Consider the following 142,176-nt stretch of genomic DNA (forward strand, 5'->3'; position numbering starts at 1 on the left):
CTAGATTTAGTTTTGGAGCATTCGACCACGTGGCACTTGCCATTTTTTTCTACATATCATAGATTTTTTTATTATTAAGGGCGGCCCTTTCATTCACTTGCTAGAGCGATTAATATGTTGATGTACATAACTCCCCTCCAACCATTCCTCAAAAAAAAGTACGAAAAAAAAAAAAAGAAAAAAAACTTTGTGCGAGCAAAAAGTGCAACTTTGAGAGAAGATCACGCAACCTTTTCTGCGCCCACGCTACCTCAGACCTGCTTGCTGGTTTCACTACTCTCTGTACAAAAACCAAGCAGCTGCCCAAATGCTGCTGGGTATGTTACGTTTTTTTTAAGTAGTAAACACAGAGGCATAGCACCAGCGCTTTCTCGAGTGACGTGTCTGGTTGCAGGCCGATTTCATTTCGTGGTTCGTTGACGCAGATTAGCCGTCTCGTTTCGCCTTACACAATGCAGGGTCCCAGAATATCCGTCGGTGCAACCTGTTGTATCCGTCGGTGCAACCTGTTGACAATAAGATTAAGATATTATGGCCTAAAAAAAAACTTAGTATTACAAATATGAGTATAAACACTTGAACGTTCACATTGTCCACGTTGCACTAACTGAAACGCTCATAACAGACTGTTCTTAGTTCGTAAAGCTGTGTAACATTAAGTGCACTTTGAGCGTGCTTGAAGTATTCTCTTTATTACGAACGTGATCTACTCGCCGCTGAAATCAATGCGTTTTTTTGCGAGCGTCACAAAAAAGCGTCATGCCGACGCGGTACGGTTATGCCGACGGCGACGCCGCTCAAACTAACTTGATATTTCTGCAAAGCTTGATCTCAAAGAAACGATTGCGTTGAGACCGATCAAAACCAAAATGAAACATGCCTGCAAGCACCGGAACATGCAAAGATTCACACGGCTGCCTCTGATGTTACTTCGATTCTTTGCGTCTCCTTCACCGCTGCGACCCTTTTCCTCCTACAATGCAACGTTGTGTACCCTTTTCCTTCTTTCCTGCTGCCACCCTTTTTCCCTTGCCACATTGCCACGTACCCATTCTGTCCTTCACCCATATTCTGGGTGTTCGTCGATTCCGAACCGTAAACTTTCAACACGGGAGACCGACGCAGAGGCGGGACTTCAGGCAAAATATGCTTTTGAAGTTTTTGTGACAGCAATGCAACACTTGGAATTACAAGCTCACCTCTGTACTGCAGTGTCTACAGCCGAGAACAAACTCGCCCGACTACCTCAACGACGCCCCAACATGCACGGTTCATTCCTTCACCTTTCCAAATAAACAACATTTGTTTCAATTACGCGCTCAATCACAAGCAGCAAAAACGGTTTCCTAGATGTGGCAGTTATGCTGAAAAGCACAACGCTTCAAGAAAAGCAACACGATGAAGACTGTGCTAGTTGATACTTGCGCTTTCACAACGAAAGAAAAAGAAAACAGCGGATTAAGACAGTAATGGGGGACAAACGAAAACAGGGTTCTTACCCAATAATTGCTGTCTTCCACGAATAGCTGGCGAATGGCCGCAGTAAAGGCACCAGCCAAATGGGAAGCCCCTTTCCTTGGCTGGCCATTCCAGTCCGTCTCCCACATGAATTCGGGGCACTCGCACACGCTATGTTTGCAGCGACCCCGCGGTACTCCACGCACGTCAAGTGCAGTAAACATGGCACACTGTGCCCGAACTCACGCGCCGTCTCTCGCTAAATCACGCAAGTCGCAGTCAGTCAAGCTGGCCCAGCCACCAGCCACAGCCAGAAACAAGGCGTGTCGGGAACTGACTGAGCGAGCCAGGGAGCAACGGAAACAGCGCAACGGCTTTCTCGCTTTTCCCGCCAAAAAGAGGACGCATGCGCCCTCTGTGCTTCCAGGAAAAGAAGAAAAAAAAAAAAAAAGAAGCTCACATCAACAAAAAGGCACGCGCAAGTGGATCTTCAGGAGGGTCAACCCATTCGGATATATAAATTAGCGTGACGATGAATCAGACTTGGACGTAGTTCAACTACTCAAACTACTGTAGTTTAACTACTTTTTCGAGTAACTTGGTAACTTTCAATTACAACTTTATTTGGGTAATTAGTAGTTTAATTTAACTACTTTTTTCAGGTAACGTCTACTCAAATTACTAACTACTTTCGAAATTATATAGTGCTAATTTTGCCCATCACGAAAGTTTGAGCGCAGAAATGAATAAGACGCCGGCAGATGAAGTGGCATTCCCTAAAAAGGGGCCCCCTTGTTCGGGAAGGCGTCCTTGGGTCAAGGTGGCGACGAGCAGCCAAAACATAACACCGGCACGCAAGAACGCAGGAAGAGATGCTTAACAAGCCTTGGTCGGGTATTGACCTAATCCGGTAATGCACGCAGGCGCCGCGTTTTCAGCTGCAACCGTGAAAGACGGGGACACTCCGAGAGTTGTAGTCTGTCTTTAGAGAGTTCTGACTCAAGCGATAGGTTCCACGGGAGGCGCCACTGGAATGACCTCGCAGCTGGGCGCCTGTTCACATGGTCGCCTTGTCGTCAGCGCATACGCCTTTGCAAAGCCGGACTCCCCCGCGCACAAACCCTGGCACGGATAATCCGTTCATGGGAGCACGTTCCCGCTTCCAGCTGTAACTGTATACGAGCGACGATGCTTGTTCACGTAATCCTTCGTGTCCTTCCCTTCGTGTCCTGGTCCTTCCGACCATCCATGCCTGGGAGACCTCCTCTTTGTTAAAACGATTTAAGGCCCGTTCACACTCTTGCAACCGAGTACGACCGAGAGAGACCAAACCGGTTTTTAAGCCTCTTGCGATCTCTTAGGACCAGCTCCGCTCAGCGCATCCGGTCTCAAGAAGTCGTTCTCGGTCGTACTCAGTTGCAAGAGTGTGAACGCGCCTTTACTTGTCAGGCGTGTCAGGCGCGTCAGAATATTGTAGTCGCCGGCGAGGATTGCAAGTTAAGGCGCGTTCACACTCTTGCAACCGAGTACGACCGAGAACGACTTCTTGAGACCGGATGCGCTGAGCGGAGCTGGTCCTAAGAGATCGCAAGAGGCTTAAAAACCGGTTTGGTCTCTCTCGGCCGTACTCGGTTGCAAGAGTGTGAACGGGGCATTACCCTTGGGAGATCCTTCTGTTGGACCCGGCGTCAGCGGCGAAGTATACTTCGGTTCATCTTCTGTTAAACCAAAACATTTCTTTTTTCAGTAGCGTAGCACTAGCACTACAACGGGACGCAGAGTCGTCCGGATGATCTCATCGTCGTGGCGCGAGACTTGAACCTTTGACGGTCTGGTGCACTCGCTCAGCGTACACTCAGAACGACGTCGGAATAAAGAGGGGCCAGTCACAACAATCTCAACTTGACGAAGAAAAAAGAAAAAAGGAGGAAAGTTTGCTATAAAAGACCCTCCTACCTGAGGCAAACCTCACATATTTCGTCATGGACACCTAAGATGCCGACACTCGCTTACCCGACCCTGCACAGCCTGTTTCTCAAATTCAACGCTGCCATTCTATTCAGTGCCACAGTGGAACGTCTATTTACCTCGGCTGGGGACGTTTTTAAAAGGAAAAGGGGAAAACTCTCCTATTAAGAACTTTGAAAGTCAATTGCTTCTGCGAGCGAATAAACTATATTGGCAAAAACGCAAGCTATAAATAGACTGCATTTATTTTAGGCTCGCAGGGTTTTTCATTGATCAAAACTGCTCTTCATTTTGCTACCACAAAAATATAAAAAAAAAGTAACTTCGAAAGTAACTTCAAAGTAATTCGCTACTTTTTAAAGTAGTTAGTAGTTTACTCAATTATTATTACAAATGCGTAATTTCTACTCTACTCCAATTACTTTCGGCGTCGATACTCAGTAACTTAACTTAACTACCTTTTTTGAGTAATTTGTACATGTCTGCGATGAATGGAGGCGCGCGCGTTTCTCCGAAAATCTAAGCGTGTGTTTTGCGGTCGTCACGCTAACGCTGTTGATCACGTCCGAAAAAAAGACTGAGCGGGATTCCTTGGACTGCTTTAACGCTTGGACACAGAAAACAAACGCTTATTCTCGATCACGTGGTGCTTAAAACGTCATTCCCGTCGTATTGACGTCGGTTCCACGCTTGAAACTCGCGGTTAGCGTGAGGTTCAGCGTGACAGTTTTTAGAGTGATATATACTCTGTTTCACCTTATGATGTACCGCAGGAAAGGCTACAAGCGCGAGCTCCTTGCTCTAGGGAACATCTCGGCGGCACAAGCTTTGGTGCATTAAGAGCAGCTCCCAACGCTATGTGCTCGCGCTTCTAACCCTGTCTGCGGTACAACATAAAGTGAAACGGAGTATAGTACAATCATAATTGCAATACTAAACTCACTAGCTTCTTTATCTTCATTACAGTTAGTGCGAAATAAATACACAGAGCAGTTGTGTGGAATGAAAATGCTTTGAGATAATATCAAGCAATTGTGCATGTAGAGCTGAAGCCTGAAAGCAATAATAAAAACTCAAACGAACCTTCAGGTGCTTCCGGATATTGGAATTTGAAGCTTTGCCAAAGGAGAGCATCTTCGTCTTGTGGAGGCACAGCTTGGGTTTCACTTGCGGATTGCCGCCTTTCTCGGACAAACATTCAAAATAAGGTTTTAGATACGGCCGCGGTAGGACAAAACCTTCGTCGTCCATCATGATGATTGTGACAGCTTGAGTGAGTGAGAGTACTGCAGAAGGGAAAGCAAAGGTAGTGTTTCGCAGCCAATGGAGTGTCGAGAAGGTGGCTTTTATAATATGAGAGTAGTTTTTGGCCGCCTCGAGTCTCGCGGCAGGATTGCGTTGCTGGAAAGAACGTTCACGTTTCCTCATGCCACGCCGATGCCACTTCATACTCGGAAATGGCGGAATGTCAAACATGAATTTGAGATAATGGGTAAATGATACTCAAATATGTAATTAAAATACAGTATCAAATACTTTTGATCAAAACTATTTGCAAGATACCAAGATACTTAAAAAAGTATCTAAAATACAGTATCTTGAGCACAGTACTTGAGATAGGCACAAGTCTGGCCGAAACCCAAGTTGTTGCCTTTTCGGCGTTCCACCCTCAGTGGTATGTTTTTGCCTTTGGGCGGGCTTCGCCTGAGGGAGTGTCTTTGCCTTCGGTTCTGCCTTTGCTTTCGGGAGTGCCGTTTCCTTCGGGCTTGCTGTGGCCTTCGGGCGTGTTGTGACTTTCGGGCGTGTTTGTACCTGCAAGTATGATTTCTTTTTTTCGTTTTGGGAGTGCGGTTTTGCGTCGGCTTGCCGAGCAACGAGACGTCAACAATCTTCCGGACCCGTCATGAACCTATTATCGGTGTGCCTGCGAACGTTCTCCTGGACTTTAAGTCCAACAGTCGAGACTTTTTCTTTTCGTAACTTTTTTTTATTTGTACATGTGAACCCTGGTTCCCGGCTGTCTTTGGGCCGCGAGCGGCGTGTTGTTTCGCTTTGTTTTGATTTTAGAGTATTTGCTTTTTCTTGCTCTTCGTGGCCGCAGTGCCCGAAGTTTCGTGGAGCCTGATTTCGAGATAAAACGCGTGTACGCGTCTTCTTTGTTAAGTTTGTTTGTGTCGCTGTGCGCGGTTGTTTATCACCCTAATTAAATGTCTATTTTCCCTTTGTATTTACCTCTGCGTGTCATCGGCTTCTTTAGTCGACTTCACACCGGGCGTGGACCTATGACTTGCCACCGGTCCGAATCTAGCATGTCTTTTCTTTGTAATCACTTTATAGTTTTTCAAAAGGACTTAGTATTTTATTTTTATTAATTTGCACAACACTTCGTGACAGTGTGTCAGCGGCAGCCCCCTAGCTCGGCGTCGCCTAGCTGACTGCGCGGCAGCCTGGTCAGCGCATTGTGCACGCGTTCTTTCGTACGCGAAGTACCCACACCGCCAGGGGAAGCTTGGCCTCTGCAGGCGCGCTGTCGAATGCAAATGAGCGCAGTGGAATGTACTCTTCCTAGTAAAGTATTTGGCCATGAGGTTCCCTTCTCTTCCAACAAATGTTGCAATGAACCAGGCCGAAGCTGGCATCTGCAGGGGCTGACATCTACCTCGCCCTCGAAGCCGTTTCCCTTTCCGGGCTTACCCTCTGACCAGCAAGATGAGATAACCTGAACAATGTACCGGGGGCACGAGGACGCTGTTCTCCGAAGTGGACAATGGCGGCCTCTACGTGACGTGGAAGTCAATACCGCACTGGAAGAATGTCAGGTGGTTGGGCGCCGACGGTGCGCGGAGCCCAAGGTCACGTCACAGCTCATGACTCTTTGATGTACCAGGAGAGCCCAGGAGACGCAAACAAAGAAAGTAATATATATACATATATATATAGTGTTTTTTTTTTAGGCCAACAAATTTGTTGAAAAACAGCCGTGAAAGTTGCACTTATGCCGCTTGTGGAGGTGAGTTACACGGCCAGGGGGACATGCTATAGGGGGCTAATCGTAACGGTCAGTCGGCTAATTAATTAAAATTCGTTAATTAACTTTTTAATTAATGAAAATAGACATATGGTTCCAATTAGAAACTTGCTCAGCGTCATCGAAAACCTCTAAATCAGTAATTTTCAGAAAGACTTTGAGGGCGTGAGAAGCGTAGTAATGCACTAAAGTTACCACTCGTAGGAGGAGGTACAAAGCTAGCGGTTACGATAAGGCGTCCGCGCAATTTTTCCGTCTCTTATGTAGCCCCAGCTTTGTACCTTGTACCTGCTCCAGGAGTGCTAACTTTAGTACAATACTACGCTTCTCACGCGCCGGAAGTCTTTCTGAAAATGACTCATTTAGTGGTTTTCGATGACGCTGAGAAAGTTTCTAATTGGAACCATATGTCTATTTTCATTAATTAAAAAGTTAATTAACGAATTTTAATTAATTCGTCGACTGATCGTTACGATTAGCCCCCTATAATATGTCCCCCTGGCCTCCACAAGCGGCATAAATGTAACTTTCACGGCTTTTTTTAAACAAATATGTTAAGCATAAAAAAAAGTATATATATATATATATATATATATATATATATATATATATATATATATATATATATATATATATATATATATATATATACACACAACACAGGCACTTCACATCATCGTACTGGTTCCTGGCTCCTGGCTCCGCCGTTATATTGGCTTTCGGCGGGTTCCTGAAAACTTTGATTCTTTGATTCATTGGATTAAGTGCGGTTCATTCATCTGCATATGTTCGTTTATATATATATATATATATATATATTCATCAAGGGCATGTTCCAATTCGAAGAATTGGCACATTTTGTTGTGGTCACGTTGGTGTTCAAATATACGGTTATTTCGCCCATGGCGTTCATTCCCTCCCTTCTTCACACGAACCGGCTTTTCTTGTTATGTGCTGTCATTGCCATCACGTTCACCGCTCTGGTATACAATATTTCTTGATTTGAGTGGTTTCGTTTTTTCTAAGTGTCACGGCAAAACAAGTGACTGGCATGAGAGGCGGCCGCATTCTTTACAGACTTGTTACCTCCGCTGCTTTATTTTGTGGATTGAATTGATGCGCAAAATTGCTATGACAATTTTATTCCGCGATAAATTTGTCGCAAGACGCTGACCAATGTATCTCTACTCAATTTTATTCAACCTGAAAAAAAAAATTTGATTGGGATATAATGCTAATGCCAGAGTGCATGCGGCAACGTGACAATATTTCGATAGATCGACCGTAATGCGCCACTTGCTGTCCTTAATCACGTCAAAAGTTCGGCCACGATACAAGTTGTGTCAATGAGTGTTTCTGATTTTGGTAGCTACGTGTAGAATGTACAAAAGGTGTTAATTTTCATTTACACGGCAGTTACATCCATAAATGAACAAAAAATGTGAGCTAAAAATACATGATTTTTACAGTATTATGTGTTTTATTAGGTTTTCTGTGTGTGAGATAAGCTTGATAAAAAATGTTTTAAATGTGAGTGTTTCTTTTGTGTGTGTTTCCAGCGAACATGTGTTCAAAATACTGAAAATTAAGTTGTATAGAATGATAGAACCAGATAACTCTTGAATTAGTGCATGAGATGAATAAAAAGAATATCCAGAATTTGACTATATCGCACAGCAAAATGCTAGGAAAAAAATTTAATGAGAGCAAAAATTATATACTCAAACCACGCTCCGTATTCACACGCCTCCCCTTCCCCCGCTCCCCCTCACCCGAATTTTCTACACAAAGTACACAAACCTTTCCTCCCAGAAATTTGTGAAACCCCTGAGCCCTGACAGGGTGTAAGCCCTACGCCAGCACAGGCATGACCGCGAGTCGTTTGCGGACGCCGGCCTCCACCTTGCCCACTTTTACTCACTCTTCCCGATGTCCATTCGTCGTCTGTCTGATAACTGCTTCCCTCTCCCCCACGCTTGAAAACAACCGGTTCGCCCTCCCCCATTTCGCGTAACACTCGTAGTAAGGTTTTTCCCGCGAAAGTAGGGCCTTTCACCGAAGCCATCTATCCTGACCCACAAATGAAAGCAGCTCGCTTCTCTCCTTCGGGTTCCTCCAGAGACAAAACACAACAGGGGCCGAGCGTCGCCGAGTTCGTGTCGGCTGAGATCTCATGTTCGTGCTCATGTACTAAAGTGCAATTGACTCTGACACCGACCGACACCCACGGGCGTTGCTTTATAGCGGTGTCAAATAGACGCCAGCGCATTCATGAGTAAACAGGCCGAGCTAGCGTCACACCTTGAATCATCGGCGTCTTGCGGAACGCGGCAAGCCTTCAAGGACACTACGTTTACGAGCAGCGACCAGAAGCAGGTGAGCCGGCGAGCCGCACCGAGATTGACTCAGTAGTGCACGAGGCAGGTTCTCGAAGACGACCGAAATGCTGCTGGGTGGTGGTGCTTCTCTCTCCTGAACCAGTTTTTTTCATCTCGGTGCGCGCGCGCTTTACAAGTTACAACTGTCTGAACTGCCACCGGGGCGTCTCTTTGGGTTACATACGTTCCTGGTATACAAGTAGCAAGCAAGAAATTGACGACGTCTCTGCGTGCCTGCGCCGGAAACAGGCGAACGGAAGTCCGCTTGAAGGAAGTCGTCGTCGCGGACTTATCTCTAATTTCGTCCTGTTTATTCTTGATCTTATTTCTTTCGTCTCAGCGGGAGAGCGTTTTTTTTTCTTCCGAGTTTGACATTTAGCACTGTCTGCTGTCGCCGTGCGATCCTTGCGCGTTGACGGCTGAGGAGCATCTGTGAGCTGAGCGTGCTGGAGTTGGTGTGAGCCAAGAGGACTGTGAGGATTGTCTCAAGGTTACCAGGCTCGTTCGAAGACGGCGTCGCCTGTGTGAGTGAGTGAGTGATGTGGTCGACGGGATGTTTGACTGCGTGGTTGTTCGGCGCGGTGGCTCTGGGCTTCAACCTGGACGAACAGTTTGCGACCGTGCTTCGAGGGGATCCCGGCAGTTACTTCGGGTTCTCGGTGGCTTTTCATCAGAACAGCCAAGGCAACCAGTAAGTATATGAAAGATTTTATGGTATTACTCGCATGACTGCTTGAATGTGGCTGTTGACAGCTGAAGATAGGTTGTGGGCGTCGTACGTTTAATTTTCTACTTTTTGTTTTGCCTTCACGATTACAATACATTTGTCCGATATATTCGTTCTTGTGGGGTGGTATTATATCCAAGCCAGAGAGTGCCATGCGTAGATTTTTTTTAACTGTGGGATTGTTTTTTAACTAACATAGTAACGCCGGTTATAAATTATAACGTCACAAAAAAAACACTAACTGATGAAATAACTTTCCAGTTTATTTTAGTCTTAATAATTGGTTAATTATAACAACCAGTGACTAGAAATTCGTGCCTTGTTCCTCCTGTTTGTTACCTGTGCACATGTACTCTCTTGGGTGACTTACATAAATTTCCTAACAAAGGTGGACAAAAGATAGCTAATAGACATTTTTTGTTTTGTTTTTCGCAGCAAAGGTTTTTATTGCCGGACGCTCATATTCTCCGCCCAAAGGTAGCGCTAGAGGTGTGAACTAGTTTCTAATGTTTCAGAACTAACCGTTTTCTTATTCAAAAGTTATAGGTGACCTTCTGAGAATTTCAATGGAGAAATTGTGGCCGACGGAGATATCAAATGCATAAAGCTGAATGGCGCTGTTGCCGAGAATGAGCCCCGTTTCCCCATGGAAAGTTAAAAAAAAATCACTTTTGGATAAGACAAAGACGTTCTAAAACTTTGGCGCCTGGTTGGTACCGCTAGCGCTACATTTGGCCGGAAGCTGAGCGCTTCGCGATGAGCCGTTTATTTTTGCGGAAAAAAAAACGATAAAAAAAAAACGTTCGAGATTAACCAAATTGGCACTTTCCTCCCTGCATTTCTGCGGTGAAAACAAATCGCAGCGTCGAGTTTGCCTTTTGCACTCTTTCTCTGTAGCTCAATATGGCTGAGAGATAAAAAAAATTGAAATACTAAAAGCGAAAAAAAACAATGAACTGACGAGAGAGCAGGGAGTGGTGGTTTTCTTTTTCAAACAGTCATTTCCAGCTCAGTCAGCAGGTATCGCCACCGCGGCAAGCTGACTGAACGATGATAATCGAGACTTCTGTGATCAGGGTGCGCGAGGTTTCGATGACTACCAGGCGTCGGGCACTGACTTGTTTTTGGCTCCACTGGCCGGCAGTTTTTCAGGATAAAAGTTGCTGCTGTGGGGGACTAACTCTTTTGTGGCATCGCTTATTCGCGGCAGAAATATGAAAACTTTTGCGCAAGATTTTAATATTTATCCCAAATGGCGCATTTATTTAATATTTTGATAAATTGGCAATTAAGGCTTTTTTTTCCAAATATCTATAGAAAAAAAAGGTTGCTCATTATTTACAACATTCGGAAGTTTGTGGTATTTAGTTCATAATCAAAGTAAAAAAAAGTTTTCCAAGTAAATAAAACTGTACGGCATAATTAATATGCCGTAAAGAGAGAACAGTGCATTAAATGTATACGTTTCACGCATTATTTTCTCGAGACTTGGGTGCACTGAAATGACTGGTAACGAATCTATTACATCCAAAAGAATAAAACATAAAAATAAAAATTATATACATTTAGAAAGAGATGATTGATATCTGATCTAAATAAAATCGATCTGGATTAAGTCAAATAAATATGATAGGGTACTTATCAGACCTATTTTATTCAAGCCAGAACTCACTAAATAAAAAAAAAAAACATTTAAAGGGCAACTCCGCTCAATTCCGAAACATTTAGGCTTCCATGTGATTCACATTCACAAAGCACTACTGAACAACTCTACGTCTTCGGATTCGCGAAATATGGGATATTATTCGTATAATCCTAATTTAAGCATCACCAGATACCAAAACCGAAACTTCGGTTGCGTCAGGCAACATTGGTCTCGGGTCGTCAGAGTCATGGCAACGTCACGTCGAACCACGTGGTCTTGTGACGTTCGGGAGGGAGCGAGAAACAGGCAGTGTTGTACACGTTCCTCAAAAAATGGAACGAAAGCTCGTTCCCCGTTCCTTCTGATGTTTGGAACGCGTTCCCGTTACACGTTCCGTATGTGAAAAAGGAACTCGTTCCCGTTACAGTTAAAGAAATGGAACGTATCGTTACATATACGTTACATTTGTGTTTTGACGATTACCATATACAATTAGATCAAACAAAGTGTTTTTTGTGGTTTTTTATTTATCCCATCAAATGGCAACATACAGATTTGAATGCAGTGATGGAAAGGCATCAAGAGAAGAAGACAAGCGGAAGCAGTGTTTCATTTGTTGATATATTCACCTTTAAAAATCTCAGCTTTTAACCATATTTTGTGGTGGGCGATTCAGACGAGCCAAATGTACTGTTACCCAGGTCAGTCTTGAAAAGTACAAGTCCTTCTTTGTGAAAGTTAGACTCGTTGTTCACTTTGAAGATAGGGAACAAGGGGAGAAGAAATAAAAATTAATTTTCGTGTACACTTCATGTCACCAATATTCGGGATACAAGCGTGCGTTCGATACCGGGTAACCTGCTCTTGTGTTGTAACTGTACGTCTCTTTGTGGAAGTTCAGTAATGGCTGCAGTCGATCTTAGATTTCTGGGTGTACGAGGATTCTTGGAAGCAAAGAAAGTAGCTGAGTTTGAAACATCTATCTTTCTGTGTCTTTTCCTTCGAGTAAAAGTTTGGCTTTCTTTACCGCAGTCTCGGGCACTGAAAAAAGGATCGATGTCCACTAGCTCTCCTGCACCCGACTGTCACCAAGCGAGTATCAAACACAATTAACCATATGGTATGTAACCAAAAAGTTAACGAAATCCTGCTCTTCGTATAGATGGATATTGTTTTTATACTTTTAGAATTTCCCTTTCAGAAATAAAATACAAATTGCTCCACTGGACGAAAAAAAGGAACGCCGTTCCCTTTTCCGTTCCAGTAAAAATGTAACGCGTTCCTGTTCCAGTTCCACCAATGCAAAATGGAACGGTGACGTTCCTTCGTTCCTCCTAAAAGGAACGCGTTCCAGGAACGCCGTTCCTTGGAACGCCGTTCCGTACAACACTGGAAACAGGACACGCGACGCGAGCAGGTCTTTTTTTTTTTTTTTTTTGTTGGACGCGGGCAGGTCGCTTTGCATGGCGTGGACGGTGAAGGCCCGGGGGAGAGGGGGAAAGGGAGAAGACGAAAGAGGAGAAGGGAAGCAGAGTAAAAGACCGATAAGCGCGCAGGGCAGCGCAAACTAGCGCATCCGCGTTACGGTGATCACGTGAACGCCCGTTCAGCCAACACCGGGAGGAGAAACTCATGACGTCATCGTTCAATTTCGCTCTGAGAAGTAAAAACAAACAAAACGTGAGAAGGACGTAGACATGCCTCTGACGTAGTGGCTCAACGTTGGCCGTAGATCGTCTTCGCCGTCCCGCAAGGGCCCTCCGCAACCCGCTACGATAGCGGGAACTCCACAGTCAAGCCTATCGGCGCGCAGGCGCAGTAGCAACTTCTTCGTTGCGGAACGCTTAGCGGAGGGAGCAGCGCGGTCTACGAAAACTCTCTATTGACTGCGCTGATCATTGCGCCTCGCGCCGCACGCTAGAGTTGGCAGATTTCGGCGACTTGGCTCTCTTGAAGGTTTGCTGGCCAGTTTATTAAATGTATAGACGGAATTAGACCGTAATATTTGACATGGGGTCTTCCTATATGATACTGAAGAGGGCTACATAGTTTTCTAAATATCAAAAATGAAGCGGAGTTGCCCTTTAAGCCCCCCCCCCCCCCCCCCCTCCCTCCGCCCCTAAGACACTGTATTCCTATGTTTGTACTTTTTTTGGTCAGTGTTGTGTACGGAACGGCGTTCAAAGGAATTCCTGGAACGCCTTTAATGGGGAACCAATGAACGCTGCCGCTCCATTTTGCATCGATGGAACGGGAACTCGTACATTTTTACTGGAATGGAAACAGGAACGGCGTTCCTTTTCTTCGTCCAGTGGGGTAATTTTCAATTTTTTTTTTTAACAGGGAAATTCAAAAAGTATAAAAACAATAACTTTACGAAGAGCAGGATCTCGTTAACTTTTTGGTTACTTATTTTGTGTGATCCTCGCTTGGTGACAGTCAGGTGCAGGAGAGCTAGTAGACATCGATTCTTTTTTTCAGTGCCCGAGACGGCAGGGCAAAAAGCAAAAGTTTTAGTCCAATGAAAAGACATAAAAAAGGGACGTTTAAAACTCAACTACTTCCTTTGCTTCCACGTGTCCTCATCACGAGTCCCCTAAGGCCAAGTACAGCCATCACTGAACTTCCACAAAGAGACTTACAGTTGCAACAAAAGAACAGGTTATCAGACATCGAACACACCCTTGTATCTCGAACATTTTTCACTTCAAAGTTCAAAGATACACACAAATGAACCTTTATTCCTTCTCCCCACCTTAAAGGGACACTTGAACGAAATTCAAAATATGCCCGTCGCGTTCAGAAATAGGCTGAATATGATCCACAATATCCGTAAATGACAATCGCACGTTTGTATTTTGAGCCTGATGGCTGTATTTATCGTTATAAACGGCCCACTCTGGCAAGCGCTCGGAGAACAACCAGGGAGAGCACGTGACAACTGCCGCAATCGTGATGCAGTTCGTCTCGGGACTAGCAAAGCTGCGGCGAGGCTGACGTCGAGGGGATGTCCTAGTCGTTCTAGAGTGCCTTCATGTTCGCTTGAAGGCACCCAAGCGGCTGCGTTTGTACGAATTTCGAGTGACGCGTTAATCTTCTACAATCTTGTAGAGAGACAATAGCGACTTCTGGGACTCACAAAAGAGATTCTCGGGGACAGAGGAGTTTCTCCTTCCCCTCTTCTCTCGTGGTGGCCGGAGGCGAGACAGTTACCGTCACTACCTGTCAAGGTTCCTGGACGTGCATTACAATTATGAGGCGTTAGCGACAACCACCACGTGCATTTTCTTTCGGGTCTTTTTCAACAAGAGATTGGTGTGTCTGATGTGATACTGCTTCCTTGAATACGAATAGACCATGAAATAAGCGCTGAAATTTCGTTGTATTATCCCTTTAAAAGGATACTTCAACGAAATTTGAAATATACTTGTCGTGTTCAAAAATAGGTTGAATATGATCAGCAATATCTGTAAATGACAATCGCACGTTTTTATTTTGAGCCTGGTGGCTGTATTTTTCGTTGTAAACGGCCCACTCTGGTAAGCGATCGGAGAACAGCCAGCGGAGAGCATGTGACATTCAACGCAATCGTGACGTAGTTCGTCTCAGGACGAGCAAAGCTACGGGGAAGCTGACGTCGAGAGGATGGCCAAGTCTGTCCAGCCACCGAAGCAGCTGCTTTTGTACGAATTTTGATTGACGGGTTAATCTTCTAAAATCTTGCAGGCGACAATACCGACTTTGGGCAGAGTTGTACGTAGTTCAACTACTCTACTCAAGGTCCTGTAGTTTAACTACTTTTCTGAGTAGTGTAGTAACTTTCAATTACACTTTTATTTCGGTAATTAGTAGTTTACTTTAATTAATTTTTCTGAGTAACTTCTACTCAGATTACAAATTACTTTCGAATTTTCGTGGTTGTTTTGCCTATCAAGAAACATTCCTGGATAAAAGAGATAAGATGTTGGAAGATCAGCTGATATTTGCAAAGAGTTTGAGGCTTGTGGCGTACAAAAGAGGGTGGGGGGGGGGGGGGGGGCGAAGAAAATGGGTTGGAGAGTCCGAAACCCCCAAAAATTTTCCCGAGCCCCCCTCTGCCAAAACACTGCTACAAATCGTACGGAGCGAACAGGCACGACGCAAGAGAGGCCGAGTAACTGCGGGATTGGCGCAGAAGACTGGCGTTTCTTTGTGTCCCGAAGCTCAACGAGACTTGACCCATTCGAAAAAGGGGCTTGTCACCTCTTCTCCCCAAGGTAGAAACTCTCGCCCACTAAAGGAGGTGCACACACTGCATCCTCACTCAAAGGAGGCAACAAAATGCAGCACCTGCTCTGAAGCTCATCTGGTGCTCCCGTAGTTTGTGCTGTACTCGAAGAATCGCATGCTAAAAGCCAAAGCAAACGGGACCTTTTTGCATTGCCTTTCCTCCCAAAACATAAAATATGCAGAGCTTCAAAAATTTGAAGACCGTTCGAGAAACCTCAGTAATTCCCCTAACGTTTTTATATAAAAAATATAAACAAGCAGTGTTGGGAAGTACTTAGGTACATGCTAATTAATGTTTCTACTGTTCAGAAACCTTTTACTTTACTTGAAGTACATTCTCTGGGCATGTACTTGTACTTTCAGAGGAAAGTAAAACTCGCGACTTCAATGTACATTCCCCGAATTTGAAAAAAAAAAAGAAATGGCGTATCGTAGAGTGAAAACGCGCTCTTTCAAGACATCATCTGGTCATTTCTCTGAGCAAAGTAATGGCGGCTATAAGACCGGCACATATAGGTGGCTTATGAGCTGATTGTGTCAAATAGCTCGTCAACAAGACTAAAACGACTGCTCTGTGGCGACTTGACTTTATACAATATTTGCTCAGTGCTGCCATTTTCGTAAAAAGCTGATGCACCTCCGATTACCTCCGGAGCAATGCGTGCCAGTTAAAAAAACACTGTATATAGAATGAAAGGGCATCATGAAAGATTTTGTTAAAAGTACTGGTACTTTACCTTGAAATATCTTGTATTTATAGTATGTTACATCAATTACATTGCACCCGGTGTACTTATTACTTTACTCGAAGTACATAACCTCCAATTTACTTAGTACTTTTTAGATTTACTTTACTCAACACTGTAAACAAGCAAACAGTGTCTAAAAATCAAGCTCAGGCAGTGCTAAACCTCAAAGTAGAAATGACGCATTTGCCGTACATCATTGACCAAACAAACAAGAAAGTGCAAACCAATTAGGCACGCGGAAGCAGAACCAGCTATTAAAACATTACTTTGAGAGAACAATGCGATCCATATTTGGCTAGCACAATTTCGCTGACAGATAAGAACCTAGGTACTTTCTTTTTACCATAACAAACATAAAAGTAAATTTAAAAGTAATTCGCCACTTTTTACGGTAATTAGTAGTTTTCTCAATTACTTTCCATCTGAGTAATTTCTACTCTACTCAAATTACTTTTGAAGTGTTGGAGGTAACGCGTTACTAGTAACGACGTTACTCGTAACGCGTTACATTTTTCGCTAACGCAGTAACGTACTCGTTAGTGTTCTGAATGACTAACGAGTAAAGTATTTCCGTTACTTTTTTACGGTATCGGCTGTCAAATTTCGTTACTCGTTACTCGTTACTTTTGACCAAAACTGGTGAAATCCTGCACAAGCTTATCGCTGCACGGAACCAGCATCCGTCGCAGTAAAGTTAAAAAAAAAAATCACTTCTCGAAGGCGAAAAAAAACCTTCGGCTACCAGCTAATTCCGTTAATCCTCCTTTTTCTTTTTTTTTTCTTTCTCACAGTGTCACCACCCACAAGGCTTGAACGAACGATTGCGTTACAGCCTCCTCCCCTCCCTCCTCTCCCTCCCCCCTTCTTTGTGCAGCAGAAGTGGACAGCGGGGGGGGGGGGAGGGGGGGGGGGAGGGGGGGGGGGAGGGGGAGCCGTGAAGAGACATCCGTTTACAACAGTTGACAACTAGTGGCGAAGCGATTTGCTTATTTCTCTAGTTTCGAAAACAAAAAAGAAACACCCTTTGCGGAATATTTTTACCCTCGCTCTCCCCCTCGCTGCCTGAAAGTTCGTGACCCACTTTTGTATACAGAAAAATGTTTCGCTTGATTAGTCTTTAATTCCCTAAAGTCCTGATAAAAAAATTTTTTTTAAAGTTTTAAACCTGGAAAGAAAACTTATGAACACAAAACCTTTTTTTTTACAGAAGAACTAAGAGCTACCGCTGGTAAAAGGCAGCAAGTGATTAAAGCCAGTGTGCTGGTAACCGGTGTCCTGTTCCAGATAGTGAAGTAAATCAGTCTCTGGTAATAGTATGAACCGGACTGTTACTAAAACCGGCGTACAGATGAGGGGTGTTGGTTGGCTGGTTGTATTCCAGCAGTCCTCGTTCGCATGCTGTAGTTTATAAAAGCCGATTGACTAACATCTCCGACTCATTCTGCGCGTGAGATGGACATGAATAACGAAAGTCCGTCGCCATGGCCAGCAGGTCTGAATGAAATGTATCAACTAAAGGAGACAGAATCAGGTAATTTACAGTTTCATTGCCTAATCTGCATGCCGAAAATTAAGCTGCTTCGCGCATCAAAACACTATAAAACCATTCTAAATTTTTAGCTTTATCCAAGTTTGTTAAGGAGGCTTATCATACATCTCTGCCAAACATATGTACTCGGAGAGAAAAGTAACGTAAAAGTAACGTTCGTTATTGTTGAAAAGTAACGGTAACGGTATATCGTTACGTTTGTAAAAGAGTAACGTAGCTCGATAACGCGTTACTTTTTACCAAACTAACGAGTAACGCTATTTCGTTACTTTTTTTCGGTAACGGGCACAACACTGTATGAGGTCAATACTCAGTAACTTAAATTAATTACTTTTTTTGAGTAACTTGTACATGTCTGCATCGGGGACACACAAAAGGCATTCTCGGGAAGAGGGGAGTTCCTCATTCCCCTCTTCTCTCGTCGTGGCCGGAGGCGAGACAGTTACCGTCACTAGCTGTCGAGGTTCCTAGACGGGCATTACAAACGAGGCGTTAGCGACATCCACCAGGTGCTCTTTCCTAATCGTTTAATTCGCTTTAAAATTCCTTTTCGTGACTCTTTTAACAAGATATTGGTTGTTCGATGTGATGCTGCTTTTTTGAACACATAGAGACCAAAAAATGAGCGCCGAAATTTCGTTGTAGCATCCCTTTAAACTGAACATCGAATCCAACCTTCATGAAGGACTTGTACTTCCTTAGACTGACCCTCCAAGAAGAGCCTTACACTTCTTCACTTAAAATCTTCAAGTAAAGACGAAGATAAAAAAAGGCCTTGAGAATGCTTTTTTGGCTGAAATGACGGGCAACAATTTTCTCGCAATTGCACTAACGGTGAAATTTGGAATATTAATTCACTAGCTTCGGCTGAAATCGAACAAGCTGCACACGATGCTTGTAGTAGAAACTTTAAAAATAGAGCTCCAGAACAAATGACAGACTGTTGCCACAAGCAACGTTACACTTCACCACACACACCACAAGGTCGCCGGACAAACAACCCACGATGTGGATAAAAGCGAAGTTTGAGGGAACCGTGTCCGGGTCACAGCGTCTCAATGGGCAAACAGGATAGCTGACGTCGTGCCTGTCGAACGGGTGGAAGAGGCCTTGCGCGTATCTTGTTTTCTAGCCTCGAACCCAGTCGCGTGTCAAGGTACCATCACATACTTGGAAGAAGGTGGATTTGTCATAGGACACTTTGTCTTTGGGTCAACAGGTCAAACACGAGAAAAGGGTGGCATGTATATGTGTAAAAATAAAGTTTTAAAGACCACTTTATTTTTCGCACACCTTGTGGTTTCGAAGCTCTCAGCCACTTTTGTTTTCTAAGTTCCGAGTTGAGCCCCTAAAAAATCCAAATATTGCAAATTAAAAAAAAAAAAAAAAAAGAGAAGGATTTGTCGGACATTTGATTCGGTAGACATTTCGACCCAATGAACATTTTCACTCGGTGGACATTTTGAACCGATTGGATATTTCGTCTCGATGGACATTTTGACCTGAAGCCATCTCCAAGCTTACGAAGATGGAGAGGCACGCCGGATGTGGTGCGGAAATCGCAGTCAATGAAATTTGTTCCGCGTTGAACGGAATACGATTTTTCTGTTTCGGTTTTATCAAATCAATTCATCCTGCACCTAAATAATAATAATAAAAAAAATCCTTCGAGTGAATGAACGAACACATCTAACATCAAACAAAATTGTATTTTCATACTTTAAAGTTATTCCTTTTTTTTAAGTTTTGCCCGTGTCCATATTTATTTGCTCGTACAGTAGTCATGATGCCGCCTCAGATGATGAAGATATTGAATGTAAAGGTATGAGGCAACGACACTCTGTTTTACTGAACGATGAACTACAGCGAACGCTGCGAGCCATCGAAGTTAGTCCAAATAAGTGTCGCATGATCTTCAGGAGGGCTGCAGCGACGCCTGGTAATGTGCTACGTTCACAGCGCTGGATTGTCTGGCATGAATCGTATCGTCTGTTGCGGTCCATCGCAAGGTGCAGGGAAATAGAAAGAGCGCATGTTGTTGATTTTTTTATATCTCATATATTACGTCCAACTCTCTCTCTTTTTGTCTTTGTTTACTTCCGATTCTGTTCACCAATATTACCTTGTCAGAGTTATGACATGCACAATTAGGTGCAGAGACATGCAGACAGGGGCGGATGCAGGAATTTCCTGCGGGGGGGGGGGGGGGGGGGGGTAAGGTGTTGGTCAGCGTACCATATGTTTAGGGACCCCCTCCCCCTCTCCTTCGTTTTACGCCCTAAATTTTACACATGCAGAAATCAAGAGGGGGGTCAGGACATCCGGACCCCCCCCCCCTCCCCCCCCTCTAAATCCGCCCCTGCATGCAGATGAAGATTGCGTCTCCGTCATTTAAAAAAAAAAAAAAAGAAAAAAGAAAAAAAGGCAGTAAGAGTTATTCATACAAGCCTGGTAGTTCGACAACGGAGCCATAGAGTGCACGCGGTCGCAGATTTGGAGCGCGAGGATGTGGTAGCACAGAGCATCAAAGAGCCATTTTTCGGGGAACCTGGACGTCAGCGCGCAGCTTTTGCAGCGGCGAGCACCCGATACACGCGCGTGTTCGCTCGGGAGAAGTGTGTTTCGGCCTCTCGCCGGAGCGGGGCGCCAGTCACGTGGCTCGCCTCTCATTCGTCGTCTGCCGCTCCACCTTTTCCGATTCGGCGGCCGCTAGGACTCTGGAAATAAAGAAAATATTAATGCAGAATAACATTATCGATCGTGGCGGACGTCAGGGTAACTAAAAAAATAAAAATTAACGGCATTTTTTTTTACCATTTTAGCTAGCATATTTCAGCTGGATATTTGAAGCCCACTTTTTTAATATCTAACAGTTCATCTTGCCTATATGAATAACGGGCATTAAAGCAAAATAATAAAAAAGTTAGCGAACTTTAGTTAATTATAAGCCACTCATTGTTTCTGTATTTTCTTTGAATTACGCCTGCCGCGCTCGATGACATTATTCTGCAGGAATAATTTCTTTATTTACAATGTTTTTGTTCTGAAAATCTTCCGCCTTAGAGAAAAAAAAAACCTGTACGCTCTGAATGACGGATACAAAAAGCCTCTTTGACAGTACTGACAAACAAAAATCACGATGAAGACTTAGAAAAAATTGCCCAAGCTTTTGATTTATGTTGTTCTGGTTTTCTTCAATATATATATATATATATTTGTCCAGATGAACATATATGAGATTAATGATGTGAATAGGGACAATGATCTATAGAGGGCTTTACCAGAAACAAAGATTTATCAGGAGAGTAACAATTGCGGTTACGTATAAAAGCAGCAACGCAAACTCCGGCGAAATATTGATGGCCACCGATTTGCTTCAAAATTAGTTCAACAAATTAAGCGACGCATCTGAATTACTAGTACCCGAAATTACAACTCACAATAATTTTTTTTGAAAAGTTATTGAACTTTTATATTTGGCCTGAGAGGCTGACAGACTCTACTGGCTACACTGAAACTGTGACGTCAAATGTTGTCACGAGGGGGCGGCACGGCGTGTTCCCGACGGGTTACAAGACGTTCGATGGTGTGAAATGAATGCCGGAGGAACTCCCACACCAGCGAAACGACAAACGAAACGCGCAATATATATATATATATATATATATATATATTAGGGCTGGGCGTCGATTAAAAATTTTAACCCGATTAATCGCCACCCTTTAATCGATTAATTAATCAATTAATCGGTTGCGTTGATTTTTATGATTAATATATTAAACATAATGCAACAACTCGTCTTGCCTTTGAAGACTTATTTTATTCTCTGTTACACGGCGCAAAGGACATTTACAATGGAGGATACATATAGTTCAACGATTCAAAGACTCGCATATATTTGCTCCAGCTCCGAAGACAAAGAAGTTTGTCCACATTTTCCGACAGGAAGACAAGAAGTCAGAGATTGGGCGATGTTTTTTTTTTTTTTTTTCAGAGAAAGGGGCCTCGATTGTTGTCATTGTTGTCTGCGTTTTGGCGGATAGCCCTTGCTGCAGCGACGTACATGGGTGCTTCGCTCGTAGGTGATACTGAAGCGAAAGTACGCTTCCACTGTATGAAAACGGCTTTTTGCAGATGATGCAGTGGACTTCCTTCGAGTTAAAAACTTCACCACTGGAGTTTACTTTTAACCAGAACTTTCCAGCGAGATTGCCTTCCATACTCATGAACTCGTCCATATGTACGTGCCGAATACTGGAACAAGTAACCATGGCGTTGTTAGCTTCCCAGCTTGTTTTTCTGCTGTTTGTCTTGCCTGGGCAGGATGTGTAATCGATCCTCAACACGTGAAGTTTTGCGGTCGTAAAGGGATCAATTGCGGGCCCGGCTTGTTCGTCCGGCCTCGGTAGAACTATAATGTATATCCTCGAACACGTGACGCTTCGCGAGCGCGAGAACTGAACCTTGCTCGTACTCCTAGCAACTGGCTGGGAACAGAAAACCGCTCAGGACAGAACGACCGGTTGCACGAGAGCAGGGGGGAGGGGGGGGGGGGGGGGGGGGCATGAGTCAGCCCTAGTTCGGGCAGGTCGTCCAGGACAGAGCCATGCGTGCGTCCCATTGACTTCATTTTGAGTACCGATTAAAAAAACCGATTAACCGGTTAAGAAATTTGATCGCGATTAAAGATTTAATCGATTAATCGGAAGGTTAATCGATTAATTGCCCAGCCCTAATATATATATATATATATATATATATATTGTTTTGCTCCATTTTGCAAGTTTTACAATAGTGAAGTCACACCACTGCAGAGCGCAGGAAAATTGGAATGTTAGTTTTGACACAACCTTTATTTGCTATTTTCTCAATAGCTATTTCAGATTTAGAGATAATGAATAAAATGCCGGAAAGAGTAAAGCCTGGGTATTCTGAAAACATAATAAAAATGGGTAACAATTAAAAAAAAAGACAAACTTTTTTTTATTTTTCAGGAGCCTAAGTCAAAATAAGTCGACAGACTTCTGCAACTCTCGGACACCACCTACATAAAAGGAGTTCCTTCGTTGAGCGAAAGCAGTTCGCGATTAAATATTCGCCCTCATTCCCCCTCTTAAAAAAATAAGAAAGAAAAAACATAAAACGCTCCCATAAAACGATTTTTTAAACACCTAGCTTAGTTTTGCTGATCTCTTCAGAGTCCAAAAGTCTACGTCAATTGCGACCGGTTGAGAGGACTCTTGGGTGTCTTCTACTTATGTTTGTGCCTATCGCGTTGTCGCTCAGTGAAGTAGACTTGGAAAGGCGTTCATATATCCGCTCTGACTAACGCTGCACACACCGGGGGTTGTCGAGTGCGTCACTGCAGAGTTGCGCGGATCGTCCGGGATGTGGGTCACTTCCCGCTTTGCGTCGCACGGTGCTTGATTAACAGGGAGCGATACAGTTGGTGAATTTCGGTGAATTTCTAACTGAGAGCAAAAATAAATAAGAATGCAATTTGTCTCTCTACCTGCACCACCAAACGGTATAACGGGTCTCAACCAATTAAAAATAAATAAATAAGGTCTAATAACCTTATTTACTTGGCGACACAGTTGGTGTCGCCAATCGACAAACGATATAGCTATTCCGAGTTTCGGACAAGCCTGAGAACGGCAGGAAGGAGCTTCAGTTGTCCCGCCTCCGGCGCGGGCTTTCGACCTTCGACGATGCTTCGCCGTCTCGTGCACCACGAGCTTGCGCGCGCTCAGCCAAAGCACTGCGGAAAGCACGGAGCGCGTGCTGGAGGACGGGCGTTCGAAAAACACGACCTGCCGTTCTCAGCTTGTCAGTGAACATGCTAGTTGTGGCGAGTCATTTCCTCGATCTTCCTGCTGCTTACACTTTCCTTTTACAGCGGTAACTGTTACTGCACCTTATGGGCAAAAAAGAAAAGTTTATGTACGAGCGCAAAACACCACTCTACATTAGAGGCACTGACTGAACTTTCTCTCTCTGTCGTTCCTCACACACGCCTAGGTTTTCTCTCGCTCCGGCCCCTTTCCTCCTCTAGACCGCCGCTGTTCCGAAAAACCCAGATCACGGGGAGAGGGCGCTCGTCCTTTCTATCATTCCTGCTACATCCATGTACCCTCCGGCGTGTCCGGCCCGGCGCCTGACACACGGACGCCGATAACATCGCATTTCAATGGTTTGTTTATGGGCGACGGCGAGCGTCTTGCCCACACCCCCATCGCGCATGCGCGGCGCCGGTGGCGTCCGCTAGAGGCGTTCCGGGCGCTCCGGTTTGTTTGTAAACATGAGTTGGTGTATAGTGGTTGGAGATGAGGTTCAGTAAGTTTCTAACTGAAATCTTACGTTTATTCTAATTAAAAAAAATAAAATAATCAAGAAATGTTGGTTCATTATTCTACTTATCGTGTGACGATCAGCCCCTTATATTATGTCGCCCTGGTCGTATAACTCGCCTGCACAGACCGTATTAGTGCATCTTTTAAGACTTTTTAGAAATAATTTTGTTCGAATCAAAAGCAACCTTCTTGTATATTAACATTTGTAACTCGTAGTTTGTCACCCGTGTTTAGTGGGGACAAGGATTAGACGCAGTTCTTTAAATTGTGGAGCGCACGTGCATCAAAAGGTACATCGAGCATTATGCGAACAACCCTTCTTTCAAAAACGTGACCTTTGCTGATGCGTGACAAGGTTGTGGTACATCGCATTTAGCTACAGTAATCCAGCCGGTGTTCAAAAACTGCCTTCTGTATAACCATCTTTACGTAAAGAGGTAATAAAGCTCCGAATTAACATTGTACGTTTCTAACTACTCTCGATTGTTTTTTTAACAACATTATTAATTACGGTTATCGCAGGGTAATTAAAATGAACTCCGATCGTTTTGACGTTGGGGAGAGTTTCTATCACTGAAAGCTCGAGGATAATTTCTTTTTTCGGTTTAAAAAGGACGACTTTACTTTTGATCGCGTTTACTTTTAACAAATTAACTTCGTTTGCTTCTTTGTGTGTTCGATAAAACCTTTATTTTATATACCAGTCACTCTATTTCAGTGCCTGAAAATAAACCGGTATCATTGACAATTATTGGTATCATTTTCATTATTATTATTTGTATCAATAGCATCTCATGCTATTGACAACGAACAACGTGTAGATTGCATATTTTTCTGTCGTTCGTAAAGCTTTCGATACCGTGCCACATCATATATTATTAGAAAAACTTGTATCCCTATAGGTATAAACCACAAAATCGTCAACTGGGTTACCGACTATTTGTCCGGTCATGAACAAAATATTGTTCTGAAAGTCCAGAAATCTTCGTCAATTCAAGTAGTCGCAGGGGAGTGCGGTAGGGCCCTTGTTATTTCTTATACTTATCAATGACATTTCTGAAGGTGTACAATCTCATGTTAAGTTATTTGCAGACGATTGTGTAGTTTACAGAATAGTTGAACACGACGCGAATGTACATCAAAATGATTCAAGATGATTTAGGCTGGCGTGACTACTGGGAAATGACCTTATATTTAGAAAAGTGGAAATATATGTGTTTTTACGTGGTAGAGTTTGCCCACCTGCGTATGAACTGAAAAATGTCATACTTAACGCGTAGACAGCTATAAATACCTGACTGTTTATCTTTCGTCCAGTTTAAAATGTAATAAACACATTGATTATACTCTTGCCAGGACTAGTAAAATGTTGCACTTTAGCCGGAGGAATTTTAAAAATACATCATGTAGCGTAAAACAGACGTTATATATATATATATATATATATATATATATATATATATATATATATATATTATTTTTTTTTATCATGTCGATTCTAGAAGATGCGTGTGCCATCTGAGACCTGCCGCAGAGTTAGTTAGTACAGAAGTTAGAGGTTTCAAAATCAGGCATTAAGGTTTGTGACAGGAGATTACAGCCCAGACACGCGTTGTACAGAAATGAAAAATAGATTAGATCGGGCCAGTTTTAAACATCAGAGAAGGTGTTTCAGGTTGGATTGACGCAGTTTATTATGGACGGACAGGTATTGAACGAAGTTTATATATATTGGAGTCGTATCATGTATCCGCAAGATTGGATTACTCGAGAAGAGTGGCAGAGTTTCATTGTCAAACTGACAGTTTTTCTTCATAATTGTTGTGTTCAAAGTATTAGGGAGTAGAATAAACTACCAGAAGAGCTAATCTCGGTTTCTGATGACGTTGTTTTTGATAATATAATAGAGAGTTGTATTGAAGTATAGAAATGTATTCTTTATATTTTTGTGTGTTTCCATGAATTTTGAAAATGTTCATCATGTATACACAATCTTTGTACGCTCTTGTATAATGCGTAACGTTGTATTGAAGTACAGCAATATATTATTTATTGTTTTTGTGTGTGTGTGTCTGCATGAATTTTGAATATAATCTTTATGTGTTGTGGGAATCAAAAGGCGGGAGGATTACGCACCTTTCACATCCGGAGATCGGTCCGGTGTTCAAAGGGAAAATCCGATGCCCGACCCACCGCGCGGCCGACGGCTACCAGCGAGGGCGGTCGCCGCGCCGGGTTCGGCCCAACGCCATGCCAACAACGATGATCCCGGTATCCAACAGCGTTTATTGAGTACCAGTGGGTCCCCAACAAGACACTGCGGTCAAGCGAGCCGCGGACACAGTGTGCCCGCAGCGGCCGCCGACCTGAGAGCCAAAGGGGTAATTGCGAGCGGAGTCATCGCCGGTCGGGCGAGCTCACGCCGCTACCCGTCGTCGCAGGAAGTTCGGGGCCAGGGCTCTCAGCAGACGGACGTCCACACGTTGTGGGGACGCCGACTGTCAGAGCCCGGGGAGTCGCTAGCGTGGAGTCATCGCCGGTCGGACGAGCTCGCGCCGCGACTCGACCCGTTGCCGGGAGTCCAATCCAGGACTCCTCGACCACACGGCCGTCCACTCGGAGGGCAGGCCCCACTCTCTCCTCGCGCGATGTCGCTGTTCCCCCGAAATCGGGGAGACGCGCGGAGGAGTGCGAGAGAGTAAGCCAGCATGGTGGCGTAGTCTCTCCGACACGATACGGAGCGACCGGGCTCGAAGTCAGACGGCTTCGGCCGGAACGGCCTCGGCTTACGCCTTCTCGGGGGAGGGAAACCAGTGGCTTCCACAGTGTACACAATCCATGTACCCCCTCTATAATGCCTAACGGCGGAACTGGTATTTGTAAAAATAAATGAAACAAGTTATGAGAGAAAATTTTTTTTTTAATATTAGCAACGTCGTTTATATATGTATATAAATTAAATAAAAGATGACATAACATCACACCTTCCGGTAGTTAAGCTCTCATGGCTAGAACAAAGGAACTGTGTCCATTTATTACGACAGATTGTTGGATCAATACGGTCGAACGCCTTCGAAAGGTCGATGAGGACGCCCATTACATACCTTTTATTTTATCTTCAAGCAACTTAAAAATTATTTCCTTATGCTCAAAGATGACCTTCACAATAATGAGGCAAAGAGAGAGGCCAGGAAGTGTTGGAAAATCCGCGGTGCACACACATGTTCAAAACCTGCGAACCAACAACAATACATGTCAACAAAGCACCCCCAAAAACCTTATCATCCTAAAATGCTATGTGCTCTGGGAGACAGAGCGTATGGATACACTTTCATTTTAGAAATTGCAGACCATGTTGTGGAAAACTCAAGCTCTACCACAATAAAAATTGAGAAAATAAAACACTCATGTTTCGAGACGCACTCCGAAACAGGGCAATACGCCAGTTACTCACTCCCGTCTATACTCTGCGCAATGTTATATACACAAATCAAGCAATGAAGTTAGGATGCGTACAATATTTTTCTTCACAGGTACGTGGTCAATGCCGACAACAGGCTGTCACATAAAACAAAACAAGAATATTCTTTATAAAAGATGATGGAAGCATCAGTAAAAGCTAAAGGCTGGTTCACACCTTTGCGTCGGTTGCGTCCCAGCAACCAAAACGACACCAACGACAAGGACACTGGGACAACTCTTACTCGTGATTGCTTCACACAAAATTAAGTCTGCATTGCTTGTACCGTTGCGTACGCCGAACGGTTGTTTCGGTTACTGTGAGGTTGTTGTCGTGCTGCAATCAACGCAACTGCATGAACCAGGCATGACAGCTGATGCTGGAAGACACTTGCTTCATCCGTCCGTGTCTGGCCATTCATTCTCCATCTGCTGTGTCCCAGGACAAAAAGAAAAAAAATGCATTGAGTGTTGGGAACAACAATTGATCTGTCTGCCTTTGAGACGTGGCGGCATATTGGTTAGCTCAGATACGATGTTCAATTAATTACACAGGCGTATTTAGTGCATTACATGTGCTGATTTTACTACTCTGTTTGGGGCCTCATCGTTTGCACGATTTCATGTGTCATGATTTCTCAAGTTCTCAGTGACGCAGTGCGTGCTATTCGTGAGCCTGGATTCCTCATACGGCAAAATGGAGCTTAAGCAGCGCGTTATTTTGACGAAATTTATCCTTGCTGCTCGATAAATACATACCGGACAAGATTTCAGAATAATAGTGGTGGTCGACTTCTTGAGAAACTGAGGCATCATCAGGCACCCACTGCATGAAACAGTGTTCCAAGCGACTGTGTTTTCATCCGTAGATATGTATAATAAATTATTTCAAGGGGAATGACCCCTTAATACTAATGTCCAGAGCTATTTGCAGACTTCTTTTATATGAGTTTAGGAGGATTAGGTGCATCCTAAACTTTAGATACTTCCAAACAAAATCAGAATGCCAATGGAGAAAAAAGAAAAGTGAAAAGCGACGCTAAAATTGGTTAATGTGGAAAACAGATCACAGTGTTGTTTTATGGTTAATATTTTAGTGTGAATCAACCTGGTATCAGTAGAGTTTCAGACACCCGATTTTAACCTTTTTTTTTTCTTTACAAAACATATTTTTAAACACAGATTGTGCTGGGATTGACAGCGATAGCTGGTGCGTTGTAGAAAGGCACTCTCGAGCGTGAAAGTCGGAGTCGCGCGTCCTTTGTAGCTCTCGTGCCGTTGCGGACCTTTGCCCCGTTCAGCGCGGCGCGCCTGCCATGCAGTGGCGTACCAACTTGCTTTTGAGTGGGGAGGCAAACTTGACCCCCCCCCTCCCCCCCCCCCAGGGTTGAAGGGCGGTGACCTTGGTATACCTTGGGCGCCGCCGGCCAGTGTTTGCCCTGCCCAGCGGCGGCCATTTCAGGGGGGGGGGGGGGCAAAACACATGCCTTGCCCCCCCCCCCCCCCCCCCCCACTCTGAGAGCTGGGGGGGCAAGCGCCCCCCCAGCCCCCCCGGTTGGTACACCCATGCTGTCATGCCTGCTCCTCGGACGCAGTTCGACGCTTGCGTGGTTTGGCCATGCGTGTTAGGAAGTGAGCGAGGGACGCCCGTGACCGCGGCTGCGCTTGAAGTAGCGAAAGTAGGTGGGCGAGCTGTTCTGTAGAGGCGCGGAGAGCACGCCGGAATGGAACCTGGGTGGCGGCAGTCGGGAGGCGAGGGAGCGTGTCGACACAGCGCGACCACGGGGGTACTTCGCAACGGTTGCTGTGCTGAGGGGTTGAGGGGCATTCTGTTCTTACAAGGGAGATCGTCGCCGGAGGGCACGTGAACGCAGCAAAAACGATGGGCAGGCGGAGAGTGCTCTCCTTCGTGATCACGTGGGTTTTTCGGAACAGCGGTGGCCTACAGGAGGGAGGGAGGGGTGAGCGAGAGAGCCTTGCCGCAGTTGGAACGACGGGAAGCGGGAGAGTAGTATACCTCTGTTGTAGAGTGGTGTTTTGCTTTCGCACATGGACAATTTTTACCGGGAAGGGGCACCAACATCTACCGCTGTAAAATCGGCTGCCTCTGGCATTTCCCAGAAGTATTTTAAATGTTTAGCATTTAGAGCTCCTTAGCTGACGTCCGCCTGATATCATAACCCATTACACACCGCACCGATGTTCCCGGCGCTCTCGTTTTGCAACCGCGTTCCTTGATCCTCTCCAATGCCCTGCTGCGCTGCCGTCATCGCTTCTGCGCTACTTCGTTAATACACGAAGCCTGTAAGCAACAGGGTTAGGTTTAGCGGTAGATCAGCGCCTATTGCCTGTCAGTCTGTTTGACTCTGTCCGTGTCGTGTCGCTGTTTGTACTTTTCAGATCCTTCATAGTGCGTTTAGTACGCTTTGTTACCACTGAGCGTGCGCTGCAGAACCCAGGGATCTTGGGTTAAATCCTCACCCTCTGCCCGTTTCGATCTGGATGAGCATCGTACCGGCGGCGGTCGTGTATCACTACTGCGAGGTGCACGTTAAAGACGCCAAGCTAGCGGTTGTACTGCACTGGATAAATTTCTCATCTACAGCTGGGAGACCCCAATTACCACTGAGCGTACACTGGTGAGCACCCGCTCTGGTTCTATCCGATAAGAGCAGTCGACGCGTGCAAGCGGCGTCTGCACGCTTCACGGTGCACGCTCTTCTACTACATCCCAGACCCGGACATGAACGCGCCTGAGCTGGCCCTGTAAATGCAATGCATTTAAAACATATCTCAAATATCTCAAATCCCTTTTGCGGAATTATACACACGTTTTCACTCTCGTTGTTTGTTCCTTGCAGAGCCCTGGTGGCGGCCATCCGCGCCAACTCGTCGTTGCCCGAATGGAGCGACATCCATGAACCGGGCGTCTTGTACCGGTGTCCGCTGCTGCAGGAAGGAAGGCCCTGCAAGCAGGTCGTCGTCGAGGCCTCGGGTGAGGAGCGCACGTGAGACCCCCGACGTGGGCTTTGAACGGATGCGTTGCATATGGAGCTTGGCATTAACGTCTATTTAGATACAAAATAAAATACCGCAAAAAAGAGACAAAAAGGACAGGCGTCTGTTTCGTCTACTTTTTTTTTTTTTGCGTCTCTTTTCCGTTATTTTTTGTACTTAATTATGCACCAACTAGCCCAGCAACGTACTTTGACTAATATCACGTGGCGTGCGTGCATGCACTGTGTGGTAAACGCGGACAGACCTGAGGTGCACAGGCGCCGTTGCAATTTTTGCAACTGATCAGTTAAAAAGTCTAGAACTTAAAAAGTCTAGAACAACTGGTGGAAATTTACCGTGATGATAAATAGCCCGAGACTGGGATGGAGCAACCGAAAAATTGCAAAAGGAGAAAGGTAAAAGAAGATAGACAGGAAACGACTCGTAAGACAACGTCTTGCGTTTTCTTTCTTTTGCCTGTCCTTCCATTTTTGAATGTTTCTGTTTTCCTGTAAGCCCCTAAGAAATTTAGCAATTTAACAAAACAACGATCTAACAGAAACACTTCATTGTCTCTGATTGCTCGTAACAGCGACATCTGCTTTTGTATGTCCTCCTTATTTTCTGTGCTTGTTCTGTACTTCATTCACGTAATATGTTCGTGCTGTTCAAAACAAAATTAATAGCGTAATCCTAAACGATGCCCAACGCAGGCAACGAGGACCACCCGAATAACGTCGAGTATTTGCGATACTACGACCTCAAGGACAACATGACCCTGGGCATGAGCATGGACGTCTCATCCAAAGGAGACATCCTGGTAAGTCTACACGTCCACACGCTTCTTTCCTTTTACTGTCCCTTCCCTTCACAGCCGCAAAAAGTTGGCGTTAATTTCAATTTACTATCCATGCCTTCCGTTAAGTTGAAGACAAAAAAATATTATTAATAAATTTTAAACCGGCGGTTTTCGTGTCTTAGGGGCTAAAATAGCCGATCCATATCGATACTTTATTTCGTGGCCAAACTGATCGCGGAATGAAGTCAAGCTACAACCTCTACTACGTTTCAGTAGACGTTTGACCTCATCTTGCGAAAAAATTTACTGGTGCTTGTTCACGATCCAAAAAGGAGGACGTACGTCATCTTGAACTACGCGCGCGCGGAATGATCTGTTTGAATTAAAACTAGGTCACTATACTCTGAAACGTTTTTTGTTTTGTTTTTTTGTTTTTGTTTTTTATCGTGTCAGAAAAAAAAAATATTGTTCAAAACTTAACCCGAAGGGTAGCCGAAGCTGGCATAGGAAGACCTTGAAAAGCGGTGTCCTTCAAGCTCCAGTGTGACTGACACACGGTGTTTTTCTAAAACCATGGTCTCGCTGCTAATACATCATACAAAAAAAAAAAAAACAACAACAAGGAACGGTCTGCTGACAGAGTCATAGGTGTGTTTCTTCCTTGTATGGCGGTCGTGTCACAATGGCCATATATACTGTCAACAGAGGTGTTCGAAGCATTTGTATATACATATGAATCAGACATACTTCGAGGATGCTTGACGCTCGTCCTCCGAGATAACTCTGTGAGCGTGTATGTAGCGACTCTCGTTTGCCAGGGCGGTTGTAGCTTCACAATAGTTTTCTCGCACATTCGATCTTGCTTTTTTTTTTATGGCGTAGAAAAAATAAGAAAAAAAATCCACGCACCGTGGTTTTATGATTGAGAGACATTTTAAAATATGTTAAAGCGCATTAAAAAAAAAAATATATATATATATATACATATATACAAATCAGTTTCGCTGCATATAGTGAGGTTTATTTCTTTATTTATTTATTGAAAATACCCCCAGGGCCCGAAGGCATTACAGAGGGGAAGAGCACATACACGAAACAAAGATAGTAAAATAGTCACGAGTCAACAATATTAAATATACAACAAATAAAGAAGAAAAAAAAACAGGTCTTGGGTCACTGCTAAAATAGTTAGTGATGGAATTTCTAAACAGGTTAGTATCAGTTAGAGTAGCAATCAACCTTGGGAGGTGGTTCCATTCCTCGGCTGTGCGGGGTAAAAAAGAAGATTGAAATGTTGTGGTAAACGAACTTGGAACTCCAACCTTGTGCTGATGGTCAAGACGGGATGAAATGTAAAAGGGAGGAGTAATCATCTGACTGCGTAGGAGAGGATTATGAAAATACATTTTATGAAATAGACATAGGCGGGAAATTACGTTGCGTCGAGAGAAGGGGTAAACATAAACTATTTTTCATCGATGTGAAACTAGCAGTACGGTGGTAGTTGGAAAGAATGAAACGGGCTGACCTATTCTGGAAGGATTTCAATGCAGTGATCAGAGTATCGTGACCGGGATCCCAGATGGAGGCTGCATACTCTAATTTAGGCCTGATTAACATTTTGTAGAGGATCAATTTTAGTGAAAGAGGTGCAAATGAAAAGTTGCGTTTTGAGTATCCCCACATGCAGTTAGCACGGGTAGTAACATACTGAATGTGGGGTTTTCATGAAAGGTTATTTGTTAAGTGAACACCAAAGTACTTGTACGTTGCCACTTGCTCCAAAAGGTTGCCATCTAGGTGGTTAGAGGGACTGTTGTTAGGTTTACGGGACACTCTCGTGTGTTTGCATTTACTAGTGATTAGTTTCATTTGCCATAATTCACACCAACGAGAGACAGAGTTAATATCAGACTAAAGTGCAGACAGGTCAGAATCATGACAGATTTCACGGTGAATTACACAGTCATCGACTAAGAGACAAACGGATGAAGACACATTAATGGGAAGATCGTTAATATAACTTAAAAATAGTAGTGGGTCTAAAACAGACCCTTAAAGAAGCACTGACACCCCAAAAGTAGTATTTTTTTTATTGTCTAAAACGATACAAGTTGCAGTCTTAGAAACGCAAAAGAATCGCATCGCGAAAAAAAATTTTCCCGCGCGCGCGCGCGCCTTTTTATTTTTGTCGTTTGATTTTCCCGCCTCTCGCCTCCTCGCTTCTTTTGATTCGTGACGTCAAGAATCATGGAATTTAGAAGCTTTGTAGGCAACATCTCTATAACGTTTAATAACGGCGATCCTAAAACATGTTTTTTAACGCAATTGCGAACGCACTACGGCCCTTCTTTTTGAAATACCAAAAATTGGGAGTTCGTTGTGGTGCCGTCTCCTGGATTTGTATCCCCCCACGGAAAACAGGCGACACCGCTCAAAACCGGTCCGCCGCAACGCCGGCGCTCGCTCCTTTCCTCCTAGCTTTGGGTCGCCGTGGCAACAGCAGGGAGTCGTGAAAGGAAGCGGACTCTCAGGAGTCCGCAATATTTGACGTCAACGCACCGGCGCGGATCGCGCGGGAGCTTCGAATTCGGCATTTAGAAATTGTTTTTTTTTTTTACTTCACAAATACTGAATTCCCAAATTTCAGATTTTGAGGGTAATGTCCCGGCATCGTTCTCAATCGTTTCGGATAATAAAAAAAATATGATTTTGATGTGTCATTTATGTGTCACACAGGTGAAGAGTTTTCGTTGTTACAAATTGCGAACGGTTTTTCACAAAATACCGAATTCATGAGAGAACGTTAGGGTCAATGTTAATTTTTGCAAGTTTTAGCAGTAATAGCTCGTGACACACCTTATCGAATGCCTTGGCGAAGTCTAAGAAAATACAGTCCACCCGGGGGCCTCGGTCAAGAATAGAATGAATGTCATGAGTGAAGGATAGGAATTGGGTTTCACAAGATGATTTACGAAATCCGTGCTATGCTTCAGTGAAAAAATTATTCGACTCTAGGAAATGTACGAGTTGGGAAAAGATAACATGTTCCAGAAGATTACATGGGATGCTTGTTAATGAAATGGGACGATAATTGTTAGGGGAATGTTTATCGCTACCTTTCGGAATTGGAACCACCTTCCCCACTCGCCAATCACAAGGTAAAATACCATCTTGCAGCGACTGTTCAGACAATTTGGAAAGGATAAGAGATGAGTATAATTTAGTGTTTTTCAAAAACTTGGAATTAATACCGTCCACTCCCGGATGATAACCTCAGTTTATTTAAAATTTTTGCAATACCAGCGGGATAACCAAAGATAGCATCCATTGACAGATAACAGGCGCAGTTTATCGAAGGGTAACTTATATTGCTAATGTTAGAAACATATTCAACAAATTTACTATTTAAGACATTAGCACATTCGTCACTGGGCACGTAATCACCACTTGGAGTTTTATGAGAAATTGAAAAACGGTCCTTTTTGTTAACAGTATTCCAAAATTTAACGGGGTTATTTACCAACATGTCCGGAAGACTACGTGTAAAAAAGTGAGATTTAGCGTCTTCAATCTTTTGTAGACTTCTACAGAACCGTGATACGCGGCCCAGCGACGTTCACACAAGGAAAACTAGGCCGCACGGTACAAGCGCTTTTTTTTTTATTTGACAGTCTCTTCAGGGCTTTCGTGAACCAAGGTGACTGTTTATTTTCAAGAATAGTTCACAGCGGTACGTATTTGTCGATAAGGGAGATTACCTTATCTTATAAATTTAGTCAGTTATTCCTGCTTAAACTTTCAATCCACATTTTTAATGAGTTCAATCGTGACCAGTCCACTTTTTTTGACGCATTCCTTCCTAGAAATATACAATACAATCTTCGGTATGACTCTTATAGAATACCTTGGTCAAGGACGAATTACGGACATACTCAATTAGCGTACTTAATTCCTGATTTCTTAAATAAACATCCGGCCGTAAGAGAAATGATTCATGAGTGCGGCTCAAAGCATACCTTTAAAAGAAATATAAAACGGTACCTTCTATCATGTCCCATTGAATGAATGTTTTTAAAAAGTGTTTGTATCCAATGGTTGAGCTTCATTTATTCTAGTGCATCATATATGTCCCCGAAAATTGTTATGACATGACTACTGTATAAGTTATGTTGTTTTGATCTTTATTTGTGGGCCGTTCTGTTTCCCCGTGGTTTCTGTGTTTATATTACAACGTGTCGTACTATAGGCTGAGCAATGTAAACTGGTGATAGGGCCAAGTCAGGCAGAACCCATCTGCCTTTTGCCTTGTCATCCGAGACCTTGTGTCTAAATAAACCAATTTAATTTATACGGGTCCATATCACATGAGCAAATGACATTTTAGCGAACGGCGACATTTGAGCGAATGGACGTTTTAGCGAATAACGGGGGCGCGCGTTAACCCATCCGTCGCGCTGCGCTTTACGCCGCTTCGCGGCGACAGTCTGCGGCAGCTCATTACAAAAATATGAGCCCACTTGGCCCACCCGAAAACGCCGCTTCGCGGCGTCCGACTATTCGCTAAAGTGTCGTTCGATGAAACGTGGGCGTTCGCTAAAACGTCATTCGATCAAGTGAGTGCCTCCCCAATTTATACAAGGTCCAGTTTTCATTAACAGAGCGCCCCGAAAAGCCTGTCGAATACTGGTCAAAGAAAACTGCAAGATCATTGTTGATCTGATCAAAATTCGCTCTACTGTAATTGCGTATTTGCTTTCGTTGGACAGTGCCGACGTTTTGAAAAAAAAGTAGCATAGAGTGATCATTGATCCCTGGAAGATAAGCTATGGCACTTGCATGCTCAGGGTGAGTAGTCAATTTGAGATCTAAAACACTTCCTGTTGTCAGAGACACTCTGGTGGGATGAAGAACTAATTGCGAAAAGTTAAGACCCAGACATCAGTTAATGAACGAATTACACTCTGTAAAATGTACATTCATACAATTAACATCATATGACCATGGTATAGTGGGAAAATCAAAGTCACCAAGATGGGTGCGCTGGGATACCGCATCACTATGCAGTTAATGGCGTTATGCAAAGTCTCAACAAATGATGACGAAGATGAGGGTAACCGATAGCTAGGGCTCCGTGTTTTCAGATAAATCCGAAAAACTCCGAAAAACACCCGCCGGTAAAATTTTGGTCAATTCGGATTTATCCGATAAACTCCGAATATTTATGTGTCGGTGTTTTTCTTTTTTGATCAGCACAGAGTCAATGGTCCTGGGAAAATTCCACCATAATTATCTTTCAAATCTTGGACCGTTGTCAACAGGGGTCTTGCCGCTTGTCTCTTCAAGGTTGATTCAGGGCAACAGGTCGTTCGTTGTACATTCGGGTCACAACAAAAGCCACTCTTTTAGTTTCCAGGTTTGGGCCACGCGATTTGTGATTTAGAGAAAGGAAAGGGTATGTGTTGGTAACAGTGAAAGCTATGGGCCATAGTTGTATAAAATTGGGAAGAGGGGCAGTTCAAGCTCTCTATTACCTCCTTAACCACTCCACCTCACGTGGCCGCGGGTTAGATTGATGAAATAGGATGGGATGACTACGAGCTTCTTAGCGACTACCTCCGGGAGTTTATTGATTTTAAGGTATCGGCGTTTATCGAAGTGCCACTTGATTGTGACTTTTGTCGTGGATAAGCAGCGCTACGTCCGTGCCACTTCTTTGTCTGGTCCTCGTCTTTTCGCGCTGTTTTTAAATCCGATGGATAAATTAGTATTGCCAATGGCAATGGCACCAACGCCAAATTCAAGTGAAAATATTTCAATTGATAGAAGTGCGTCTTCTTTTTTTATCTGGCATACGTTTACATTCGGTTATTATTTATTTATTTTAAATAGAAAACACAGCGAAATTAAACTCCGAATTTCGAAGAATCGAGAATAAAAAAAATCCGATAAACTCCGAATCTTCGGCAAAAAATAAACTCCGAAAAACACCCTCCGAATTTGACGAAAAATAAACTCCGAAAACACGGAGCCCTACCGATAGCCTACTCCCATGATCCACTTCTTATGGTTCAAAACAAGGCCGACACAGGTTAGTTCTATATCGCATGCCATGTTTAATCAAAAATATTTAATATGGTCTGCATTTGCAATCAGGACGCCACCTGTCCTGTCTATCGTTTCGATACTCATTAAACGTTTTTGAACCATCAAACAGTTCACTGTTCAGGACCTTCCCAGAAAGCCATGTTTCGGTTAGAACAACTACATCAGCATCGGTAGGCCGAGCATTGGCCGTCGCGAGGGCGCGATCGAGTCGCGCAGCGCGTATTCACCTTTTGCGCGTTTCTCGGGGCAGGTCTGCGCACCGCTCTGGAAGAACCAGAAGTGGCCCGGCGTGTACCTGCCCAACGGTGCCTGCTACGTGCTCGACAAGAACTTCAGGAGACTCCGGAAACTTGTGCCGCTCATCAAGAGATGTGAGAGGACACCGTGCGCGGCGCTATGAAACTCGACCGTGACTTTCGTGCAATTTTGTCGTGAGCACTGTTAGTGTATTTACTCGAGTAATAGAGGCACTCTTTAGGAGCAAAGCGTACGGGTTCACTTACGCGCGGAGAGCCTTGCACCGCGACCGACAGAAAGATGCCAGCCATTTACTGGGCAAGGTATGACGTCTTCGCGCTAAAATGCTGTCTGCTCAAGATGGCCTTTTTACGAAGAATTGCCTTCTCGACCTCGTTATTCGCAACGTTTCTTACGCAAAACGCGATAATTGACCGTGTGTTCAACGAGAAAGTCGGCACAAGGGCTTCGTTCATTAGTAGTGCTTCTATTACTCGAGTAGTGGTACTCACTCACAGCCTAAAAAATACAAAGTGTTGCTAAAAAAAATCTTGCTTTGTGCTTTGTTTTTTGGTGTTCGTAATATATGCCATAATCGCACTAGTTGCGGAGCAATAATAAGATGCTCGAAACGCATCAGGCCTTCCGTTTCTTAAATTGTCAGCGACTATACTAACTAAAAAATAAAGACGTAGAGAGGGTGTTCCAAAGGCTTACACCCAGCTACACCCTTTCAGCATTCTCATTTCGACTAATACAACCTTTATAATTGTAAAGTGCGGTGCTATCTCCCGGAGCACCCTCAATTTATTGAAGGGTGTAAAAAAGGTGTATAAATGGGTACAAAGGGAAGGGACGACATACCCGCTTTAAAGAGCTAGCGACCACGTCGAAATATTACTGTCTGTAGTAGTGCTGTTTACGAGAGTGTCCAATCCTTGAACCTCGAGAATTTACACTTTACGTGAGATATGGATGAGAAAAATGCGGCATATGTACAACCTAATTAATAGGTGAGGCAATCACAGGCGTAACAAGTGCCTTTATTTGTCGAGTATAGCAGTCACAAGGTTTGTGATTCCGGTCACGTTGCGCACATATTTATCGTTTCTGAGCAAGTGACAACTGTGTGTGGTGCGTGTTCCTTGTACACCTGTCACCCGTTAAAAATATAACTGGATTGCAAGCACCCTAGTTGTAAAGTGTTCACGGGAAGTCTGAAGTCGGTGCCTTTGCAGCCTTAGGGTGTTAGCCCTGAGACAAGCTTATTCACACCCTTAGGGGTCTCAATGTTTTTTTAGTATGGGCATCGTTCCCTGAATTTACACCCCTCTGTTGCTGAGTTGTCCGCATTCTGAGTAATATGTGTCATGTGAAAGGTAATGTTGACTATGATGATCACTGTCTTGAGCAGGAAAAGCTAAATTGGATTTGCACACTTGGAGAGACACGAGTACGAAAGCTCTAACAAAACCTTAGTAAAGCCCACCGGCCTTTTTTTTTATATCATTATTATAGCGCTGTGCCGCTCTCCGGGGTTAATATGCAATTTGATACCTGCTCGACTGGATCCTTGCATCGACTCCTCTGTCCTTGATCTTTATGTATAAAATCGACTTTTTTGTACGTGTTTTTGCAGTGCAGCAGGCAGTGAACATGGACTATTACTACTATGCTGCTGAGATGGGCTTCTCAGCGGCCTTCACGAAAGTAAGCGCGTTTTGATTATTAATTCTTCAAAGATTCGTGCGCTTCGCATGTTCTCCCCTCTTACTTTTACAGCAATTTCTATGAGCTTAGTCACCCAATCTCTCTGCTCGAGTCATTCTGCTTCGGAGTTCACGCACACAGCTGTTTTTGGTGATACTCGCGTCTGACAACAACTGCGTCCTTTTCAAAAACAATAACTTAGAACGCAATATGAAAACATCAATCAAAATGGCCGAATGATATTCCGTGATTCCAATCTCATCTGTTGTCGTCATTGTCAAAAAAGATGATCGTTTAACTATTGTTCTGTGGACTGATACTCTGTCGCGAACGAGCAACAAGACACAGGGGTTAGTTGTCTGTTGCCTCTAAATAGTCTCAAACATTTGCCGATTGTTGCTTTTACTATAGGTTTACGCGTGCAATTCATAGTTTTTGGAGCAGATTCATTTGAATTCGGCTAATGTTCCAACGATTAGCTTTTGTAGTAATCGATTAATTACCTCAAACACTATCATGTACTGTATGTCGTGACCATTGTAGAAAGCGTAAAAACACAGGATATATATTTTTTCTCTTCGTGTGAGGTAATTATGGTAATGCATGGTACTGATCGTTCCATTACAAATCGGGCACCTGCACCAACGCTGAGTTTCCTTTCTGTCTCTTTCTTTCTGTATTAGAAAGACCAGGTGGTGTTGGGTACCCCTGGTTTCTCCAACTGGGAAGGTACGTAAACGCTGCCTTGCCATGGTATCCACCTTTCCAATGAATGCTCCACAATATCTCGTGCCTAACGCGAAAGTTCCGTGTTTCTTTCAGGCTCGGTTGTCCGTTATGGAGCAGACATTTCGGATGAGAGCTTGCGGCCCCCGGTTCCGCTCGCACGAAAGGCGAAAGACACATACAAAGGTATGCACACCCTCCCTATATATTCTCCGACGATTGAAAACGCTGTCCGCTAACATCCGGCTGGATCTTCTTCAGTGAGGCTAAAAATTATTGCAACTTCATTCTTGCGTTCTTTCCGGGAACTAGACTAGTGTACGAAGTACAGCAAATTCGCTAAGGGCACAAGAGCGACGTTCGGACGCGGGGTCGGATTAAGGTACGTGATAAGGGGGCTGCGGCCCCGGCCCCCGCGGGCTCTCGGGGAGGCCCGTGCTGGCCCTTAGAAATTAGAAGAAAAAAAGTAATTGTGTTTAATTGACTATACAGCTCAAACAAAGAGCAGAAGTAACACTCAAAAGTGCCTCTGGCGTTTCGGCCTTCTCGTTCCTTTTTTTTTTTTTTTTTCAGCGGGGAGATGGGGATACGATAAAGTTCCCGTCTTTAGAAAAGCTGGCGTTTATGAGCTCGTTGTGCAAGAAGAGACTGTCAGAGTAACAAAACATAAAGTGGCCTTGCATGCCCCTTGTCAGAGGGCGCAAAGCTGTCGACGCTGGCGGTCACGTTTTTTCTAACTGAAACTCGACAAAAGGACGGCACTGAAGTTCCCTCTTTTTATTTTTTTTTTTTACTGGGGTTCTTTTGAAGTGTTTTACGGTCAATTTACGGTAGGAAGCTAAGCAAGTGTTTTCATGCGTATTGCTACTCTAGCAATACGGATGGTACACACATTTCTTTTTTGCAACCTTTTAGCGAAGTTACATGTGGATTCAGAACGACAAGTTTAAAGCAAGCAAAAATATGCTGGTAGGCCAGGAGCCGGTCCTTGAGACGCCCTTGAACAGATTTTGTAGGCACTGACTGCAAGACAACTGCTCTTGAGTCAGTGTCCGGTCAGTGATCTGACAGGGCAAGTGAGCAGTCCTCCGTCCACCGACGAACTCTAGTACTGCAATGATTTCACCAACCTCTTAGATATGGCCTCTTTTTTTTAAACTGTTTTGCGTACGTTCAAATAACCGCCGTCTGAACTTTTGCATTTACAAGGAGCAAGGTTATCGCTAAAACTGATTGAAACATTTTCTCCCTTCAAAAAGACAGCGTGTAGGTACAAGAATTCAAAAATATCTCCTCGATTTTCATGAGAAATTATTTAAATGAGTGCTAGTGGCTTGATCCAACCCCCCCCCCCCTAAAAAAAAAAAAAAAAGTGTTGTTTTAGCTACTGAAATATTTTTCTCTCCTGTGTTGCTTCCTTTACTGTTCACGTCAATAATTGATTGACAAAGGGCTAGTCAGACAACCTTCAAGCATCTGGAACAATTATAAGAATTGGTGCTCTAGATTTTCACGGCAGTCGTCGAAGTGCGATGGCATATGCCATTTAGACGAAGCGAAATTTTGTTTCCTTAACTTATAATGGGCATTTCGAAGATCTCCTTTCGGTTGCTGCCTAATTCAGTCCATATCCGAGTAATCGTGACACTCTACATTCTGTCAAGAAGGTCACATGTACTAGAAGTCGAAATTTTGATATATTTCTGCGGCACCCTATAAATCGAGTTGAAGATCTAGTCAAACAAGTTCAGGAACGGCGTCATCATCTTCAACGGAAGTTTTTTAGAGTCTTTATGAAGGTGCTGAATGTGATCGACACATCTAAATATTTTCCTCGATATTTCACTGATTTGAGTTTTGCACCTCAAAGTGCTAGATCGGTTGATATTTTGCGAAGCAGTTTCTAATAAAAAAAACCGCGTCCGTTTCATTGCCGGATTAATAATCTATGAAATCTATTCAATCTACAAATCTAGAAAAGGCTCGACAAAACGCATACGATGAAAAAATACCTAGATTTCACAAGGTGTTAAAATATACATCTGGCCGCCACCATGTCTCTGCTCGTGCGAGCAAGTGCATGTAACTACAAGCTTGCCATAGCTACGTTCACGCGCATGCTGCACATGGTTTCACGCATGAGGCACTAATGAGGTGCCATGCCCGAAGACAAACTTCTATGGCAATGCAGTTTACTGAAAGAGGGCGAGAGAGAAAAGGGGAAAGGGCTACCGGCGCTTTCCCTCTTTCTGATTGTGTAGAAAGAGTGAAACTCCCGGATCAGAGGCTTCGCCGGTGTTGGGTGTCTGCTGTGCCCCAACTTCGTTCGCGCTTTCTTTCCTGTTTTAAACTCGCAAACTTAATTAGGACCAGAGGCTTCGATGGCAACAGTCGCCCGGTCATCGGGACACCATTGCTGGGTCATAGGGTGCAGGAATAAAAACAGAAAGCATAGAATACTGTCCGAGGCCATATGTAGCTTGCAAGGAACCCGGCAAGGCGAGAGCGGCTGCAATGTCTTTGAGCTCCATCGCTTTCCAGATGACCCCTGTCTCCGGCGGCAGTGGATTGCGTCCGTAAACCCAAAAGGCGTTTCCTCAACGCCATCCTCTCGACTCCGCTCGGAACATTTCGTGAATGGAGCGCGCTCCGAACGCTGTACCGCCGATGAACATGGGGTACGCTCGCAATGTGCGTGCGAGTTTTCTCATAATAACTGCTGTTTCAGCTTGTAAAATTTCGCAACTGAATTTATCTTAATAGTGATAATTTGCAGTGCTGACTGACTCGGTTTTATCATCTACAACACTTAGTTGAAGGCTCATTTCCGCCGTCGGGTGAGGCTGGAAATTGTTGAAAACGTAGTTCTATTGTTTGTTTGTTTTTTAATCGCGATCTCCTGCGCGATACCAGAGAGCCGGCAAAAGCGCTCCTTGAAGTGCCGCTGGTGTGTTGTTTCCTTTGACTAAGGCGCTTTGAGGCGCTTGGTAGTCGCTGCAGGAACGTCTCGTGTGTTGCGATGTGCGTTTTCGAGCCCAATGTGCACGTTTCTTTGTTTGAGTCATGGCATCCGCCAGCGTGGCGACGGGGGGAACAGCGGCAGCGAACGTGCCAGCGATAGAAATTGGAGGTGAGTACTCAAAATATTGCATCAAATAGTAAAATAATTCGTGGCTGCTTCGAGGCTTTCTGCGGTTCGATAAAAGTACATGTAGAGCGTCTTCGTCGTTCATTCACAAGGAGATATAAGAACAGGGACACGAAGATAAATACAGCACAGCAAGACGATATGTAGCAGCTCCGGGCGTTTACAAAGTTAATTGAGGTTCCCGTTTCGTGTATCGCTTGTTGATTACAACTAAAAGCGGCTACGTTGAAATAGGCCCATTGCAAGCAAAAATGTATAAATGGTTCACCATTTACAGTTATACGGAAAGCAATGGAGCTTAAAAACATTCCAGCCGTACTTGCCTTGCCGGATTCCATGCAAGCTACAAAGGTTCTCGGACAGTATTCGACGCTTTCTGTCGTTATTCGTGCACCCTATCACCCAGCAATGGTAACCCGATGACCGGGGGACTGTCGCCATCGAAGACCATGGCTCTAATTAAGTTTGGGAGTTTGAAATGTAGAAGAAAGCGCGAACGAAGTTGGGGCACTGCAGACGCCCAACACCGGCCAAGCCCTCTCATCCGGGACTTTCACTCTTTCTACACAATCAGAAAGGGGGAAAGCGCCGGTAGCCCTTTCCCCTTTTCTCTCTCGCACTCAAGATGGCGCTACCCACGATAAAACGGTCTATAGGCGCACGTGCGAGCGCCTATCAGAGCGGCGATTCACTGATGTCTTCTATTGGCGGCGAGATGTTTTGGTGGCGCCCTTTTAGGGTTTTCTTTCGTGACGTCATTACTTTGCGAACAACAAGTTCGATGGTGTTTCTAATGAGCACGGTGGAAGCTTGAAATCATTGCGCTCTGAAACTGACAATGCCAACACCGTCGAAATTGAAGTTCTTCCATAACTCTTATTTTCGTCTATGAGAACTTCTTTGCTCACGTCATAGTCTGCATTCGGCCAATCGTGAAAGGCCGATCACAGCGACGCTTTCGATCACTCACGTCGCCAATAGGGGGCTGGATGGCGCTTAGCCTCGCTCCGAGTCGGGCGCGAGCGAAGCCACCGGAAGTTCGATGCTTGTCCCGGAAGTCGAGTGTTTGCTGGGTTTTATAGTGCATTTAGTTAATGTTTTGGTTCACGCTCTCTTGCATTTTTACGTGGGTTTTAATAATCGCTTTTAATAATCAATCTTGAGAATTAGGCATTTAAACTTGGGGCATGTACACTTAATCAACTAGAATTTCGAAATTCCCACACATCAACTGGCTTCCAAGAAGACTTCTCGAGCCTGCATGAACTGTTATTGAACAACAAGGAGGTTCTATTGATATAACAATAGCAAATCAAGTGCCTTGGACACTGTTTGGACTACCGCTCGTAAGAGTGGGAAAGCCTGTCTAGCGCTCACTTCCGGGACAAGCCGCTTACTTCCGGTGGCCTTATACCTGTTTGCTCAATGCGTCATCCAGCCCTCTAGTGGAGATCAGTGCTGCAAATGTGCACTCCTCACGTCTTCTGAAATGGCACAGAAAGTTGTCCGTTAGTATAGTCCCCCCAATGCAGCGATTGGACACGAGCCACTATCCGAATGCTCGTCGAGCCATTAATTATCACGAGCCAAAATTGAGTGCCCACGCCATTATCGTGACCAAACTATGAGCAGCATTCAAATATCATCACACGAGGGTCAGCGCCATGAACATTATTAACACTGCGACACCTGTGCCTCGTCATAAAATTTTGTAAATAAGAGACTGAAAAAAAAACAAAAAAACTTTGCTCTTGAGTCTTAACGTGATAGCTCGTGTCGCAGAAAAACCGGTCTCGGTGGCGTGGCAGAAAAGTGGGCGTCGGAGGCGGGATGCGAAAATTCTGATTGGTCGATAGCGTCATGACATTACAGCCACATGACCTTGAATTTCAAACAACCCACAACGCTCACGTGAAACGTAACGTTACGCATGGAATGAAAGAGATTGAAACATGGCATGTAAAGCGAATTAGAGGTCGCCGCTGTTATGTTGCTAGTTAAGCTCAGGAGGATGGTTTAAGAAAACTGTTTAATATGTAACACACGGGATCATGGCAGCAGCTATGGCGATTGCTCGTCAGTTCCAAACGCAACAGCGCGTGCCACCTCCTGCGAGCGTGCTCACTGGATGTCCTCTTCTTCTAAGATCAGAAAGCCTCATGACATCATAACATGCCCCCCTTCTTCTTTTTTCTTTTTTTTAAATAACGCAATGCGATTGCGGCACTTGTCAGTCTCTGTATCGTAGCGGCTTCACCACGACGCGTCGACTTCTTGTTTTTTGGTTATCCTGTTGACCTTGTAGACGTGGAAATGTGTTCAAGTGATTCGTCATTTCAAGCTGTATGGACATAGTCTTCAGCAGCTTCGTTTGAGACTGTAGGGAAATAGTTTTCAGCCGCTGTATTCGTTTCTGCTGTTCCATGTGCTTTGGTGTGGTACCGTTTGCGCCTGTAAGTCCTCGATGTGTTTCTGCTGCTGCTTGTCCTGGTTCCACTTGTTCTCCTCGGCACGAGACTGCTCCAAAAGGGACTCATACCGCCGGGAGAGTTCCTCTATCTGGACTCGGCTTGCTGGTGCCTCCAAAGTTCTCGCTGTACCCCCAGTGCCCTCGGTGACATGTTCCATCGAGGCTTGCACTTTTTGGTTTGGCGCCTGTAACAACCGTTCTTCAGCCTTGAGATGCTTGTCCTTGAAGAGGCGAAAGCGCTTTTGCAGCTGCTGGTTTGCTTGCCAGAGCTCTTGCAGCTCCTGCATGGTCTTTTGTCTCACTGCGCCCTGCTGCTCCTCGAAGACTGCGAGAGCTCGTCTGGCTGTTGCCCACTCTTCTGTGAGCTGAGCGCACCTGCCCTCCAAACTGCGTTTCTCTTGGGCTGCCGCGTGAAACTCTTCCTGCAGGTTCCTGTGTCTGTATACAATGTGGTTATACTTGTCCAACAGCTGGGAGTGGTCTGTCTTCAGCGCTGATAGTGCTGCCTCACACTTGGCCGCTTCGTCCAGCGCAGTACAGTGATCGTTCTCCATCTCCTTGGTGACCTTGACGTGCTGCTCGCGCTGAGTCTTCAACTCCTCCTCGAGGCAATGTCGTGCCTGTTTGAAGTTCTCAGCTAGCTGTTGAAACTGTTTGTTGTCGCTGACGAGCATCTCAGCTTGCTCCTCCAGGCAGGAAAGTTCTGACAACAAAACGTCGGCTTCGCTTTCTAGCTTTCCGTTGCGTTTTAGGAGGCTGCTGACTTTCTCGTCTAACCTCTCGCACTCAGTTTCTGCCTTCTCGGTAAAGGAGCTTCCGTCTGCTTCCGTTTGCGACGAATTGTTACACCTAACAGCATTCTCTCTCTCTCGCAAAGTCTCCGCCACCTTTTCGTGTCTCTGCTGCCAGAGGCGACTTTCATTTGACACGCATCTAATTTTTTCACTCGCATCTTCACAAGATGATTTCCACTGCTGACTTTCTTGAGCGAGGAGCTCGTTCCTAACTGTCAAGGATGTGACCCGTTCCTGAAGCACTGCCAGCATACGGTTCAAGTCTTCCAGCTGACTTGCTTCAAGAGACACTGCAGCTTCTGACGACTGGGTGGTGTGCTCGAAGATGCTCCGGACAAATGCTTCGATGATGCTCCGGATAAATGCCCCGAGATCTTGTAACGGCCACTGGTACCGGTCCTTTAAGTACTGATAGTTTTGCTGAAGTAGATTGAACTGCTCCTATTTCTTAGCAAGCTGGTTTTCCAGGGCCTCTCTTTTGCGTTTTGCGGTGTCCAGCAGCTTCTTGAGGTACTGAAAGGCACTGAACTCTCTTTGTTCGGAATCATTCTGAACTAGCGGCAAGTCCTCGCCACAGTCTTGAAGGAGGACATCTTGCAAGATGCAGTACTCGGCAGAAAACCTTTCGAGCTCAAGCTGGGATGCTTCAAACTTCTCCTTCAGGGTGTTCGCTTCCTCCACCTTGGCATTTACAAGCTCCAGCTGCTTTGACAAATCCCCACTTAGAGAAACTAACTGGACTTTCAATGCTTCAGACTCCTGATACTTGGCACGAGAAAATTCTGCTTGCTGCGCTTGCATCTTCCCCAGGAGAGCCGAAGCTGCCTTGCACTCGCGTTGAAGGGCCTGCTCACGGCCAAAGCTCGCTTCGATATTTCTCTCGTGCTCCAAAGACATTCGCTGCATTTCTGCCTTTGCCAACACCAACTCTGAAATCATGCCTTGTCCCTCTTCTGAGCGAGATGCCAGCATGCCCTTTTTTTTCTTTGACCGCCTCTCCAGCTCTGTCCCAGTTTGCGCAAACTTGGTTGCTTTGGTTGATGGAAGAGGCCCGATTGCTATGCCTCCCAAATGGATCGTTTCATTGCGGTCATTGTTCATGGATGAGTTGGAAGTTTCTTCTACTGCAGAGACACGTCGATATCCGTAGGTTTTCTGCTGTGTCTGGTTGCACATTCGGGAAAAATGTCCAAACTTTCCACAGGAAAGGCAGTGCTTTCCGTAAGCTGGGCAGTTTCGGGGTTGATGGGAAGTACCACATCTCGAACATGAACTTTGCTGTCGGTTGCTGGATTGGTCTTTTTGTGGTTCGGATGGTTGATACCTTCGTTGCGCTGCTCTGAAGCTAGATGGCTGACGATAAAGTCCATCAACTCTAACTTCGTCTTCAGTTTTCTGAATATCATTCACGTGTTTCTTTGAGATTTCAGCTGCTTTACAGGTTGAAATGATTTTGTCTAGGGTTAGACTCGGTTCACGAAATAATCGTTCGCGCAAAGCCACATCTCGTATCCCAATGATGATACGATCACCAATGAGCCTGTTTTCTTGAGCTCTGTAGTCGCATTTCTGAGCCTGCAGTCTTAGCTCAGCTACAAATTCGTCAATGGTTTGCTCTGGCTTTTGGCTCATTGTGTTAAAAATGGCTGTCGCTTGTGTGACGCTTTTGTAAGGTGCATACCGTTTATCAAATTCGAGCAGTATCTGATCTACTGCATTCTCTCTTTGCCCGCTTTGACCATCTCCCGTTGGCTGCAGAGGAAAGGTTTGCGTAATTCGTCTTGCCTGAGGTTCAAGGCAGTGGAGCAGAAAAGCTTTCCGAGTTGCGATAGGCTTGGATGCATATTCACAGGCTGCCTCGAACATAAGGTACGATGATTTCCACTCCTCCCATGCTCTTGCTGGGTCGTCACCAGGCTGGAACGGAGCCGGCGGTTGTAGGAAAGCAGATACCATATTGTTGCTGCTGTTGCTTGTTAAATGAAAAATATGGACGTTGAGCTGCATCCCGCTTCTGGCACCATGTTATTTTGCTAGTTAAGCTCAGGAGGATGGTTTAAGAAAACTGTTTAATATGTAACACACGGGATCATGGCAGCAGCTATGGCGATTGCTCGTCAGTTCCAAACGCAACAGCGCGTGCCACCTCCTGCGAGCGTGCTCACTGGATGTCCTCTTCTTCTAAGATCAGAAAGCCTCATGACATCATAACAGCCGCATGTCTAAAATGATTTCACTTTATAAAGTAATAATGTGCCTTAAAGAAAAATTACAAGAATTTAAGGCGGGATTCAAACCCACGACACCTCGGTTCGGAGCCAGACACTCTGCTGACTAACCCATGTCCGCAGCACTTCCTGCTCAATGGCAGGAAGAACATGAGAAGCGAATGGGAAGGCGATGCGAACGGGGCCCGATAGCAGTATCGCGTTTCACTCTAAAAGGCGAAGCTTAAGCGTCCACTAAGTTTTTATGCTTGAAATTACACCGCGACAAAGTGTCTTGGTCCGTGGCGTTCCGTGCGAGTATACTTGAGTTCCCCTAGTACCAGTGAGCTGGAGTAAAGTGAAAAACATTTCAACTCGGTGTCGTCGAGCTGTCCCTTTAAATCGGTATAGCTTTATGTCGCAGCGCAAGGCTGTCGTTAATTAATGTTGGACCTGGTATGACAATGGCATGATAACGCCTCCTAACCATAATGACCGAGAAAATAAAGCACACCGAAGTTTATAATATTTTAGTTATTGCGGGTCAGATAACATTGTTCTGCTATGCACAGGTTATTCCGTGGCAACAGGAAAAATGTTCAGGGACACTGACGTTACCTTAGCCATGGGAGCACCGAGGAGCAACGACTACAAGGGGGAGGTAAGAATTGACGGTTGTTTCCAGGTTTCGAATAGACCGATCTCACCAGTCAGTTTGGTTACGCCACCGCTGCCGCAATGCATCGAGGGTCTTTTTGCACTTGCCACAATTTTGCTGGAGTTCTGCGCGTGCAGAGCCCGATACAGCACGAGCCGTTTCGGGCACTGCCGCCTGCCTCCTGTGAACTAAAGTTATGGCTGTTTCACGCATGCGCCAAACGCTTAGTGAGATCGGTATATTCTAATCATTTCCATCGTTCGCGGACGTTGTTATTTACTTCTCCAGTCGACCGCCACGTACACTGCACAGTTTAAAGCCGCATTTGAATTTAATTGGGGTGTAAGTTCAATCAAGGATCCAAGGATGTGCCGGTATATTTGGTCCTCGCAAGCGGAGCTGCATTCAATCTTAGAAGTGCTTTGCAGCAAAGTAAACGCTTTAGTTTTCTTAGAAAGCGGGGTTTAAATATGAGTCAGAATCGCTCCGATCTGCTTCGCAGAATAACATTTTAAATTTCGCTCTGATGCTTTGAAGACCAGTCTTTCCGAATGTGGGGTCTGATAAGGCTCGAGAGGCAGCACTGTATTTTGGGGCTCTCACAAAGGCTGACAAGAAAAAGCTGGAGAACTCAAAGCATCGGAGCGTGCATGGATGAAACCAAGAACGAAGGCAAATTACAAAAATTCTGAATTGAAACGGGTGGAGCGAAGAAAGTTCTTGACATCACAGATGGATAGAAAGAAAAGAAAAAGAACAAAATAAAACCCTGAAATCATGCCAAATGAAACTAATTACAATAGAAAGTATAGCTGCACAATCCTGTGTTTTAGTACAGTGAGTGATGGAATTTTGCTGCCAGCGAAAATATCAAATGTGCGTTGGTTGGGAATACAAGATGAAAAATCTATGTTTCAATACTGCTAATACTGCGTTTCACTTCGATACGTCCAGGTGTTCCTGTTTGACTTTGACGCTCCCTGGGGAGGGAGGGCCACTCCTATCAAAGCCCGGTTGTACGGAGGTCAGGTAAGAAAGCGAACGGTCGATATCTCCTTTCACGACAGTATACAAACGTCGTCATACAGTCCTGTTCCTTTTTGTTACTCAGAGCTTCAAGTTATACTATATTTCGACCATAGGTCGTAACTATACTCGTATACCCTGACCCGGAAAGTCCCCCAGGAAAACGCACGCGAAACGTTTCAACCGATTATTTAAGGAAACCATAAATAATTAGCGTAAACGTTTTTCGAATTACGCACAAAAATCAAAACTACTCAAAAGAAAAAATAAACGGTTATATTACTGGGTCCTTCAGACAATAGCGCGCCCTATTCTTGAAGACCGGTGGTTTCGCTGCGTTTCCGTAGGAGTTAAGCCTTATTTTTTTTTTTTTTTACTTTCTCCTCGGGTAGGTTTGCTCTTCGCAAATTTTATAGAAAAAATGCACCACCTGTGGGTGACGCTGCACAAAATCGTAGCGCGATAGGTTAAGAAACCGATTCTTGCGGTCGATTTAAAGAGCCTGGCCGCTATTGGAAACACCCTGTAGTCAACGACAGGTAAAGAAACACGGCTTAGTGGCGAGTCTCCCAAGCATCGTGTTACCTTGCTCCGCAGCCAAGGAGATTGCAGCATCGACGATAAGAATGTGAAAGAACCAACCACGAAGTAAGAAGTGTAATTAGAATGGGTCACATGCCGCGTGGAATTCCTCCAAGCGGTCAGTGGCGGCAATAGCCGTTTCGCTTCTGCGCAGATGTGCGAGTATTTCGGAGCGTCCCTGCTCGCGGTAGACTTGGACAAAGACGGCGACGGCGGAATGGACGATCTGCTCGTGGGCGCGCCCATGTACACACACCCGGACGGCATGGACGAAGGCCGAGTCTACGTTTATCGGAGCAGCGGTTCTGTAAGTAAAACTATATTCGGTTGAACTAAAACTTTTATACATCGCACAAATGTTAACGTTGTTTAAGGGGTATACTTAATACGATCCGTTTCGTTTTCGGTCTGACCGTAGTATTATATATCGCTGAGATCATATGGATCGAGCCATTCAAACATGGCCAAAAAGTGCTTAGTGGGGGGAAGACGAGCGCCGTAACTAAGCACTTTTTTCCCTCTAAAAAACGTTTGTGCGTCTACTTTCACGCATAGCACTCGGACACCCAATCACCGCAACTTACGGATGCAGCTCAGTGAATGACACTGCCGAAACATATGTTTAGACCAAAAAATGCAGTCTGAGTTGTGACATTAAGCAATGCAAAACGTCACGCTTGCATTGCTTAATGTCACAACTCAGACTGCGTTTTTTTGGTCTGAGCATATGTTTCGGCATCGTCATTCGCTGAGCTGCCTCCGTAAGTTGCGGTCATTGGCTGTCCGAGTGCTGTGCGTCAAGTAGACGCACAAACTTTTTTTAAAGTTTGCTATCAGCGACTAGACCAATCAAGGACCAAAAAAAAAAAAGCGCTAGATCGCAGCGCGTTTACCCTGCGTGATTGCTTTTATCGGACTCCGGCCGGACTTGAAACGAAACGGAGTAGAGCTATGCGATGATTACATGAGCGAAGCGTCTTTGTCAGATGTACTCACTTCTCTCCATCAAGGCCATGATTGAACTGCTTGTCCTCGGATAGCTAGCTGTACGACATATTTGCGTCACGTCAGTAGCATCTATTGAACAAAAGCGTCTGCTAGAAAAAGCTACGAGCTCACTTTTTGTGCCTATGGCTGGCTGTTGACTGCTTGGCATAGTGTTATACCGAGCGCTATTCAGTTGCAAAAAATGATTATATAGACGAGCCAACGAATCGAGTGCAATAAAACTTCACGATTGGGATTTTTTTATGTGGTGCCTTTATTTATTGCGCTCAAATTTCATCAGTGTCAATTTGGTGGAGGCTATTCGCCATATCGAATGACGCAACCTGGGTGTGTGCACGACGTAAGCGAGGTAATGTAGTGTCGGCCTCACATTAAATCTTCCAAACCATGGATGATATAATCAGTCACTGCATACCTTGTGAATCTTTTGCTAGGTTTTGACGCGGAAATCCTGGCATTCGGACGAGATTAGCCCAGAAATGCGTCGGTGTTCATGACGCGATGTTTGCGCACCGACTGACGACGGAATATCAACGAATCTTCAGCATGGGCGCTTGAAGCGAATGTCTGCAATGGTTGGATCACCATTCATTGAGATATATATAGACCAACTTTCTACGTTGCGAAGTTCTCTCGATCATTCCCGAACTACTTTGGTTGTCTGCAGAGTGCAACATTTTCAACTAAGGCTGATGAAAAACCCTCGCGGCACGTGTGGCAGTTGGAAGTTATTCCGAGGCGATAAACGTTATTGTTGTAATCGTCTGATTTTTCCTGCTTTAGGGCCTGTACGCCAGAGGTGCGCTAGAAGGATCACGTGCCAAGGGAGCAAGGTTCGGGACAAGCATCGCTGGCGTCGGTGATCTCAACTTGGATGGCTATCAGGGTTAGTGACTACAGCTGCTCTTTTCCCGTGACAGAGCCGACATGGTGGCAAAAGGCCCTTTTCAAAAGCGCGCGCCCTCGAGCAGCTGCCCCGAGGCCGCCATAATTTGGGAACGCGCTTTGCGCATGCATTGGATTGGACGCGAGCGCTGTGCCAGCGTTTGGCGCGTACTCGGGTGCAAATCTACAGGGTGTCACAAATGAAAATTTACACGGTCTTTTTTACCGCAAAAATAAACTAGGCATCGCCGAACGCTCATTCTCCGCCCAAAGGTAGAGCTATGAGGTCACAATTAGATGCCAAAGTTTCAGCCCGATCCGATAACTCAATCAAAAGATATAAGTTATTTTCTGAAAATTTCAATGGGAAAATGGAGCCCAATTTTGCCCGTTTTCGGTTTCTGGTGCCATAGAGCCCCATGTGTTTGAAAACTCCGTCGGCCGCCATTTTCCCATTGAAATTTTCAGAAAATCACTTATAACGTTTGATTAAGTTATCGGATCGGGCTGAAACTTTGGCATCTGGTTGTGACCTCTAGCTTTACCTTTGGGCAGAGAATGAGCGTTCGGCGATGCTTAGTTTATTTTTGCGGTAAAAAATACCGTGTAAATTTTCTTTTGTGACACCCTGTATTTGACACGAGTGCTGCGCCATCACTCGGCGTGAGCTCGGATGCAGTAACATGCTTCGCGCAGAAATATCGATGTCCGATATGGCGACCGCCAGTGTTGCTTGATGGACATTTGAGCATGAAAGAAAAGGATTACCAATACCAAACGATTTTTTTACTACTTCTGCACACCTAGGCATCTAAAAAAACATGCAAACTGCCGCGAAGACTCTCGTTTGAAAGTTACAGTTTCAGTTAGGATCGTGCTCAAAATGCAGGTGAGTGAATAGATAGTATTTTAATCCTCTGGAAGCCTCAAGACCTGTTTGCGGGTCGTCTGCAAATTTTTTTATTATTTTTTATACATAAATTTAACTGCCATGTTCTGGAAATTCCTCGTTAGAACCACCGTCATATCTGAAAAGAACTCTGATAAATTCCGTGAATGGCGTAAGACAGATCAGGAAACGGTTTATGATACTGTTCATGAATATATAAGCCGCTCACTCTGCATGTTAACTTTCTGTAGGTTATTTCTTATTCCTGCTTTTGTATAATATATTTCACTGAAGTCCTGTGAGGTACAGCAAACTGAGCTGAAAGACTGTGTAAGCAAAACGAAGAGCTCTGCTAAATATTTTTTAATCAAAAGTGTTTGTATCGCTGCAAGTATAGATAACTTTATAATATTTCGTACTCAAGTGTTGCATAATCGCATATTAGAAACTTAGTCCGATGTTAAAATTTACGTATTCGCTTCCACATTTTCTATGTCACAAAATCCAAACAAGTTTTTCTCCCGATAACCTCCATAGCTCTGACGCAAAAACAGTCAGGGCTCTGGTGCGCGCAGTCTGCATTTAAGCCAAACAATGCGTTTATAGCCAGTATGCAGGTAACTCCGTGCGAACTTCAACAATTCAGTCTTAGCTCCTGGGCACCTGAGCACACCTGTATGCTTATCCTTGTATTTTATCCATCTCTGCTTGCCTCTCGTTTGTTTCATCGTGAGAGACTCCTGCTCGAACCACGTACAGGCTTCCAGAGTGCAAGCTTTAAAAGAAACTGCGTCATCCGGTTTCTTTAGGTTGAGATGGAGGAGGGTCGAATAAGAGTGGCGTCAAGTGAGAATTATACTGCGTGGGTGCTCGTCTGCTCCTTGCACGCCTGGCGCGTTTGTTTACCCTCCAAATGCGCCCACCTGGTTTTGCCCCCCCCCCCCCCCCCCCCCGCCGCCCCCGACCTCAACCAATAACGGTGTGCGCTCGGCTGCCTCGCCATTGTGTGTTTCCTGCGTTTTCTCTATGCTCCCCTTTATTGGCGCGCACCTCCTTGCGTTACAATGCACTAAAGACGCACATTGGAAGGCTAACTTGCTCGCCATATAGCACACTAAAGGAACTAAGTTAGATTTCACGCCCCGCGGGTACCGGCAATTGATGTGACCACCGTCTCTTGCAGACGTCGCTGTGGGTGCCCCGTACGAGAATGACGTTGGCGCCGTGTACATATATCACGGCAACGTGATCCTGGATGGGAAATCGGAGTACGCCCAGGTACGATCGCTCGAGGGTTATTTCCGATGAACATTTCTAACCCAAAAACGCTCTCTTGTCGCGTTCGCAGCGAATCGCAGCCAGTTCCGTCTCCTCGCGGATCGGGGTCCCGCTGAAGGGCTTCGGCATCAGCATTTCCAAGGGCTTTGATGTGGACTCGAATCGCTACCAAGGTACAGTTAGCCAACCCAAGTTTTTTTCTTCTTTTTGTTTTAGTAGATTGGCACGGGAGTTTGATCTTGGAAATAACATTATCTATTGAAACCAAATACATGAGTCTCAACAAAAGGTTTGTCAGTCCGAATGCACGACCAGAGCAGTGCTCATATCCGCTGTCAAATTCCATGCTCATCCACGCTCACTTCCGTTTAAACCGTCTCAGTTACGTTTTCGCTCATATTGTTTCGTTCATGCCAGCCTTCACTAACATAAACGAAACAGTTATTGAAATATCGTTTAAATGCAAGCTGTTAATCACGCTCCTCAACTGATGAAAATGTAACTATAGATATGTTTCTACGGTGTTTCTGCCGCCTCGTTGTGTGATATATACATCTGTTTCCTTCGGTTGCAGACGTCCTGGTGGGTGCATATGCTTCAGACAGCGCCGTTCTTTTCCGGTTAGTACTTTTATTCTATCAGTACGACGGACTTTCAGTTTCGCGGCTCATTGGGAAAGCACGCCTGACTGAATTGCGACGAAAGCTGTTGGTCATGTTTCATAAAAACAAATAAATTGAAAAACAAGCCCAACTTGCCTAAAACCAGTACAATAACTATTTTACGAGGGATGGTTGAAAACAATTAGACTGATCTTTTATTCAATATCTGATAATTACAGGTTTTAAAAGGCTTTTTCTTCCAAAGTTTAGCCTCTTTTATGATCAATACATTTTTTAGAATATACAAAAAAGGATCAAATTAAATGTCAAATACTGTTTTATGACATATCGTTTAAAGTTGCAGACGCGACTCTTTAACGTCCCAAGGCAATTTTCTGGAAATAATTTCTTTCTGTGCGATGTTTGTTTTCTCAGTGATGGAAATGCCCAAACGTCACAAGGCGATATATCCGGGTTATATGAAAAAAAAAAAAAGTTATAGTGCAGTTACTTCTCTTCAAAAGCTTAACGCAAAATTCAAGCTCACCCTCGGCCGCATTCCCACAGGCGAGTATTCTTCCTCCCTTATGGCGACACGTAAAGGGTACCTCACTCGCTGTGACAGAACGCTGAAGTCTACGGTGGTTCAACTGCCGATGTAAACATTGCCCGTCTACCTCTATGCAAAAAGAAAGAGAGGCAATCTCACTACTTCTCATTGAGCCTCCGTACTTAAGCGCGAAACACATGTACGACGAAACCGTCCGATCCGACGTGCGGACTGCCGGAATGACCTTGGGGGGAGAGGGTGTTCGTAGCATCGGAGAGCGTTGAACACCCTCGCCTCCGACCGTCGTACTGCGTGGTCGGACGTCGGATCGGACGGTTTCGTCGTACATGTGTTTCGCGCTTTATGCAAACAAATACAGCTGACGAGTGTGACTAGTCTGATTTAGAGACGCTTCTCTTGCATGCCATGGGCCATGGCTTACCGGCTTCAAAATGGCTGTCGTAGAATACATTATTTTTAACTATCTAAGCGCATCGCGGTCAGTGTCTCTGTGTGGGCGTCTCGTGATTTACAAAAGCTTTGAGAAGTGAATCCTTGCACCTTAACACAGTAGGCTTCTGCCCAAGTAATTATGACGCGGCACAGAACCTTGAGATGCTTGATGACAGGCAGCTAGTTCAATAATCCTAACTGGTGGGCGATAAGCGGAAATAGGTGAACAATAGAACCAGAGTGCACCAGTCATTTTTTAATATTGAACAACTTATCGAGAGGCGTTGTCCAGCCTCCAGTCATAACTGGAGCACAACCTTACACAACATTGCTCAATGTCAACCTGAAGTTTTGGGGCATGCCACATGTGATTGGCGAACTATGCCATTACGGCATTATTATAGTGATAGCCATACCAGGTCGGCGTCGATGGGACCGGAAAGTCTTGATTGGTCGATAGGTCACGACGTCAAAGGCACGTGTGGCGTCACGTGTGACGTCACACGTGGCTGTGTCGTCAAGAGCCTATCGACCTGCTAAATTTAGCGGACGATTTTCTCACCATATTTAGCGGGTCGATAGAGTCATGACGTCACAACCACGTGTTACGGCAAGTGTGACGTCACGCGTGTGACGTCACTCCACATGACCTCGACCAGGAATTCCAAACAACCCACAACGCTCACGTGGGACGTCACGTGATACGTGACGCGGCCGACTAGGCCACGCACACACGATTGCACTGCTTGGGAACGAGCGCGGGTTTAGATGGAAAGGCTTTGCGTACGGGGCCCGATAACACAACCGCGTTCTCCGAGTTCGTTTAACCTTCTGTCACATCGCGACGTGCTGTTCCTGCGCAGGTCGCGTCCGATTGCGGAGCTCAGGGGTTCCATCAAAGCGGATGTGTCCATGATCACGGCGGACATCGGGAGCTGCGAGGTTTCGGGCGGAGATACTTTCTCCTGCTTCAAGCTCATCTCTTGCGTCCGCTATTACGGGAAGTTCGTCAGTCCTACCGTGGGTACGTGACGGCTCAAAGTAGTTTGCAGGTGTGTGAGCTCTGATTGGTACAGTCATCACTTACGGTAAAACACACTTATGTGCGCGCTGGTGCGCGTTTAATTTATTTTTTCGTCTCTTGCTTTGCCTGTATATGTACTTATCTAATTACGTTCGTATGGGGTTGTTGTTTTGTTAATGTCTGTTCTTGTTTTACTTGGGCATTTTTTTATTATAAACATCTTCTTGATTGCATTTTTCTCTTGATATGTTCGAGTTTTTGGTTATCCTACTGTCCAACTGGAACTCAATTGTTATGGACCCTCTAATTCAAAGCGCTTTTCGTACATTCCAGAAACATGGACACTTTGGAGTATCCACTTAACTTATCGTGATCTCTCTTTAAAATGTGTAGCACATCTTCATATGTTCTACACTGCGCGACACTGTTAGCACAAACACAACATGAACTTTTTTATTGGATTTTGCAGGGGTGTCGGCGGGCATCTGATTTAATTGCATAGGTTAGTTCACCAAATGAACATTTTCCATCACACTAGTAGTTTTGATTACATCTCTTCAATTCTAAGGAAAAACAGAAAGAAAGAAAAAACAATCACTTGTTCGTGCTAACAGTGTCGCGTAGCGTGCACCTGTGTCTCTTTTGTTTTGTTTTTTGTTTACTCATGCCATTTCTAGCCTTTCTTTTGCGACAGGCTTTGAATTCAGTACGACGCCCGCGCTGTTTATTTGACACAACGCCTTGGATTTTATTTCTCATCTTCAGAAGTGGAAACCGAGTTGAGTATCGACGTGAAGCGCGTGGCAGACAACCGCCCCGTCCGCGGTTTCATGTACAACAACGTGACCCAGGTGAACAAGTACAGCTCGTTGCTCACCGCGAGGGTGAACCACTCCACCTGCGAAACCAGGATGGTTTACCTGCAGGTACGAACGACGTGCCCTTTCATTGGATGCTCATATCACCTTACATCACATCGCCTCACTTGACATCGAATCACATCACCTTACGTTACCTCACATCACCACAGATCCCTCAAACCAACTCACAACACATCAAATCTCATAACCTCACATTACATCATATCGCAGCACCTCACATCACCTTACCTCACATTATATCTCCGTACATCTGCTCACCAACACACCACATCATTTCAGATCACTTCCCATTACATCGCCTTGCTCACATCAGATCACGGCACCTCACATCACCTCACGCCTGCTCACAACACACCTTATAATATTACATCGTCTTGCAACAGATTAGATCACATCGCATCACCTGACATTACATCCGATCACAGCACCCTACAATACCTCACATCACATCACCTGACCTCCCATCACATCACACACCCATCGCCTCACGTCATAACATATCACCTCACAGCACGTCCCTTGCCTTGCCTCGCACGACCTCACATTGCGTCATCTCACATCGCATCACCTCATAAAATCTTCTCATCATGTCACTTCACATAATTCGACGCGTTGTTAAGGCGAAAGCCTTATGTGTCCTATTACGCGAAAAGGCAGCGTCGGCGTTGTGCCCGAAAGATGGCCATAAGTATACGTTACCAAGCACGCGCCGGTCAAGGTCAAAGCGGATGCGCCTCAGAAATAAAACACAAAGCGCAGCAACGCAGATGCTCCGTAACGGAAGCCGTGAAACCGGCGAAGACGCCGCGCCTGCGCAGTAGGGGAGCGTGATGTCACTGCCGGAGCGCCGTGTGCAAAGACGTGGCGCGCTGCTTGTAGAAATGCGCTGGGTGTATAAATGCTTTCACATTCGTACACGTAAGCAGTTTTAAGTGTCTTCGGCGTGTTTTTTTTTTTCGTCATCTCAGAATGCACCGCGCAATGTAATTCGCTCCACCTTTCCCGATGTTTAACTGAAACTATCATCTAAATCGTCTATATATTAAGCTGTCTGCTTCTACGTTGCCTGCGTACATTATTCACTATTTTAAACACCTGTCTGACGATCATCTGGATGTGCGATTAGCAAATCATCGGCCACATATTTAAAATGTTGAACTTTATGTTAAAAACTTTGTTAAAAAAAAAAAAAGAAATTATGTTGCGGAAGAACGCTGCGGCGCAGCGGTACCAAGTGCGTTCTGAGGCCCTTCCCGCACGCTTCTCAATGGGCGGAAGGAGAACAAAAAAAGTTCGAAATAAGGACTTAACGCAGAAGGCTGCATTTCTCCAGCGCCTCATAATTTGACGAGCCTTAAACGTAAAGCATGTTGTTTTGGCCATCCAGCTTCCCGTTTTTTTTTTTTTATCCGTAACATGGGACTAAAGTATCAAACTGCCATCGCCGGCATTTTGCGCGCTGCCACCTTTGTTTACTGGATTGTGGAACGCGTTCTGAGCATGCGCAGTAGCTCTCTTCTGCGGAAAATTAGACCCCTGGCATGTGTACGCACAGTCCAGTGACTCGGCACTCCTTGCCTGGGTGATGAGCGATGGAAAGTTGTATAGTCATTGATGGCTGCAACTCATTATCGCTCAACAGCCAATCAGATAGAGGCATTCGCCAATAGGAACACTGAAGAACGAATCGCGAATAAAGAAACGCGACCATGATCAATCACACCCGACGTTCCTCAAGCTGTCGGCGACTCTACAGGTGTTGCATTGCATACGTCAAAGCTTTTTCATGAATACTGCTGGTATTTCTTCGCAGGCGGTTTTCGCCGATCCTGTGACGCCGTTCGTGACTCGCTTGGAATATCGACTGCGCGAGCCCAGCGAGCAGCGCTGGTGCCCCACGTGCCCCGTTCTAGACAAAGACCTTCCACAGGCAGTCACGCAAACGGTGAGTTTGGAAGATTGATCTCCAAAGACATTTTGGTCAGATGTATACCCTATAGTCGTGAATGAGCGCGTTCGATTTGCAGATTCCGTACCAACATGGCTGCCGATCCGACGACGTCTGCAGGTCCGATCTGAAGCTGAATGTGGAGCTCACCAACTACGAGTAAGCTACTTTGATGATTGGCCCACGCTTTTGCACAGGGGCTTTCGTCCCTATCACATATATATATATATATATATATATATATATATATATATTTTAATTGTGTAGCAGACTAAAAGTAAGTTAATCCCAAAGCCACCGATCGTCGTGTTCTAGGTTAAGTGCACAGCGTGTTTCAGGCATTCATCTAACTTGTGCCAAGACTTCAAGAAAACCTGGAGCATCCTACGCTTGTCGAACCAACGCAGTATTGTTCACATTCCTGTCGGGGAGGCGAATACTTTTTTTTTCCAATGTGCCAAACTGGCCAATTTTTTTTTCTTCTAATGTTGCATTTTTGCAACAGTGTGTCAGGGAGTTATTACCTCGTGAAACCGCATGAGCAGCTTTTTGTACTGTTTTTTGTTTCCTTTTTTGTACAAACCAAGAAGGGAAATAAAGCCTCGTATGTATACTATACAGAGACTTTCCGAGAAAAGATAACCATGTTTTTCGACCCTGGTAAATGAACTATACGTCGCAGGAAGCTGAAACTCTATGAGAATGGGACACTATCGGTCGGGATAGAATGCGAAATATTGATAGCTTGACGTTACCTGGTTCAAAAGGTAACTGAGGGAAAAACTAGATTTCTCAATGAGCCGACGACCACCTAAGCCTAATATCGTCGAAACAAGAAATTACATTGTGGGCGCCTGTAACATCTATTTCAGTGAAACAAACTTGTCAGAAAGAAAGAAAATATTATATTTTTCCTTGCTGACAAGAGTTTTTCACTCATATAAATCTCACAAGCGTCCGCAATGTCAGATCTTGTTTTTACGATATTAGGTGGATGTCGAATCATAGAAAAATGTGGCTTTTCTCAATTATCTTTTGATCCAGGTAACATCGTGTTCTAAAACTGTCACGTTCTATCCCAACCGCTGGTCACAATCTCACAGAGTTTGAGCTTTCTGCGATGCATATAGTTCATTTATTTGGACCAAAAAACACAGTTTTCTATTATTTGAAACTCCCTGTATAATGGCATCGCTGCCGTACTCGTGACTGTGGCCCATGTCGAACGTTGTCACTTCCAGTTCCTCGTCGCCCCTGGTAGTGGGCGAGCGGCGAGACCTGTCCGTGTCCGTGGTCGTGGAGAACAAGCAGTCCCTGGACCCGGCGTACCTGGCCCGCGTCGTCATCACGCTTCCAGCCACCGTGGGCGTCGTGAACAAGGACCGCTGCAGCGTCCAGAGGGACCGGGACGCCATCTTGGAGAAGATCCTCATCGTCTGCGACGCCGGCAACCCGATGCGTCCTGGCCGTCGCGTAGGTCGCTTGTTTCTTCGCGTTCCTTTTTCAGAGATTAAAAGCTAGTTCAAACACTTTGGTTGTAACCGAGTGTGCAAAAACCTTCTTTTAAGCCTCTTGGGACTGCTCATACGACCGGCTGCAAATGCACGCAGCGCAAGTGAACTCGTAAATGGTGTTTAAAACGGATATCAATTAATCCGGTATTAGTTCGTCTCGCTGAAATTGTAATGTCGCGTGCTCTTATTTTTGAGGCTCCTGCCTGTTTCCTGTCTTCTTCCTTGCATTGATGAACGTCCATATGCCGACAGTGAATTATCCGGTTACGGCGTATCTAACGACAATTTCTTGCATCCGAAGGAAACGACCGTTCGAAGGATGCAGAAGAATTGTTGATAAATCAGGCCGGTGGGAGTGTGTGTGTGTCTGGGGGGGGGAGGCAGTATTTGGTGGAACGAGATGGCGAATGCACCACGAATACCCGAAAGAAGCTTGCAGTCGCATGCTATCATGCCGTAAACCTACCAACAGACATGCCTAAAAGTGTTCGGAAGTCGAAAGAAAAAAAAAACACGGTAAAGGAACGCCTCAAAGAACGTATGGACACGTTCTAATTCCCCTACATTTGTGTTATCGGTGTTGAAGGTTATATGCGAATTTGTTTACGGAAATCTCAGGTAGTTTATGACATAATTAACTTCCTTCATCTCGCTTGCGCATGTATATGTACGACGAAACGTTTAAACTACCGATCAATGTTTGGAAACTTTTCTTTGTCTACGGTGCACCCGTTCTGCTCTTCAGTGCAAATCCTGAGTTATCAGAAATCTAAAATCATTGGTTAATTTCTATTATTTTTTCTGCATCGTTATTTTCTTATTTTTATGGTGTTTTTACGATTAAGATTCGTAACCCATTATTTCGTTTCTTTTTTTTTAAATTAAATTGTTTTTTTTTAAATTAATTGAGGAGATCAACAACAATAAGTTTGGCTCTGTCTCCTTTATCACTGGCAGGAAAACTTTATGCTCAAGCTGGATATGAGCCACGTGCAAGAAACCTTTTCGCTCAGCGCCGAGGCGACAACGACCAGCGAAGAGTCAACTCCTAAAGACAACAAGGTTCTGGTTACGCTGCCATTCGTCTACCAGGCTGACATTGCTATGTTAGGGTGGGTGCCTTTTCATTTTACATCCTCCGTCCCCTTCTTAACACACGTGTTTCTATCAAACTTCGTGATTTGTACGACCGGACAAATATGTCACGTTTTGTTCATTTATTATTCATTCCAGGAAAGCCAAGCCAGAAGTTGTAACCTTCAACCCAGAAACAAAGTCGATTCTGATGGAACATGGTTTCGTCGTAAGTTTGCCTATATTTACCTTTTCGAGGGGAGAAGTTACTAACGACGAAACGTATTGCCTTCTTCGCTTTGGTCACTGCCAAAGCAGATGTAATGCGATAGTATCCTTTGCAGCTTTTCAGATGTCTGTCGGTCACGACGCTGTTTTTGTGCAAACTCCTTCTGAACTGAACTAATCAGGTTTTCCGCTAAATGAAGTGGGAAAATTAAATTTGTTCATATGCATACACCAATCCCGGATTTCCTGTTGAGTTTTGGTATCGATCCGCTACTGACGGACGCAGATGCTTTCACAATTTGGTAGTCACATGCCATCTCATTTTAAAAGAGATAACGGAAATATACCACGTTGCTTACTTCATGCAGCTGGTCAAGCAGTACGCCAGCCCGATCCAACAAGTTGAACTCTCCCTGCACGTCCCGTATGTGTTCAGCGAGTCACAACCACCGATAAGCTACGTCAAAATGATAAAGGTGAGACGTGAGCGATACACTGTTTTCGCAACTGTCGCCACAGTGATTTTCTCCTGCTCTTTATGATTTGGCAGGAGATATCATTGCGTTTTAGAATGCAAACGTTCTTAAATCTTGTCTGTGTTCCCCGCGTCTACCAAAAACTGCAGATATATAGCGCAAAATGCATTCATGCCAATTAGTTCAATGAAAGTTGCACCTTTAAAAGTACACTTTTTATTTGCTCGTCGGGGGAGAGATTTAGAGCTTATGTGGAGAGTCGTTTTTAAGCAGATTTAAGTGGTTCTGAAAGTGACCATTTTTTAGCAGTCGCACTTCGTTCGGTAAATTTCCTGATTGGTCCACAACTAAAGTAAAGTATTAGACAGTGAGATGTAACTTTATTAAACATAATTTCGCTGGCCTTCATTTTTTATAGCGTGATCTACACTGGCCGAGGTTGAGCAGTTTCGCGTGGCTCGCATAATGAGCCGTGCTCCGTGCTGCGCATGCGCGAGGAGTGTGACGTCACACGACGCACAGCTAGCGCGCTGGAGCCGCCGCCGCCGCGCGCTCCGCCGCCGCCGCGCTCGCCTCGCCGGTCTGCGTATTCCAGAGGAGTGACGTCATAGCCGCGGCAGACGCACTAGCGCCGCCGCGTGCCCAGCTGTGCGTTTCCGTTGCGCATTAGCCAAGTCTGACGCTGCACCGGAGCCGCTTGATAGCGCCTCTCATTTTGTGCGCATAAGCTCACGCTACGTATATCCTGGCATAGCCGAGCTAAGCCACCGCAATTTTTTTCTCCGACTTAAATCTGATAAAACCGCCCTTCAACTTACATGAAGAAAATGTGGAGTTAGTTGATTTCAACAACACCCAACGCAGTGGGTGGACACTAAAATGGTACATCCCGAAAGTTTTTTTTTTCTTTAATAAATTCTTTAAACAAAATGCGTACATGACAGAGCCACAGTTAAATGCACCTCTTCCAATGTTTCTTGTTCCATTTGTGACCTTTTTATTTAACTACGCTGTGGGAGGTACTATGGATGATTAGCTCCACTATACTTATATCAATCGCACAGAAAAGGCATCCTTGTTCAATGAACTTGCTGACATGTTCATAGCGAACCTGTTGCAAAGAAATTCGTATGGTTCTGAACCGGTGAAGAAAACTGCCAGTAGCTTTCAACCGGATCATTACGAAGCCAACAAAATGAATATATGTATATCCTTTTTAATAATAAAAAAATGCCGACAAAAAGTTTGAGTCCCGCAAACGCTTATGTCAGAAAGCACCGTCAGCGATTTGTAGGTACTGTGCATTCTGATATGAATTTTTACGATTCAACTTTTGTTTAACTATTGGGCGTTAGATACATACAGGGTAATACAGGAAGCCATTGTTTTGGCCAATCGCGAACTTGAACCACAGCGACGCTCTTGGTCGCGCACGTCCGCACGATGATAATGGACCGCGCGTGTTTCGTCTGTTTCCCTTTATCCAGGTCCTCCAGGGCGACCTGTTTGTTCCCGGCACGTGCCGGAGTGTCGAGGGCTACTTCAGCCACAACGACAGCCGGGGGGTCCCCGAAAGCGCAATTCCGACAGAAGCCGTGTCCGGGGCCTCGAAGAATGGCACGGTGGGGGTGTCCGGCCGCGTGCAACGGGCCGCACCCGAGACGGACTTCCGGCCGGAAGGACTCTCCAAGCTCCTCTACAGGAACATACCGCCTTTGGTAGGCATACAGTCGTGTCTCGGTAATTCGCCACTTTCGTGAAAGGGGGCGCACTGGCGCCTATCAAAATGGTTGCCATCTGGATGATGGTCGTAGAACAGCAGTATACGAGGCTGGGTCTCCGACGCCTAAATGATAGATTTGCTATATTATACAGGCAGTATTAGAGCCTTACTTTATTCTTATTTTTTAGAGCGCAGCTCTTAGGTGCCCGTTTCCGGCTTGAGCGGCGTCGGCGTAACCGCGCGGTGCATTATGGGACGCATGACGTCACTGATGACGTCCTCAGTGACGTCATCGGCATTGACATCGTCATCGTCACTGATGATGTCATCAGTGACGTCACTGATGACGGCATCGGCATCGTCACTGATGACGTCATCTGCATCGTTATCGTAACTGATGACATCATCAGTGATGTCACTGATGACGTCATCGGCATTTGCATCGTCATCGTCATCGTCACTGATGACGTTACTGATGACGTTACTAGTGATGATGACATCAACAGTGACGTCACTGGTGATGTCATCGTCACGTGACCTCATAGGGGTCACGTGACCCCCGTGAGGTCACGTGACCCCGGTGACGTCAGATGACCCCCATGAGGTAACGTGACCCTCGTGAGGCGACGGCGACGCTGCTCGGAGGGAGCTGTAGCAGACAGGATGAGGACGTGAGGAGGGAGGAGGGGTATACCTTCCCCTCAGTATCCTTCCGTCCTCCTCCTCAAGAGCTGCGCTCTAATTCGGCGTTACAGGGAGTTGTAAACGGCTTTCATTTTTTTTTTTACACAACAAGAAGGTGTAAGCAAGCACCTTTATTATGAAGCCGATCATCCAGGAGCTATAGGGAGCGCGATTCTCACACCGCGCTATCACCATCGCCCTAGGTTGCGTATACGGACATTGTTAGTATGTATTCCCCGCTATATATCAACGTTTCCAGGTACGAACAGGGCCGATGCATGCATATTTTCTCTCAGTTTCATGTATAATTCACACTATGGACGCTTTCTTGGGGGTGAACGGAGGTGTTCATATTAGCGAGACATCACTGTACACAAACTAGTGCTTCATATACACTGATAGCGCGAGCACGACATCGGCGCTTTAACGCGTTTTACGAGCCTCGCATTGTTACCGCTTTGTTTTGTGCCCCAAACTATGCGGAGCGCAAGTTTGTCTGCTTCTTTTACAGGGGTTGTGGTGACGTCAGAACGCCTAGCCCTGATTGGCTCTGATTGAAGGATAGTGGGTAGACCTCAATGGAAGCTTCCTTGAGGTCTGCCCACTATCCTTCCAAACAAAGCCAATCAGAACTCGGCGTCGCTCTGACGTCATCGCAACCCCTGTAAAAGAAGCAGACGACTTGCTCTCCGAATATTTTTGATGAGAAAATTTCGATAAGAAAAACATGAGAATTCGATGACTGCAAGTTCGTGCTGACGCTGTCGTGCTATGTATAATATACATTGATATTTCATTCAAAGCATTGGAATGGAAATTACAAAGATGGGGCCAGGTAGGGCAGGCTGTTTCCTATATTTGAGGCAGTCTATACATAAAAATTGAACGTACGTAAGATTGCAAAAGTGTGATTAAGTGACACCACGAATTACAGAAAGCTAAAACGATTTGGTGACATCTTCATCCCTCCCCCTCCGGAATGTGGTGATTTAGCGGTAGCGTTACGTACATTTTTCTTCTGTACCTCTTGTATCAAAATGTATTCTTGCGTTGCCAAAAATGATGAGGACAAAGTCAATATAATTCTGAAAATGTTGTGCTCCTTCGCTTCAATGCAGCGGGTTCGCGGGAGTAATGAGCGAACAAATTTATGGCCGACAGGTGTACTTTTTTGTCGGTACAGTCACGCTTGAAATCTGGAGACAAAAGACAAATAATTTATTTTAGACGAAACATATATAGTGTACTTTCTTTCGGAAAAGCGCGTCAAACGTCATCGTGTCCATTTTTAATAATTGCTCCGCAGAACTGCAAGACATCCCTATGCCATGAAATTAGATGCAACCTGGGACCCTTCCTGAACCGCCACAGAATTGCGCAGATCATGCTCTACATCGTCTTCAACATGACAGAGTTCACCAGACAAGCAGTGAGTTCAATAGATAATCAACACTTATACTTAAATTCGCCAAAGGAACTGAGAATGACGCGTGAATTCTAATTCTTATCGTGCTATTTGCAGGGGATCTGGCACGCCTTTAGTGTTGGATCGGAGGGGTCGCTCAAGATCTTGGACAACACCACTTTCATCTCTGGGGCTACCTTCCAAAAGGAGATTAGAGTGAGTGATAGCTGAAAATGAGTCCGATACGAAACCTCTATACTATCTCACCCTTCGTGGTGTAGCTGGGGAGGACATTTTTGCCGGTTAAAACCTTCGAACTGATCGATGGAGTGCACGACACTACACACTCAACGTTTCCCACACTTACTGGTGCATTAAGGGTGTTTTAGAGACTTACGCACTTTCAATACCCTTACTTCGAGTGATACGCACTTTAATACGGTGTTGATGCGTGGAACACCCTTGATTTTGAACGGTGTGAAAAGCATGTAGAAAAAAGTGCTGCTGGGCTACAGTGTGGCGAATCGACATTACACCCGCTTCACCCGCTTCATACAGCTTTAGTGGAGGTTGCTTTTGCGACTACATTGGGCGCGTTCAGTAGCGGCTCCGGGAGTCAAGGAGCCAGCGCTTCTTCCACTAGGCGACGAAAAACTACTTCCGGTGCACGTAACTTTGAGTTTTCGGAGTCAAGCTCCCGTGCACCCGGTCCGGAGACGGTGGACGCAGAGCCGTTTATACTGAGAGAGTCTGGCCTTCTTGAGGATATTTCGAGAGCCTGACAACCACAGCAGCGTAGTCTGACAACCGGAGGATGACCACTTCCGTCCGCCATTTTGCTTGTGGAGCTCTGACTCATAGGGGTTCTATGCGATTTCTCAGGAATAAAGAAGAGAAAGAAGTAACGCCATTTTGTGCTATAGAGCAAGGTATGACGTATTTTGGGATTGCAAACATATATATTCCGGTGCTAAAAAAAGAAAAATGGCGGGAGGAGCAGCGTCGGCTGTAGCTTAGTCATATAAAATGCAATAGTGCTAAGATCGCCAGCACCCTATTTTTAAGACATTCGCCGGCAAGCTAAGGGTGTTACTATAACACTCTTAAGGTATTAGCCGTGGAACAAGCTTAAAGGGTGTAAAACAATTAGCGCGTATACCACCCGGCCATATAGCACTGCCCTCACCTTTGCAGTTGGTTTTGTACACTGCTGAGCCTGCTCGTGCAGGACCTTTATTGTAATAAACTGTAAGTTAGGACAAGTCCTGCGGTAATGCCATCAGTTGATAATAAACGGTCAGAACTGTAAAACATACGAGGTCTCTTAAAAAAGTATCCGACCTTATTTTTTTTTGCTTTTTTTTGCGAACACCTGATGGATATGAAACAAGCAGGCTTGCGCATCAGCCGACCTTGAACCTTTGTGCGCATGCGTGAATTTTTTCCCGCCTGCCGATCGCGTCAATCGCTGGGAAACAGCGTTTGAGTGGGGTAGGGCGTAGTGCTCTCGTCGGTTTTTTTATTGCAAGGAAAATGGCGGAGCGACTGGTGATGCGCTACTGCATCACATTTTGCCAGAAACTGCGCGACAGCCAAGTGGAAACCATTCGGAAAATTCAGACGGCTTTCGGTGACGATGCTATGAGCAGCACACAGATTAAGGAGTGGTACAATCGCTCTAAAGACGGCCGCACATCGGTGGAGAGCGAGCAACGCTCCGGTTGGCCATCAGCATGCCGAAATGACCAGGTCATTGCCGAAGTGAACGCTGTGGTGATGCGGGACCGTCATGTGACTATCCGAGAAAATACAAAAGAGGTGGGCATCAGCACTCTTTCTGCACATTCCATTATGACCAAAGATTTGGCCATGAATAGAGTTGCGGCGAAATTTTTGCCGAAGCTGCTCACGGTGGAGCAAAAGCAACTTCTTGTTGAAGTCTCACAGGACATGCTGGATTCCACAAACAGTGACCCCAACTTCATGAAGACCATAATCACTGGTGACGAGTCTTGGATGTAGGGGTACGACCGGGAAACCAAATCACAGTCGTCGCAGTGGAAGCGTTCTACGTCACCAAGACCAAAGAAGGCCCGCCAAGTGCGCAGCAACGTCAAAGTGATATGCTGACTGCTTTCTTTGACTCCCGCGGTGTGGTACACCACGAGTACGCACCACAGGGTCAAACAATCACCAAAGAGCACTACAGGGATGTCCTCCGTCGCCTACGTGATGCTGTGCGGCGCAAGACACCGGAGTTGTGGTCAACAGAAAATATGCGCATCCATCACGACAATGCTCCAGCACATTCCTCGCACTTGATTCAAACTTTTTTGGCGAAAAACCAGACTCCTGTAGTTCAACAGGCTCCTTACCAGGCACGTAGCCAGGATTTTTTTTTTTTTTTGTGGGGGGGGGGGGGGGGGGGGGGCCGCCGCCCATGACAAAATGCTGTATGAGGGGGAGGGGGGAGAGGAGGTCCCAGCAAAATCGAAGATATAAGGGGGGGGGGGGCAGGCCCCATGGGCCGCCCCCCTGGCTACGTGCCTGCTCCTTACTCTCCTAATATGGCCCCTTGCGACTTCTGGCCGTTTCCCAAAATCAAGAGACCATTGAAAAGAGCGCGATTTCAGACAAAAGAGGACATTATTGCTGCAACGACAGCTGAGCTAAACTCCATTGCGAAAGAGGCCTTCTCGGAATGCTTCCAACAATGGCAGCACCGCTGGGAGAAGTGTGTGGAGTCCCAAGGAGACTAGTTTGAGGGTGATTAGGTTTTCAGGGCTCCAGTTATGCCAGTTGATTTCTTTTCTTGGGCCAAAGGTTGGATACTTTTATAACAGACCTATTATTCAAAAACCGTATCGTACGCTGAGCAGCAAAGGTGAAGTTATCTGCGAATCATTCTACTGAAGAGTGTGGTTCACGTTACATAAACACTTTGTCGCACTGCAGGTGGCTACCGTGCTCCAGAAAGAGGGCCCTCCTCCCGCCAAGAAGGTGGCCGCTTGGATCGTGGCGGTCAGCGCATTCTGTGGCCTCATCCTCTTTTCGCTCATCATCGCGGGGCTCGTTCATGTACGTAGACCAGATCGTTTTTACATTATTCTTAGTGGAATAGCCCGTACGTAGCTGTGCCCTTTTTGTAGAGCTTGTGCTCCTTGGCGAGTTCTGCAATTCCGACAGTGTGAGCATGCTGTGTGTCAAACAACCAAACCAATGAACCAGCCACAGGAAATACGTGTAAAGTGTGCATATCGCCAGAAAAGGGCTGTATACTTAATGCGGTCAGTTGGGCGAGTTGGAACCCGTTAAACAGAGAAGGAAATGACTTTTCTGCAATGATACGCGTATGCAAGTGCGTATGATTGAATCCGCGTGTCTCCCTTGAGCTCACATGTCCTTGTGTGTGTGCCGTTGCTCGACCTGAGTTCGCGTTTTGTTTCTTCTCTTTAGAGCGCAGCTCAGGCGCCCGCTTCCGGCTTGAGCGGCGTCGCAGTCGCCGTTGCCGTCGGCGTCGGCGTAAACGCGCGGTGCATTATGGGACGCGTGGCGTCACTGATGACGTCATTATCATCGTCATCACCACGATGACGTCACTGATGACGTCATTGACATTATCACGTGTGACGTCACCTGATCTCACGTTACCCAGGTGACGTCACGTGACCCCCGTGAGGTCACGTGACTCCGCCAGGGTCACGTGACCTCACGGTTACGCCGCTCGGAGGGAGGAGTAGCAGGCATGACGAGGAAATGAAAAGGAGGGAGGAGGGGTAAACCCTCCCCTCAGTACCCTTCCCTCCTCCTCCTTTTCAAGAGCTGCGCTCTAATTCGGCATTACAGAGAGTTGTAAACGGCTTTCACTTTTTCTTTCCAATACATGCGACTTGTGTGTTACTTTACCTCTACGTGAGGTAAACTAACATGAACGTGAGGGATCGGTCATTCCAATATTTAGAAGTCCTCAGCCCAGCACGCCCATGTTCGTCGCTTCAGAAAGCGAGCAAATCACGCGCCATACGCACGAACACTGAAAATGGAACCGGCCAGGATCCGTTTTTTTGGAAAGGTCTATAGACAATTGCGAGCAAGGCGACTGGCCACCGCCATGTTTCTGCTCGTGTGGGAAAGCCAGTGCAATTGCAAGCTTGCCAAGGCTATGTTCACGCGCACGTTGCATGTGCTTGCACGCATGGGGTACATATGGTGTACCAGTCGGGGCGCCGTGCTTTTAATGCGAAAGCATTAACTGTCCCATAGAGTGGAGCCGGCGTTGTCCGTAACCGCGAAAACGGCAGAGAAATTCCCCGCCGCGGAACGGCTTTTAAAATGGCTGCGACGCGGCTCGCGCGCCGAATAGTTCCAAGGAACGCCCCGCCACAGAGAAGCCCTCTCCTGGCGGTACTCCCGCGCGCCTCCGCAGCAGCGTACACCCGCCGCTCCCCACAGCCCGGCCGGTAATTTTTTTTGTGGCATGTCCGGAGAAGTGAAGATTGCTCGAGCACAGCTGGTGATCGGCGGTCAATGTGCGCGAGCGCACTGGTCCAATAGCTTTGGAGCACGTGGAGCGAAAGCTCGTGCTGCAAAATCCAGGGCCACGTGCCCAGGGCATAGCCTCCTCTATACTGACAAAGCCTAGCAGATCGCCACGAGACGCGGCCGTCGAAAGTGAAAATAAATACTTTACTGGGGGGAATACATTCCACTCCTCTCAAATACAATAGCTTCGGCGCGGACAGGTTTTCTGGGCTTGGCGAGAGCCATCTATCGTCGTGAAGGTCTCGGCTACCGGGCGGTAAATATACTTCGTTTCACCTTATGTGCGAGCGAAGGCAAAGCTGGAAGCGCGAGCACGAAAGCTCCGCGCGTTCAGGCTTTGCTCGAGCGCGCGAGCTGGGCAGAAACGCAAAAAGCGCTGCTCTCGCGCTTTTAGCTTTGCCTTCGCTCGCAGATAAGGTGAACCAAAGTATAGACGCTTTACACACGCGCCAAATTACAGCCGCCATTGCTGACCTTCTCTTGTCTTACCGAGATGTCGAGCAACTGAAACGGTAATTGACGATCCTCTACAAAGGCCGATGCTTTAGAAAAGGACACAGTCGAATCTAATATGGCAATAACCTGTCCTGCTATGGTAATGATGAAGTGAAATAAACGGAATAAGAGGAAACAAAAACTGAAGGTCAGTTATGGCGGCGTCCATGCACAGCTGCTGCAAAGCGTCTATAGCTCAGTGCTGCGCCAAATACTTTGCTGCGCTGTGCCCCCGTAATCTTCCCAAGGGTTGCACGTTGCACGTGCCTCGTGCTTCGACGCACTTCGCGGAGACGACACCGCCGCGGCCGCCGCGAACATCCATGCGGACCTCCACATCGTCAGCGGCGCTGTAGGCGTTCTGTCTGATGCAAATGAGCAGAGTGGAATGTATTCCCCCTAGTAAAGTATTTGGTGAAAAGGTAGAGCGGCAGACAAGAGGAATGTAACGGGCGCCCCGCTGCGGCGAGACGCCGAAACATACTTGTCCCGAGCGATGGAATATCCGCTCGTGCTTCTCGCGTTCCTCGGGCTACCACTTCTTTTCTCGTCGGGTTTGAAAACCACATTTCGGGTCCTCGTCGCTGCAAGAACTGTGCGCTGACTACAGGCTCCCCGACAAACTCTTTGTGCTATACCAGATCCTCGCGCTCCAAATCTGCTACCGGACAGTCTATGGCTTCGTCATCAAACTGCCAGGCTTTGTGAGTATAGAGGAGGCTATGCCCAGGGCCATAGCCTCCTACATACTGACAAAGCCTGGCAGATCGCCACGAGAAGCCGCCGCCGAAATGAAAAAGGTGGAGCGGCAGACAACGGATGAGTAAAGACTCTTGATAAAATTCACGCTTTCAAGTACCACCAACCATTGTTGTAGGAACGCGCAAGACACGTGCCACGAGCGGGTGCTCCGCCGCCAATCGCTTCCAAGAGCCGCTCATTTCAGTGGTGTTCCGCGATTTGCTTTCAAGGGCCGCTCGAGACGGGCCTCGTGCACTGAAGCATTTGACCATACTTGCAAGGCAAACGCAAACACGTTGAGGGGCTTTACGGATGAGAGGATAGCCACGTGAATGGCACCGCGCTGCGGCGAGACGCGGGAACACACATCTCCCGAGCGAACAAGTGTGTTTCGGGTCCTCGCCGCTGCCAAAGCTGTGCGCTGACGTCTAGGTTCCCTGAGAAATGACTCGTTGATGCTCTGTGCTACCACATCCTTGCGCTCCAAATCTGCGACCGGGCACTCTGTGGCTCCATTGTCAAAATGCCAGGCTTTTTGAGTATAGAGGGGATTATGCCAGGGCATAACCCAGAGATCCTGGGTTTAATCCTCATCCCTGACCGTTTTGATCTGGATGAACTTAGCGTACCGGTGTGCGCTCGTGTATCGCCACTGCGTGGTGCACGACTCGAGGCTGCAGGTTACAAGGTCGCCATGTTCTTGCAGACAAAACTTGCGCTGTGTAAGGAACTAACGACTACTTTTTTTTGTCGTGTCCGTGTCTCTTTCCTGTCTTCCTGTATTTTTGTGCGCAACATTAACCATCTCCCGGAGAAAGATGTTCACCGAACATATTAAGAACATTTGTAGCTAGTTATTTAAGTAGGATTTATGGTGAATATTCGAAAACCTCCCTCAGTCTTTAATCAATATAACCCCTGTCAACCGCTCTATTATCCATATAAAGACTAAATATAATGAATTAAGGGAAATCCCCAACGTGAAGAAGACTAGCAAACATTGCAGCAGATTGATATCGTTCAGAGAGTTGTATGGATCAGTCAACGAATATATTTTTGTTTCATGGTGCAATACGCCAAAACAACAGGACAAAAAACGAAGGAAACGCCGCGTCCTGTCTAGTTCTCCCTTCGTTTTTTTGTCCCTGTTGTTTTGGCGTATTACACCATGATGCAAAACCAACTAGCCCAACTAGCCATACTTATATTTTTGTTATTCTACTTTCATGTGCGCGAGTGGGTTAGGTGTGAAAAAAAAATGTTATGTGGGAAATATATATATATGTTTGAACTGATTCATAAATTAGAGCTTGGAAACTGCTTTGAACAAAACTATTCAAGCAAACTGAGGTGCTCATGTTGCCCTAGGATATAACAATAATCTTTATTTTGACGTGTCCACACACACATCACGAAGCCTCAAGACAATCAAGGCGAGAGTGATAAGGCATGGTCTCGTCGTCCTTCGTTATTTTATCCTTTTTACTGTCTGCTGAAGTCGCAGAACCACAGCTCATAGATCACATATAAAATTACACGGAGTTTCTCTACAGACATGGTGATAAAATCATCCGCGGACACGCCTCAAGCCGTGTTCGAATTAAGCGGGTTTGCTTCGAACATATGCATATTTCGAACATGTCTGCAGAAGGTCTCTGTATGACCAATGTGACAGGATACAGGAAAGAAACTCGGCTCAGACAGTGTCTGCATACTTTCTGTAATATGATGTATTAGCAGTGTGTCCGCCGCTTAATTAAGACACCAACATGGCGTCGAAGACGTGCACGCAATTGAGGGAGAAAAAAAGTCGACTTTTGTGGAGGCACCACGGTGCGGTACACCTGCACAATATGATCATCAAAATTATCGTCTCGATTAAAAAAAAAATATATTGTTTTCTTTTTTTCCTTTGGGCAGTTGGGTTTCTTCCGCCGCCAGCAACGCGAGGCCCTGGAACGGCTGCTGAAGGAGGAACAGGATCAGAACGAGTGGAACGAGTTCATGGTCACCGAGGCCGAGGTCGAAGCCGAGAAGGAGTACTTCCGCAAGAGCATGATGGCCGGCGTCGAGGACTTCAACCTAGAGGACTTCAAGGGCGAACCAGGAGCGGCCTTCGAGCCTGAACTGGACTCCGCAACCACCGACGAGAAAGCGGTGGCGTTTGCCAACTATAGTTACAGCAGTCCGCCTCCTCCGCAAATGTAAAAACACTCCACCATCGGAGATATTCTGATGGCCACCGCGGTGGCTCCGAGGCAAAGCGCCGGCATACGGATCCCCAGTTCTGGGGATCCGTATGCCGATCCCCAGTTGGGGCGGGTTCGAATCCCGAGGTGCCCGCAATATGATGGAGGCCTATTGCGGAGAAGGCGCCGTATAACCGAGCTTTCGGTTGCACGTCAAAAGATCCCCACCCCAGGTGGCCGAAATTAGTCCTCAGTCCTTCGCTGGGGCGTGCCAGGGGCCTGTCGTTGGTCTGGCACGTAAAAACCCCAATTTCACTTTGATCAGAGATATCTCTAAAAAGCCCTGTCCCAGAATTTCTTTCGCCAAACTGTTCCACGTTCAAAGACTTTTCTTTTTTTTAAGACAGGGGAAGGGGGTGGGGATATCTTTTTTGCAATTGAAAAATCATTTTAGTATTTTCTTTTCCCAATCTGCGAATTTCGAGAGTACCGAAGGAACGAGGTAGATATTAAGAAAGGAAAACCGCTTTGAGGGGAGGGAAGGTAAGAAGTGTGCAAAGTTGGCTGGTTTTCAGGGCCGTAACCAGGGGGGGGGGGGGGGGGGGGTTCTGATCCCCCCCCCCTCCCCCGAAATTTTTTTCTGGATACTGCCCTGGTCGGTGCACTTGCAGCCAGCCGATTTTAATCTCCACCTCTGCGCATGCGCAGTGGCACCGGTCGGCTACCGGGTACCAAACCGGGACCGGTTCTTCGGTTTGCTATAACTCTCCATTATATGCCACCGATGCACATGATTCATAGGCGAAAATAAGACAATAGACATTTTCAAAATGGCCGCCGTTGTCCCCGAAAACTCCCCCCCCCCCCTTCCCCCGAAATTTTTTTCTGGGTACGTCCCTGCTGGTTTTGCACCCTCTTTGTGAATGTAAGTGTCCACAAGTATCATCATCATAAATGAGAGATCTCACCCACGGCGTGCAACATATATACACCGTTCACCCCTAAGCTGAGATATCGGTGAAGGCTACACTCTCGTTGCACCAATCCCTTGTACCTGACCCCGCTCTCAGCGCGTGAATTGGGCAGGGACGTGATTACGTGGCGAGAGATGCAACGAGCACCTAGCATTTTATGCACTGTCAGCTTAGGGGTGCACGAAGTATAGAGCGAGTTGCAACTTAGTGTGAAAAGGACAGTCAGATTTTCTGTCATGTCGGTAATATCCAGGAACTTCAGTCATTCACCGTGGCAATACCCAAAGACCTAGTAATTCCTTTTTCTTTTGTTCTCTTCTGCCCATTTCCCCAATCTTAGGGTTGTTTTTGAATTATATAGACCTTCCCTAGCTGCGCCAACAGTCACCTGTCGTTGAACAACAAAGTCGAAGACTGAGTATATTAAACAACATATTTGCCCCTGGAGGGAATTAAGCATTTTAGAACCTGACCATTACGGTCCTAACAGTTTTTATGTATTTAACACGTCATTGCACAATTAAACTGAATGGTTAAATTGCCTGGTTGAGTGATATCAAACGGTAAACTCGTGAAACAGTAATTTTGCCAGGCTCCTGAGATATTCTTATTCACACTAAATCCACAACAAATAATTGCGCACCATTTGTAAAACAGGCGCACACTCGGTTGATGCCGAAGCGCATGATGGGAAAGTCATGTACAACACGCATATAATATTGCAGTGCATGATCTGCCGTTTCTAAATTCCCATGTATGAGAGCTGGGACACAATATACAGAATTCCCCACCCAGGACAACGGCGTCTCAAGCGGCCCGAAATTTTCTTAGGACATATATATACACTCACAATCAAACCTAATTGGAGCACGCTGCCACGCGTTTTGCTGCGCGGAGCGCTAACCTCGCTGGCGGCGACCGGAGCAGTCGATTTGTCACGTGATGATTGGTCATTATAGTGCTTGAGGGGAGAGCGGTGGCCCCCGAACTCAGGAACCACATCAGACAACATGCGTGCGAAAAAGAGGCCGCCGTTCTTTTCTCTTGTCTTGCTCCTCCGATCGCCGGAAATGTCCTCGGTGTGTTGCGATCTTTGATTGCTTGGCTGCGTATCGTCATGATTTAGAGATTTCTAGGATGCTTATAGCCAGCAGGGTGAGTTATCACCATATTTAGGCGATCTCATACAGCTCCTCAGGGCACTGTGATGTTTCCCCAGTCACAGTGCCACGAAGGAGACACGGCTCTGATCCACGTCATTCGACGGCATTTTTTCATCATCCTCATCTGGTACCTCGATTGTCTGTGTTTTGACTGCATCTATCATGAAATATTATTGAGGAAAATAGTTTTTATATACAGTGTAATATTTTTTTTTAATGAAAACAGAATTTTAAGATGGTGCACACTGTTAGCTGAATGCCGTCTTCGCTAGCTGTTTCTCGAAATCGGCGGACATTACTGAAAAAATAGTTGCCATGATAAGTTGGCTAATTTAACTAAAATTTTAATTAACTTTGAATGAGTGGTTTTATGGGACATGTTGCAATTGCTGGAATGACGGTAATTACCCGCAAGCAGGGGCAGATTTAGAGGGGGGGGGGGGTCCGGATGTCCTGACCCCCCACCCTTGATTTCTGCATGCGTAAAATTAAGGGCGTAAAACGAACGAGAGGGGGTTCCTCAACATATGGTACGCTGACCAACACCTAACCCCCCCCCCCCCCTTCCTTCCCCTCAGGAAATTCTTGCATCCGCCCTTGCCCGCAAGCCTTACCCACAATCACGCTCAGAAAATTCCAAGCGTCATTCTGGGTAGGGCTCGCGGCGCGCTTTTTTGCGCAAAAATTTTTAAATCAGGCTAAAGTGAAAATTGATTAAATATTATCTCAAACACCAACAAACTTTTCCTAATTCGTTTAATTGGTCTGACCTTTAATAGCGATTGCAGTGAATTCTGCAATTACAACATGACCCGTTAAATTAATAGTTGAAAAGTTTATAACAAATCCAAGTTAATTAGCCGAGTTATTATGACGATTATTCCCTCAGCTAATGTCCGCCTAACTCGAGAAACACCTAGCGATAACGGCATTCAGCTATCAGTTTGCACTACATTTTAAAAATTGTTTCCATTAAAACGCATCACCTTGTATAACGTGCAATGTGACTGAAATACTATCTGCTAAGTCAAGGCAAAACTAAAATGAGAAAGTTAATGGGCAATCTAATTTTGCACACTTAGACGAAGTCCTCAATCTTGCCAAACCAAGAAAAGTTGTACATATGTGTTGATATTTATTAAAGTGTCTGATACATGCTGCATTTTGTTTGTCTGCATAAGCTCATGCATTTAAGGGTGATACGATACACGCTTGCAAAATGAACAATTCAGTTTTATTTTTCATTTTCTACAATCAACATGAAGTAAACTAAAAACCCTGGTTTCAGAAGAGGCAAAAGACTTCTGAAAAATCGTACTTTTGTAGTTTAGAAAAAAGAAGGCACTGCAAGTGAAACATTGCATAATTTGCATAGTCAAGCTTTCTTCCTTAAACTTCTAACCATAGTTGAATAATAAAATGTAGTTTAGCTTTACAGCTAAACTACAAGGCAACTAATTGGTATAATAGCAATACTCTTGGTGTCACATTTAACAATAGACAACCATGAATGAATACGTATGTCGATGCTGATGAAAGGAATGATTTTGTAACTCGCATCAACTACTACCTTAACAAAAGTGGCAGCGATAGTCATACATTGTAAAAAAAAGTTAATGTTTGCACCTTGAACACAGTAACATACCACTTCAACTATATATTTTAAATGTTTGCTCTCTTCTAACAATGAATAAACTAGTATACTCAACTTCAGACTTTTATAAAGGCCTGATATTCCAACTTCCCATATCATTGTTCACTGTTAGAGTGATGTAAGCAAGCAGGGCATATCTTTCAAAGAATAGATTTTGAAGCGAGCACAATTACATTTGACGCATTGTAGAGTGGTGTGTCACCCTTCACAGATGTTTCAGAAAGTCAATTAAATTCAACTTTATCGCCTTCAAGTCAGATTAATATACTTCTAGAAGGAATGATACCCACCAGAGTTGTTCTCATTTCGAGAAATATGCTCTCCTTGCTGCAAGCCCTTTAGTCAAGCATAAATAGTGGACATAAATACCTCACTCCTACATCACCCTTCCCATCCCTTACTATATACACAAGAAGCATAAGGTGTACAATTGCTGGAAAAGTCTTTTTCAATTACGATGAATCACCCGCAAGCTTTGAACACACAAATCCCCGAAGCAGCATATAATGCCAACAGCCTATACAACCTAATAATTACGTAGAAAACCTACTATGCTACGAGTTAAGTAACCATGAATCCTAGAAAACAAATGCGATTCCAGCGAGAAGACTGCCACTCATTTGATGCTGCAATACGTCTAATATGACAGTGCTAAAGGACACTTCAGCTGTTTGTGCTAATGCACCCGCACTTACTTTAACCACCTAAGGCACACAAGTGGCATTGCATTCATGAGGAAGAGATCACAGCAAATGAGTCAATGCAGTCAATGTAATATACACAACCGGAACAACTACCCCATAAACTGTTTGTTGTTGCATACGTAGCACAGTGATAAAAGGGAACCAGTGATCAAGCTGTGACATGAATGTTAAGATACGACAGTTGTGCGTTTGCCACGAATACCTATTATGACAGGTAGCGTGGGCAGTGAACAACTTCAGCCAGATGAGTTATGGCCGCAATTAACTAGCGACTAACTAGCGGATGCTGCGACAAGGCGGCATGGCATAGGTCCACATCACAGCAGCCGCGCAAGTTGCTATGAAAACTCCTGCACAGTGCCCGTTCTCATCGCTCGTGTGTCCCCTGCTTAATAGTCCACATTAGATCAGTTTTTGGCCCGATGAACAAGCTGAATTTTGTTTTAAGTTGTCATGTGCTGTCTAACCGTCCACGACAAACAATACTTTAAGGGATAAATAAACTTATGTCATACGTGTCACAAATGTTTCATTTGTGGCATACCTCCTTATGATCGGTAGGCCTCTGTAGAGGAAATCATCAAATATCTTTATGTAGCCATTCATACGGCAAATCATAATTTTATCTTGCATCAAATTTAGATAAATTTCTGATAATTAAAAGAAAATTCGTGGCTTCCTAGAGTTTGAATTAGTGAGAGTCCATTGTTGTGCTATCACGACAACTCAATGTTACTTAACCAAAAAGAACTTGTCAAAAGGTGCTCAATGTTAAGAGTGCCTTTAAAAAAGATATGAGCTTGAACTTCCAGCATTTAGAAAGATTTGAAAGGTGATTTTTTTTTTTCATCCTATATTTTCAAAAACCACAACCACATTACTTTGTCATCTATTTGGAAAGCTGCACGAGAGCACAACACAATTGGCGTGCATGACAAGCTACAGTCCCTAAGTGACATATATGAATGCACTTAAATGTAACATACCCATGGTGCATACAAAACCCATGACTGTAATTAAACAAAGATTACACTTACATCTCGGTTGATGGACTTCATTCGTTACTACGGTTGGGCCGACCTTTCGTGCCTTCTGTGCCTTCAGGTAAATATATTGTGTTTGTTGGGATGTTAATCTACGTTAAAGACCCTAGGCTAGCAGTAGCACTGCACTGGCTACAATTCTCAACTACAGCTGAGACACCTGATGCCCACTGAGGCTGACTAACTTCTGGCTACCTAAACACACACACACACAACACAATTATTTTACAGCTACAATGGGATGTGACTAGGAAACGGTGTACAGGTTGCATAACATGCCACCTGAGAAATTTAGTGCAACTAAATTCTGGTGAAGGGGATCCAGCCACGAAAAGGAAGGGCGAACCAACCGAGAGTGAGCAGCTAGTGGCAAGGGTTGAAGAACGGAGTCTGGCGTGTCCCGTGCAAGTTGACCCCGACGACCATCCAGATGACTGTTTCAGCGACAACCGCACAAACTTTAGAATGACCCGAGGCTCTTGCGGAAGTTCTCGGCGGCGACCCAGGGCACCTGAAGACGAGAAGCAGGAATGATAATTTACCGGCAACCAGTAGGAGCAACTCTTGGCAGTGACTTGAAGGAACCCACCCAACTATCGTCACCTCTGGCAGCCGCCTGAGGCATGGCCATTTAAAGCGGTTGAATCCAGGTGCCACTGTTAGAGCACCTGTATTTGACGACCAAGCAGGTGAATAGCTGGTTCGCCGGAGCTTCGGGACGGTGACGAGAGCCGGAAAATGAAGTCTACACAAACTGAGTAGGATTCAAGTTCATTTTGCTCATTGGTATATATTTTTACCGTTTTCTAAATATACTTTCTTTAATCCTACGACGGTCCAATCAACTCATTTTTCACTTTATATGGTGACGACAAAATGGTCACTGTTCGTGTTGAGAGACTGCTTCATGCCTGTGAAGGCCTAGGTAGGTTGAAATATCCAGACGAGGTTGCACTGTTTCAGGAGGTATGCAGTCTACCCTCATTATTTCCGAAACAAATTTTGAAGTTGCAGATTTTATGATACTTTACAGGAGCATGCCAAAGCTTTGATAGGGGTCCCTAAAGTGTGACTATTTTTGCCAATAAAATTTGGCGTAGCAGTCTCCCGCAGTGCGGAACCCATCCGACATGTCTCGGAGTTGAGCGAAGTTGGCTGCTATCGCAGGCACTTTCTCGGATGTGTGCTACTCGCGGCCGAGTACCCATTTAAAGAACTGTTTGTGTGGGACTGGTTCAGCTAGCCTGGCATTGTACAGTACCTTTCGAACACGACATTTCAAGCTATAAATGCAAACGAGTCTATCGTCTTTTCTCCAGCTATAGGCTTAAAGGCTTCACTAGCTTGGCGGACAATTCAAACACTATCGCCTCCATCAAACTGACACTGGCATTCTTGAGTACGGCGTGTTTCATTACGCGGAGAGGCTCAAAACTACAAAAACACAACGACATGAAGAAACCACAAACCTTTGGAAGCGTGCGGGATCCGAACGAAAATTCGCGCGACAGCGTAAACACGTCCGCCCGCGACGTCTCGGAAAACCTTGCAATCGCATCTTTGGACGTTATTTAATGCTAGCGCAACGACTTCTGTTTCTAATTAAAAACATTACGAACTATTTTAACCACTATTGCACCCCGGGCAAGTGCCTATTACTGCAAACTTGTAATTAAAACAAAACAAAAATAAAAAAAATGGGCTGCTGCCGCCAAAGGGAACAGCCAATGACGTCATAGTCGTGTGGACAAATGGGCGTCGACTTACTTTTGTTTTGTTTGTTTCCTTGGCTCCGCCTCCCTGTAATACATGCCTTGCGCCTGACGTCACGCCGCGATGCCCCGCCCCCGATCGCCATTGCTCCGTACCACCGGAGGACCGGAGAACCTACAAAGCGTAGTCGACGGCGTGTTTCGTCCGACCGTGACGTGTTTACGCAGTTTGAGAGCGTAACGTTTTTTTTTATTTTTTTGTGTGTGTGTGTTTGTTGTTTTTCGCACAATTTGTAAACAAATCGTTTTAATCTATTTTTGCCAGCGCCTACGGGCTAAATATGCCGTCGCCGGAGGAGCGGACGTTGCCGCTCTGCGGAGATTACTTCGACGAGCTCGTTGGGCCTACGAGACTGAGATACGCGAAGAAGGTGGAACTTTGTGACGGCGAGGATCCGTACAAACTTCGCGTCGGCGTGGACACGACATTCGACGACGCCTTTTTCCCTAACGTAACTCGCTCAGTCTCGAGCGCTGCGACTCGAGGCTGAGCGATCTCCTTCGTCCGTGTAACCGAGCTTCAAACTCGGCGCCCAGTCAGGGTTCGTGTCATCGAACAACTTAGAAGGAGCTCCAGTAACGCAAAGAAAAAACGCCATTCGCTGACGCGCTCACGTTCGCGAAACTCGGCGCAGCAGACAATGCTGCGCCGAGTTTTACATTCAATTTAGCGACAGTAACCGGGTGAACGCGTCCCGAAAACGGGGAACGACAATAATCATTTCTTACCTGTACAAAGTGCTCGCTGCACACCTGTGTGTTCACGTTCGCGACCAGGTCGGCCCTGCTTCGCAAACCACATGCTCTTTCGCTCCTTTGACAGTTCGTGTGTCCGCCGACACTGAGCGGAGATCACCTTCGGTAGTTTGAAAAACCTCGCATCACTGACGGTGTTACGATCACGACGCTTGTTGCTCTTAGTCCTGTTTGCACAATTAATAACCGCATATGCAACCATTCTACGTAGCGAAACCTTCGCTTAGCGAGGCAAACTTACGGCAACTCCAGCGAATTTCCTATGCAGCGATGACGATTTGGTACGGCGTAATAGCGACCGCCCTCCCAGCATGCAATTTTAATGACGCAAATGCAAGGCATGTATGGGTAGGATTTTTAAATACGCCTCCGGCCAGCATGTGGACTCATTACTCCTCTCTACAGGGTGATTCAAGGAGACGCCAGGCTCTTTAAATCGACCGCAAAATTCGGTTTCTTAACCTATCGCGCTACAACTTTGTGCAGCGTTGCCCACAGATGGTGCATTTTTTTTTTTTTTTGTAAAATTTGCGAAGAGCGATCTTACCTGAGGAAAAAGTAAAGAAAGAAAAAAGCTTAGCTCCTATGGAAACGCAGTGACGCCAACGGTCTTTAAACAACACGGCACCGTTTCGCACGGGAGACAAGAGATAGCGCAAGCGGTCGCGACGCCAACTGCTGCCAACGAACGAGCATACGACGCCGAGAGCCGGCGTCTTTAGCAGACAAGGAACGGTAGTTCCTTGTTGTTACCGCGCCTGTTTTTGTTTCTGCGACAGTCGCCGCCTGCGGAACGCGCGCCGCATTTGAGTCGAAACGATTGTCTGCTATAGACAACGTTACTAGAACTACTCAGTTGGCAAACTGCCATTGAGACTGCTCTGAAAAAGTCGCCCCGATCTGTCCTCGGGAACCGAGCTAATGGCGAACACAACGTCGCCATTTCTCCCGCAGCGGCCACTCGAGGAACTGCACGTTACTTCTATTTTGGCTTTAATCGACCATTTTGGCGCCGAAACAGATACACCGAAAGAGGTTACAGGGGTGCCACCCCCGTCTCCCCAGCGGACGCGCCGCGACTTGCCACCCAAGTTAAAATGCGCCTAGGTCGGGACGCGCTACCTGAAAGCACCGCTGAGGCATGGTTGTATAAAAACAATATTAATTGTGCCGCTAAACGCTGCAAACTAAAGATTTTAAAAACATCACGCTCCCATCCTTTTGTACTAAACTCCAATAAATTTCATACAAAAAGAGTCTTTTCCGTTTGTTTTTACGCAAAAACATGCTTTCTAAAAGCCCAAGGTGACCACAGTACAAACAAATGATGAAGAGTGGCGCTGTTGTCGTATTTAGCTCGGTCTCGGTGGACGCCACCGGCCCAAGTTTCGACGGCGAGTTTCCCAACTGAGTGTTCTATGTAACGTCTCGGCGCCGTATGCTCGTTCGTTGGCGGCGTTTCTTGCGTCATCTCTTGTCTCCCGTGCGAAACGGCGCCGTGTTGTTTGAAGACCGGTGGCATCGCTGCGTTTCCATAGAAGCTAAGCCTTTTTCTTTCTTTACTTTTTCCTCAGGTAAGTCGCTCTTTGCAAATTTTACAAAAAAAAAAGAAAAGCACCATCTGTGGGCAACGCTGCACAAAGTCATAGCGCAATAGGTTAAGAAACCGAATTTTGCGGTCGATTTAAAGAGCCTGGCGTCTCCTTGAATCACCCTGTAGTTCACTGTAATGAGGACGCGGTTGTGTTGTATTCCAAAATGGGCCCGATCTCACTCGAGAGTTGAGCTTCTGACCCTCGGCGTACAAAAACCTACGCGCTTCTAGAGTTGTTCTAGTTGATTCCTCCAGCCTTATTGTCGCGTGACCCGACCCGCAAGAGTAGCTAAAGAAGCCATCGAAGAAAGGAACGCGACGAAAAATTGTCGAAAAAGAACAAACAAAAAAACCAACCGTAACGTTTTTTTTTTTTTTTTTTTTTGGCGTCGCGTTAAGCGCAGAGGAAAAGGGAAAGTAAAAGAGAACCTGCATTGCAAAGAAGCCAACTTGCGGAGAAGCGCACTATCAGTTCAGCCTACTCATGCCGACGCTCCTTGAAGGGAGAGAGGGAAGCGCTGCGGCTTTAGATCTAGGTGATGTTGCCTGCCCATGTCGCGTGTCCTGTACCTCGCCCCCACGAACGTCACAAGACCACGTGAGTCAACTTTCCGTGGGGAGAGGGTAGAGGGGCCCGGTCAGGATGGTGACGACCGATGATGGTGTTCGCCCGATGGTAGTCCCCCGGGAAGTCGAATAAGAAAAAAAACTAAAAGTTGTTCGATCCCGCTGGACACATGACGACGTGGTTGGTTTACGATGGCCAGTGTGGCCACGTTTATTTTCAAAACAAAAATACCACAAGTAATTTACAGAACCCCCAAAATTAAAACTCAAACTTTAGTCCCCCAGTCTCAAGAGCCGAATCTGCCTGATCTCAAAAGCCGAATCCCCGAGAATCCTCTCGGCAGCCCTTTTCTAGACTCGTAGGGGCCTCCTTTCTCTCCACAGACGGGCCAATCACTTCAGATTTGCCCATTCTCACGTGGTACACTCTTACCCAATGACCAGCGAGCTGTCAACGTGACCCCCCCTCCGACACTTCAACGGTCAAACCCAAATTCTCTTTAGAGTAACCACATGCTTTCTCAGCCGTTTGGCTGGCGCCACCAAGTTAAGTTATTGCGTCGACTAAATGCGAAGTTTTCTACACTAAGCGGCGAAATACGCCGGACACAAGCACACCCGCTTAAAAGCCGCAAGTGCAGACAGAAGCCGAAGACAGGGGTGTTCCGGCACCCCAACTGGAACCCAATCCGTTTGTTAACAACCGGGGTCCGACTCTTCTCTACCGAGCCTCGCGGCTGCTCGAAGCCCCCCGCGCTTGAGAGAACAAGACGACTCTCCGTTCACGCTCTCACCCCCTGCCGCGGGTCTGCGAGCAGACGCCCAAAAATGTGGACACAAACATAGGCAGATACAAAGACGATGCCGACGCAACTGTAGAAAGATAGACTTTTCTAAAACAAATTTTACTTATTTCTAACAGAATCCTTCGTTACTTAACAGCTCCCCACCAAGAATGTTGCAAGTACACTTGCTGTTCGCGCAACATCTCTCCCCCTTTCCGAGACAGACGCGTAGCATACAAAAACAAAAACAACAACAAAGGGGCTATACCCCTCGCGAAAAGCCCTGTTGGGCGACATAAAAAAAAAGAAAAACAAAGCCCGGTGAGACCCAAACCCGCACGTTCCAGATTCCACCATGACCAGTATTTATACAAAAGTAGAAAAAAAAAATAACTGTGGCTGCAGGCAAGCAAATCCAAGAAGCCACCAGAAAAAAAAAAATTGCTTTACCTAATTTATACTTGAATCTGTTTCTCCAGACCTGAGCGTTCCAAAGAGCTCGCAAACCCTGCAGCAAATCGGCGAGCCAACGCTCTCTTTGGTCATGGTGAGCCTCGGTGAAAACGGGAAAGGGATTCACCCACTGTTGTCTGGCGACATCCAATTAGCTGCTCCTCCAGTCGCCACCACCCACTTGCCGCAGTGTCCCCACTCGGCCTGGCGATCTTGCCCGTCGTCTGGAAGCCTCGGTTCCTTCTCCGTTCACCGAAAAGAAGAAAAAAAAAAAACACATTATACACACAAAAAAAAAAAAAACGCACAATGTTCCGGCACCACAACGAAGTTCAGCACTGCAGCGACGATCTCGTCTCTCCTCTTGAGGCTTGCCCCAATATTCTGTCGGCGCTCGCTGAATATGCTTCGCCGGTCCGCAGGTGAAGCCGCAGGTCGCCCTGTTTTCCGTCGTAGATGACGCCCAGGGTTTAAGCGATAAACTGGGTGGTGTAATTATTTCTGAACGACATGGGAGTGGTATAAAAAAATGATCCCTATGAAATGGCAATAATCGAGGTAGGACCAGATAAAATGAACTAAAGTAACAATTGAATAAATGATGCAGAGGCATTCATGTCATCTAATTTTATTCACCTCAAAAGCCTCCAAAGACGCATTACATCAGGGGCGATTCAAAAATAAAAGACAAAAAAGTAATTAAACATAAAAAAATAGACACCAACAAAAAAATGTCACACACACAAAAAAAAACGCTTATTAGCATGTTATTGTTATGACGCAGTTTTACAAATCAAGGTTCAGTTACACAGATTGATGCACTTATTTTTCAATGAAATGGGGTATCTCTCAGTTACAATATGGTCAGATAGTTTGTTCTAGTGAGTGTTGCAAAGTACTAAGGATGAAAAAGGAAAGTGTGAGTATGGCACTGAAATGGTTCAACCTTGAAGGAATTATCTAATATGGATGATATGAAATTGGCAGCCCAGCACTAAGTAGATTGAAAATTGGAATCTGAGTAATATACATCTTAAAAAAAAAACACACACACACAATCAGACTATTTTTCGTCTTCTTTCTAGATTAGGAAGATTTATGCTAGCTTTTAAAGCGGAGACACTAGTTTCGGATGAATAATCACTACATATAAATCTGTCTGCTTTGTTCTGAAGATTCGAGCCTCTAGATTATAGGTAACTTAGGTGTGGATTTCAAATTATGCTCGCATATTCTAATGGCGGGAGGATAAATGTTTTGTATGCGAGTAGTTTTGCTTTAATAAGAGCTAGATCCCTACTGAAAATCTCATTTGTATGAGAAACTTCTGTGTCCAATAAACACGTATGAATCATACAAGATATATAAGAACATATAAGAGCCCTATAAGAACTAGATTAGAATAATATAAGAAATTTGTAAGAAGTTTCTTATATATTTTATATAGTTCTTATATGGTTATTATATATCTTGCATGATTCATGCGTTTATTGAACACAAGAATTTTCTCGTACAAATGGCTTCTTCACAAATTAAGTGTTTTTAGTGCGTTATTTGTTATTTGCTCAATCCATGATAATGAGTCTGTAAAATACATGCCCAAATACTTGTAGGGCAATGAGTGTTCTGGTGGTTGGGAAAGTAACGAGTACTGGGTTAGTGTTTTAGTGGAGGACTTAATTATGGACATTTCTTTGCATTTACATGTGTTAATGTTCATCTGCCATAGGGAACACCATGATGATATTGTATCTAAATCGTCTTGGACAATATTGTGATTAATATAGGTGTATTAATTTTCCGGTAAATAACTCAAGCATTAGCAAAAAGTCTAATTGTCGATTTAATTGATAATGGTAGGTCATTGATATATATTAGAAACAATAGAGGCCCGAGTACACCACCCTTAGGTACATCTGATGCAACAGCAACGGGACCCAAATTGCCAGGCAAGTATAAAAGTAATAACATTCTAAATTTGTGATGTGCTGGCTTGAAAAATGTATTGCACATATTTTGAAAAATGTATTCCACATAGTTTGGCAAACTTTTCTTAGACCTGTGATCAACCTCCATAGGTTCAGCAATTCAAAGCACTCTGCCTGTTCAAATAGAGTACTTGTTTTGCAGCAAGCAACCTATCTGGTTACTACATCAAAAAACACCTGTGACCTATTTCCTGGCAATGTCATAATGTGAAAACTTTATATTTGAAAAAAAAAAAAGTGCCGTAATACCCGAGCGTTGCCCCATATGCAGATGTACTTCGACAGTACCAAGTCTCTGAAACGACACAGTTAGGGCAGCTAAAAACAAATTTTGTACACAAACAGAAGTGGGCATGGGAGCTTCATATTCAAAGTTGCTTGCATTTACAATGCAGAAGAGTCATAAAGAAGAAATTGGTCACCTTTGAACACTGCGAAACAAGCCTCCTGGTATCCATAAGTTCTGAAAATATCCGTCTTCAAAAACATTTCTACACATGCATCTTAGATGCTGTAGATTATGTGACACCGAGACACACTATATCTGTGCAGCATGTTGGCATTTACGTTGTAGCACCACAAAATACCCAACAGGCTGCTAAATGACACCGATTATCTGCGCGCACACACACACACACGCACAGATCGACCGACTTCAGAGAGCAGTTGCCTTCGCATGAGGATGAAGCGCAAGCATGTTGCTGGCCGGACACTAACTAATTTGTTTAGCCTTGACCTCTAGCGTATCTTGCAGCAAAGGTTTCTCAGTTGAAAGTTTTCACTGCAGTCCAACACATGCTTCAGCTCGAACTCACGATGGGTTCATTATCACAGGCGTCAGACATACTCTTCCTTGGTCCGAGTTCGCTTCTTGACATCCGTGACGGTTGGCAGCGAGTGTTTTTGATCGAGTTTCAGCTTTTCATTTCTTCTGTTTGGCATTCTTGGCATTAATGCAAACATTCATTTCGCTACAGCATTTACACCAGCTCTGTCTTCCTGTGCGAGCAAACTGTAGCCAACTTGTTTCGTGCTGTCGATGCGGCCTTGCATTTTTCGCCTCTTAGGTTTTTCAAGGTGGTGTAGACTGCACGGCTGGCCACATAGCCCAAGACCGGGAGGCTGTGCCTTATTTTTTTTACAGCCCAGGGCCACATTGCAGGTATACCACATTGCAGGTAGGGCGTCAAGTATCCGCTCGCTTGGGAAGATCTTTCTAGTTTCCATTGCTAGCTGTAGTGACCGTTGACATTGTGCTCCACAGCAGTATTCTGTTTTCATCATCGCAAATGTGCCTTAAAGACACGTGATATTAGAAGCAAGCCAGTTGCCTATACATTCCGAAGTACTCTTCTAAGGTGTCAGTTTTCAGCTTGTCCCATGGAGGCCGTACAGTAGCCAGAGTTCGTCAAAGCAGTATCCGGGATGTATGACCGCTTCTGCAGGAAATAGAAGGAAAAGGGAGGAAATCTGATTAACGTAAAGAAAGGTAATGTAATCAAAAATGGTTATAAAAAGAAAAAAAAAAGAAGAAAGAATGCTCTTCTTTAAGCTGAAGTGGTTCCGTATTTGACAGAAAACACTGGCAGTGTTTCGATCTGGTATTTTGGATCACAAACATCAAAATTATTCTTGAATTTGATGTGCCGAATGCGCTATAATAATAATAATAATAATAATGCTTATTGCACGATCACATAGAACCAGGTAGAGAAAATAATAATAATTAATAGAGCTTCCTGATGTGTGGTGGGATTCCTTGGGGAGCCTGAAGCGGCTCCAGCTAAATCGTTAGTATATGGCTCTGGTGTATGGATAAGTAAACTGATCAATGAACCATATTCCGGCTTGCGTGCACTCCAAACTACAGCTCAGAGACCCGCTAAAATATAGGTCTTAATAGTTAGCTGTAGCGCATCATTTCTGCGCTCCGATGAGGATACGCAGAAACGACACAATGTACTTCTGTTTTTGTTGCTTTTTAATTGATGTGCTGGTTGCAACCGCGATAACCTATCACCTGCGTACCTTGCGAAAACATTCCAACTTGAACTCATAAATCAAGTCATTTTTATTCAATTCTGCACCTGCAAGTAGCGCCAGCATTTGAATATGTTGCTTCCATGCCACAACCAAATCACTCCCAAGAATGCATTCAGCGAAAAGTAAAAACAAAAAAACGAAACCACGATCATAAAAATTAAAAAGTTCTCACCCTGCCATGCCGTCAAGGAGCGAGATTTTCCCATCAATTCGCTGTATAGTCCACGCTTTCGTAGTCATCCTTGCGGAAACTCAAATATAGACACTTTCACATCCAGTTTTCCGTCAAAGCGCGGATAAACAACACCTGTACGGAATGACAGCACCGACAACCGAAAAGCAGCTTTCACGTCCACACACGAGGCCGCGAGAGCACATTCCAAAATGTGCTCGATCTCACTCGAGAGTTGAACCTCTGACCCTCGGCGTCCAAAAACCTACTCGCTTCCAGAGTTGTTCTAGTTGATTCCTCCAGCCTTATTGTCACGTGACCCAACCCGCAGGAGTAAAGGCGCGTTCCCACCGGCGATGCGATCTAGTCGCGCGATAACTTTCATCGCAAAAGCGACCATCGCGGGCAAAAAGCGACGCGATTTGAGCAGTCGCTACTCGACCCGACTTTTTTGCGATGCGATCTAGTCGCGGAGCGGCTGAGCCAATCAACGGCGTTCGGAGCGAGTTTCGAGAAACGACTCGCCAACGAAGGCGTTGGACTCGCTCATCGCGCACGCCGGTGTGACCACCTAGCTTTTTTTGCGATGCGATGTAGTCGCGTCGCGCGACTGCTTACATCGCCGGTGGGAATGCGCCTTAAGTAAAAAAAGCCGTCGAAGAAAGGAACGCGACAAACGGCCGTTAAGAAAGAAAAAAAAAAAAAAAAAAAAACGCGACGCCGTGGCGTTTTTTTTTTTTTTTTGCGCCTTGTTAAGCGTAGAGGGGAAGGAAAAGTAAAAAAGAACGTGCATTGCAAAGAAGCCAACTGTCAAGGGGAGCCTTGCGGAGAAGCGCACTACCAGCTCAGCCTACTCATGCCGACGCTCCTTGAAGGGAGAGAGGGAAGCGCTGCGGCTTTCCATCTAGGTGGTGTTGACTGGTAGCGCGCCTCTTCGCAAGGCCCCCATTGACAGTTGGCTTCTTTGCAATGCACGTTCTCTTTTAGTTTTCCTTTCCCTCTACGCTTGACGCGGCGCAAACAAAAAAAGAAAACGAAAAGAAAAAGGCGCCAGGGCGTCCCGTTCTTTTTCGTTTTTCTTTTTCACCGTAACGGTCGTTCGTCGCGTTCCTTTCTTCGACGGCTTTTTTAGCTACTCCTGCGGGTTGGCTCACGTGACAATGAGGCTGGAGGAATCAACTAGAACAACTTTAGAAGCGAATGGGTTTTTGGACGCCGAGGGTCGGAAGTTCAACTCTCGAGTGAGATCGAGTACATTTTAGAATACAACACAACCGCGGCTTCGGGTGTGAACGTTGCTTTTCGATTGTCGGTCCTGTCATTCCGTACAGATGTTGTTTATCCGCGCTTTGACGGAAAACTGGATGTGAAAGTGTCCATATTTGAGTTTCTGCAAGGATGACTACGAAAGCCTGGACTATACAGCGAATCGACGGGAAGATCTCGCTCCTTGACGGCATGGCAGGGTGAGAACTTTTTAATTTTTATGATCGGGGTTGTGTTTCTTGATTTTATATTTTTCTGAATGCGTTACTTGGAAGTGATTTGGTTGTGGCCTCGAAGCAACATATTCAAATGCTGGCGCTACTTCTAGGTGCAGAACTAAATAAAAATGACTTGATTTATGAGTTCAGGTTGGAATGTTTTCGCAAGGTATGCTAGTGATAGGTTATCGCAATTTCAACCAGCACATCAATTAAAAAAAAACAAAAACAGAAGTACATTGTGTCGTTTCTGGGTATCCTCATCGGAGCGCAGAAATGATCCGCTACAACTAACTAGTAAGACCTGCATTTTAGCGGGTTTCTGAGCTGTAGTTTGGAGTGCACGCAACCCGGAATATGGTTCATTGACCAGTTTACTTATCGGTACACCAGAGCCATATACCAACAATTCAGCTGGAGCTCCTTCAGGCCCCCCAGGAATCCCACCATAGAGTTATTATAATGTACGCTAGAGGTTCAAGTGGCGCTAGTGTGCTGACGCAAATTGAAGCAGACAGCAACCAGTCGAAAATTGACTTCCGGTAATGCATTTCTATGGGAAAAAGTGAGTGCATTTTCTCTCTGCGCTCGATCTTAAGAGCAAATATCCCGAATAATTTGTACGTACTAAATAGCTTGGAACATTTCTCAGTCAGGCCGATGAAATAATTGGTCAGTTACGGTGTTTTTCTTTAAAATTCATCGCATTAAAAACGGTGCTAAAACGGCTTCGTACGTGTATTTATGTGCACTGTTGGACACTGTTAGCGCGAACACGACGTCGGCGCTTTTCAGCATGGGGGATACACGAGCCGAACGAACGAAGAACATCTGGAAATTAAGAAAGACGGCAAGAACTACGCAGTAACACTGGATCAGTAACTACACGTGCATATACGATCAAAATAAATTGAAGGCCACGTGATATAGTTCGATTTTAAATAAGTAAGTACCGCTTTATTCTTTCTGCTCTGAGCGAAGCTGCTTGTTCTACGTTCAAAATATCACTCGCACGCTCAAAATATTTGAGAACAAGTGCCCGATAAAAGCTGCCCGGCAGAGAAAACAATACGAAGAGACACCTTTTATAGCCCACGGACTTTATTCTCTACGTTTTGAATGTTTTTATCCGCTAAAGCACGAAGGGGTCATTTTTATATAGTGACAGGACTGGCATATTATCAATATACAAACGTCACCGGAATGCTGGCGAGCCTTGAACACACTCTACATTGCTTTCGATTGTAATTTTGCTTCGAATCGTCGCTTGTTTTTACACACCTGCTGCGGAGCACACGTCTGGGACTGAAATGTAGCGAAGTTAAACATCGGTCACTGATGAAGAAAAATTCGCTAACTAAAGCAATTACACTTTTACAGTGTTAATCAAGGTACATACTATTCGGTACGTCCCAAATAACCAAAGTGTTTCGAGTTATTTTTCGGCGAAGAGGCAAAATGCACGCGCGTTTTCCCATAGGAATGCACAGGAGCACCGCAAAAGTAGACTGGTTGCTGTCTGCTTCAATTTGCGTCACGGAAGTCGCATAGACACTAGCGCCAGTTGAACCTCTAGCGTACATTATAATAACTCTATGAATCCCACCACACACGAGGAAGCTTTATGGAGCATATTATTATTATTATTATTATTTATTATTATTATTATTATTTTGTTACCTGGTTTTCTTTAATCGTGCAATAAGCATTATTATTATTATTATAATTATTATTATTATTATAGCGCATTCGGCACATCCAATTCAAGAATAATTTTGATTTTGTGATCCAAAATATTAGATCAAAACACTGCCAGTGTTTTCTCTCAAATACGGAACCACTTCAGCTGCACTTTAAAGAACGTTCTTTTTTATGTTTTGTATCTTTATAACCATTTTCGATTACATTACTTTTCTTTTGATTAATATGATTTCCTCCTTTTTCGTTCTATTTCCTTCAGAAGCGGTCCAATACACATCCCGGATACTGCTTTGATGAACTCGGGCTACTGTACGGCCTCCATGGGACAAGCTGAAAACTGAAAACTTAGATGAGTGCTTCGGAATGTATAGGCAACTGGCTTGCTTCTAATATCACGTGTCTACAAGGCACATTTACGAAGATGAAAACAAAATACTGCTGAGGAGCACGCTGTCAACGATCACTACAGCTAGCAAGAATGAAAACTAGAAAGATCTTCTCAAGCAAGCGGATATTTGACGCCCTACCTGCAACGTGGTATACCTGCAATGTGGCCCTGGGCTGTAAAAAAATAAGACACAGCCTCCCGGCCTTGGGCTATGTGGCCAGCCGTGCAGTCTCCGCCACCTTGAAAAACCTAAGGGGCGAAAAATGTAAGGCCGCGTCGACAGCACGAAACAAGTTGGCTAGAGTTTGCTCGCACATGGAAACTGAGCTCTCGCATTGAGACTCGTTATAGAAGGGCTTGTTTTTCCTGGTGTAAATGCTGTAGAACACAACTATGTTGTTCACCAGTTGGTGATGCCCAGCCAGTGCCGACTTGTTACATATCTCATAATGAAACTACTCGCCAAAAAAAAAAAAAAAAAAGACTTCCGACTGTGAAAGTTAACATAAGAGTGAGCTCATTTTAAAGCACGTGTTGTTGTCACAAGAAAATGCACAAGCCTTTTCTTGTGACATGTTTGCAGCAAAATGAATATTCGCATTAATGCCAAGAATGCCAAACAGAAGAAATGAAAAGCTGAAACTCGATCAAAGACACTCGCTGCCAACCGTCACAGATGTCAAGAAGCGAACTCAGACCAAGGAAGAGTATGTCTGACACCTGTGATGATGAACCCATCATGAGCTCGAGCTGAAGCAGTGAAAACATTCAACTGAGAAACCTTTGTTGCAAGATGACAACAATATTATAAGTGCCAGTGCAGCATCTAAAAAAAAAGTTAAGGGGTCAAGGGTAAACAAATTAGTTCCTGTCCGGCCAGCAACATGCTTGCGCTTCATCCTGCTGCAAAGGCAACTGCTCTCTGAAGTCAGTGAATGTGTGTGTGTGTGTGTGTGTGTGTGCAGATAGTCGGTGTCCCTGTAGCAGTCTCTTGGGTATCTTGTGGTGCTACTGCGTAAATGCCAACATGCTGCACAGGTGTTGTGTGTCTCGGTGTCACAAAATCTACAGCATCTAAGATGCATGTGTATAAATGCTGTTCAAGACGGATCTTTTCAGAACTTATGAATACCAGGAAACTCGTTTCGCAGTGTTCAAAGGTGACCAAATTCTTATTTATGACTTTCTTAATTCTGTATTTTAAATGCAAGCAACTTTGAATATGAAGCTCCCATGCCCACTTGTGTTTGTGTACAAAAATTGGTTTTTGCCGCCCTAACTGTGTCGTTTCACAGACTCGGTACTGTCGAAGTACATCAGCGTATGGGGCAACGCTTTTTTTTTTTTTTTTCAAATATAAAGTTTTTACATTATGACAGTGCCAAGAAATAAGTCACAGGTTGTTTTTTTTTTTCGATGCAGTAACCAGATAGGTTGCTTGCTGCAAAACAAGTACTGTATTTGAGCAGGCAGAGTGCATTGAATTGCTGAACCTGTGGAGGTTTATCACAGGTCCAAGAAAAGTTTGTCAAGATATGTGCAATACATTTTTCAAACCAGCACATCACAATTTTAGAATGTTACTACTTTTATACTTGTCTAGCAATTCGGGACCCGTTGCTGTTGCATCAGGTGTCCCTAAGGGTAGTGTACTAGGGCCTCTATTGTTTCTAATATGTATCAATGACCTACCATCACCAATTAAATCGACAATATGACTTTTCGCTGATGCTTGAGTTATTTACCGGAAAATTAATGCACCTATAGTGATTACAATATTGTCCAAAACGATTTAGATACAATATCATCATGGTGTTCCCTATGGCAGATGAACATTAACACATGTAAATGGAAGGAAATGTCCGTAATTAAGTCCTCCACTCAAAACATTAACCCAGTACTCGTTACTTTCCCAACCACTAGAACACTCATTGTCGTACAAGTATTTGGGCGTGTATTTTACAGACTCATTATCATGGATTGAGCAAATAAAAAATAGCGCACTAAAAACACTTGGTTTGGGAAAAAGCCATTTGTATGAGAAAATGCTTGTGTTCAATAAACAAATGAATCATGCAAGATGTATAATAACCATATAAAAGCTATATGAGCACTATACAAGATACATAAGAAACTTCTTACATCCTTTCTATATGTTCTTATATAGTTCTTATATGGTTCTTGTAGGGCTCTTATATGTACTTATATATATTGTATGATTCATATGCGTATTGGACACAGAAATTCGTCATACAAATGAGATTTTTCAGCAGGCATCTAGCTCCCATTGACTAAACTACTCCCATACAAAACATTTATCCTCCCAACATTAGAATATGCAAGCATAATTTGGAATCCACACCTAAGTTACCTAATCTCGAGGCTCGAATCTTCAGAACAAAGCAGCCAGATTTATATGCAGTGATTATTCATTTGGAACTAGTGTCTCCGCTTTAAAAGCCAGCATAAATCTTCTTAATCTAAAAAGAAGACAAAAAATAGCCCGATTGTGTTTTTCCAAGGTGTATATTACTCAGGTTCCAATTTTCAATCTATTTAGTGCTGGGCTGCCAATTTTATATCGTCCCATATTAGGTAATTCCTGCAAGATTAAACCATTTCAGTGCGATACTTACACTTTCCTCTTTTCTTCCTTAGTACTTTGCAACACTGATTGAACAAACTACCTGACCATATTGTAGCTGAGCTGAGAGATTTCCCATTTCATTTAAAAAAGAAGTGCATCAATTTGTGTAACTGAATCTTGATTTGTAAAACTGCATCATAACAATAACATGCTAATAAGCGTGTTTTCTTGTGAGTGTGACATTTTTTTGTTGGTGTCTATTTCTTATGTTTAATTACTTTTTTGCCTTTTATTTCTGAATCCCCCCTGATGTAATGAGTCTTTGGATGAGTCTTTGAGGTGAATAAAATTAATGAAATGAATGCCTCTGCATCATTTATTCAATTGTTACTTTAGTTCATTTTATCTGGTCCTACTACTTCGATTATTGCCATTTCATAGGGATTTTTTTTATACAACTCCCATGTCGCTCAGAAATAATTACACCACCCAGTTTATCGCTTAAAAAAATAACACATCCGTCTCAAGATGTCACTCTCTTGTATTTCACTGCAATAATTGTAGTTTATAATAATTTTACTGCATTCTAAAATTAGTTCTTTAAATCACTCGGCGTTAACAGCTCTCATGCTAGCTCATAAAAAAATAAATAGTGCGAAAACTCGCGTTTCTACGACGTAAGAGCTACGCGCGAAGCCTTCGCTCGTCAGCCTGCAGCCGTGGCGTCACTGGAGGCGTGTGCTGGCCTTCTCCTCTAGATGGTGTTGGCAGAGGCCGAAGCGCTGCCAGGAATTGAAGTGTCTCGAAGAATCGCAAGCCCAAGGAAGACAGGACGGCGTGGGCGTCTGCATCTGTGGCCGGTGCTGAGTCCGCGCTGGTCAAGGAACTAAGACGGTAGATCTCGAACCTTCAATGACAACTAATGGGAGCGTGCGCCTCCAAACCGACCACTTCAGCTCAAACCACGCTTCTGCGGCCTCCGCCCCCAGCGCCACCCGCGACCAACGTCCAGGATACGCCGCTTAACCCCGAAACGCCACCTGTTCACGTAGTACCGGAACCGCTTTCGGAACCGGGGCCGGTACCGGAAAAGAAACCTCGCAAGCGCCAGGCTACCAAGGCTGTACCACTTCCATTAACAGAGAGAGACGTCGAAATAGACGATGGCACCTGCAGCCTGGTCAGCTCTGCGACTGTCCTCGCCCTCGAACAGCGACTGGAAGCTCGTCAGGAAGCATTCACACAACGCATGGAATCCCGGCAGACCGCTTTCGAACAGGCGATTGAGGAAATCCGGCACACCCAGCAGCAGTTGCAGCAACAGATGCTCCAAAAGCAACAGCAGATACCACAGATCCTGCAAGCACTCCCGCTTATCCAGGAACTGCTAAACTAACTCCAGCTCCAACATGGCTAGACGCGGGCAACGGCAGCAGCAACCCCTGCGAGTGTGGCAGTGGAACTGCAGGGGTCTCGGTCGCAAGAGGGGAAACCTGCAGCTCCATATTCGCAACGCCGAGCATATGCCTGACGTTCTCGCGTTCCAAGAATCGCACGATGGCGTCCATTCGTCGGGTTACGTTCGCTTCGAGGTCCCTGTTGAGGCAGCAGTGAGAGGGCCGCGCGCATCGAAACTTGTTCATACTTTCGTCCCAAGAGGCATACCCACGATCCAACACGAACCTGGAGTTGACAGCGTGCCGCACATCCTGCTCGAATTTCTGCCCAGACGCAAGGAGCAGCGCCGCGTCTTTATACTCAACGTTTACAGCCCCCCCCGAAGGATCAATCAAAGTCCGCGGCTAGAATTCTCTCAGAAGTTCTCGGCGTCGCCAAAGACACGCCCTGCTCGTCGCGGGCGACTTCAATGCCAACCACGCTGAATGGGGGCACCTACACACTCTACCTAAGGCCGTGTCCATCTAGGAGTGTAGACGAGCACGACTACACCATCTTGAATGATTTCCGCTATCCCACCCGCATTGCGAACAGCGTCTCCAGAATTACGTCGCCGGACCTCTCCATAACGAGAAAGATTGGTGAAGTGTCGTGGACGAACACCGGGGCTTCCCTCAGCAGCGACCACTATGTGCTTGAGATGCTCGTGCCGGTCGAGGGAATCTCGGCCCCCGCAAAACGCAAAGTCCTGGTCACGGATTGGGGCGCTTTTCGCCGCAACAGGAATGCGTCGGCTTCGACCACCATCGATGACCTCTGCGGTTGAACCGACGACCTACTATCCAGCGCGGAGTTGGTGACCGTCGAAAGCGACGCCTCCTCGACCTCGGGAGCCAGCGACTCCAAACTCTGGCACATGTGGCAAGCTCACCGCAGTCTTCAGGCCAGATGGCAAGCACAGGCGAGAAGAAACGGAAAGCACCGCAGGCGCATAGCTCGGCTGGAAAGAGACATTAAGATTTATGCGGACCAGCTAGATCGGCAGCAATCGGGACAGGTATGTGACGGTCTCAACGGAAACCTCCATCGCAAGGACACTTGGTCGCTGCTCAGACACTTGATGGATCCCACGACCACCAAAACGGCGCAGCGGAACGATCTCTCCAAGGTCCTCCACTCACACGGAGGCAGTACGGCGGACCTTATGGAGGAACTCCGTAACACCTATCTTCCTGTTTCCACGGAGCACGAAGCTGCCTTCCTCTCGTACACCGGGTCACCGAACCCCGAGCTCGACGATGACATAATCGAGGCTGCACATTTAAAATAAGGAGTCCGAAGGGAGTCGCTGCTTTCATGACTCTCTTCGCTGCCTCCATCATTCCCTTTGACACTTCACGACTCTCATAAAGAGTCAATGATTCGTGTGACTTTCTTTTGACTCTTCCACTTCCCAACGGGAGTCACAGGTCAGCAGCAAGCATTTGCCCTACCGAAAAAAAAAAAACAAAGAAAAAAAATAGTATGAATGCTGCTTCGCTGCGTCCAGCCGGCAACCCAAGCCCCGCCGTTTCCCTATGCACCTCTAGAAAGGGAGTTCCATTCTATTTAGTTCAAAGCTTTGTCGACAACATTTTTTTTTTCAATAATAATTGTGCAAAAAAATTAGAAAGGAAAGAAAAAAACAAAGTATGGCTCGAAGTTTCGTCGACATTCATTTTTCTCAATAATAATTGTAAAAAAAACAAAACAAAAAAACACGTATGTTTATCTTTTGCATCGAACCTGGGTTCGCTCCGTATGAAGCGGGCATCTTTCCACATAGCTACACCTGCGAGTACTCGTTTTAAGAATTCGTTTCATACGAGATCCAACAAGTTTCGCGTCGTGCGTATTATTCTAACCCGAATCCTGCGTCTGCATTTTACATCTAGAACTGTCGTGGGGTGCGCCTCTGGGAGTGAGTGAAGGTGCAGCAGCTTATTCAAGACCATACTCCGTTTCATGTATAGCGTGCAACGCAGTCAGAGCTAGCGCACCGGTTTGCATCGCCGACCGTGTCTACGTTCACCCCATAAAATAGTGTGTCCCCTGCAAAAACATTTTTAAAACAGTCAAAAAATGTGCCTCCTTGGAGCTAGTAACTGATAGTGGCGTTACGATTTCGACAGAGCACAAATTTTTTTTCAATAAAAAGGAAAAGATAATATAAACTACTTTAAATTGTTTTCGTTGTCGTCCGTGCGGTAGCCGCTGCGGGTTTTCGGGTTGTGTGGCACTGGCTGGTTGTGAGAAGATGGCATCTTACGCAGCAACCTCAAGTACCTCTCCTGCTCGGATATTTTCTCAGATTCGTTGTGCGAAGACCTTGAAAGAGTGCAAGCAGGTGGTCGCCAACGTGTACGCGAGTACAGGAACGCGTTTCCCGGAGAAGTCGGTCATGAAGTCCTGGAGACGGTCAGTAACGACACCGGAGTGTGCGCCCGTACTGTCGCGAAGTACAAGGCGCATTGTCTATCTGGCAAAGTGGCGTCCCCGAAGCGAAGACCTTGCAATGTAGAAGTTTCGAGCACGGGGACTGTCAAGCATGCCGAATTCACACACAACGCCATTCGCCTGAAGGTGCATCGCAAGTACCCCGAGAGGGGGATTCCTACCCTTGACAGCTATTTTAAAAGAAACTACAGGCCACAACTATTGTCGATTAACGTAATATTATAAATTTTCAGACAAGGCTGCTATCAGTGTGATCCCTCATTCCACGCTGCACGAAAGAAAAATATAACTCGGTGCTGGAGGCAGATAACACTTGCAAAGCGGCAGAGCAGATGGTAGAAATGTGGCCTCTCGGCGACTTATAAATAAAAAGATAGAAGAAAGGAAGAATTGAAATATGCAGTTCGGCAATGCGCACAATCTTGCACAAAAAGTATGTCTAAAAAAGAAAAAAAAAAAAAAAAAAAAAAAACTTCGCGCGTAGGTGGGTTCGAACCACTGCCGCCGAGACGTCGGTATCGCCCGAGCAGCGCTACCAGTCGTCCACGAAACGCGCGGAGGAACACATTTTTTTCTTCTGTATTTTCATGCGCACCACTTCAGTACCTTTGACAGCTTTGCACGCTATGTATGAAACGGAGTATAAGTGCCCATTTTGAGAACCACACTGCGAGTTGAAGCAACGCCGAAGGCTCGCGTCTCGCAGCGCCGCCTGTTGAATAACCATTCGAAGAGTTTGCACACTGTGAAGAAGAGCGTTCACACCAAAGAGCTCTCTTTACAACGCCTGCACACACACAGAGCTCACAATTGAAGGGGGCCACTGAGGTTTTAAGAGCCACTGATCGTAGTAATCGCATTCCAAAGACGCCACGTTGTCGTAGATTGTTTTTCACCAGCTAAGTGCTGTAGGGATGAGGCTAAGGCTGGGGGATTCATCGCCGGAAACGTAAAGGAACCAAGCAAACGACGTGAGGCTCGCGGACGCGGTTCGTGGGAGCGGACGACGTCCAAGTCACGATCCAAGCAGCCCTATAGTTGCAGCTTCTCTTCCGAGAAGATTGGATATTCTTTCCGGCGGGCACTCAACACTTAGACAGCATGCTTGCGGCTGATGTGGATTGCAGGAGGTGGATAACAGGGCAACCAATGCACAGAAAATATGTTGAGCACGACACAGAGCACGCACAGAGAACGATTGTCGCCGCCATGTTGAAATAAAACGAAGCTAAACCAGGCCAAGGGCTGCGTATTTTCGGCACTGATTTGAAGTGCAAGGGGCGTGGCCAATGACGTCACGGATGTCAAAATAAACGCTTTTATTTTGAAGTTTTAGTTATTTTGACGTCAACAACATCTTTTTTTTTTTTTTTTTTTGATGCCGCTGACTGTGTTTTGAAATGTCGGTTGCTCGGCGTGTGTGTGGTCGGGTGCTCGGCGGCTCGGCGGTGTCCGCGCTGGTGCGTGTTGTCGACGTTGCCGCCTGTACTCGTCGCGTTCTCAGGAACATCAAAATAAGCGTTCTCCATTTTCAAACTTCGCCCGGTGCCGTCCATCACTCCTGTTGCAAATGAGAATTACGTGTAGCGGAGGCGACAGAGCCCAGCCGCAGTAATTTCGTACACATTTTTCTGGAGTTGTACCTGTGTGTAATATGACGTATTATCACCTTTGCAAAGAATAGCTGCGAAGGCCGTGCAAGCGGCGAGCGAGTAGCCTTGACTGGCACGACTGCACCCGTTGCAGGAGCGCGTGCCCCGTGATCCAAAGCAACTAGCTCGCGTTTTTAGCACTGTCGTCGACAGCTTTTTTTTTTCTTTTTCAGTGTTAATCGTAAAAAGAAATGTCCTAAATATCGGCGAATGCCCCGACAAAACAAAATGTTCGAAAAAAATAATAATAACCACGCCGCCACCGCGGATCGAACCCACGACCGCTTGCGTTTGAAGCAGGCGTCTTAACCACTAAGCTGTTCGAAAAACTCGTTTTGACGATTCGTTTTATACGGGACTTTTAACTCGAAGTATGTACCGTCGGTGGAGTATCGTCGGACGGCACTTGAACGCTCTGCGAGAGTGCCGTCGGACGGTCACGGTACGGTAGTGACTTCAAACCTTCTTTTGCAACAGGAGTGACCGACGGCACGGGGTGAACGAAATTGGAAAACACTGTTTCTGGATGTCGGCAATTGATACGCGACGAGCACAGGCGGCACGTCGACACACACCAGCGAGTACACCGTCGAGCCACCGAGCATCCGATCATGCGCACACACTCGCCGACCAACCGACGTTTCAAAATGCAGTCGGCGGCATCCAATATAAAACGTGTTTACGTCAAAGAACACCGAATAAATATTGGACGTCCGTGACGTCATTGGCCGCGCCCCCTGCACTTCAAATTGGTGCCAAAAATACGTAGCCCAGGCCAAGCTAATGTTTAGTACACAACGAAGCTGAGACACGCCAAGCTTCAGTTTAGTACACAACCAACATACTTCATTACAAAGAATTAGATAAATGTTAAAACAAAATTTTTGACGTTTAAAAGTTCTAATGTATGTCGACTAAAACAGGAACATCCACGTTGCGTCAAATGAGTTTCGTCGTAACCACTGTCGTCGGAACCAGCGAACGTCGCCGCATCACCATCGCCACCGTAACCAATATCAAAAACAAAGCAGGCTGCGTATTTTCGGCACGGATTTGAAAAGCCGGGGGCGTGGCCAATGACGTCACGGACGTCGAAATAACGTTATTTGTGGATCCTTTGTTATTCTGGCGTCCATGACGTCAAAATGGTTTTCATTTTTTGTTATTTTGACAAAAAAAAACGGCGTGCTTTGCATGTTTATACAGCCTTGATGTTGGTACGCCTCAACGGTCATCGGTCTCTTAGCTGTAGATGAGAAATTTAGCCAGTGCATCACGCAGTAGCATTTTGAAACGTCGGCAACGTCGGTCGGGCCCTCGGCGACTCGGCGGTGTCCGCACCGCACTGGTGTGTGTTGTCGACGTGCAGTCTGTGCTCGTCGCGTTCTCAGGAACATCAGTGGGTAAGCGTTTTTCATTTTCGAATTTCGCCCGATGCCGAGAAAAGAATTATGCAGCTCGGAGTTGGTTTGGAGGAGATCTGTGTCGTGTTGCCCTCCTTGTCCCTACTCTCCAGGCTTAAAATGTGTGTATTCAACCAGTTCGCCTGCACTTTTGCTTTAACTTCATTACTTCGACCTAACGCAGAAATTGTCCCAATATCTACTTCTGTTCTTTCCCTAATGAGTCCGAGAGACCTCGAATTGCATGCGCTCTTTGTTTTATGTCAGCTTGGTCATCGTGCTGCGGACTTAGAGTCGGACGCAAGCTCCTTCAGCCTTGCACAACGGAAACGATGTGGTGGAGGTTCTGACTTCAGATATCTGACTTCTGCAAACCTTCAGTGGCGTTTTAAGAGAAGAATCCTTAAGTGTGATCAACTTGAGTTCGTTCATGAAGTGTCAACTAAGCTGTGGATTGCTGTCCACGGAGAGAACTTCAAGTCCTCGCTGAACTTCAAGGCTTGGTATCGACTGATACAAGACTCCTATAACCGCCTTTGGTTGTCGAGAAGAACCCAACTGTTCAAAGTTTCGCGGAGCTAAAGTACGCAGCCTTCACACCTTCGTTCTACATCTTCAGCGAACCGCCTCCTTGGAACCTTTCGTAGTGCACCGGATTTCGAAAGGAGTCAGATTTGTAATCCTTGTGATGTACCCTTGTCTGCCTCGGGTTCCCGTGTATTAGAAAAAAATCCCCAAGTTTTGTTTAAACGTAAAACCCTCAAGAATAGACATGGTAGCAAATATTTACGAAGTAGCGCGCAAAACCTCCTCTGACGATGAAAGGTCAGCCTTTATAGACCAATCTGTGAAAAGGTTAAGTACCATTGTTGGCAGTTCGTTTAGGACTAATAGTCGTGATTTTAGAGCTGTGCGTGATGTGAGAAAAGAATTATGTAGCTCGGAGTTGGTTTGAAGATCTCTGTCGTGTTGCCCTCCTTGTCCCCACTCTCCTGGGTTAAAATGTCTATATTCAACCAGCTCGCCTGGACCCTTGCTTTAACGTCACTCCTGCTGCAAATGAAGATTACGTGTATCGGAGGCGACAGAGCCCAGCCACAGTAAATTTTTTGTACGCACTTTTCTGGAGCTGTACCTGTGTGTAATACGACGGAGTATCACCCTTGCATAGAATAGCTGCGAAGGCCATGCAAGCGGTGAGCGAGTAGCCTTCATTGCCATGTCTGGAGCACCCGCTGCAGGAGCGCTCGTACCACGTGATTTTAAGCAATTGCACTAGCTCGCACTTTTAGCACACGCGGTTCAGTGAATTCAGCCGCCGACTTCCCTTTCATTGCTCGAGTGTCGTGCGTTGCCTTGCGTCTTTGCGTATCGTAGTGCTCTCGTCGACCTGATGGCTTCTTTGTTATCTGCACTCGCTGCAGAGAGCAACTTCAGATGCGAGGCGGTCCAAAGGAAACCTTGGTACGGGAGAACCTAGGCAGGCACCAGTCGTCGGACCACTACCATGAGTGTGAGGAGCCTGACCATCATCAAAAGCAATGACTGGCAGAACCTACGAACAAGCAAAGGTGGAACGCCGTGGCGACGAATGGCCAAAGAAACCAGCAGAGACGCTGAACCAAAGCAGCCAGTGACCTATGGCCGTTACCGTCCCTGGGAGCAGTGAGGCAGTGACACTGATCCCATCGGTATACCGAATCCAGCAAAATAGTAAGATCATTGAACCTTTTATGTCAATTTCTTTACTCGGTGTCCCCATGTCATGCTTTTGGGTGGTGAGGCCATTATCTTACATGAGACTTTGCTTTAAACTCCCGAAAGCGAAAGAGGTAAGCCTCAATATGTCTACAGGCTTGCAATTACCCTGTAACACAGCATCCTCACCGGGAGGAGCCGGGATGCCGCAAATGCAGCTTAACAGGAACAGAATCAGCACTGCGAAATTGTGGTGCCCGTGATCTTGGGCCGAGATTTGATTGCAGTCAAAAGCACGACACGACTTTTCTGGCGGTGGCTGCCAATTGGGGCAGCAACCAGAGCTAACCCTGTTCACTGGCCGAGAGGACCGCACCTGTAACCCAGGGCCGTATATGTAGAGAGTTTTGTCATTCGTTGAGAAGTAAAGGAGACAAATCAGAAGGCGCCATTGGCCGAAAGCGGGCTGGGCATGTTCCAGGGCCTCTTCAGAAATTCGAATGTGGCCAACCAGAAGCCGGAAATAATACCTTGGTGGTGGTCGTGAGAAACAAACCTTACAAGTGCGTCGGAGTAACTCTCGGTGACTGAAATTATGGTGCACGTGATGTTTCAGTCATGGTCATCCAAAATCATGGTGAAAGAGTGTGACTAGCGAAACGATCGACATAATCCGTACGCCAAGCGCCGAGGGTTGGGAATCTGCCGTCCGAGCGGTCACACTCTATCCGAGCAAAACAGAGTTGAGCGGCGCATTCATTTCTTACATCTTTCTGCATGATCATGATCGAAACCTCACGAGCACCCTTTTTGAACACTTCACTCTTACGCGTTTATTAAGACCTTAAACTAACATATACCTTGAATCAAAACAGTTTCTCGCTACCACCGCTAGGGGATTTTAGGATTCTGGTTGGCCAAGGGAGCATGTCTAGTCCATTTTCTGCGTCTGGTGCACAAAGTCGCGAAACTATTTTTCGGTCGTTGAACCACCGGCAGACTACGCTCTCGCACTAGAGGCTACGAGTTGGATAGCTTTTCGGGCTCGTCCACGTCGAATAAATACTAACGTGCCGGGGATCGTGCGGGCATAGGCGGATAATTCCGGGAACAGATAGGACACCCGCGTACAGTTGCGACTACAGGTCCTCGCTGGGCTGTAGTCGCGGACCGGTGCGAGCATTGTGCCGACGATCTTAATTGTATTAGTATTGCTGAACACGCTTCCTCCATTAGCCTGCCTCAGCAGTAGGGAACTAAAACGCCAGGGCACGACCTGAACAAGGGCCTCGTAGATTTATTACCAGGTATTTTTGTCCCACTTCACTGAGGCAGTAGGTTGCAGTTACTGGGGACCTGCTCTTGCTGATTAATGGTACTTTTTCTGCGAGTTTGAAAAATAATGTGCTGCGAGATTCTGTCAGAAAGAGGGACAAAACAGTTTAAAATGAAAAGAGGCTAGCCTAGACCAAATCTCCTGCCTAAATGTTTCCTATGCAGATGACTGCATATAATTTTACTCGAAGTTTTATGACAATGTTCAGTTGGATGCATTTATAAGAACTTCATTTATCTTTCAGGTTCAATATGTCCAATTCACATGCAAGATTTTCAAATATTGGGTGGGGGCTTGATTCATAGTGTCCTGTGTGGAACATTGTAGGAGAAAAATGTGTAGCAAAGGGAGGGATGGAGAGAGGGAGAGAGGAGGAGGGCGGTATTTTCACGACTGAAAAAAATAAGTAGTAAAGAAAATTCACCAACGCGCGCACCCCGAAATCCTGTGCAGTCCCAAAGCGTATTATACACCTGAACATTGTACAAAATTGTACGTGGAAATTAAACTAAGATAAGTTTCACTCACTGTGATATATTTTGTTTAATTGTAATGGTAAATATTTTATTAAAAGTTTCGAAGTTGAAAATATAAAAATCGACTGCACCAGACCCCAATGCATCAAAAGTAATTAGGAAACAGTAAATATTTTTCGGCTTTCTGTTTCCTGTCGATACTTACTACTATACTAAAATGCTCGTACACAAAAATTGAACCTTATGTTGTGGTTTTTTTAACATTGTGAGTTGCAGGTTCTTTCCCTTGCGTAACCGTCTTCACTAAAAAAAAAAAGAAAAAAAAAAGCTTTCTACAACAACCCTTTCGCATGATACAGTATGATGTGCAAATAATTACAATAGTTTACCTTTCAAATTTTAAGGAGCAATTTCGCTTGCAATACTTTGCCATCAAGGGGAGACGCAAAACGGCGCATGCGCGTCAATCTCCTGCAAGAACGACGGTTGCTTCCCGCAGTGCTTGGCTAGAAAATGACATTCCACCGAGATTCACACGTTTATCAGCAACCTCCGCGGTTCCCCGTTGCCCGTTGTTCGGAAGCGCCATAATTTGCGTAGTGAATGTTATGACAATGTGAAATGCGGGAAATTTTGAAGAGTTCGGAATTTCTCGCGGGACGCGAGACAGGAGCCGTCAATGCGGGACAGTCCCGCGAGTCGCGGGACGGGTGGTCCCCGTAGCTTCGTAAGTGTATCGCGGAGCTTTATTTCGTGGATCGGTGGACAAGACGAGTTCTACAAATCGGGTGGCGGCTTGGTACCACCTAACTAGGCGGTGTGTTTCGCGGAACCCATGACTGCTAAAGGTACCCATTACGTGCTGGCGCTCGTATTTGCACCCCGTTTGCTTTCACTGCGGGTGTTCGGATTCAGGTTCGATTCTCTGCATTGATGATGTTGCTTGAGTTCTTTTTTGACTAGGGCACGAACTTTTTATACAAAATGCTGTATATGTTGCACTTATTTGGTAGCCCTCTGGCTGTAGTGTATTGTGAAGGTTGTAACAAAAAACGCGCATTGAGTAATTACAAAAAGATATATATATATATATATAATGTAGTGTCAAGTACCGTCCGACGGCACTCTTGCAGAACGTTCACGTGCCGTGCAATGGCACTCCACTCACGTCTTCAAGTGCCGTCCGAATGTCTCATGTAAAGCGAATTGTCAAAACGAGTTTTTCGAAGTTGTAGCGTAGCTTATTGGAAATTGTAGCATAGCTCGCCTCATAGGCAGCGGACCCGGATTCAATCCACAGTGTGGGCTTACTTTTTAAAATCTTTTTCTCAAATATTTTGTTTTGTCGAGGCATTCGGCGATATTTACGTCATTTCTTTTTAACCATTAACACTGGGGGAAAAAGAAAAAGGATGTTGTCGACGAAACTTTGCTTAAAGGGGGCCCTGCAACAACTTTTTGACTGGTTTTTAATTTGCACCGAACTTGACCGCACTGAATGTAGCAACTTAATCTTTTCTCAAATTTCGCTTTATTTGAAAAGTTATAGGCAATTTAGAATTACAAAAACAAACAAAAAATAACCTCCTTCATGACGTCGTAGGTTATGGCTTGAGTGGCCGTGAACTAGAGGAGTAGTGAGCTCATCGAGCGCTCACGGCTGCCGCACTCCGTGTCGACGGCTCGAGAGGGCGCCACTAAAACATGTGCAGGATAGGCTGTATGAGGCGGGTGGCCAGGGCGGCTTGCATTGCATCTGCTGCGCGATTAAGGACTAATTTGGCATAACACTTCATTGGCCAGAAACTACAGCAAACACGGTGTAAAGATCAGTTCAGAACGGGAGCCACTTCGCGCTGCCATACCGCCAAATGGCCAAATCGCCAGCCAAGCCCGCGCTGAAAGCCTTCGGAACGCTCGGAACTGGTCGAATCCTCGATCCGGTATACGACCGCAGCGCCGCCGCGTACATCCGGGACCTTTCCACGCTCGCTGTTCGTCGGAGCCTCATCCCACAAGCCTTTTCTAGTATGCGCCGTTTTTTCCGCCGCTTGGTGGCGGGTTTGTCGACGAGTCATTTCTTGTTTCCGTACTTTATAAACTGCATTTGTTTCTTTTCTGATCTAAATTACCGAACAAAAACTACTTTCATACATAATTGAAACGGTTCGCGACACTTACATTTTGTATTTCGACTAAAAAAGAGCTTTTAGCGGCTCTGACCAGTGGTAAGCCCAGGACCAAAGACGTCATATATTGCGCGCTTTCGGCGATGCCGGTCGCCCTCGTAGGTGGAGGAGGTTTCCGCGTCTTCCGGTTAAAATATGACTCACTGATATCTAGTTACTCTCTCCGTGCCCGCCGGCTTGCCCGTACCCCAAGAGACGTGGAAACCGCAAAGAAGGTAGGCGCTTAAATATGATTGCAGGGCCCCTTTAACAAAATGGTATGGGCGTCCCTTTCCGGAGGTACATGGGGGACAGCGGGGCTTGGTATGGGACAGAGGGGCTGGACGCTGCGAGGCGTCATGTGCAACGGGGCCCAAGTAGGTTAATAGTTTTGTAATTAGCAGCCACATACTGTTGCTGCGAGGCGGCATGAATGTACGCGGGGGGTTGGTTAACGAGCTCCCCAGGGATACATGTGCTGTTCCACTTTCTTTCGGACGGCACTTGTAGGCGCGGGTGGAGTGCCGTCGGACGGCACTGTAGACAGCCAAAAAAAATGAGGTGTTTTGAACAACTTTCTTGAAGAGATCATGAACTGATTTTTCAACTACTTCCTCATCGGCTTGCCTCCTCAGTACATAAGCAGAGTGAGAAACCATGTGGTCGTATTTCACTGAAACCCAAAGTTCTGCCAGCAGTCTGAGAGCCGGCATGGACAAAGCCCTACATAAATTTCACACTTCACATTTTTGCAAGTGCTGACAACCATGAAGGGAGCGACGGGACAAGCGATGGCGACCCTTTTTGCTATCGCTCAGCCGCACGACGAGGCGCACTGCATGAAAGCAACTGGAGCAATCGACCAATGTGATGAGCGACTTTTCTTGTAATTCAAGGACCGAGCAGCGTTACAAGCGACAGTCAGAAATTTCCGTCGCTGTTGCCGATGCTCGTCTCGTTGCTCACTAAATCGCTTACATGCGGTCCAGCCTTAATTGTCTGAAAGCGAGAGACACGTGCCACGAGTGAGTACCGTGCTGCCACTCACTTCCAAGTGCCTCTCGATTCAGGGCTACACTACCATTTGCTTTCAAGTCCTGAACGGGCCTCCTGCTCAGGCGCTTTGATGCCACTTACGAAACTAGCACAAACTCGTCAAGGGGGTTTAGGCGGGGTTAGTCATCCGGTGTGTTTGCCGCACCATTCTTTACGGTGCCTCGACAGTCCACAGTCACTTCACAGTAACAAGTTGGGACGCCATGATGACAGCGGCACTTGTGCCTGCTTGTCTTATTCACTAGAGGTTTGAACACCAACTGCAGACTTTCGACAGCATGACACTTTCGGTTTTGTAACATCATTGTTGCTTCCTTGGGACAACTCTTAATACATGCGAGGAACAAGATGGCAATTGCACCAGTGGGGAATACGTCCAGGCACTATAGACCATTCCATTTAGCGCTCTCTGAGCGGCACCATTTTGTTCGACCGCAGCGCCCTCTCCACACATCCGGAAAGTTCAGTGGGTTCGGCGGGGTAAAACGAGAGAGAGGGCACGCGCCCGACTCCGCTAGCAGACGACAAACCGGGAGGTTGCCGTTCTCCATCTTTGGGCTGTATCGGCGGGCTCTGCCGAACATTGAACTCTCGCTCGTGGCTGCCATTGCGAAGTGGTTCGCGTTATTAGAATAGTTGTGGCTACTCCAAAATCAGCCTAGAGCTCTCTGTTGTTCTATTTTGCTAAATGATCAACTAGCATATCTTTTTTCCGTTACGTAAATAGCAGCTGAGTCAGCCGGCAGTACTGCCCTCAACTACTGCGTGTATTGCGGCAGGAGAGCACTTTTTATTTATTATTTCAGGCTTCCACTCATGGTCGCTAAAGGCCTACACCAGTACAAACTTTGTATAGTAAAAAAGGTACAGCAACCGGATTTACTTTTCGCCAAAGAGCCCGGCCAATCTGACACAGTTTTCCCTATTTTTTTTTATTTGCACGCAGGTAACAGCACAATTGGACCCTGTGAGTCTTTTCATCTAGTATAGTATAACACGACAACTGGCATACAAAAATCTGCGCTTGAAAGTTCCAAAATGACGCGATTTTAAACACAGTTTGCACGCCAGCCGGACGCTAGCTACAGCCCACTCGGCGGAGCGGACGGCATACGGGGTGAGAGGGGGAGTGCATTTTTTTCTCTTTTACCCTCTCTGCTATGACCCTAATGGAACGGTTTATACCTGTACTAAAACTTGCTTGATCACCTGTTTATTTATGATTATCTTTACACTTGCAGCGTTACCTCCGAGGCGGGGTTTCCCGACCAGAAGAAAAATTTGACAGGGCCATAGGCAAGGCCAAGTTCGACTCGCGCTGCTGATCCTGTTGTCCCGGTGCCTCTACAAGGGCGAGGACCTGGTCAATAGGAGTGCGACAGGCCAACCTTCCAGGCGTGACAAAGTATGGCGCCGTGGGAAGTAAGCCCATTACACCTGTCAAAGGGGATGCAATTGCAGGTGCGTGCCTTGCTGCATGTCCGCCTTCCCGGCTCTAAACTATGTAGAAATTGGCAGGTTCAGCATCGTGCATTATATAGGTTTTATAGACCATACGCGAAATAGCTCTTGGGTATCATCATCATGCCGCTCGGAGCGACGTGTGGTGGGTATTGATATCTTGAATGTGCAAATGCCACTATACCTCGTCTCGCCTCAGCATGAACTAACCGCGAAAGCTGTGCAAGCGCAAGCGGGTAGCCTTGGCAGGATGATGGAACCGCAGTATGTGTGCGTCCACAGGTTTCCAAAGTCAACGGCAGAAGCTTTCGAGGGTGTCCCAAGCATGCATCAGCAACTTCGGGAGGATACATGGGCACTGCTATCTTGGAAGCACTTTTCAAGGTTAAAGAAAATGAACACAGTTGGCAAAAACTTGAGTCTTAAGGCCCGTTCACACTCTTGCAACTGAGTACGACCGAGAGAGACGAGATCTGTTAAAACTTCTTAAAATTTCTTAGGACGAGGGTACACACTGGGGGCATTCTGGCACCATCTATGCGGTGACCCTGGAACTGCATTTTACAAGAGCGAAGGTTTCGCGGAATTTCCAAGGTCAAACATGTGTAATACCTGTAAGAAAGGCTTGTTTATAACGTTGACAAAAGTTTTTCGAGCCAAGAAAGAAAGGATAATGCGCAAGAGAAATAGTAAATATGCCGGACCGCCAAGTTTACACTGCTACCAAATAGATGGCGCCAGTGTGTCCTCTCGTTGTAAGAGGTTTTAAGGAACCCAGTTTTAAGAGGTCGCAAAAGTGTGAACGGGCCTTTAGAAAACCATGCAGTGAACAGAAAACTTAACAGTTCATGCGTTCTTGGCATTTCATCAGGTTGTTGGCAGGCCTCTTCACGATGTATGATATGTGCATTACTTTGGTATTTGTTGATTTTTCTGGAAACAGGTGCCAGCAGGTACGGGCATAGACAATGGTAATTATATTCGTGCATCAGTACAACTTTTTTTGTTATTTTATTTTAAAGCTTGCTATTTAGTTTTGAAAGAACTTCGTGGTTCCCATGGCGAAGTTGAAAACATTATATTGGTGTGCTCAAAACCAGTCCAAGGTCAGAACTAATGCCAAGGCATCTAAAAAAAATAATGTGACCAGAAACAATGTCATTTATTATGTTGTCAAGCTAGCCCTCGCAAATATTAGCCAAATCGGGTTCAATAATACCCACCCATGTAGGAGGGTGTCTTTAGTGCCCATGCTTGTTGTTTAATTAGACCTTGAACATGGTTCCTTACTACGTAGTACTTGCATTATACGAATGAGTTTTCTAGTTAACGGTGGTGTTCCTGTTAACAAACCATTGTATTAGGTAGGTAGAAAATAAGAGTGAAGAAGTGAACTTTGGTCTTTAGTGGCAAGTATAGTTCATATGGAATCATTTTCGCTTCAGTGGAGGCTCAAGTATGCACGACACTGAAGGGACTTTCCTTTCAGTCGACGGAGACAAGGGTACCACAAGAGCCAGTGAGGGAAAGAGAACGGGACCTCTTGGTGTCAACGCCTTGCCGCCTGCGTGGCTGTGCCTCGAATCGTGTAGTTTTTGCCGAGGTAAACAATTGGGCCATTTAAAAGTTTCGCGTTTTTGCGGATAAAAAAAAAACATGACTCACTTGCAAGCCTTGCTGTAAACAATCCAATGCAGCACTGAAATTTGTGAGTTGCAGATAATGTCACAGGTAGAATAGATAACCTCTACAATCTCAGAGTTCTGTGTACAAAGGGGCTGCCCAAAGATTACACAGCAGGCTGGCGCCCCGCTACAGAGCACCAGTATATGTCGTACCATAGCCTCCTTTATACTGAAAAAACCTGGCAGATTGCCACGAGAAGCGGTCGCCAAAATGGAAAAGGTGGAGTGGCATACAACGGACAAGAGTCTCGCCGCAGCGGACGCGAAACACGAAAAAAGTATGTTTTGGGTCCTCGTCACTGCAAAAGCTGTGTGCTGACGTCCAGGTTCCCCGAGGAATGGCTCTTTAGTGCTCTGTGCTACCAAATCCTCACGCTCCAAATCTGTGACCAGGCACTCTATGACTCCGTCGTCGAACTGGCAGGCCTTGTGAGTTTAGAGGTGCTATGGTCATACTCTAATCCACTTTACTCTTTTTTTTTTCAGGGGGAGGGCATCTTTTTATTTGCACAAAAGAGGGTTAGACTGTTATGATTAAATTGGTGCGGACAACCACTAACAAGCTCTGTTTGCTGTCTTCAGGGCCTACGCTATTCTTATCAATGCCGATCTTCGCCAAAGAAAACAAGATAGGGGAAGGGACAAGAGCGGAGGAAAGTTGCGTGGTTGATGTAACTACTCATGCTAAAGATAAATCACATGCAACTATGGTTGCTTAAGATAAATCTGTTTGAAAGGGTGTCTTCGCTATGTCAATCTGTAAACATATTTTTTTAAGCTGGAGACCAAGTGAGATAAGTATCATCCGCTGTCTTCTCAACTGGTTATTTCAATATTTTATTAGGAGTACTTGGCCATGACTTCAAAACAAACCAAAGACCAGATTCGGGCTCATGTTGGAAGGCGGTTCTTTCTTGCCAAACTTCAGAAACATTTATCTAAGCAAAGATGATAAACAAATTACTATTGGTTTTAGTGTCCCACAATTTCTGCATGCAAAAAATGCCTATATCCTTACAGCACACGAAATGTTATAAGATACTTTTTAGTGCAGAGATGCATTATTTTGTTACTCAGATGGAAAATTGTAATGATTACTACCTTGTAGTAGGCCTTGTACATGAAGCATTCCCACACATGCACACAGATGCTAAAGCAAGCTTTAAGCCCTCTCTAAATTCCATCGTGGCTTGCTTTCGTTACAACTAAAAAGGGAGCACAATAAGACGGGGACGAGAAAGGAAGAAACAGGTGCTCACTACCAACTAGTTTATTCAAAAAAAAAACGTCTTCCCTTCCTTCCTAGTCCCTGTCTTAGTGTACTCTTTTTTTTCATTGCAGCCGCGAAGCAGCTTGCCCAGCAAAGAATTTTATAATGCCTTTTTCGACTGTACTAGACAGTCTCAGTAGATAAGCCCCAGTCTTCCCTAGCACCTAGCTTATGCAGGGTGCTGCAGAACAGGTTCAGCTAGACTTGGTACCCTCCCCTCTTTCCTCAGTAGGGACAAATGCGCCTTGTGCTTCAAGTGCTCTCAGTGCACTTACTGATTTATTATTTACGTTCCCTTTGAGCCTTAAATTATTATTCTTTTCAAAGGAAAAGCAGACAATAGCAGCAGCAGCCTCCCCCGCCCCTCCACTTTCTATCTCTCTCCATGGGAATATTTTAGGTTCCTCCTGATGGCTAAAATAATTTTGAATGCAATAGTCTGCATTTTTATGGTGTCCATCTGTAACCTGATACATCATCAGGGTGTCTACCAACCTGAAATTCTCAGGGAAATCGTCAAAAAATTGGCTTCATCAGGGAAAATGACCACTGAAAGTGGAACGGCGATACAGAACAAAGCTTGACGGTTGCGCATGGGCACGACTATGCTGAATAATGTTTCCGAATTATGATCCTTTGATCCAGAAGTGGTCAGGAAGTTTTTATCGAAATAGTCACGGGAAATTCTAGAAAAGTCAAGGAATTTGAAATCAGTAATTTGGTAGACATCCTGATGCACCGGTTCCACCGTACGAAACACTCCACAATCAAGTGAGAATTGGGGAAAGCGAAATATAGAAAGGCAGCAATGGGCGTCTGCCTCGCTTGCCTTCACTCTGCTGCATGGACTTTCCATCTATGACACTGTGGGCACTTAACATGTCTTGGATAATTTTACTTTGCTTACCTACAACTTCGTCTGACTTCCAGAACTTAATCATTTTTTTTTCTCCCAGGACCCAGTAAAAACTTTTGGGAACCCGGCATTACTTTTCGCTGGAAAGCACCCATGGACATCTGGCAGCATGTGCGTTGTCTGCGAGGACCTATGAAACGACATCCTGGACTTTTCAGCAAGACTTTCTCGGGTATTAGCCATGTACTGAGCATAGAAAGGTCAGTATGTGGGGGGGAATCGACGAAGCACACTTTTTGTGCTTGAGCACCCTCATGGGTAAAAAAAATACAAAGATTTCGGTAAGAGCTGTGAAAGTTGTGACAGCACTCGGAGCACATTCCTAGAACAGGGAAAAAGAATTACCAATAACGGTTACTGTTTTAATGTTTTCCATATGTATTTGGTGAATATTCCAGATATAATACAAAGATTTGTGTGTTCCATTGTGTATCTAAACTTCTGTTAGATTTATTTTTTGTGCATCTGTTAATATGAGGATTCAAACCATAGAAGAAGAAACTGCAAAAAGAAAAACAAAGCTTTAAAAAAACAGCAAGTAGGCAAACAAAGCTTTTAGGAAACTTGTAATTTTTTTTTAAATTCTAATTTAATCCTCAACACCAAGCAGGCAAAGCAAGCCTTCACAAAACTTGTCATTGTAATTTATTTTCGTTCTTGTCTAATAGTTATACCAGTTTTGTGTATTAGTATTATTTCTTATGATGTTATTTGTTTAGTTATTGTGATAAAACCACTGTGATAAGCCGAAGCAGGCTTTTGAGCCAATGTGTATCACATTAGTTTCTAATAAAGTAATTGTTTTAAATACTTGTGACTTGTTTTGCAGTACCTGCATGGTAGGACTCATAAAGTTGCATTTGCACAAATGGCAGTGATATGAGCTGAGAGAAAACAGCTATCTTTATTGTTAAATTTGAAGATTCCTGCAATTTATTGCCACCCACCTGTACACTCAAACAGGCATGAAGCAACAGAAGATGCTCGTTCACACCAGCTCTTGCCAATAGTCTAGACATGTGATAAAAAAAGAACTAATAGAAAGTTAAGCTGCCGATTAAAATAAAACTTTTTTTTTGTTGTGTGCAAATTCCAATGTAACAAAACAATGCTGTCCTGAAAGCTTCTGTTGTGTTTCATGATAAATTTTAGAGCAGCATTCAGTTCAGCATCGTTAAGACCATCACCGTTCATTTTTCCATGTTTCATTACAGGAAATTGTAGGATATCAGTTCTGCATTTCGACGTTTACGCTTGCAGACAATTGATGTTACCGCTTCTTTCAGGTGGAATTGAAGTTTCCATTTCAACTTTTATACTTTCACAGAGTTGATGTTACTACCCTTGTTTTAGAGAAATTCAAGTTGAACCTCGCAGGCGGCAAGAAGTCTCCTAACGATCACAATGCCTTCCTTTGTTCAACAAACTGATACTTGACTAGGGCTGCTACACTCCACACAAAGTGGGGAGTCAGCACTGACTATCTTTCGGAAAGTCGTTCATACACTCCCATGACTCTTTTGCGATAGGAGTCGGGGGACTCCTCATAAAAGGAGGGTCCTCACAACTCTTGTTAGAGAGTCACGGGGATTACCAGAAAGGAGTCGTGTGACTCTTTTTCTCCGTTAGATAAGAGTCGTTAAAGAGTCGCAGTTGACTACGTCACCTGGAGTCGCCCATACACTACCATGACTCCAGTGTGATGAGAGTCGCAGGACTCTTTTTTAAATAAGAGTCAAGTGACTACAAACTGGAGTCGTGGAGGAGTCAAATCTGTAGCGCGCAAAGACCCCCCACAGGGAGTCGTGGCGACTCTCTTTAAAAAAAGAGTCGAGGGACTCTACAAACTGGAGTCGATTCTGCGGCGCGCCAATACCGCCCAAAGAGAGTCATAGCGACTCTTTTTTTTTAAGAGTGTACGTGGAAGCACGCCATCGTCGCTTTCATTCCGAAGCCTGGAAAAGAGCTTTCGGTCTCCAATCCCAGGCCGATTTTTCTTACGTCTTCCCTGGGCAAGTTGCTCGAGCACGTCATTCTTACCAGACTTCAAGCCTACGTGGAAGACCGCGACCTTTTACCGCACACCTCGTTCGGTTTCCGAGCGCACCTCTCTACCCAGGACGTGTTCCTGCAACTCTCACAGGACAGTAGAGAAGAAGAGGGGAATGCAAGCCTTGCTGGCCCTCGACCTCCAGAAAGTGTTTGACAACGTGAAGCACGAAGCCATTCTCAATCGGATTTCTCGCCTGCACCTCGGGCTCCGCACCTTTGCGTACGTGAAGCCCTTTCTCACGGGACGCACTGCAGAGATTCGCCTGGGAAAAGACGTCTCGCCGACCTTTCGAGCCTGCGTGGGACGAGGTACTCCCCAAGGGGCAGTAATCTCGCCCCTCTTGTTCAACTTCGCAATGATGGACCTACTAGAAAAACTGACCGTTATCCCCGGCCTACATCATTCGCTTTACGCAGATGACGTTACTCTTTGGACTGAGGGCCACGTATTACAAGTGCAAAGCGCGCTCCAGACGGCCGCTGATGTCGTAGTAGACTATGCCACATCCGTCGGTCTCGAGTGCTCCCATGCCATTGCAAGTCGGAACTCCTTGTGAAGAGGGGCTTCCACGAGCGCATTTTCCAGTACGAAGTTCAAGTTCTGGTCAACGGCAATCGCATCTCTGAAAGTGGCTCGGTCAGAGTTCTCGGCATGCACCTCAGAAAAGATCTGTCAAACGCAGACGCCATTCTTCGAATTGGCAAGACGGCCAAGAGCACGGCGCGTCTCATTAGACGCATCGCAAACAAGCGAAGCAGAGTCAAGAAGGGCGACGTTTGCCGCATAGTGCACGCGTTTGTCGTCAGCCGCGTCGTCAACACGGTACCCTATATGCGACTCACGACAACCGACAAGAAGAAGCTCGATTCCATCATAAGACAAGTGCACAAGTTGGCCCTCGTACTCCCAATGGCCACGCCTACGGACCGCCTCATAAAACTTGGAATACACAACACGGTGTCCGAACTCGTCGAAGCGCACCGGACCTCTCAAATCGTGCGTTTCTCCAAGACGCCCACCGGGCGCGCCGTCCTGGACAGGCTGGTGATCGAGCCGGAACCTTTGCAAGGGGCCCCGGTTGACGTTCTGAAGACGATTAGGAAAGTGTTGGAAGTCCGCCCGGTACGGCGGAATATGCACCCTCAACATCACGAGGAGCAGAGAAAGGCGGGAGCTGAAGCCCTCAACAAGCAGCATCGTAAACAACTCTGGCGTCCTTTAGTGGACGCTGCATGCACCGTATCCGGGCGGCGCCTCTCGTAACGCCTGTTTCGCGATCGCCGTGGTAAACAGCGAAGGATCCACGGTCGCCCAGGCCTCCGTGACCACCAAAGCCACAGCAGTGGCGGAAGAGGAGGCCGTTGCACTGGCCATGGTCCACGCGGGCCCCCTCTCAATGACGATCACCAGCGACTCCGAGACGGCAGTCCGCAACTTCGCCAGAGGCAGGGTGTGCGCGGTAGCAGAACGCATCCTTCGATCCTTCAAGCTCGGCTCCGACCGCACCAGACAGCGTCTGGTGTGGGTCCCTGCTCACTCGACTCACGAGGGGAACAAAACGGCACAAGCAACGGCAACTCGAGCAACTTCCCTCCGTATGGCGGCCGGCACGCTGCCAAGTTCCCTTAGCGGTGTCGACGAGGCGGCGTCCCACCACTTTTCGATGTCCAAGGACTGCATGACGGTGTTTCAAGAGATCTTGCATCACTACCGCTTAGAGCGCAGAGTGTATCCACCACGCGACAAAAGTCTCACCAAGTTCCAGGCCCTGAGGTAGAGACAGCTGCAGACAAATACCCTCCCCTGCCCGGCCTTTCTCCTGCAGATCTATCTCACCGTCTTCGACGGGAGGTGCGCCCGCTACCCGCCGCCAGACCCCGCCGACAAGGGGACTGGCCCGACCAAGGCCACCATCACACACTCGTTTCGGGAATGTCCCTTCGACCCTCCCTCGCCTACTCTACGGGACCTCGTTCGCCCACCTTCAAGAAGGAGAGGAGGACCCGCTGGATCCCCTTTGGACCGTGCTTCTCCGAAGCTCGGACCCACACATCCACGCCGAAGTGGTCTCCCGAGCGGATAAGATAGCGACGGAAATCACGAAGACCCTACAAAAAGCGAACGAGCACCCGACGTTCGACTTGGCGTGAACATCGGTGCATGTACATCCCTTTCAGAACTGAGAAAAGCCGCCTCGCATGCATTCCTTCTTTTTTCAGGAACACAATTTTTGTTTCTTTTTTGGGAAGCCGCGATAGGTAAACGTTTATCCTGCGGCTTCTTGGTGTGGTGTTCCAATAAAGTTGTTTCTCTCTCTCTATGCGCACAAAATGAGAGGCGCTATCAAGCGGCTCCGGTGCAGCGTCAGACTTGGCTACTGCAAACGTTACTAAAACACTCAGTTGGGAAACTCGCCGTCGAAACCTGGACCGCTGGCGTCCACCGAGACCGAGCTAAATGCGACAACAGCGCCACTCTTTTTCGTTTGTCTGTACTATGGTCACCTCGAGCTTTTTGAAAGCCTGTTTTTTGCGTAAAAACAAACGGAAAAGACTCTTTTTGTATGAAATTTATTGGAGTTTAGTACCAAATGATGGGCGCGTGATGTTTTTATCATCTTTAGTTCGCAAGGTTTTGCGGAACAATTAATATTGTTTTTATAAAACCATGCCTCAGCGGGCCTTTCAGGTAGCGCGTCCCGACCTAGGTGCATTTTAACTTCCGTAGTTCAACGCGGCGCGTCCGCCGGGGAGACGGGGGTTACCCCTGTCAAAGCCAAAAATAGAAGTCACGTGCAGTTTCTCGAGTGGCCGCTGCGGGAGAAATGGTGGCGTTGTGTTCTTGATTAGCTCGGTGCTCGGAGACAGATTGGGTCCATATTTTTAGGGCTGTCTCTATGGGAGTTTCCCAACTCTATGGGAGTCTCTATGGGAGTTTCCCAACTCTATGGGAGTTTCCCAACAACGTCACTCCTCTGGAATGCGCAGACTGGCCAGGCGCGCGCTGTGGCGGCGGAGCGCGCGGCGGCGGCGGCTTTGGCGCGCCAGCTGTGCGCTGTGTGACGTCACTGCTCCTCGCGCTTGCGCAGCACGGCTCTTTGACAGCCACGCGAAAATGCTCAACCTGGGCCAGTGTAGCTACAAAAAAATCATATCTCAGCATCTAAGCCGCCTTCACACTTGGCGAAAAACTCTTTGTCGCCGACGAAATCTACACGGTGAAAAAAAAAAAAAAAATGGTGCCGCTCACATTTGTTGTTACCCGTCGCGCGCGCGCGGCTCCGGCCTCTCGCAGATATCAGAGCCGACTGCACCTAGTTCGAGTGGTGTTCGAAAATATGCTCTCGCATAGATTCTATTGCAGTTAACGCTAACCCGCTGTGCCGAGAGAACGCCCAACATTCTGCCGGCAATACGAGAAGGCATTACTAAAGTAACGAGCTAACGAAGACAACGTGCGTACGTACTTCTTGTGCCGATTTTATTCCACAGGCCTTCTTTGTGGGCACTGTCTTCGTTGCTCAGGTGCCTGTTGTCAAGCAGGGTTGAATAATTGAGCCTCGATCCGCATTTCTGCCAGCACAACGATACCAGCGATGCAACGCCATTTGCACAACTTGGGAGCTCCGGCAACTCCGGCGGCCATTTTAACAACTCGGCGGCTCGAATAAGATGTGACGCCGGCAAGCGTCAGTTCCTCCGCACGTTTCGATTGGCTGCGGCGGCGTGGAAACTTTTTCGGAGCGGGAAAAATCGTCCCGGACCGATTGCTCACCCGGTCGAATATTCACTGATATTAAAAGCGGTGCAAAAAAGACGGGCAAAAAGACGAAGAAGCACAGAGAACAAGTGCTGACTGGCAATAAGGTTTATTGAATGCTCCTAACTTTGCCCCCCCCCCCCCCCCCCCCCCCCCGCGCGTAATCTCGCCTTAACAAAAACACGGCGTAACTCCAAATCAGTGGATGTAGCCGGCCCATCGCCTGTTCAAAAAGTGAGCAAAAACAGCTACATCACCCCGCCGCACAACCCGAACGAGGAAAGGAAAAACCGCCGTGTTAATATTTACAAGCTAGATAGTGTTAATGAAGCTGTACTCGTTTTTTTGCATATACACCGATGCGACGCTAATGCAAACGTCTTTGTCACGAGCATGTATATTGGCCGCCTCCTGCAACTCTCTTTCTAACCTTCCTTTGTTGCCTCCCTCCACCTGCGCACCGTTTAGCATGGTTGAACGATTACAAGTTGTTTAATGTCCCAGCGAGTGAAAACCGTAATTGTTGCCAAGATAAGCCGCATGCATGTTCTCGAAGTCTATCATTTAACCACGGTTTGCATCAGCGTCGCATCGGTGTATATGCAACAGAAAGAGTACAGCTTCATCTTGCTTGTAAATATTAACACGGCGCTTTTTCTTTTCCTCGTACAAATTGTGCGTCGGTGTGATGTAATTGCTAACTTTTTGAACAGGCGGTGGGCCGGCTACATCTACTGATTTGGCGGCACGCCGAGTTTTTGTTGAGACGAGATTACGTTCGTGCATGGCGACTGCAAAGTTGGAAGCATTCAATAAACTTTAGTTGCCAGTAAACACTTGTCCTGTGTGCGTCTTCGTCTTTTTGTCCCGTCTTTTTTGTGCTATTTCTAAGATGAATGTCAATTGCCAACTTGTCCAGCAGACCAAGCTTTTCGAATATTCCGTCGCCGGTGAGGGGATTCCACGTGAATATTCCGTCGCCGGCGTCAACTTCTCCGTGGATTCACATACGAACCCGCGAGTGTGAACGAGCAATTAGAGTTTTAGCGTTCCGTGATAATGTCCCGGGGTAATAAACGAGCACCAGTTTTTGAGCACTTCAATATACCCGAGACATAAATGCTTGAAACGCGGACATTGCAATTTGTAACTCGTGTCAGTCAGTTGGTTGAACGACGTTTTAGCGAACACCGAGTTTTCATCGAAAAACACTTTAGCGAATGGTCGGCTGCCGCGAAGCGAAGTTAACGGATTCGGGCCAGGTGAGTTAACATTTTTGTAATGAGCCGTTTGAGACTGTCACCGCGAAGCGGCATAAACACAGCGGGCAGGAAGGGGGGGGGGGGGGGGGGTGTTAACAAGCGCTCCAGTAATTTGGTAAAACGTCGATTCGCTCAAATGGACGCTGTACGCTAAAACGTCATTCGCTCATGTGATGTAGACCCAATCCGTCACGCACATGACTCAAATGATAAATTTGCGGTCACTTCAATTTAAAATTAATACAACCACTGTCCAATTACTTAACTATCCTTTGCGCGAGAGCCTCAACGATTTACTACAAAATCAGCGTTAGCTCATAAATGCCACCGACCCTGCCTGGCGTGATAAAACAAAAACGCCCCGGCAAAATATTAGCTTGCACCTTGGACGATTGTGTAATGTATAGAAAGATCAACAACCCTGACGACCACTTACATCTCCAAACTGATATTGATCGGGTAGTTACCTGGTGCCACAAATGGCAAATGACCCTTAACACAGCAAAATGTAAACTTGTTTCTTTTACCCGTAAACGCACAAATTCAGACTTCACATATTTACTCAACAATTCGCCCATCATCGCTGTTTCCGCTTATCAGTACCTCGGTGTCGAACTAACTTCTAAACTTTCTTGGGTTTCTCACATTAACACGATAACTGCTAAAGCATCCCGTACCCTCGGTTACTTGAAACGCAATCTTAAATCTGCGCCCTCTCACCTCCGCAAATTATCCTATGAATCCTATGTTCGCCCGAAATTGGAGTACGCCTCCGCTATCTGGGCCCCTCACCAAACCTACCTTATTAATAAAATCGAATCCATTCAAAACCGTGCTGCCCGCTTCATTTCTTCATCATATTCGCGTTTCGACAGCTTGACATTAATAAAGCAAAATTATTCTATCTGTCTACTGGAAACTCGACGTAACATTTCTCTCCTATGCTTAATTCACCGCTTATGCCACAGCCCCGCTGGGACTTGGTTCTTGCATCTAGAACACCTGAACAAGGAATCACGTAATTTTAACACTAAGAGTTTTAAGCGCATCTTTGGGACATCATTGTCATTCAATAATTCTTCCCTGCCACGTGCCATCAAGCTCTGGATGATCTTCCCGAGGCCGTTGTTTCAGTTTCCGACCCAGCACTTTTTCGTTCAGAGTTAACCACATATATTTTAGCCAATTAAAAATGTGTAACGATGTTATTTCCTTGCAAACTGGTCACTGTATCTATATTTTTACTCGAGATGTTAACGGATGTGTGTATTATTATTATTTTTTATTTCATTATGTGCTTTATGTTACTGACCTGTGCAAATGTTTGTTTTATTCTGTTGCGCGCAGATGTGTATGGTTGTTTGTATGGAGTCGGCGCGCTCCCTGCCATTCCTTCTTTGTGTTAATCAGACTGTTTAACCCCCCTCATGTAATGCCGACAGGTCTTTGAGGTACTTTGAATAAATAAATAAATAAATAAACTTTCTCCACATTTTTTTTTTGAGGGGGGGGGGGGAGGATTGTTACCAGGAAAGCGTGAACCTTTACAGAGCTAATTACCCCGGCGAAGAATGCTGATTAAGTGGGCTAGGGATGCATACGCGTCGTACACAGCCCAATGAAGACGCATTCAACAGCCAGGTAGGCAAAGATGGCAAACCAAGGAAGACGATTATTAAAAAGCCTCCATGCTCAGCTCACCTCTCAGATGACCGTGTTGTGGACGAATGCTGTGCGCTAGCCGGGCCAATTAATAGCCTCCAGCTTATCTCCTGACCCCGCCTTCTTCCGGTGGGTATAAGCGCGGTAGCAGGATCACGTGGTGAGAGATAGACTTAGGACCGGTACCAGCAAGTCCGTAGCTTCCACATCACTGTCAGCTTAGAGGTAAACTTAGTATAGGTAAAAAAAAAATATGAGCATTGCACAACAACAAAAAAAAGTATCCTCAGCGCTTATATATATATATATATATATATATATATATATATTTTTTTTTTAAAGAGAATTGGAAGTTTTTCAGGTAACTGACTCACTTGACCATTTTATAGTTACTTTACTACGCTTCCTCCCAACATTATAGACCACAATGTCAGCTGTGGGCCGCCAGGTCGACTCACAAGCAAATTAGAAAACATAGGGGACTCTTAAGATTCGCCTTTAAGAGTGGGACGCGATAGCGTTGTCGGGTCCCGTTCCCAAAGCCTCCTCATATAAGCGCGTGCTCGTTGCCAAGCCGTGCAAGCGTGTGTGCGTGGTCCAGTTGGTTGGTCGGCAGCGTCACGTGTGACGTAATGTCACACGTGGCTATGACGTCATGACCCTATCGATCCGCTAAATTTCGCGGGACAAAATCCTCTAAACGGCGAAAAAAGTTGGCGCTAGATTTGGCGGGAAATGTTTCTGCTATATTTGACAGGAAAACCTTCAGCTAAAGTTGCCGGGAAACTTTTCTGCTAAATTTGAAGGGAAAGATTTCCACTAAATCTTGCGGGTAAAGTTTTCGGCCAATTTGGCGGGGAAAATTTTTCGCAAATCGTCTAACGGAACTGCAGCCTGTGAAGTGTCAGCGCTGTCCCCTCCGTTGATGCTGACTCCCGTCTCGCCATCGGTGGGCGTCGCTCCACTGTCACCAGCTTCTTCGCTGATAAGCCTTGTTGACGAAGGATCGCGGCGCCTTGAACAATCGCTGCATTTGTAGCTGCTTTTTTCGGATTGTATGAAGACATCGTATTCCTCGGCCAGCAATTTGCGGCACTTACAGTGGAAGCGGCGGGAGCACGATGAGCAGCGCAAAAATTGCTGACTGCCGTAAAACGGGGCGGAGCAGCAACTGCACTGATCCGTACTCGGCGCCATTCGCGCGTCGAATGGCTGTGCCCTTGTATAGAAGGTGTGTAGAGACATTCATACCTCGCTAATATAGACGCTTCCGTTGTACACAAAAATCCTCCATAGCGTAAGTCGCCCGTAATAACTAATCAGGGTCAAAACAAACATACTGACAAGCTTAGGCGCATGAAGTTATGCAAGATTTTTAAGCTAGAGAAAGGACGTTATGGGGGGGATTTATACGGACACTTTCGAGCCCACCTTTTTATCCGGAAAGTGCAGCCCTTCCCCTATATAAATTGCACGTTTTCCCTGCTACTCTTTTCAGCGCAAAGTCTTTTTCAAATTTATTTGTTGCTAATGCTCAACTGACAAAAAAAAACAATTTAGCAGAAAGCTTTGTATGTTTACGCTTGAAAACCTCCATGACCTCTAATCACTTCCCCTTCTCGCCTGACATCGTACACTCTGCCATGAAAATTCCTCCAATCAATCAATCAATCAATCAATCAATCAATCGTTTTATTTTTCTTGCATCCGGATAGATGGTAACTAGAGCAGAGAGCTGCAACCCGTGCAGCTTGACAAGGCCCCAGCTCCAAGACAGCAGCGCGCGTACAGGGCTTTGTTCACAACGTCAAATCTAAAATGAGACGTACGTTCAGTAGGGCGCAAAAAGAAAACAATCACGAGACTCCAGTGTAACATATGACATCACTTGACAAAGTACACCTAAAACATGAAGCCTGAAGTTCACAACGTCGACAGTATCATCATTAAAGCTTCAAATGGTAAGCTATGGCTAAAATTTGTTTTAGCATTCAGCTTGGTCAAAAGAGATAGAAGTATGTATATAATCGATGCCAGTCCATAGTTTGTCTGGAGGGCGGGTGCACTCCCCTCTTCACTTCGCCTGTGTTATAAACGCTAGTAATTTTATTTAAATTTGCTATTTGTAGAAAACAATCCTATTTATTTTTTTGCTGTTTTATAAGATATCGCAAGGCGGTAGTAATGTATGTGCGTTACTCTGAAAATTTTAAATCGGGCAAAAGGCATCTGTATGGTAGAAATAGGACACATTTGCAACCACTCCTAGAGCTTTTTTCAGAGTTACAAGTTTATATATATTTTGAGTGGTAGTGGCATCCTATATCAGGTGACAATATTTAAAATACGACTGCCCGAGGCCGTGAAAAATTATTAACTTAACAAATGGGGTGAAAAACTGTACGGTATCGGGATAGAGTACCAACAGCTTTTTGGCTTCTCTATGTATATGTTTTATGTGCTAATTTCATGATAAATTATTTGAAAAAAATAATTTATTATGGAATGGTAAATTATCTTTTAAGATAATTTATCATTATCCTAATACTTGAATGACCGGAAGTGGTAATAACCTAATGCCTAACACCTAATATCTTGAATGACTTTCCTATCTCGATTGCTTCCCCGGCTATGATGATACTTGGTTTAGAATGAACAGTCACGTTTTCGGCTCGGAACAGCATGCACTTTGTTTTATTTATGTTGATACGTTGACGAATTCTGCAGCGAGGGGGCCTTGCAGGCTTTAGGGTTCGTTCTCCTTTGTTCCCTGTTGTAGGTCACACACAATATCAAGCAACAATAGACCGGAGGTAGTAATAGCGTATTTTACTTTTAAACAATTTATATTATTTTGGTGCGCAGCATTCATTGCGAGACCTGCAAAGAACATCCGGGTGCGCACTGTGACCTCCTCGGTTCCATATGATATCTTGGGGGCGTTTCTTGACCCTTTTTATTTCTATGCCCCTATTTACCCAGTTCATCCCCAAAGTAGCTGTCCATAGTCCGGACTGCGGGTTCCCTTATTCACGTGCAGAACTGCATGGCGAAAGATCGGTTCCCAAAATTTCTTCCAGAGTGCAGGGTGTCCATGTTGACGGAGTCAATATGAACGGGGCATGACTGTATAATATTTTTTGTTTCTTTTCACACGGACGATTGTATTTTCTTCTTGTTTCTGAAGCAACGTATTAAGACCGGCCGTGGAAAACAAAAGGACAAGAAAGTGATCAATGAAGAAAGAATAAACAATTAACACTGGGACAACCACAACCACCATCTTTCACTCACACCATGGGAAACACCTTCCCATGGTGTTTTATGAGCTTTTAAAGTGCCCCAGAAAAGACAAAAAAACTTGAACTTTCTGGTTGCAACACGCGTGTGAAAAAATAAATTTTACGCGAGAAAAAAACAATTTGGAGCAATATTGACGGCGCGATACGCGATTTAGTCGGCAGGCACCTTCTTTCCACTTGTTTTCTTTCCCGGCATTTTGGGCGCGTAGAGGAGAGGTGGAGTGGCTTCGCCTTCACGAGCGAGATTGTCATTCCGGAATGACTAGAGACGTCATGAACTTCGCGCGCAGGATTTCAAACAAATCTTTCGCCGTCAATATTGCTCTAAGATTTTTTTTTTCACGTAAAATGTATTTTTTGACACGCTTGTCCAAACCAAACTGTTGAAAAAAATGTTTTTTTTTTCTCTTTTTCAGGGGTCCTTTAATATATGACAAAATTTTTGAAACGAATATGCAGATATGAGCATTTATCGACGCTCAGACTCCTCAATAGCAAACAGAGATGTTTATAAAATGACATGTGATCGCAATACACAAATAAGATCAATACATTTCGAAATCCACTGGAAGTCATTTCTTATGCTTGATGGTTATTTAACCTTTATCATAACAACATATCAATAATTATCGTGTGCAGTATTTGCAGCATTTTGTAGCAAAATATTCTGTGAATATTTGTGCTCGTGCGCTGGCGCTTATACACCACGTACAAAGGGTACTGATGTATATTTTTAAGCATCTGCGGGGTTAAAAATTGATATTGACTTCCTCCAGCGCAGAAGGCATAACTGTCCGCTGCCACTCATTTTTGTTTAATTACTAAGAGGCTGTGACAGCTTACAAAGAAACATTCCCACATAATCCCTTTTCGCGCATCTGCAAGTCTGCCTGTTAATGTACTCATGAGCCCATCAGCTCCCGCGTGCATGTTTTGTCTCTTCATGGTTCATAGCTAGATCCACTGAATAAGCTACGCTTTAGAGCAACGACACTTGCCCGTTTTGTGGCTTAAAATCACGGTTGCCAGTTATCTGAAGCTTTACTTGAAATCGCAGGAAAGACTTCTCCGTCCTCCACAAATTCTTAAACAGTTCGCGACAAAGTAAGGCAATATTACATGAGCTTCCTAACACCGAATCTAATGATGAGGAAGTCGCACTTTTGAATTATGACGATCGGCCGTGGCGTCTGATCTCCACTAAGCACCGAAATGGCGGCGCTCACAACAATATAGGGGAAGAGAGTGCCGATAGTCTAAGCGTAGCTTATTTTGTGGCTCAAGTCGTAACCATCTCCAAAGGAAACTGTCTACATAATTAAAAAAAAAGTGAAAGCCGTTTACCACTCCCTGTAACGCCGAATTGGAACTCAGCTCTTGAGGAGGAGGAGGGAAGGGTACTGAGGGCCACGGTTTCTCGGGGGGGGGGGAGGGGTCACGACTCACGAGACATAGGGGAAAGGGTCACGTGATCCCCCCCGAGGGCACGTGACCTTGTTGGGGTCACGTGACCTCGGGAGGGGGTCACGTGACCTGGGGGTGTCACGTGACCTCGGGGGAGAGGGTCATGTGACTATCCAGGTCACGTGACCAAAATTTCCCCGCTAGATTTAGCGGGGAAATTTTTCCACTAGATATAGCGGGGAAATTTGTCCGCTAGATTTAGCGAGGAAAAGTTTCCGCAAGATTTAGCGGGGAAATTTTTTCCGCTAGATTTAGCGGGGAAATTTTTCCGCTAAATTTAGCGGGAAAAATTTTCCGCTAAATTTAGCGGGGAAATTTTTCCGCTAGATTTAGCGGGGAAGTTTTTCCGCTAGATTTAGTGGGGACATTTTTTCCGCTAGATTTAGGGGGGAAATTTTTTCGCTAAATTTAGCGGGAGAAATTTTCCGCTAGATTTAGCGGGGAAGTTTTTCCGCTAGATATAGCGGGGAAATTTTTCCGCTAGATCTGGCGGAGAAATTTTTCCGCTAGATTTAGCGGGGAAATTTTTCCGCTAGATTTAGAGGGGAAATTTACCCATAATGCACCGCGCGGTTACGCCGACGCCGCTCAAGCCGGGAACGGGCGCCTAAGAGCTGCGCTCTAAAAATGAAAGACGTTTACAAATCCCTGCAATGCGAAATTAGAGCACAGCTCTTAAGGAGAAGGAGGAGAGGGTACGGTAGAGGTGTGGCCCCCCTCACCTCCTCCCCTCCTCCTCTTCCCTCCTCCTCCTACCTAACCATGCTCCTACGGCATTAAATCGAAACAAACGATGCAGCTTCCCCCCCCCCCCCCCCTTGGAGGTGCAATGCGAAACCCATAAGTGCCCTAAGGGGAACTTTTTGGTGCGGTGCTCACGGAAATGATCGTCACAGGCGCAGTACATCAATGAAGGCTCTGTTGTACTCCGACGTTGAACGCTGCGAACGCAGCGTAGCGCAGAACGCGCGCGTTTTATTAACCGGCGAGCACGAACTCGATATCTGGGACCCAATCAATATTTGTGTGCCCTGCGCTACGCAGCGTTTGCTACACTAGACGTCGGAGTATAAACAGAGCCTAAAAAACCTATGGGCTTCGCCGGTGGTTCCTACTCAAAACACACATGGCACAGCGAGACTGTGTGTCGATTCAGGCAGGTAGCCAGGGGGGGGGGGGGGGGGCATGGGGCCCGGCCCCCCCCCGCCCCCCCGAAATCTTTCATTTTGCTGGGACCTCCTCTCCCCCCTCCCCCTCATACAGCATTCTGTCATAGGCGCCCCCCTCCCCCCCCCCCCCCCCCCCGAAACAGAATCCTGGCTACGGGCCTGTGTCGATGACAGCCGCCTAAGCGCATTATCGGTTAGGCAAACTAACTTATTCCCAAGTATTTGATCAGTCATGTATGCCCTTGGAAATCCGACTGTTTTCACAACCCTCGACTGCAGCCGCGGATTCCTTCATATTGATGTTCATCCGGTGGATGCGCAGAAGGCTGTACTCATTTGCCTCACAGAGTTGTAATAATTCACTCGCCTTCCCCTTGGTTCATCTAACTCGCCCGCCAGCTTTCAGCGCCTAATAGATGTTGCCCTCAGCGACGCGAAGTACGAGTTAGCGATGGCATACATGGCTGACGTAGTTGTGTTTTCACGATTATTCGAGGAGCATCTCGTGCATCATCGCATCATACTGCAACGAATGCGTCAGGCCGGCCTTACGATTCATCCAGTTGACCACGCCTGTAACCAACCTTCCCGGCTTTGCTCTTGATAGCCGCCCGCTCAGCCCAAACGAAGATAAGTTGCGCACCATAACAGAGTACCCACCACCCCACAACGTAAAGAGCCTAAGAGATATCTCGGGATGAATGCTTTCTGCAGACATTTTATTCCGAAATGCGCGAGATTACGGAGCATCTGAACTAAGTGCTTCGAAATAGGGTGAAGCGGTGTTGGGGAGCACATGAACAAGCCGCATTTGCTTGTCTGTGTGAGGCGGTGACAATAAACGTGTGTTTAAATATACCCGATTGAATCGTCCGTTCACCTTGCAGAACGACGCAAGTGATTACAAATCGGGAGCTGTTATTTTGCAGAACATGACAGCGTTCATCGTCCGCTGGCCCTCGCCAGTCATACGCCAACCGGAAGAGAGTGGAACTATTCAACGCCCGAGAGAGAATATCTGGCGCTTATTTTTGGGCTTAAAAGGTTTGACGGATGTCTTGACGGCGTTCTGTTTTGCATTCAAACTGTTTTGCATTCACGTGGCTCTCTCGTGGCTCAAAGGGCTTCGAAACCTTGCCGGACGTCTCGCTCGATGGGCTCTTATATCGCAGCGTTACATCCACACTATTGAGTACAGCTTTTGTGTGAGTAAGCATGCGGCAGATCAATTGCCCCCCCCCCCCCCCCCATACTCTACTACTCGGGAGAAATATGTAGATGGACTTTGCCAGAAATTGGTACAACGGCTGAGAGAAGAAAGCACAACCGACAATGGGAGTGCCAGAGACTTGGACTCAAACTTGCTGAGCAGCGTCGGCGTTCTGCTACGGTACATCTACAACTTGGAAAAGAGGTCCTGAGGCTCGTCGTTTTGTACTCTAATATTTTGTAAGTTGCGTAAGTTATTAATAAGATACATGCATGATTTCGCCCTAACGGGCCACTGCGGTGGTTGCACAACTTGCGAAGAGTTATCCCAAAATGCAACGTGGCCAGGTATGAGGCAGGATGTATGAGATATACACGCAGCTGTTCGGTATTGTGACAAGTTAGTGGCGCCCCCCTCCAGTCCGCCCGTCTGCGGCCGCCTGGCTCGGCGGGCAACATTGTTCACCGCGACAATAAACACCGTTGAGCGTACGCCGCTCCGGTCAGTCATCGTCCACCCTCACAACCAGGCTGCGTGTCGTCTCTTCTCGGCGGGTGCTTCGGCCCCCTTCGTCCACGTTCGAGAAAGATCGTGACACTGGCGACGAGGAACCGTGGCACTGGAGGCCACCAACGTGCACGGTTCGGCCCACGCCGCCGAGAGAGTCGCAACACCGCCCCCGCTCCTGTCGCCATGCCGCTGTACGGGAGGCTCGAGCCGTTCGACGGAGATGGGTCCGCCTGGCCAGTCTATGAAGAACAGGTCCACGTGTTCTTTCGGGCGAACGACACGCCCGAGGCGAAGCAACGGGACATCTTCTTGGCCAGCTGCGGGACCCGCGTCTTCAGCCTCCTTCTCGACCTCCTCAAGCCGGCCACGCCGCACGTCAAAACGCTGGGTGAGCTGCTCGCCACGTTGCGCTCGCACTTCAGCCCGGCGCCGTCCACGCTTATGGAGCGGTTCCGCTTCAACAACTGGAGCCGCCAGGACGGGGAGACCCTCGAGCAGTTCGTCGCTGCGCTACGAGGGTTAGCGAGCAGCTGCGCCTTCGGCGACAAGTTGGACTCGCTACTCCGGGACCGGTTCGTCTGCGGCATCAACAACCCCGCCATGCAGACGCGACTCCTGGAGCTCCCCGACCCCTCGCTGGACGACGCGGTGAAGGCAGCGCAGGTGATGGAAGCCGCAGCTAAGGACGCCAGCGAGATAGCGCGAGCGGCCGGCTCGCCGTCGACGGAAGCGGCGGTGAACAAGATGGCGGCAAGGAGCGGCGGCCAGCAGCAGCAGCAGCAGCCTGGTTCAAGCCCGGGTTCCAGCCAAGCCCACGGCCAGGGTGGTCGTCACAAGAGAACGCGGCGGGGACGAGCGGCACCAGGACCGGGTCCGTCTTCAGCCAGGGTCCACGTCGTGGCCGAGGACCCGCAGATTTTCGACGTGTGGCACACCAATCGAATTTCATCGTCTGTGCCACCATACTTGGTGTCTGTCGAAATCTGCGGCCACCCGATCACCATGGAGCTGGACACAGGGGCCAGCGTGTCGGTCATGCCCGGGAAGCTGTTCAAGCGGACCTTCCCCGGCGTGTCCATCGAGGCGTCTGACGTCATGCTGCGCAGCTACTCCGGGCAGCTTTCCCAGGTCCAGGGTCGGGCCCAAGTCAGCGTTCGCCTTGGCGACAGGGAGGCAATCCTTCCCCTTTACTTAACCAAAGGGTCGTCACCGACGCTGCTGGGCCGGAACTGGATTCACTCGCTGGGTATTCGGCTGCCGGAGTACCAAGAAGCTGCACTGCACATGGTGCAAGACGTCCCGAGCCTCCTGACCGACTTCCAGTCCCTGTTCCAACCGGGGGTGGGCACCTTTGCCGGCACGACGGTCGGCATCTACGTACCCGAGGGAGCATCCACGTACCCTCGGTTCTTCAAGCCGCGTCCGCTGCCGTTCGCCCTGAAGGACGGGGTCACCCAGGAGCTGCAACGACTGCAGCGAGAGGGAATCCGGGTGCCCGTCAAGTCTTCAGAGTGGGCTGCACCGATTGTTCCAGTCCTCAAGCAAGACGGCCGCGTCAGGATCTGCGGGGACTTCAAGGTCACCATCAACCCCGTCGCTACCGTCGAGAAGTACCCGCTGCCTCGGGTAGAAGATCTCTGGTCGGCTCTGTCCGGGGGACAGAAGTTCTCCAAGCTCGACCTTCGAGATGCCTACCAGCAGCTGGTGCTCCAGGATGCCGCCCGGAAGTATGTCACCATTTCAACAACCATGGGACTCTTCCAGTACACGCGCCTACCGTTCGGCGTGGCCTCAGCCCCAGCCATCTTCCAGAGGGAGATGAACAACCTCTTCAGGGGCATCAGGCACGTGGCGGTGTACTTGGACGACATCCTGGTTACCGGTACTGACGACGGGGACCACATGCAGAACCTGCGCAAAGTCCTGACACGACTACAGGACGCCGGTCTCAAGCTGAGGCTGGACAAGTGCGTGTTCCTGACCCCCAGCGTGGAGTACCTGGGACACATAATCTCCCAGGCTGGCCTGGCCCCGGCACCCCGCAAGATTGAGGCCGTGCTCAAGGCGCCGAAGCCCAAGAGCAAGAAGGAGCTTCAGAGCTACCTCGGCCTCATCAACTTCTACAGGAGGTTCCTGCCCAACCTTTCGACGCATCTAGAGCCGCTACATCGCCTGCTTCGTGATGGGCAGCAGTGGGCCTGGAAGAAGGAGCAGGACTTGGCCTTCCAGCGCAGCAAGGAGCTCGTCGTTAAGGCTCCAGTGCTGGTGCACTTCGACCCGGCCAAGCCTGTAGTCCTCACCGTGGATGCGTCACCGTATGGGGAAGGAGCCGTCCTGTCGCACCGGGGTCAGGATGGTCAGGAACGCCCTGTGGCGTTTGCTTCTCGTCGGCTACATGCGGCAGAGCAACGCTACAGCCAGCCGGACAAAGAAGGCCTGGCGCTCATCTTCGGGGTCCAGCGCTTCCATCAGTACCTGCGGGGCCGGCAGTTCGAGGCAGTCACGGACCACAAGCCGCTGCTGGGGCTGCTGGGACCGGACAAGGCAGTCTCAGTGCAAGCATCGCCTCGTGTGGTACGCTGGGCCTTGACGCTGGCAGCCTACAGGTACAAGCTGGTCTACCGCCCTGGGAAGGACCTGGGACCTGCTGATGCCCTGAGCCGCCTGCCCCTGCCGGAGGTGCCTGCTGCCGTTCCAGAGCCAGCTGACGTGTTCCTGCTGGAGCGGGCCTACCCGGGGGTGCTTACCAGGACTGCGGTGGCGCAGGCGACCAGCCGGGATCCGGTCCTGTCCCAGGTGGTCAAGGCGGTTGCCCGAGGGGAGGAGCTGCGTCACCAGGCTTACAGCCACAAGACCGCCGAGCTGAGCTTGGAGCAGGGCTGCCTGCTGTGGGGTTCCAGGGTGGTGATTCTACAAAGTCTGCGGGCCAAGGTGCTGCAGTTGCTGCACGCGGGGCACCCTGGCATTGAAAAGACCAAGGTGGTGGCACGGTCGCACGTTTGGTGGCCTGGCTTGGACCAGGATATCGTGCACCAGGTGCAAGGCTGCCAGGTCTGCCAGGAGAACCAGCAAGCCTCGCGCCACGTGGAAATCACCCCCTGGCCGTTCCCACAGAGGCCGTGGTCCCGCTTGCATGTGGACTATGCGGGACCCTTCAAGGGCCACTACTTCCTGGTGGTAGTGGACGCCTTCTCCAAGTGGGTGGAGGCACTGCCAGTCACCAGTCCATCGGCAAGTGCGCGACCATTGCGGCTCTGCGGCAGGTCTTCGCGGCGCAGGGATTGCCGGACATTATTGTGTCCGACAATGGTCCCGCTTTCGCCAGCGCCGAGTACTTCGACTGGCTGCAGAGGAATGGGATCCGCCGGATGCTGGTTCCGCCGTACCATCCTGCTTCCAATGGTGCAGCCGAGCGAGTGGTCCAGATCAAGGACAAGCTCAAGAAGAGCCAGCCCGGGGATTTCCGAACGCAGGTGGCCCGGGTGCTGTTTCAATACCGGACCACACCGCATGAGGTCACTGGCCGTGCCCCCTGCGAGCTTCTGCTGGGCCGGATGGTCAAGACCCCCCTGGACGTCTTGCATCCAGACCTCCGGTCCACGGCGCTCCTGAAGCAGCTGAAGCAGAAGCTGGCTGCTGACCGAGGGTGCCGTCCCGGGCCGTTGCCGGAGCCGGGAGCGTCGGTGTACGCCAGGAACTTCCGTCCTGGCCCACCATGGTCTGCCGGGCGTGTGGTTTCACCAGCAAGTGCCTCGTCGCTGCTCGTCCGCATGCCCGACGGGACCACCTGGCACCGGCACGCCGACCATGTCAGGCCTCGCCTTGGGACCTGGCTTCCACCCTCGGCCGTCGCTTCAGAGGACCAGCCTGCAGGGGGCCCAACAGCACCAGTCGTGGCCAGCGGAGCGCCACCCACCCCGGAGGCGACAAGCGTCGCCACTCCTGTGGCACCAGTTCCACCGGTGCCACTTCCAAATCCGGTCCCTGCAGCTCCACCGGGTGGAGCGCGACCAATTCAGGCAGCGCCCGGCGTTGCCACACCTGGCCCGTCGACACCAGTGCCCAGGCGGAGTGTACGGCAGCGGAGGCCACCTGACCGCTTCTCGCCGGGGTGACCTTCATCGTCGACAGGCCGGGACTTTGCACGACCAGACGCCATGTGGTGTCGGTTGTATGCGTTATTTCATTTATTTTGTTAGTAGGGAAACAAACTGGGGGGGAGGAGTGTGACAAGTTAGTGGCGCCCCCCTCCAGTCGGCCCGTCTGCGGCCGCCTGGCTCGGCGGGTTTCAGTCATCGCCCACCCTCACTACGAGGCTGCGTGTCGTCTCTTCTCGGCGGGTGCTTCGGCCCCCTTCGTTCACGTTCTAGAACGATCGTGACAGGTATGTCAAAAGGCGAAACCACGAGGTGGCAAACCACTAGGTTTAATGGATTCGGCAGAGAGCAAGCACCCCTGTGACGTTGTCGGTTCTTTCCCCGTACACTGTTTAAAAAAGGATATCGATAGTCCTCTCTAAGGGGAGGAACGGTCTTGTGACCTACGGTTCTTTAGAAAGGGAGAAATGTTCCTCCCTGAAGCAGGAGAGCAAAGTTCCTCCGTCGCCTGCATCTCATTATGGCGGCCCCGAATCGAGCAACTCGAGCTCAATAAGACTTAATGGCGACGCTACGTCTCTTGTGCGGGATGAGAGGAGCAGCAAATAAAAGCGTAACACGAGCTTTCCGCGAACTGTGTTTATTTCCGAAGACAGATTCCCCCCTTAGGTAAAGAAACTTCCGTTTCAAAAACAGTTACTCAGTCTTCTCGTCCTCAGCACTGCGATGCTAAACCGGTGGCAATCAGTTCGTCGAACGACGTTTCATGGACAAATCGTTTCGTCGACACTGCGATGTTTCATCAACAGATCGTTTCGTCTAAACGAGCCCCCGCTCGTTTCATCGACACATGTTGCGACGTTTCGTCGACAGCACGCTCTGCCAGCTCCTGGTTCCGCCAGCTGCACCTCCTCGCGGCCTCTGCGCCGGCACGGCGCGCGGCCCTGTGTTGGATGGATGGATGGATGAAAGATGGCCGACTAGGCCAAGTATGGCGAACCAGTGCGCAGCCATCTTGCCTTACCGACTTACACTATTGCAATTTTTTTCTGCTTTTTTCTTGGGGGGGCGGGGGGGCAGGGCACCGGTCGCACTTATTTCGGAACTTACGATTTGTATGGTTTCGCTCGTGTCTTTGCCCGAACCTTTGGGGAAGCGTTGTCAAAGCCGGGAAGTTTTGTTCTCGACCACTATCCTTTCTCAAATTAGATTCTTAAAACATTCAACAATATGTGCTGCTCTTGAGGGCTACGCTTTCGGCAGCATACGTGATCAAGGTGTCTGTACGTCATCGAATGCAACCCTTCGCGGGCTGGCCGCCGGCACTCCGACTGTTTTGAAAAAGTAGCAGGATCGTTTCCAGAGCAGGTGTTACTTTCCGCGCGTCGCGTTTTTTGGTAGAATCCTCAAGAGCCACCTGAACATAGCATAGATAGTCCACACGTCAAAACACTAAAGCTCTTAAAAATTTGGAAAAAAAAACGAGGTCTGTTTGCGGTGCACACAGCCTTTCTACCGTTGAAAATGTTATAAAATCGGCTTTTAAGCTAATTGGCATCTGGTCTAAGCCACAAGCAATAAGCTTTGAAGGGGACTGAGCATTTCGCTACGCGTTGTTTACTTTTACGGTGATAAAACACGGTTGTTTTCTCCCCCAAACACCGGGTATTCAACGTACTGTACTTACCAGACCGCACGCAATTTCTAGGCTTTAGCATATCTAGCTTCTGGATATTAAATAATACATAGTTCTGCATATGCATTGCCTGTACAGAAATTTTGCATGCACATAAACGAATATGTGACCAAAGAACATTAGATTTGGAAGCCGCTGTTTTATGCAAAGACCTGGGCCACAAAGTCGCCCCTGCTATCTGTCTGCTGGCATCGACAAAAAAAAAAAACTGAATGTCTCGTGTGAGGATTAGTCTTCTGCTGCCGACAGATCTCGTCTAGTGGTACTACCGCATCCAAGGCCTTGCATGTGGCGGCTGCTCGAGAGAAGCTATATAATGCATTAAGTTGCACATTTGATATCAACTATGGTTTAATTTGTGTAATAAGACTAAACTTGGTGTAATGTTTTATTTATATGTTACCAATTCTCGTTTTTTTGTTGTTTTTGTTTTGCTTTTTTTTTTTTGCATTGCAACGTAGCTTCTTTTTTAAGTTTACTCGCGGGCAGCGTGCTCGCGGTAGTGCGAGTGTTATTGGTTTTCGTGCTTTTGTTATTTATTTTTATTTGACATTGTTTACAGCCCCCTTATGTAATGTCCCTTTTAAACGGCCCTTAAGGATAAATGACGATGAAACGAGTGCAACTAAACAGTTTTTTCGCGTGCATGAAGAACAAAATTGGTGTTTATGCCCTTTTCCGCAACCCACCATTGGATTGAAGTTTTGTTTTGCGCCTACGCATTTTTTTCTCCACCACTTTTCTTCTTCCAGTAACTTTTGGTTCCATAAATGGGCATCGGAACTTGCAAATATCCGAATAGCCGCGCGCGAAGTCCTGCGCGCGCTCTTGCTTATTCCATGTGATACGGATGAGAGCGAGACGGTGGCGCGGTTGCTCCCATTGGAGAGAAATTGCGCTAGTCATCGTCTTTGTCATCTGTTACAAGCGCTTGTACCTCAAGTTTCCGGCATTCCATTCGGAACAGCAAAAAAAAAAGTTTGTCGACGAAACGTTTTACGGTGGTGCTGTCGACGAAACGACTCTTGACGAAACGTCACAGTGTCGACGAAACGTGTGTTTATGAAACGTGTGTCCACGAAAAGTGGTCCACGAAACGTAATTCCACGAAACGAGTTTCGACAAAATAATAGGGACCCATGCTAAACGGAGACAACCGATACCCAGTTACTTCGCGCACTTTACCTCTTACCTTTGTTTTTCCTGGAGTCACAATTCGTTCGTCAACCGCACATCACGGAGGAATGGCAAACCAACCAACAACCCCCCCCCCCCCCCCCCCCCCACACAAAAAAAAAAAGCCGCTTTTGAAACAACGAACTCGAAGCCGCTGTTTATCGCGCAGCGTGAAAGAAGGTTAACCCGCTTGCCACCAGATGGCAAGGTCAACCTCCGGACACAGAGCGAGTTGCGCGGCTCGAACACGGATGGCGCCACCATAGAGGTGTACGACAGCGCTCGCGTGGTCGGAGGCGCTCATTACTAAAAACTAAACAAAACAATAATGAATCAAACCTCATTCAACTTTAGTTATGACTGCATATTATTTTACTAAATACAAATTACGTATTCCTAAAAATATAATATATTTTTTTAAAAGTTCATGTCAACATCTCGCTCTCAAAATTGTGCTTTTTTTCTGTTTTTTTGCGTTTCTAAAACGAAACCGCTGTTTATGCGCATGCGCGCTTGCGCTCTGCGCGTTCTGAAACCAGTGGACCGTTGTGGAGGCGTCCGTGGGTCTGCTCGGTGCTTTCGCGCTTTCGCTCGCCTTCGGAGCGTCAAGCTTCGGCGCCTCGATCATCGCATTGCGCGAGCCTCGCACTATCGGGCAAGTGGAAAGCTTTTCGTGTCTTTGAACCACCTCATTTGTGCGGTTACGCAAAGTCGTGCCCAAGCAGCGTCGGGGACAAGAAGCACCCGTTCGTTTGGATCCCAACTGACGACGGTGAGTTTGAAAGTTTTCACCCCAATTGAAACTTTTCCTAAGCTGATCTTCCAGCCACAAATTGCACCATTGGAGGGTTTTGTACTCTTTTAGGTAATTGAATATATCGTTTCATTTTTGAAATTTACAAAATGTCACCGTGATTTCATTCCGATCTACCCATTTCGGCGAGCGTTCTTAGCACGGTTTTGTGGATGAAGACCGTCCTGCAAATATTTTACGATCTGTAGACTGTTGGCGAAATATCACCTCCTCTACCTCTCGTCGATCTCGTTCACAGCAGTGTCGATACCCCGTCGAGTAAATTGAAGTCTCTATATAAATATTCTTCGCCCAGTTTTATAATATTTCGGAGTTCACATCCTCCAATATCTGCCCGTTTTTATTAATGTATCTCGTGTAGATTCTTTTACAGCCCTGCGACTCGTTTTTTCACGTTTTATTTCTTTCAAAAATAAATAGAAAGCTGGATAGTAAAATAATTTTAAAGACACTTTTAAAATTTTGAAAGATTTACGCATAGAAAGGCGGAATGCAGACAGCAGAGCTTGATCGCGAGATGTGCTATCCGTCCTTCCATTTGCAATTCTTTTAAAAGTTTTTACACCTCCCAACGCACTCCCCTCAAAATTAAAATTCGCGTTAGGCATTTTTTTTTTTCGTTTGTTGCAGATAAAATAGCATCATTTACATTTTTTTTTTCTTTTTGTGTATTCATACAGATTCTCAAGGCATGAAAATCACTCCAACAAGCCTCAGGGACAGGGAACCCAATAAACAAAAGGTATGTCCGTGGTAACTTTTTTATGAAGTGCACTTGATTGTTTGCCAACCTATCAAGCTTCCTGAATATGTAACCCTCAGCATGCTTGGTTCCGCCGTAGTGATCTATGCAGTCTAATCTACGATCAACTGTACTGTAAAACGAGAGTGGCTGGGGCAAAGAGAATTACAACAAAAACAAAAGGATAGTAGGAGCAGCCCTCTGCAATATTTCATAGCCCTGTTTCTCTTCTGCAAGTGTATGTGTTGTGACGAGACAAATTAATGTGTTCTTACATTGTCCTGTGCAGATCCTGGGAGGATAGAGAACACACATACAGCAAAAATTAGAAAGAGCAATGAAGTGGCTGGCCCATCCCATGGGCATCATAGGATCTCGGTGGCCCACACCAAGAAAACCTGGTTCAACTTGTGGTTCAACTTGACGGTGCAAGCGACAGGTATCGGAAGCTCATCAAGAGGCCAAGAGAAATGAGAAATACCAAAGTGGTCTACAGAGAGCTAGGTCTACACATTATTAAGTCTCTAAAGATTTTGGTTCAAGTCTGTAAGTAAGCAACAAATAAGTTTGCCCGAATTACAATTCATTGTGTTAACTGTTTATTTGCATGGACCAGTCAGAATGACACGAGCTTTCAACTAGGCATGAAATCTTTTGGCTGTGCTTCTTAAGACCCTCGAGAGGCAATGTTGTCCACTGCGTCAGCAGGTTGCTCTTTGCACGATTTTTATGGAGCGAGATCATAGACTAACAGAAGCCTCTGAGCATCCACTTTGTTTAGAC

The 142,176-nt window shown here is 46.2% G+C and overlaps 2 protein-coding genes across 2 annotated transcripts; both read left to right on the top strand.

The window, feature by feature from the left end:
- Nucleotides 1-9,371: 9,371 nt before the first annotated feature.
- LOC8028236 (integrin alpha-5) lies at nucleotides 9,372-75,680 on the top strand. Its single transcript, XM_040210430.3, has 27 exons — nucleotides 9,372-9,523; nucleotides 30,445-30,578; nucleotides 31,294-31,400; nucleotides 37,738-37,858; nucleotides 39,364-39,434; nucleotides 40,118-40,163; nucleotides 40,257-40,346; nucleotides 49,352-49,440; nucleotides 50,392-50,466; nucleotides 51,200-51,352; nucleotides 52,837-52,939; nucleotides 55,011-55,105; nucleotides 55,176-55,278; nucleotides 55,680-55,725; nucleotides 57,574-57,734; nucleotides 58,500-58,660; nucleotides 60,429-60,560; nucleotides 60,643-60,722; nucleotides 61,805-62,036; nucleotides 63,035-63,189; nucleotides 63,311-63,380; nucleotides 63,748-63,855; nucleotides 65,343-65,573; nucleotides 67,569-67,691; nucleotides 67,785-67,883; nucleotides 70,623-70,745; nucleotides 75,366-75,680. Exons 1-27 carry the CDS (start codon nucleotides 9,372-9,374, stop codon nucleotides 75,651-75,653), a joined length of 3,348 nt encoding a protein of 1,115 aa, XP_040066364.1. The 3' UTR covers nucleotides 75,654-75,680.
- On the top strand, nucleotides 69,180-69,689 carry LOC120840002. Its single transcript, XM_040210427.2, has one exon. The coding sequence runs from the start codon at nucleotides 69,201-69,203 to the stop codon at nucleotides 69,687-69,689; it is 489 nt and encodes a 162-aa protein (XP_040066361.1). The 5' UTR covers nucleotides 69,180-69,200.
- Nucleotides 75,681-142,176: the final 66,496 nt, after the last annotated feature.

The sequence above is a fragment of the Ixodes scapularis genome, unplaced genomic scaffold, assembly GCF_016920785.2.
Source record: "Ixodes scapularis isolate PalLabHiFi unplaced genomic scaffold, ASM1692078v2 PGA_scaffold5__190_contigs__length_132052651, whole genome shotgun sequence".
NCBI classification, from domain to species: Eukaryota; Metazoa; Arthropoda; class Arachnida; order Ixodida; family Ixodidae; genus Ixodes; species Ixodes scapularis.

Excerpts from the sequence above, each read along its gene's own strand:
- LOC8028236 (XM_040210430.3), top strand. The coding sequence starts at position 9,372 with ATGTGGTCGACGGGATGTTTGACTGCGTGGTTGTTCGGCGCGGTGGCT. Across the intron at positions 9,524-30,444 it reads CAGAACAGCCAAGGCAACCA|AGCCCTGGTGGCGGCCATCC; the intron begins GTAAGTATATGA and ends TGTTCCTTGCAG. Across the intron at positions 63,856-65,342 it reads GCTACGTCAAAATGATAAAG|GTCCTCCAGGGCGACCTGTT; the intron begins GTGAGACGTGAG and ends CCCTTTATCCAG.
- LOC120840002 (XM_040210427.2), top strand. The coding sequence starts at position 69,201 with ATGGCGGAGCGACTGGTGATGCGCTACTGCATCACATTTTGCCAGAAA.